The following is a 144,179-nucleotide window of genomic DNA, read 5'->3' on the forward strand; positions in this document are numbered from 1 at the left end:
TCATTAAATAAATGTCTTGTTTAAACTAATAATAATTTATTTTTATTACGATTTTTTTTTCATAGATTCATAGCTGAAAGCTTTCGGTATAATTTTTAACTCAAAATTCGGCGCTTATTTTGAAAAATACGAAACAATCGACGAAAGAATACGAAGGTCTCACAATTTACATTCTTGTTTTGCAATTTATCAAAAAGTAGATTTTTCGATTTGAGTCGTTTTCGTCCTAAAGGTGCGATATGTAGTATCCATTCGATGGCGGGGTGTGGTATCGGTGAAGTTTTCTGATGAAAGCCTTCCGCGTTACGCGTATCGGCTCCGCATCTTCAATAGTGTCAAGTGTCAGGATCCAATCGCGTACGACAGGAAAGAGAAATGACTGGAACAGATCAGTGATTTTCCGGTCAAAGTCCATCTTCCTTAGCAAAGTTTGTGATTGACACCACATACCGCATGGCATTGTGAAGGGCAACACCAACATCCTTGAAGTAGACAGGTCCGAACGCGTAGTCCGCTGCAACGTCAGCTCGGACAAGATATTAAACGCCGTGCATCGGAAGAACTCATTACATTTCATCTTGGCATATCGTGTCGCCCGGCCACCAGCTCTCTGCAAGTGTTTGCTATTGTAAATTCCTTCTGTACAACATAATAAAAAGTAACTTGTATGTAACTACTTAATGAAAAACTTCAATTTTAATCCATCCTTCTCATTTAACCTCAAATTAACTTACGCCCACCCACCCTACAATATATGATTATATATTTTTTAAATACAGTCTCCTTCTCTCATACAAAGTTAACATCAATATTTCGAATAGCGCTACGCGTACTAACACTTTATTTGCTTTAGGAAATTACAAAACTAAGAGTCGGTTCTTTTCATCAATGCCAAAAATGCTTAGACGTTATAATGAAGTGTCTAAAGACATGTCAGTTGATGTATTCCTTCAGCAACGAGAGTTATACAAAAAATGCATAATTAGATCTCTTTTCGAAACATGAAACTTGCCGACGGGGCAATGTCTCGTCTATCTGAAATATTTTTTTTATTTTTGTATATTTTTTTTATTTTAAGTTGTTTGCATTTTTTTAAATGTAACAAAAAAAAACAATGTAGACAAATAAATCAACATTATAGGCCAATTAAAGTAGTCTATTCATAAGTATCGGGTTGTGGTCCCGCGGCTAGTGTTGCGGACTCACAGATCAGAGTTCCGAGGTGCGTGCACCACTCTACTCCAACTTGATTCCTATTTTATTTGAAAACGGCCCCAAAAATTCAAATATTTGGATAAATAATAAGAACGCAAACGTTTCCTTTAAACGCTAAACGTAAATACAATGCAAAAAAACAGAAAAAAAACGTGCCCGCAAAAAGCAATTCCGACAATAGTAAAAAAGAACATATCGTCGTTACACATCAAATATGGGCCATGTAACTCGGAACACATTCTGAGAAAATCATCATAATGTGACTCTTTGGCATACTGTAATTAATATTTTAAATAAATGTATTACTTTATTGAAAAACACTGTATTTTTTCTACTTCCTCCATACACAGAAGTGTTATTTTCAGTTTGTTTTTTTTTTAAATCGTTTTTATCGATTTTCTCAGAATGTGCTCCGAGTCACATGGCCCACATATTTGATGTGCAATGATGATGTATTTTTTTTTTTTTTTAATTGTTGGATCTGTCTTTAAAAAATCCTTTTGTCAGCGGATGCCCACCGAGTAACCCCAGATCAGCCTTCCTTCTTTTCTTCTATCAAACAGTATTATATATAATGAAAGTTTACAATAAAATAAATCATAAAAAAACCTTTTGGTACAGTAAGATTTAATTCTAATTATTATTTGCAATTAAGGTTTAAGCATTTTATTTGTGGTTGTTTAAAGTGAGTGATTTCAGAAAATAAAAATTATAAAAATGTAGGAATCTGGAAAAAGATGCATTATGTAACTTAATGTTGTTTTGAACATACTTTTTGTACCTAGAATTAATGAACTGTTTATGTACCAATCCATAAGAATTTATTTAATGACCTGTCGATTGTTTAAATAAAAAACATAAATTTTGAAAAGTATCATAAAAGCCCTTAGGGTTAGAAAATTCATTTTTCCCACCACTTATATGAATATAATATCAAAAATAATGTTTGAAGGATATCAAAATAATTGTAGATAAGTATTGGAGTTTACCATCTTAGGAGTTTATTAATATAGATTTTCGTTTTTGTTAATGGTCCAAGAAAAAGTATAAAAAGTTGAAAATGTTTTCAGACATTTTCTAGCAGGTGAAATAATGAAATCAAGAAATGCAAACACAAAATTGGTTCCACGAAGTACTAATAAGAACTTCTGGCTTTAGAAATAGACAAACCATTTTATGGGCTTAAGATTCACCTTTACGCTAAAAATATACAGCTGAACAGATTTGGTGATGGACATTGTCATTTTCTTGCTCTCAAAGTTTAACTTTATATGAATGTACGCAACAATGGCAGAAAAAATATGTATAGTAATATCCTGCCCTTTCTAGAAAAATTGGGCCAAAGGTGAAAGTATTATTTTTCTGATAAATAATTATTGAATATGCTTCTCAATTCATTTGGCATTACATAACTTTTAAAAAAGTACATTTTAGTATGCACCAGGGCCCCGATACAGTGGGAAGTTAAAAGAGTTATCGTCGACTGTCTATAAATAAAAACCGATATTTGTGTAGCAAAAAAAGTACATTTGCATGAAAATTTAAAATATCTTTGTCAATAACCTATAATTTAACATATTTAGAAGAAAAAAATGTATGCAAATTCTGCTTTTCATACAGAAAACTTAATTTTACTTAGTAGATAAAATTGACGACAAATGTTAACTTATCATTGTAATCGGGACCCAGGGCCACAATTACAAACGTTATCTTCATCGATACACCGAGACGGTATATTTAAATTTTCCACTAAATGTACCTTCTTCTGTACTGTGAATTTTGATCTACCGATATGTCGATACGCGTTTTCATTACGTCATCAGAGACGTCATGTGATCCAATTTAATCAATGAGTGACAGTGAAACTTTATTTATTTATTAAAATATTTATCTTTCGTATTTTAAATGGCTTCTGTTATCACAAGTTTTGATTTTTATCAAAAGTTTTTCCTTCAAAACTGTTAAAAGTTCAAATAAATCAGAATTATATGTAGTTAAAAATGCTCGCTCGAACGTTATTTTTATTCGACGTTTGACAATTCCTAGGACAATATTTTTTACTTTTCGTATGTATGTACCTATCGTAGTGGTTTTTATCAACATGTCGATACGTGCACTCAGAAAGATGGAAAAAATAAAACAATTACATTTATTTTTGGTAATGGCAATATTTTTACCATACCAACCCATGTTTTAAAACCAAACGGTAAGACGCTGCTATATGCTAAGTCATGATGCATGATTATGTCAGCATCTAGCCACATTATATCTGCATATGGCCGTTCGGTTTAAAAACTGACAGTTGTTTCTGAATTAATTTGGCCTATAAAATTTACTAATTTCTAATTTTTAAATAGGGTTTAGGAAAAAAGGGGTAATCTCCGAACGATTTGCTGAAAATTTGAAAAAATCGTCATTAAAGCAAAATTTGCTGGGTAAAACAAAATAGTTGACACTTTAAACGCGTAGATATATGAACCGTGAGGTATTTGAAACCTCCATACATATCGATGTTCTTACATAAAAATTTGAAGATAATGGATCGGTAGTGTATCGTCGTGATCGCAAGAGAAAATGCATCTTCTAATATGACGTCATAATGATGGTATTTTATTTCAGTGCACAGATATGCGTACCGTGGCATACACGTCTCCTTGATAAATATAAATGTAACTACCCATAACTTGAAGGTAGAGGGTCGGTAGTGTACCTTCGTAAGAGCTCGGGAGAATAATTCATATTCAACTATATCGTCGTGCAGAAGGTATGACGTCCTTAAATTCCTATTGTAATTCCGGCCCAGAAGTGTATGTACGACGATACATAAAAATATATTATTCGGTAGAGTGAATTATCCAGTACGCTCAGTAATACGAGCCGCAAACGAAGTTTGTTTTTTTAGATGGGACCTTCCAACTTTTCCCTTTTTGTGAAAGTTTTCAGAAATTTTCAAGTATCTTCTTTAAAAATTAAACTACCGTTAACATCTAGAGCAAGAAAACCCCTTGAACCGTAAACTGGTTTATTAAGTAAAAGGTTTCTTGACTATCCTTACTATATCCTTACTATCAAACTCGTTAAAATTTTTGCTAGCCAAAAGGTAATTGCTAAAAGTAAAATAAATATACATTATTACTATACATTATTGCATCAAACTTCTGCATCAAGTTATAAATAAATTTGATTAGATTGAGATCTTACAACCTTTACTGAAAGTGCACTTTAATGCATTATCACGTAGTATGTCAAGATTACATAATTATGTAGAAAGTAATGCTGATATTCATATATTTAATGATACCACGCACAGTAACGCAATTTATAAAATCAAAAAGTCCCTTATGCTAGTTAGATGAAATAGTTTGTAATAACATGTAAGTTTAATTAATTATTTTAACTTTTATAATATTTATTAATAATTAAGATTGGCAATTTGTTTTTTTTTTAATATGAACTTTTTTCAAAGCTTATTTGTACATACAATTAATGAACAGAATCTAAACATAACAAATTGTGATTATTATACCAATGTCATACGTATTATGTATTGTTTGTGAACCATAAATATAAGCATATTATAACAACCTGAGAGGTTTAATCGTGAATTTATGTCTGCTTAATCTACACTAACTAATTTAATGTAATACGAAAATGTCATAGCAAATTCATTTACATTAAGAAAACAGGTAGATTCTATTTACACTGACTTTAGCAAGACCTTTGGGAAGGTGAGTTTAAAAGTTCTAGTCGCAAACTATCTAATCTAGGAATAAGTGGTCCCATCATTTAATAGTTTCAAAGATACTTAACCGATAGAATACTAACGGTAAAATTTTGTAATACTTTATCCTAATATTTCTGTGCTACTAGTGGTGTTCCACAGGGTTCCCATTTGGGCCCAATAATGTTAATCTTTGTTGTTAATGTTATAATGGATCTATTTGATGTAAATGATTGTGTATTATTATAATTTTCCAACGGTAAGTACTGTTTTTATTTGAATCAATTCAAAGAGTAGTCAAACAAAGATGTGAGATGTCACCCCAACTGTTAAACGTGTACTTATATCGATAACTGCATGAAATAACTGAAAGGCTTAAGAATGGGAGGAAAAATGGGTGATTCAACTGTCAATCCTCTTTTATATGCTGATGATGCCGTGCTTCTTGCTAACAACAAAGAGGAACTGCAACTCTTGGTAACAAAAATCTACGATGTATGCAAAGGAAGCGATTTGCTGATGAATGTCGATAAATGAAATGTGATGGTTTTTGAAAGAAATGAAAGTATGACCAAATGTGAAATCACTGTGAATGGGGTTATACTAAAACAGGTAGAAGAATTTGGTATCTGAGAAGTGTGTTTACTAGGGATTGTGTGACTGAGAAAGATATTGAAAGAAGTGTGAGTGCCGGGAACAGAGTGAAGGGTAAACTTAAATCAACTTTGGCAAATGAATGTTTGTCGTAATAGGCAAAATTAGCTGTTCACAATGGAGTCTGGGTACCGACCCTGATGTACGGGAGCAAAGTATGGACTTTGAAAAACAGGGGTGAACATAGGCTGAATGCTGTCAAAATGCGATCTCTCAGGCGAATGTGTGGTAAAACTATTTACGAAAGATGCACAACTGTAGAGATCCATACATTAAGTAAAGCTAAGATAAGCATTATCGACAAAATCAAGAAAGAAGTTCTGCGCTGGTTTGGACATGTAGAGCGAATGAACAGCAAAAGAACGGCTAAGAATATTTACAATACGAATGTTGATGGATGCAGAAATAGAGGAAGACCGTGAAAGACATAGCATGACCGAATCCAACAAATACTCGAAGATGGACATGTTGAAAGTTGGAATAATCGACGCGCGCGCATGAGAAGATGTATGAATGTAGAGGAAACGAGATCTGTATCCCAAGATAGAGTGATGTGGCGTTCTATCCTCTCTGCCTACCCTAACGGAAAAGCGGCTTGGTGATTTGTCTGTTTTAAAAAGTGCAACGAGAGATTTTTTTGAAAAATATTTGTCGGCTAAAAAATTACTTTAGATAATAATTAGTACACATATTATTTATATTCTAATATATAACATTACTTTACTTTTTTTTTTTTTTTGTTTATTTTTCCATACTGTTACATATTATGCATGTATTAAATAACATATTTTATACATTATATTTATTTAACATTATTACATTTAATGTTTATTGTGTATTTTTACTATATTACTTATGTTTGAGTGGCATTATGTATTTAAATTTGTTGCAACAGAAAAGGAAAACATTTTTGAGAGTGAAATTTGAAAGTCTAGGCATTTGTAGGGCTTATAACCTGTCATTGACTGGTTTAAGTGACCACTTCACAAACTATGTGTCACTTTAACCAGCCAATGACAGGTCATAAGCCCTGTAAATGCCTACACTTCCATATTCTCTTCTCTAAAATGTTTTCCCTCTCTGTTGCAAACAAATTTAAATATGAATAACATTACGTATTCTTAGCACATGTGGATACTTTAAAACAGAAAAAAATCTCCATCTTAGAACAGGCTAAGTCATGTTACATAGAGACTTTGCTAACCAAAGGACGCTCCGTATTAATTTTCACCCTAAAGATTCCCGGGTATTAAATTCATATGAATACTTATTTATGTAATAAATTTCAAAAATATAATAAATAAATAAATATTGTGTTATTTTACATAATACTTTTTGGTTACCTGTAGGAGTATAACCACGTAGCAAATATATCATTAAATAGTTATCAAAATAAAACATACAATTTTGCGATTATTTGAAGATAATTCACCGTAAACGTCCGAAGAGCCAGTCAACCATTTTGCGAAAAGGTAAAATTATAATCCTCTTATCCGATATTGGTCCGGGGGAGGTCTATTCATCATGGCTTGTCAATTGAATGTCCAACTCTCATTTTCTGTCTTTTTATGGTTTATCAGCAAAAAAATTATCGATATTTTAGTCAGTGACAGCGAGATAATCGTCGCCGTCTATTCGATCCGGATTCGCGATAAATTTGCGAGCGCTCACTTTAGTAGCCAAATCAACGCGATTTGAAATTAATGGCTCCACACGAAATTTCGGGAAAATCTTTGCCTAAATTATTGTTACAGAGTGACGCGATAGTATAAATCAAGTTGACTGCCGTTTAATATTTATTTTCAAGCCATTGATTTAATAAAACCATGTCATATTTTGTTCATTCTTTAAAAAAAAATAGCTATTTTGATGAAATAAAATTGTACATATTTTTTACATAAAAAAAAATATCACATTTAAATTTATTGCAACACAGAAAAAAAGGTTTTTGAGAAGGGAATATGGAAGTATTTTATAGGTATTTACAGAGCTTATGACATTTTGTTGGCTGGTTTAAGTTTTTCGCCTTATATGAATTATTTATATTTTCAAGTGTGTCTGTTAATACAACATTAAGATTAAATAAAAAAAATTGCCAAAAAAAATTAAAATTCCATGTTTTTATTTACTCAATTTGTTATTTTTACAAAGTAGAACAAATAATACGTGACGGAAATTAATTCTGTTCATAATAATAAAATTTTATTAGTTATTTAAAGTTTAATCGTATTTAATAATTTTGTAATAACGTATTTTACAATATAAGTTTTAAATTAAAAAATGCTTGTTACACTACCATTTATTTATTTGACCAATTAGCTTCCTGTATGTATGTAAATAACAATAAATAACTTAAATCGAATTTTTTATAATATTGTTGTTTAGAATTCTCTTGTCCTAGTACAACAGTAAGGTGATCAGTTTCATATATCTTATATTAAATTGAATGATCAGTGTTGGGGGGGAACCAATTAATTGTGATGTAATTGATACTGGAATGCCTGAATGGGATGTTCAAGATAATATCTGATTATTATGGTTGTAAACTAGAGTTACAGCATTTACTGCACGCCAATATTAATTTCACAAGATTGGTAAACTATAATTGAAGTTTTAACTTTTGTTGAACTCCAGTTTTTTTATTTTGTTTTAACAATGACTTTTAACGTAGAAAACACAATTTCAGTTAGAAAAAATGTATTGAAATTAATATTTTTTTGCAGTTACCTATGTCCCATAAATACACGACTCTAAGTTCTGTTTCATGTTCCACTAGAAAAAATATGAGTCGGGATTATAAGGTACTGTGTTGTACACTAAGGGTGTTTTGGTTCATACTTTTTTTTAAATTGACCAATAATGTTTACTCAGTGCCTTGAAACTCTGCACATAATACAAAAAAAATTGAAGCTATTATCAAACTGGTACAATGTTATTGGTGGCATCTGTCTACTCCCAACTGAATGAATTTCTGAATCGGATATAAAAAAGTATTATTATAAATTACTCTTCTTGATGCTTGGGAATCGGAATGGGAGTCATCTTCTACAGAAAGGGTAATTTTTATTTTTTTCTTCAATCCATAAGCGCTTCAAATCTTCTTGAGTTATCCCTGATCACTGGACTACGCAGTTTTTATCAGCTAATGGTAAATTCAAGGAAAAAATATTTGTTTTTAATATTGTTGATTCCCCTTCGTGCTTTTGCAAATATCCTAATCATCTTATGAACGCATTCTGTGATCTAATCCTTTTTCCCCTTTCTATGATTACCAAATAGAGCTTATCTCTACTACTCGTAGCCTTATTATAGGTCCTGTCCCTGGATATACAGATCTAGTGGCTTTCAAAAATAATTTCAAGACTTTTAAAAGAGTTTTGTAATTGTTTCGGTGAATTGATCATGTCCAATCAATTTAATCCCAGTCAGTTAAGAATTCGATTCCCTCTATTTATCAATCCAATTAAGCGTATATTATGCACTTCTGGATACCGTTATTTCAGCACAAAGATGCTAAGGCTACCAGATTACAGGTAGCTCTTTGAGTTACTTTTCTCAACAAGCATTTTTTCGTGTATGCGGGAACCACCATGGAGACTAATGTCTTCAGATGCAGTATGTGGCCAAGCAGTATTTTCAAATTATTATTACTAAAATAGTAATCAATTGAACAGAAAATTTCATGATCAGCTATGGATATTTATTCTTCCATTTTTTAGCATGAAAGGTTTTACAATAAATATTTTAAATACTTTGTAATCGTATATGATGTAATTTTCAATGAATTAACTAAATTTAAAATAATTCAAGAAATTTTATTATGGAAATTTTCAATTGATTCTGAAACATTTAATCAATAATGCATAAAGGTTTTTTGTAGATAAAAGTTTTTTAAATTATAAAACATGTTCAGGAGTATTAAATTTGCCGTCCAATAAATTCGTATGTATCTATTTAAATTTATGTTTCAATTCCGATAAAATAATTTTCTAAATAATAATTATATTATTCGTCTTTTTTTCCTTTTAATATCCTAAACGTACAATATTGAACAATTTAAACCCGCAAAAATGTAAATAAAACATTTAAGTACAAATTAACCGTACGTAAACGTTGCTTTTTTACATTTTTTCCACTAACCTTTCCCACATAAATAAAACGCGTTCGAAAAACCTGTATGAAGATAATTCAACCAAAAAAACCTTAGGCATTTTCTTTGAAAAGCGTAAATTTTGTATTACATACAAAGGTGGGGAGCCTTATTACCTGGACGAGGTAAATCCATTTCGCGTCTAATCCACGCGTCCTGTTATCATGAAAAATCAGGACAAGAAACTACCCTTACTACACTTCCTTGTCACGGAGGTTGTGTCCTATAAATAAAGAGCAAGTCTGCGGAAGGTTTCGGTTTCCTCGATAAATCAGACTTATGGTTGTTACACAGGTACATTCATGGTATTAGGGACTTATGAAATATTCACACGAGAAATGAAACATACGTTATAAGTAAGTATACGAGTAAATATAGCCTTAACGGTCTAATAGTACAACACCTTTTTTTACTTACTTATCTCAAGTCTGCTTCTTAAAAAAAGTAAGTGGGTGACATCAACCGATTTTCTTTGAACTTCTAGGTTTGCATTTTTAGTGGTTGAAAAATTAAGGCTCTCGAAAGTTGTACGCAGTAAATGACCTAGCTGGCTGAACATTTTTCAATAATTATTCTGACCTGAGTTTAATGCACTTTTGGTTTGTCAAATTGCTTACAAAGTCCTTTACATCAAATTTTTAATTATTGATTTGATTAATAACGCATTTTTTGATTGAAAAAAACTTTTAATCTAAATATAAAGTTTATATTTGAAGCACTAATATTAAAATTAGACAACTTAGAAATATTGGAAATTAAAAAAGCGATTCATAATAAGAAACCAATAATTAATAACCAAATAAACAATATTTCTTTTAGTCCTCTCCTGTCTTACTTCGAAAATAATGATATCAGATTACCACCCGTGTAAGAGAAAAAAAAGGGGAATAAAAAACACTTGATTTATTGGGTCCACGTGTAGTATTTAGTGAACATGATAGAAATAAAATAAAAAAAGAATCAATTCATTAGTTACGTAAACCTTAAGCTTGTTTGCTTTGAAACCGGTCGGTGAAAAATAAAAATTAGTGGTTAAAAACAAAGTTGTTTTAATTATTTTATTAAACTTTTAATCACTTATTTTTCTATGCATGTAGAAAAAAACAGACTTCTTTAGTCTATTCGAAACTAATGATAAACAGCTGAAATCAGGGGCAAAGAGAATCGTTTGATTAAGGTTGCCCAATAAGTTTAGAGTAAGAAAATAATTATGTATTTTCTAACGTATTTTAGAGAATTTTCTTATGTTCGTACGGTACATTACAAAAAAGAGTAAACGAAGTAAAAATATAAGTCATTTTTATTGTAAAAGGTTTTTTTTATATATTTTATCTAAAATGAAATTCGGAATGTTAATAAGTATAACAGTTAATCCAAAAATGACACCATTGAAATACTTATGCGATTATCTATGCACTATTTAACTCTAATAACATGGCAGAAAAACGTTTGTGTAAACCGTGCGTGTTAGTAAACGGAATTATTAATAAACTGTAACGGATTTCTGAAACGAATTTTAATTTAGCTAAAATTTATATTGCAAGCATTAATTACATCATAAAAACGGGTATTTTAAAAATGTTCATTCTTCCTCAATAATTTAAAAGCTAAAATTTAAAGGAATATTTCATTCTGAATATGTTTCTGACATTCTGAGAAAAATGTGGATAACGAATATTCATCATTCCTATCTATTCCTCCGGACAAAAAAGGAGTATCCGTTACATCATTTATTAAAGATGAATTTCGTGAAGTCTCTTTTTTATCTGTAATCAAATTTTTATCAAAACATTCTGCAGAATCTTCTATTAGAGATGGTTCATTTTCCTTTTTTCTGGCAAGATCATCAATCTAAGTTTCATTCAGCGCCATTTTAAACCATTATTTACTTTTAAATGGAAAACCGGAGGAGCATTGTACGGACCATTGAGTTCCTTTTTCTCTTCCGTTCCAGCCATTTGACTGTCAGGTTTTCCTTTTTTAATCTACGTTTTTTTGGATGAAACAATTTTCTCCGCTAGAGAGAATTATTTTTTGCAAATAATTTTGCTTTTCAAATGGGTTGATCATGTTTGAAAATTAATACCCGAAACAATCAAATGACTTACCGGTAAAGAAAATTCAAAATATGTACAAGTATTTTTATTAATTTTAAACCTTAAAATGTCATTTAATATTTTTATATGACTATTTTATTGTCATACCATATTGGAACCAAAAACTTACATTTGTTTAAAGTTGCTTTGACTGTTTAACTAAAGTTATTCTCCCCGTTTTAAGACAGTCAAAATAAAGAAACACTAATCAATACAAAGAAAAAATTTACAAAAAGAAAAAAAAAATGAAAAAGGTAATTAACATAGTAAAAACGTAGTAAAAAAACATTTTTCTTTCATTGTTTTTACTACGTCTTTACGTAGTAAAAAAACATAATAAAAAGTTATTTGGCTCTCCAAAATTAAATTAATTATTTAATTACACTTAATGCTATTAAATATTTGTATTTAACCATTTACTGACTTTTCTATGACTACCGGTTTCAAGACGTACCCGGTTCTTTGTCAGGACACTAATTAAACCAACATCAAAACCCACTATTCACCTTCAACATAGTTGTTGCACTAAAATATAAAACCAACACGACACGCCTTTTAATAAGATACGGTAGACATTGAAAAGTCGGTAAGTGGTTAAATACAAATACTTTATAACATTTACTGAAATATTTGTCCACAAAGTTCATAATAATTAATAGCGATTCAAATAAGAATTTTTGTTGTCTACCTAATGGCCATTGTCAACACCTCAGACTCTCCACGACCAATTTTACTAAGGAAAGTAGTCAATAATTTCTTTGGCTTGTGGCTTTTACAACATTTCCATGCTTCTAGCATTATATTATCTAGCTTTTAATCTATGTAGGTGTATTGTCTCTGCGCTAAAGAAGTTCTAACCATTCGTCGGGAAATCAGATTGTTATTTTAACTTCAAGTCTTGTTATAATGAGAAACTGATAGGTGTGTATCCGATACGAAACACTGAAAATTTCATGAAGTCACTGTGATATCTGTTAGGCTTTTTCAGGATGGTTCTTACCAATCCAACTCTGTCTTGGTACAGCTTCCCCAAACAATTATACAATACGTCATTACGTATAAGTAATAACCATACGTTCGTAAGTATTTTGATAGGCAAAAAGTGTCATAATTTCAAAGGTTGCTAATGTAGGTATTGTATAAAATTCCAACATCAAAATGTTCTTCAATATTATTTCAAATAGTAAATGTTTAAAAAAAATATATTGAATACTACTTTTTATTCATTCAAAACTTGAATTTTTCACTCTTCTCATCTGTCATTTTTTTTAAGGATTATTCACTCATAAATGGGTCGAATTATTCACTTTTTTCAGTGTAGCAATGCAAATTAATTTTACTTATCATCACTAATTTCTCTTTGCTAATATTAAAGATTATTTATAAAGCGCCATTAATGTCATCTTAAAGGGCGCCATACGAAAGATTATATACAGAATTTTCAATAAAGTTTTATGCGCATTTTTTTTTTTTGTATTTCTTTATGAAAATTAATATAAGTTCATAAAACGAATAGAAAAAAACCCGCTAAACCAGCTTGTCAGCAGGTTTTTTTTGTAAACCTTATTTAAACCTAATAATGTACGTACCGTACATTCACGGAGACTGGGCTGCCGTGCACGTGCTAACCAAGAGCCCACCGCGTGATATCGCATGATTGGCCCATTCCACACCACGGCAAAAATTTACACGGTATGACAAAATACAATACGGTGAATCGATATTTATTGTTTTTACATTTATTTACTTATTTAATTCCTGGGAAACGCAACGACCCGTGAGACCATGAGACCGACTTATATATAGTCGATTTCTTTTTGCAGGATTTTTACTTAAGAGTACTTCTTAATTCAAAAAAATATTTTGATAAAATTATCATTTAAATATATTTTGTTACGTTTTACCATATTAATTGAATCGAGTTATGGTCCCGTGGCTAGTGTTGCGGATTCACAGGTCAGAGGTACGAGGTTCGAACCCCACTCTACCTCAACTTGATTTCCATTTTCTAATAGTGAGTTATTCACAACTCGTTGAAAATGGTCACCATAATTAAAATATTTGGTTACATTATAAGAACGCCAATATTACTTTTTTTTTAAAAAAAACCTTTTGATCGAGCCGTTTTTTATATATTTATTTATTATTAACTAGGTTTTTTACAAAAAAAAAGAAAAAACATATATTTAAATAGGTACTAACGAATTTCATAAATGTAAATCCACTATAATTTTACCGTGCCGTATAGATTAAGATGATATATGTGAAATAGGCTATTCTCCGTCGGGTATCACGCGGCTGGTTTGCTTATTTGGAAATTCTTGTAATAATGAACAGACTTTACATGTTTTTAAAATATTAAGAAATAATGAAAAAAAATTATAAAATAATTACAAAAATTGAACCAGTAAAATTTATAAGAAATTAGTATCAATACGAGATATTATTGCATATTAGCCATTCAGCATTTTTTTCTGAGAAACAAATTATTTCGTTAGCACATAACAACAGAGATGGAGATTTTTTTTTAAAAAGGGAATATAATCTGCCATTGGCTGATTTAAGAGACCACTTTACACATCTATTTATTTATTTATCATAATTTATACACCCCAAGCCAATTACAATAGTTACATAGAGAAACATAAAATAGAAACTGAACAAAAAGAACATATGTAGCGAAGACGAACAAGGGCAATAAAAAAAAACACGATTAATATAAAAGACTTTAAGCTAATCCATGCCAATCCATCTTTATCCCACATTGTGTTAATGGCAAAGACATCTACGAAAAGCCAGAACATCAATCCCAAAGAATTCCAAGTTGTGTGACGAATTGACTAATCTACTCATTCTGGACATTGGGGCATAAAAACAAAAGTTGCTCTTGGAAGATTTGATAAATGACGTATTGATTGACTCTTCCCTTTCTCTTTTGTGATTGAGAGATTAAGAGAACAAGTGAGTTTTATTTTTTTCTTGTAAAATCACTCAACTTTTACAGTTTTATACTTCTGCTGGTATAGCATTTTGTGCTATTGCATCTGCGAGCACAAATGCCTGTTCATAAAATTCAGTGCGCTTGTTTTGTACAGGTATAATGTGACTTTTCTCTTTATTGGAGCTGATCTGGGTGTAAAACATCTTTCAACTACTTCCCTTGGAATGCATTATGCTTCTTGGTATTCCAGTGCAAATTTGCGCAATGATTTAAACATAAGCTAACAGAGTATGAATTTAAACCTTCAAAGAAAGCCAGTGCGATCCCCGAAACAGTAGGGTATAGTATGTATCTATAATTAGCAACAAATATTACACATTTTCATAATTTTTTCCAGAATCTTATCATACTTTCATGTTTTTTTCATCTCAATTCCGGTAATTTAAAAAAAAATATTCGTCAAATTATCATTTTTGATTCACTATTAGATTGTTTTTTTTTCTCTGATTTATATTTTATTGTTTGAATTAAGTTGTTTACATCCTTTTTTTCAATTCGATTATAGTCTTTTGTCAAAGTGGTAGGAGAATCCTGCTCTGGAAAACCCTTTTGGATACATGAAACAAATCAACATCCAGAACGATGTTGTTCAGCATAGCGGTAGCTTTTCCAACAGACACAAGTTGGTCCTGTATATCGAAATATGGAACCATCTATGCTGATGCAGTCTTAGGTAATTATCAGGAACATAAAAACCAGTGCTCATCAGAATCTCGGGAATATTGACCATACCGCGCAGCAATAAAAAAAATGTGTAGTCAAATACGCATTCCTTCTTATATCTAAACCGTTGTAGCCAAGCATACCCTGGCAAAACTCAACCAAGGATAATAGCTGCACTCTCTCATGTAGAGATATTTCAAAAAAATCTTTTGGATTTTCTCTATCATAAGAGTTCTCAGTTCATGTGTAAATATAAGTAAAAAATATTTCAAAAGGTTCCTTAAGATCGGTTGATCTGTTAGAAGCTGTCTCTTGAGACTTTGAATTCCAGCTGCCTTTCCCTCTCCTTGTTGGTCTTCCGGATAGATGGCAACTGGGATTTCGAGGGCCATGATATAGGAGATTCTGGAACGGTCCATTCCATTGACGTAATTTCTCGAGAATCTATCTACTATGCCTAGGGCATCGCAAATCCGTCTAACTTCTTGGCTTTGGATTCTGCTTCTTATGGTTTTACTTTTATATTTCACGTTCTATGCGATTATTTAGTTTGTTTTTCTTTTATATATGTTTTCTATATCTATCTTATTCATTCTTGATTTTATCAATAATGCTTATCTCCGCCTCAGGAGGTAATGTTCACAAAAATTCCTCTTTACAAATTATCCACAATAATAATGGTTATAATATATATTGGATGTTAACATAAATTGTGTCTATTTTAACAAACGAAAAAACAAACAAAAAAATACAACAAATTAGTTAATAATGCATTCCCTTTCATTTCTTTACAGAAAATTAGTCAAAAATTCATTGCATCTTCACCGTACACTGCGCAAATATTGCCCGCAGTTTTGGGAGTTTTATTAAAGGAGGTGTCAAAAATGCTCACTTTCGTCCACTTGACATTCCATTTCGAAGTCTAGTAATAAAATAAAATAATGTGTAAAACGCAAAAGCGAACACATTTTTTGTAGAGCTATAAATTTTCTTTCGATTGACGTATAACCTTTATCATTTTGCTAAATATTATTATATATTTGTATATGACAACAGAAAAGTCATTAAGTATTGACATACAAATATTTAATAACATTCAGTTAAATATTTTACCACAAAGTTAATGCTTTAAATACTTATAATATTTTATCATTGCGATTTACTTTTGATCCTAGTTTTTCAAATTTGAAAAAAAAGGACACAACTCACAAGATACTAAAAGTTCAATCAAAATTCTTCACATTCACTCTGCTAGGAATAGAAACCAGGACCTCGAGAATGGTAGGCAAAAACGCCAACAGTGGTTATGCCAACAAAAACGCCAACCACTACACGCGAGGCGTACTTATCTCCACTCGATTTCCTTATTCAGGATTTTTATTTGAAAACAGCCATCGAGTTGACTCATTTGTCCAGGTTTTTGACGATATTTCACACACAAAACTGTATTCTTCATCCGGCTGGACACAAAGATGATATAAATGTTCATAACGTATTTGCTATTTATCAAATACAATAAATGTACTCGTTTAGTTTGAAGCCTCTATTTTCATATTTTAAGAATTATTACAAATTTATTACAGGTTTTTATTCAAAAATATGCAAAAGCTTTTTGGTTTTACATATCCTTTGCGTAATTTGTGATGACTTTGAAGGATAATTAGTTTTATACGTCTGGAAAATGTTAAATCCTTCGTGAAATAGGTCCCCGACAAGCCGAGCGATTTGAGGAATGTATTTTCCATAAATTAAAACTTTTCATTATTTTTAAATGCAAAGATTTCTTTCCTTTATCTTTGTAATATCACGGAGGATTACATTTGCGGAAAGGGGATTACATCTCCTCGCAAAGAGGTTTTCTTTCGTATCCTTTAAGCGTCCCTATAAAAAATACAAGACTGGTTTATTTTACATAGAGGCTTTAAGCTATGGACCTTTGAAATATGTGTATTTTCACAAAATATGTAAAAAAAAACTTATTCTTTATGTAACGTGTCAAGTGTTTTTGAAGTTGATTCTTACTTAAGAGTATGTTTTCCTGTCTTGGGCAGCTTAAAACAGCATCTCAATTGTTATAATCCCCGTCAAGTCTCGTATGCTCCTGAAGATCTGCCTTCTGTCCACACCTCATCGACCCTCTATTTTGCTTTTTAGAATTAGGAACAATAGTTTGTAATTTGTTAGTCACAGAACAATGCCATAAATTTCTCAAACTTTTTTGGAATCAAGATAAGTTTTCAGCACTTTTAATATATTTGAAAATCTGAGATCATCAGCAAAGAGAAGATAGTCAGAGTTTTCGATTGAGTTATCAATATCATTTATAAATAGAAGGAAAAGAAGAAGGCCCAGGTTGGATCCTTGAGGAATTCCAATATTTGTATTACTACGAAGCTTTTATCTTCATTTATTATTTTGGGGAACTTTACTGCCCATTTAATTTCATACGGAGGTAATTCTTCAGATTCTATTGGTAGAGCCATCTTTGATTTTACGAATAGCTTTAACTTATGCATTATTAACGATAAGTCACCTACCCGTCTTGTCTCCCCCCCTCCCACACCGAACCGAAACGCAACCGGTCAATCTATTTGCACGTCAGACTTTAGATTTTGGATGCCGGACTTTGCAGGTTTAACAAAATGGTCGGTTTTAGACGGCCCGCACTCAAGTGACCATTTCTCTATTACTCTTACTTTTGAACGAACTCTACACCCCTATCTGAACCAACAGCCAAGAAGTTACGATATGAGAGAGGTTGATTGGAAAGATTTTGAAACTGCCTTAGAATCAACTTGTCTTTCTTTTTTTTCAACTCGGGGATACAAATTTAATGCTATCATCTATTACTAATGAAGTGGGCTCAGTTGCAGATTAGCTTCTCTACTGATTGGATTGAAGAGTTTGTAAATAAACTAGCTTCCCCGTGTGTTCTTTAAAAATGTGAAATGTTTTCCGAAGTACCAAAATATATGTCTCCGAGTTGGCATTCTCAAATATTCATTTTGGAAGAAAAATATTTAGATATCAATCATGCACGAGACTTTTCCCCTGATATAGACTTTATTTCTTATCAAATTATGGACATTTCTAACATTTTTTCCTTCTTGAACTTTTCAAATAGTATAATAATATTATTGATTCTTCTATGGTCCTAATAAAATGGAGACAACTTATTATTCCTATTCTGAATCCCAGTAAGTGTTCATCAAAAAGCTCTTCAGATTGCCCTATTGCGTTATCTTGTTGAATGCTGAAAATTCTAGAGTACATGATAAAGGTTCGAGTAGAATGGCCTGTTGAAACTGAACGCCTCCTTCCCTATACTCAGTTCGGGTTCAGGAAATCAAAGTCTTGTCTAGATAACATTGCTTCACTATACGCGGAAATACAGCCTACAAAGACATCACAAATGTGCACTATTGCATGTTTTGTAGACATGGCAAGTGCATTGAACCCCTCTTTTCTAGAAATAAAGTTTTGTACGTTAGGTATTCCAAAAAACTGTAATATTTTATTTGCTTTTCCAGAGAGAAATAGTTATTGAAACCCCTACTGGTAATACAACACAAGACTCAGCTCTTAGCCTTTTGTTGTTTAACATACATATTACATAATATAGACGTACATAGTTCCCTCCTAAGTCTGAGTAAAATTTGATAAAATGCTGACGATTTTGTTATTCATCTCCACCATAAAAATATAACGCAGAATACGATCGAAATAGAGACAATAATGCATTATCGAGAATAGTGGATCAGCAGTAATTATTTAGAAGTTGCTCCTTTGATAATACTTTTATCCAATAAACATAAAATACCGAATATATGCATCAAACTTGATGTCTATAATATATAAATAATATTTTATTGTCACGTAACTCTTTAATACAGATTTTAAACATCTCACATTATGTATTTTTTCTGGTGTATGCTTTTTTGGTTGTTTCATTAAAACCTATATTCTTACACATTTTTATTCTTGTTTTTAATAACTAAAATCACTCGCAAACAAGTGGAGGCGTGTTAAAAAAAAGCCTATGTTAAATCTTTACTATGTTATATGATTCCATCACGGGATACTGGAAAAGAAGGAAATATAATTATATTACAACGTCAAAGAAACAGAATTTTAAAACTGAAATTTCGACTTATTTTATAAAACTCTTGAGTAGAAGTATATATAAAGAAAAAACAATTTAATTTACCAGGACTTTACCTATATTGTGGACAATGCAAATCCCTTCCACCTACACTTATGTTCACGCATAACTGCCAATGTCAGAGAGAATGAGTTACATTAAGTCATCAAAAGAACACGCTACAACACACACGCGTTTACATTTACCCGTATCCATCTACCTCTAAAGTGGTGACAAACCCGGCGTGAAGTCCCGCCGGGATACTAAGGTGGTATCATATATAGGCAGATACCTTCTCCGATCGACGCGGTTGGAAGGCCGGAATCTAGACAGCATCAATGGAGTATCCAGGTGGACGATATTAAGAAATTACACCTTATCATTATTCAACTCAACTATAACGAACATGCTCATCTACGCCGATTTCATCCGACTACACTGAACTTGCTCCTCTTTCAAAATCAAAATTTCAAAATCAATGCTGATCTTGCAAATCATCATATATTTTTTGGCAATGTCACGCTATGACGGCATTGTCTCTAACGACTCACGTTGTTCTGCTCAAGTATCAAGGTTTAATTTCATCGGAGTAGTCTGCAAACATCACATCTAACCTTTAAAAGTCAGGGGAAGAGTTTTCATTAAGCACTCATGTACTCGGTTTGCACTGGAGTTCATTGTTCTCCGACATGAATAACTCGTTGCCACGACGAACTGCATCGCCTTTAAACGGAATATTTTTTGGCGTTGATCATCTGACTTTCTACAGTTGGATGATAATTCTGGATGACTTCTTTCTCGAACATAAATGATAACGTTTTACTGAAAAATTTGCATTTTATTGTTTCCATTGTGCATTATTACGTTTTCTGATGGATAATAAGAATTTAAAAACTCCGACACAGCAAATCGCTTACACAGTAAGATGCTCAAAAACAAATTAAAAAAACAATAGTGAATTTGGAACTTGTGGATACGGTATTAAATATGTCAGAAAACAGTCATATTATACAAAATCGGCTGAAATGTACTATACGGAGTATAAAGTTCAAAAACGTGGCAAGGACAATATACTTTAAATTACAAACTGTACAGGGTAGTAGTTATTCGTAAGGGTTTTTCGTTTGATTTATTAAAAATAAAAAATATATGGAATACATGTACATATGTTTATTTTATTCAATACTAGTGACAAAAGATCTAGAAAGATTAAATCTAGTGGTTGACCTTATCGTGTCATCTCATACATACGCTAATCGTCACCGAACATATTTTTTTCTAGAACAAGGTATTCTTCACACATCATCCACTCCTCAACTTATTTTTTTATTTTTTGTGAGCCATAATAAATAAAATAAGTAAAAACAAACTTTTCTCAAATTCAAAACATAACTTTACTGTTATTTTGCATTATAGTTATATGGTTTTATGCAACTGGTCTTAAAAAACACAATTCTATTTGTATTACCTAATGTCAAAAATATTTTTTAAGTTTTATTAAATGATCGGCGCGTTCGTCCCTTGCAAGAAGTCTCGTGTTCAATGTCCAACATGGTTGATATGAAAACTTTATTTAAAAATGTGTTTTTTAGAATATTTCATAGTCTCTGGACTATTCACAGGGACCCGTCGCAATAGATGTTTACAGGTCGCAGAGACGTCAGGAGCTTGAATAGCATCAGTGGTCAGCCCTCACCTCTAAGAATAAGAATTTGTCCCTGGATTAGCACCAGAAGCGTAAGATCGATCACCTTACCTTCATGTAACAAAAAAAGTTCAACATGCTGTGGTTGGTGTACTAATGCAGTACCCTATGGACCTTAGACGCAGAAAGGGAAAAATTTAATGAATATCAAATAAATGTTTAGAACTTACCAACTTTTTAAAGGTCGCTTTATCAGTAAACTTACATCGATCCACAAAAACAAAAGCATAACGTAATATTCACTTATTTATTCCATCAAGTTTTCAGAAATGCCACAAAAAATATTATGCAACAATTATTTCTTGATTTTGAGTTTACTGAATGTAGTCACAAAATTGTCATTTTTGTTTTAAATACCAAACGAACATGCCACAAAAAAAATTATGCCTTTAATTGTGCAAATACAAAATATCACTTTTGATGTCAATGACCTTATCTCCCTTAGTCCTAGATTTACTACTTCTACGAAAGATAGGTTTTTGGTTAACATACTGTTGTGATATATTTAGTAATGAAAAAGTCAAACTTCCTTTGTGTCTTTGTTGTTCTAAATATGTGCTCTTATATTTAAAAAAATTCTTATGAGTCCCGAATAGAGTTTTTCAATTCCCTACAATTCAATTCAATTCATTTATTCAAATATACGTTACAAACATGCATTTAATACGTACATATTATAAAAAATAAAAAATACATGAAAGAGACTTATGTCAATGAAGTAGGAGAATCCTACTCCGGAAAACCCCTTCGGATACATGGAACAGATCAATATGTTTTTCAGCATATCGGTAGCCCTTCCAACAGGCATAAACATCGGCAAGTTGGTCCTGTATATCGGAATATGAAACAATCTATGCTGTTATACTCCTAGGAATGAAATTAATTTGCTATATACTTAATAAAGTACTCCTTATTATATGAATATTCAAAAAAAATATGTGTATTTTCAGTACGGATACTTTATTTAAAAACAACAATTTTATACTTTTGCCTCTATTATCGATCAGGCGTGTTATTATTACTTGAGTACTTCAAAAGCGACTGAAACCTATGGACTTGCCCCGGCTCACTAGAAAATCGCCTGGCAGTTTATCTCCTACTTTGAACCTTCGTAAAATACAAATGTTTACTGGGGTTCAGAATGCAAATTAACTTTACACGGATAAACCAAAGTCTCAGGCATCACTTTAATGGCGGAGAAAAGTGATTTATACAAAGACATAAATAAAATCATTATTTTCTACCAAGTCGCGAGACTTGCGGCGAAATTTATAATAACACCCATTAAAAGGTCTTACATCGGCAATAAATATTATATTCTTCTCCTACAAAAGAGACATCTAACTACACGCTAAACAAAACTAATATAACAGTATTACCTTGTAATTTATAATGGCTTGTATAACCTTAGCGAGTCGTGTTAATTAAAATTTTGAAATAACGTCGGCCCCGTTTCGCCAAAAAACACGGCGAATTTGATATAATTTAATATAATTCACAGGGAAAAGTGGCGTCCTGAGACGCAACTACCCAAAAAGGCTCTTAAGTTTTAATGGGAGATTATGAATATGTGTCCTGGGAAATGAACCCGTACCAAGGTGGAAAGTCACAGCTTTCTCCACCATTACACCATCTCTCTACTTAGGGTTCCTGGAGAGTACATTACGTTTCAGAACTAATTATGTTCCTCACTTAATTAATGATAATTACGTCCGTCCGGTGTACCTTGTATAGTACGTAAAACAGATTTTATTAGTATTATTTATTATACATTCCGCATTTTGCACCCAGTGGTGCATAGGGCACGGCATCGGTTAACCAAGAACAGTGTAGTTTTATCATTTGTTATATTTAGGTAAGGTGATCATTTTTATAATTCAGGCGCTAGTCCTTTAGCCATAAAATATTTTACTTAAAATACCTTGATATCAATATTTCATTTTCACGCTGCCAGGAATTGAACCTAGGTTATCAATTATTGTAGCAATTTCATGTCAACCTGGACCATGCTATCAGTTTATTTTTGTTCTGAGAATATTTACGTAAACCTTATATTTTTTTTGTTCTTTTCAAATTTTGGAGTCCCACAAGGATCTATTTTGGGTCCACTAATATATATTTTATATATCAATGACATATCATGGTATAATTTTAAAAGCAAAATTATTATGTATGCTTACGATATTGGATTATTATAGAATAGAAAATGTAGAAAAATTTTAATTTATCAAAAAATCAAACAGACGTATTAACAAACAAACAAACAAAAACAAAGATTTACTATGTTAATTAAATGGACTTACACAAACTCACTTACACCTAATGAAAAAAAATGCAGCATTATCCATTTTTACTCTTTAAAAAAATGTCTAAAGTAGATGCTTACATAAATAATGAACGACTTACTGAAATTAAACATGTTAAATACATTGGACTAACAATAGACGTCTGTCTAATTAACATGGGCAATTCATATCAATAATTTAATAAGCAAAGTGGCGACATTATCGAGTCTTTTTTTAAAAATCGAGAACTTTGTTCCAAAAAAAGAAAATAAAATAATGTTTGAAGCCTTTGTAAAAACCAGAATATGTTATATGCAACTACTATGAGGAACAGGAAATCAAAATGACATAAACAGACTACAAAGACAGCAAAATAAAATATTAAAGTTGGTATGTAACCTACCCTATCTAACAGCAACTAAAGAAGTTGTTAAACAAACTAAACAATTAAATGTAACTGAACCCTTAAAACTAGAATCCCTAAAATTTATTCATAAATTAGCTACTGATGTAATTGTAGACGAAGATTTAAAACTAAAAAAAAACTGTAGTAAACATGAACACTATACGAGAATATAAGAAAAATATAATATACAACCTTCTAAAAAAAGAAAAGGACAATTGAGACTAATAAACCATGGACTGAAATTATACAATAAACTACCAGACAAAACTTAACAAAAGACTCAGACAACTTTTACAAAAAATGTTAAAAATATTATTATCAACAGTAGAATGTGAATTTTAAAAGTAAAAATATTTCTTTAAATGTATTTAACTCGTAAGGGTTTATCAATAAAAAATTTAAATAAAAAAATATATATTCCTTTATTCCAGGACCGAACAAGATCATTGTCAATATGTAAACAGCAATTAATAGGACAAAAAATTCTTCCGAGACATTGTCACGGAGACAGACAGGCACGCTATCTCCGCAGAACTATGAGTAACACCACCGCGCGCAGCCGCATTGTCCGGACAGGACCTTACGATAATAGCGATCGACTCGATGCGTACGCGTCGCTCCCGCGTATTCTGCTGAAAACGGAGGCAGAAAAATATTTTTTACTATTTTGTTTATTCCTTAACAACTCCAATACATCTTAGTTAAAAATAAATAATGTTTTTGGTGAACTCGCTCGTGATAAAAGCCGCTGTGTATTCATTTTCGTAGCGCTCACTTGTGAATTGCCGCCAAATATTCGTATTTCGAGGCTTTTCACGGAACTGAAACAATACAATATTGACATATTACAACAGAGATGAAGAACATTTAAGATAATGTAATATAGAAGTCTAGGCATCTACAGGGCTTATGACCTGTCAATGGCTGGTTTAAGTGGCCATTTTACACACTGTGTAACATTCACAATTCTGCCTATATTTGAACATTTATATTTCTTCAATTCTTCCATCTGTTGATGTTTGTGAAGTTAAAGAGCTGAAACCTTTATTTATTCTCTTAAATGTTCTTCATCTCTGTTGTAATATGTTAATATAAACAGCTCCCCAGGGAGTTAAATCCAGTCCTTGTCTACAAAAATTTGGACAAACTCAAAATATTGTTAATACAATATTGTCCTATCTATTGCCTTCGTGTAAACGATACTATAAGTGAGGAATTTTTAGAGTGAGTAGAATGTCTATAAATTGATAACACACACAAGCGCCAAATTATTTTACCAGAAATCTAGAGCGTCGACTAAAGAAAGCAACTTAGCGTTTTCTGTTTCACAATTTGATTTTTAATAATAAAATTGGATGACATATCTAGTTCAACGTTCTACAGTACAACAACTTCATTTTCGCCATAAAGACGTCAAGAAAATAAGAACACGACCTATAAAAGTATCCAAGGCGTGATAACATGGTGCAGTTTAATTCAGTTATTGCCGTTACTCTCAGACTTTATAATTGTTTTTTTTTTTAGTTTTAATTAGTTTTTTTAATTCAACGTGTAATAAATACAGATCGAATATCAACATCGTTTTTTTCTGTTATCTCCAACCAATGTAGAAGCTCTCCTTACAACAACAGACAAAATCCAACTTAAATATTCAATGTGTTACTTAAAGGTAAGTTTTTATAGATTATTGAGAAAAAATATATGATTATTTAAAATATTACAACGAAATACAATACTTAAATATCACATACTACCAATATCGATAAAAATATTTGTAATGAATCAAAAAAAAATTGTGGTTTCAAAATCACTAAGGATATTGTGGAAAATGTTTTTATTCATATTTTTTTCAAAAACATTGTTAAAAAAATCATCTCAACGAAAACGTCAAGGTTCTTGACGGTGTTTTATTCAAATTTTAACGGTCACAAAGATAAAAAATTAAACGAATTGTTACGTATTAGGGGCGTGGGCAATGCAATTTCACGGGAATTTAAAAATATTTTTTATGCTTCTAATGAGTACCTACAAATTATTTTTTTAATCGACAATGTTTCATTGACCTTTCAAAATTGTCAAAAAGGTATATTTTCTATTTTATATGGATTTAATACAGAAGTATATTTATACTAACGTTTTCCATTACGTTAAAGAAAACAACTACTCTAGTGGACATAAAAAGGAGTGACGTCTTATAATATTTTCTGTTTTTCATTAGTAAATATTTTAAGTATAAAAAACAGGAAAATATTCAATGTTTTCAACTGTGCTACGTTAAAAAAAATATATATGTTATTTTTAACTTGTTTCTTATAATATATGTTGTATTCCTGACTGCCCCTTTTTTCTCCTTTGTTCATTTAATTAAAGAAAAATATTCCTCTATTAGTGTAATTATGTTGTCCTGTTGTTTTTAAATTTGGAATTAAGATGTTACATAAGTTAATTAATGTTAATTTAGGTGGCATAATTATCTTCTGCTTATTGCTCTGGTAGGCTAACAAAATTTTTTTTACTCCTTTTGTGGGCAGGTTAACATCTTATCTCGAATGAATAAGTTTTTTTTTTATGGTTACATCTTTACAATTTCAGGCTTTACAGACAGAATGCATCAAATCATTCTAACAAGTTCTGAGATAATCGCATTTTAAGCCTTTTTATTCTTTCAACGTATTATTTCTAATACAATTTTCTTTTATCCTAATTTTTTTTAAAGCTTTGAAAGAGAAATTTATATTTGAGGCATAGCATAAAATTTTTATTCATCATCTTGTACCTGTATTAAAAATATTTAAAATATACAAAGACTTTTTATTTAATGCATTCTGTCAGTTTAGATAGCCTTGATATTTATAACAACAATTTACGTTGAGTTAAATGTATATACAATAGCTTTGATGATTAGTTAAAGCAAACATACATACCTTTTGGTGTTTGCTGGTGATAAATCGAAATAACCTCATTAGAAATAGCTTCCCTGCTTTAAGACAGTTAATATATTTATATTTTTAGAACGTTTTTTTTTATCATAAATATCAACCATAATTTTATTTTATCCTTGTTGTTAGCTTTTCCATTTTCATAATTAATATTTAAAAATAAATTAAATTAATACCTGATGTAAAATAAAAAATGAAAATAAAACCTTTAAAAATTTTATAAAATTCTACAGTTACAAATAAGGCAAAAGTCCATTCATATCATATCAAAATTCAGACTTAAAGTTAAGACACTTGTGTAAAATTATACACAAATGAGATTTATGTTTATACAATATTATAAGTTGATTGATTTGGTGTGTATTTTGTAGAACTCCATATTTAAATTTATAATTTAAGAAATCAAACACTGATTTGAGACTACTGAACACTTTATTTTATTTTTACAAATATAAAAACAAAAATTTTTCATCCCTCTAATCTTCACGTTTGTGCGACTTTTTAAGGCGAAACAATTTTCACGAAATTTTTGTTTTTATATTTGTAAAAATAAAATAAATTGTTCATTAGACTCAAATCAGTGTTTGATTTCTTATATTATAAGTTTAATATTATAAGTATTTAGTAGAATCATCATCATTCTATTTTCACACCTAATGGTGCATAGGGCGCTGCATTGGTACACCAATCGCAGCGTATCTTGATTTTTTTATGGAAGATAATCGGTCTAACACTTTAGGTACCAGTCCAGTGACTATGAAATATTCTAGTGTAAAAACACCCTTTTAAATAAATATTTCATATCAACCATGTTGTGAATTGAACCGGATATCTCTCGCATGACAGGCAAACGCACTGACCATTACATCACGAGGCTGATAATTTTAAGATTATGACACATAAGAATATGCTTATGTGTGCCTTACTTTCAGATTTCAAAGTTAATGATTAATATACCATTATATCTAAATCCTAAATCATTACCAGTAAACTAGAAATCAACTTGCTGCCTTCTATATCAGATACCTGATTCTTAAATTTATGAAAATATACATGGCTATTTTTAAGCCAATTAGCCTTTAGATCATGTAGACGATCGCATTAATCGCCATTCTGGACACCGAAACCTGATACACTGTAATATGAAGTGATACAGAATGTCTCAAAAAATCTAAATTTGTTGAAACAGAGAGCGAAAACCTTTTTGAGAAGGGAATATGGAAGCCTGGGCATTTACAGGGCTTATGACAAGTCATTGACTGGTTTGAGTGGTCACTTTATACACTGTGTAACATTCATCCTTTTACCTATGTTTTAACATCCACATTTCTTCAACTCTTTCATCTGTTGACTTTTGTGAAGTTGAATGTTTTATTATATGGGTGAGATTCATCCGGCTGCACCATTTCCCCTACTAGGCAACGCTTTAAAAAAAATAAAAAAATTAATGCTATTTATTATTATTATTATAGATAACTTATTAAGCGCCATTTTCGTAATATTATACCTCAAGAGCGCTTGACGAAGTAATTATTTAGATATGTAAATTTAATTTAAGCTTTTCAATTTATTTTTGTTTTCAACATTTTATTTTGTTACGACATGGTACGAATTTATTCAATTGATTTAGAGAACAAGTGGGTTTGAAGTATTTTCCGAAACATGACTTCACTCTCACAGCCTCTACTGGGAGAGCATTCCATGCCGTAGGGCCTGTGACCGCAAATGCGCGTTCACTGAATTTAGTGCGCTGTTTGCGTAGAAGTATAATATTTTTTTCTCTAGCCGTAGACGTAGCTGATCTAAGCGTAAGACGCCCATCAGCTAGTTCATCTGGAATGCATAGTTCTCAGATATTCGGGAGCAGAGTTGTGCAGTGGTTTATAGAAAAACCAACAGAGTTTGTATTCCACCTTTTGTGGAAAACGTAGCCAGTGTAATTTCCAAAATAGTGGAGTGATATGACTAATCTTTTAGATTTCAAAAATAAGTTACACTGCAGCATTTAATACAGACTGTAGACGAGTTATTTTGTTCTTTGGTAGACCTGCATAGATACCATTACATACCAGTTATTTTAATGATAATGTTTTGAGTGTGTCCAAATGTTTGTAGACAGGCTGGATTTCCCTTGAGAGTTTTTTATATCGATAATTTATCGCAACAGAGAGGGAAAACATTTTTAAGAAGGGAATATAAAATGTCTTATGACCTATCATTGACGGGTTTAAGTGGCCACTTTACACACTGATTAACATTCATCATTCTCCTCTAAAAAATGTTTTCCCTCTCTGTTGCAACAATCTTAGATTTAGATTACTCCCAATGGAGGAAATTCATCCTGTCTACCAACATTTGGGCATACTTAAAACATTTTTTTCTAATATACCTTCATGTACCTTAACAAAGTATCTCGAAGTAACTCATTTAATGTAATTTACCTTACCAATAATAATCGATTTCATTTGTATATTTTAAGTTTGTATGTGTATGAAATATTAAGAGATGTGTGTTTTTTTATATTATTCGTTTATTTGTATGTTTTGAGTTTGCAGACGCGTGAAATTTAACAGACGTGCCTGTTTATTAAAAGACTATGTAAAAATTCACGATTGCTTTAATATTTTCTTCTTCTTTTAATACAGTTATTTTATTTATTTATTTATTTATTTATTTATTTATTTACGGACAAAGTCCATTATAAACATTACAATTAAAAGAAATTTTTACAAAGGAATAAAAAAATATAAGGAACAGAAATAAGCAGCAAAGACAGATGATAGATTTTTTAGATTAAGTAAAAAGCATAGGCTAACTATACAGATTCTTTAGCTGATTTGTAAAGAAAGACATCCTTACACCATAATAATCAAGATCTTGATGATCGTTCACCCGCCTGATCATTCTGGGCAAAGGCGACTGTGCACCATAATTGGTCCTGTAGTGACCGAGGAAAAGCATTTCATTATTTCTTAGTCTACGGGTGGGAACGTTAAAAAGAATCTTTTGCAAAATTTCAGGGGCATCAATGAGACAGTTCATAATTTTATACATGCAGATTATATCTGCAATGCATCTGCGTTTTTCAAGACTTGATATGCTTAAAAACCTCTCCATATCAGAATATGAATAGTCTCCTCTTTCCAATCCCATCTTCCATGCAATTTTTCTTATAAAACGATGTTGAACTGATTCAAGGCGCTTGATATGAACAGCATAATGAGGGGACCAGATTACAGATGCATATTCAAGAATAGGGCGAACTAAAGAGCAATAAAGTGTTTTAAGTGTAAGCATACTTTGGAAATCAGACGTAGTTCTATTAATAAAGCCTAAAATTTTTAAGGATCTGTTTACTATATTATCAAAGTGTTCCAGAAAAGTTAGTTTATTATCTAGGATCACTCCAAGATCTCTTATAGAGGTGACAATCGAAAGAACTTGGCCATTAAGTTTATAATCAAAAATAAAAGGATGTTTACATTTATTTTATTTTACCGTATTCCACTTCTTTTAATGCTCCATTTTACGCTAATTCAATTGAAGACCTCGTTCTTAAAACAGAAAAAGTCAATTTTCCAAAAGGATATGAGTGGATTTTATTATTTTTTGTCTATCCGTTCATACAATATTTATTTCTTAATATTTCCTAAAAAATCGTAGGTACCTTAAAGTCACTGTAAAAGGTACAGTGTTTTTGTGAAAACAGCAATCGTCCAAACTAATTTGTATGAATAATTATAAATGGCCCTTAATTTGTTCAACAGTTCGACAGTTAAACGGTGTTCTGGGTAAACCGTTATTTTTTTTATTTTCAATTATTTACAATTATTTTTGTTTACCATTGTTTGTACTAAAAACCACCGATATTCAAATATGGTCTAAAAACAGCAAAGGTCGTACTACAGTTTTTTTTTATTTAAATACACAAACAATTTTTATGAAACTTTAATTTTCTATACAGTTACAAATTACAAATTTGTGTTTTTTTTATTAAAAGAAATAAAAACAATAGTAAAAGTATTCAGTTTTAACACTCTCCTGAAAAATTATTGGTTTGTGACATTTGAGGTTTTTTTAACAGGGTCTTCAATGTTGTAAGCAAATGCTCTGATAAATTCGTAGCCTTAAAAATGTTTTACCCGCTAACCATAAACAAAATACTTGGTCAGACTGAGCTGTTACTGTTTAAATAATGACAAATGTCAAATTTTACGAAAATACTAATGTCACATCTCAAAATTTCCATCTAGTGGTCGTTTATAAAAACTTAATAGGGTACGCATGTACTCTTAAGTGGTTAAACCCAGGATTTTTTTTATTCTTCTATAATGCTTTTTCTTTTTGACTCTTTCAGACCTCACATTAATTTATTGTATTTTGTATGTATTCGAGGTATTAAAAAAAATGTACGTTCACACATTCAAAAAATTATGTACATTTTGTATTATTTTTTTTAAATTACATAGGTACAAATTTTTTTTTGCTAGGGATAGTAAATTATTTAAGGGAATAAGAAAATGAAATAACACTCATTAATATTATTTACATCATTTATTAAATAATCTTCAATGTGCTTATTAACATTTAGAGGTGTTTCTTTGATACAATATTGCAGTTGCTATTATGTTATTTATTAATTTATAAATAATATTATAACCGGACATCACATACAACTATATACAAATATTTTCTCTAGTTTTGAAATGGAAAATGTATGATTTAATGTTCATAACTTGATTGGTTAATAAAACTTAACGAAGTTACACAAAAACATTTTGAACAATATTTACGATTGCAAAATATCCTCATAAAACTATTTCTTATAACTTACATATTACTATGATCACATGAAATAATAATTTATTATAATGATGAGTTCAAATAACAGATAAATGGATTTTCAAACATAATTGAGCCCTTTCAGTTCAATTAAGTATTAAATATTTTTTTGAAGCACAGCTCAAAGTGACAGGTAATTTTAGTATATATTTTTTTATTTGACCTTTGAGAAAAATAAATAAAACTAAGCAGTTTAAAAAATAACTGAATGTCGCTGAAACCTCAAAATTTTATTTTAATTAATTTAATTTAATTGAGTTAACGTCATATAGTAAATAACTAAAAAAAATGTGGTTATTCAATAATTCAAATTTATTTTTTTGGAAAAGCAACCTTTTTCGAGAATTCGATTATATTTGCTTCCTAAATTTAGAATTAAACAGATTGCAACAGAGATAAAGAACATATAAGAGAAGGAAATATGGAAGTTTAGGCATTACGGGGTTTATGACATGTCAGTGGCTGGTTTAAACGGCCACTTTACACACTATATCACACTTACCATTTTGCCTATGTTTGAACCACCATATTTTTTCAATTCTTCTAGAAGAATGCTAGCATTCGATTTGAGTGAAGTTAAATGGCTGAAACTTTTATTGTTGTAAAGGGATTCACTTGGGTTCATTTCTTTTACTTACTTTAATACTTCGTCTGTTTATCTGAGAGAGCTCTTCCAACTTCTATATCTTCGTTCTAGTAACGAGAGAACCCTTTAAATATCCATTTACCGATTTTACTGTTTTGCCTCTTCTTTCACAGTAGTAGCTCGATTGTCGAATAGTCTATTCATTACTTTCAGATACGCCCATTTTTTATTGACATTTAAATCAAGATTGGAATGTAACTATCTTAATATTTGGGTTGTTCTTTTCTCCTTCTTCTTTCTTTTCCATCCTCTCTTTACTCTTTACGGTAAAAATTTTTAAATTTTGTTTAATATTATAAGATTCTGTATAATTAATTAGAATATGTCCATATACTTGTAATTTTATTAAACTAAACAGTTTGGGTAGGAAGGAAGAAATTGCTTTATGGTTATATACCCGCCCTTATATGTATATAAATTGTATATGTTTATAAAGAGTTAAATAAAACAATAAACTTCACATACTAGGCAACGTAATATTGCAAACAATTTTTCCATTTTTTTAATTTATTTATTTTGTAATTTGTTAATATTAACCCTTTAGACCGTATATTTTATCAAACGAATACTAACTTTGCTAAAAAAAAATTCTCATAATAAATCAAACAATAATGCTGAATTCTTGTTTCTTAATTACTGGCAATCTGGTGGTTAATTTTGTCGGCTTCGTTGCAATCCGTAAACCCGCATAAAATGGCATTCACCTTTTGACGGTTCGACTCTCGTTAGAGCACCTCATCCATTCCGTTATTATTTGCAATATTTAAGGTCAAATGTCAACTGGCCTATGACGTCATGTGATTTAATTTATGTATTTTTAGTAGATATTTTCATTGTTACTGCTATTTTTCATTTGATAAAATGGATTTTAGTACGTTCTTGCAACTGGTATTTATTTCCCGTACATAAAAAAAACAACCCTAGAAATCTAATGCATTTTCAAACTAAATAAAATAAAACAATGGAAATTAAAAGAAAATATTTAGTTTCAAATATTTTTTACAACTGCTAGGTTCAACTCAGGTTTAAAGGGTTACAAGACTCTTTTAGGGGTAAAATCCGATATTTTGTATATTTGAACAAACTCTTAATATTGTAATAAACCAAACTCTTTATACTTTACGCCACACGTGGGTTTAATATTGATAATAACACATGTTTCGAGTATTTAAAATTACTCATCTCGGTGTCCAAGTTTTAGGTATTAAAAATTACCCACCTCAGTACCTATTTTGGTTTGGTTTATATTTATACCTGATGTTGCGCAATTCTGAAAACCCTAAACTTGTTGTGCTCTTATTTATTTTCAATATGTGTGAGACGTAAAATAAAGGGTTTTATTTATTTCACAAAGTAATCGCAATACAAAAAAGATTGGTGGTCATTCATATCGAGCCAATTAGTGAATTGAATAAATTATCTTAGTATTTTTACTTATTTTTTTTATTATCAAGATGTTGCTCACTTTTGTTGTTGTTTGACAATAAACCACATTCGTCACAAATAATCACTTTTGATTAAACAATCTGCATAAAATTTATTTACAACCAATAAAATAAACACATTTTAATTTAAACTTTCAGTATTTTGAATACCATTTTAATATTAAGATATTTTTATCACAGTAAATTACTTATTGTGAAATCAGTTTTTTTTAAATAAATTCATGTGTTATTTTATTATTACAATAATATTCCTAAATGAGAGTTATTTTTACAAGATACTGTATGTTTTATATAAAAATACTTATATGCAATGTGATTACTATTTACTAAAAATCACATTAAAAAAGAAACATTTTTAAGAGACATTTGCGCCGAAAAAGTTGAGTAAAGTAATATAATTTATATGTTTTCTTCAAAGCGGATGAATCGAGTCAAACAACCTTATTGTCGATTTTGAAGAAAATGCAAAAAAAAAAACTATTATTTTTTTGGGAGCAACTAGTTTTATTAGCTTACATTTTATATACCAATTTTATTTATACAATTTGTACCTTATATCTGAAATGCTGGAAGTCACATTTGGTAACTTGTTCAAAAGAGCGGTTTGAAGTTGTAAAACTGTTTTAAATGTATCTCTAGAAGTAAAAACACGATTTATTGCTGTTGTTTTGGATTTGTAGGCTTTAAATAAGAATAATTAAGAAAAAGACATTGGACAAACATTGTATGGACTATCAAATAACTATGAGACTTCAATGTGTTTTGTTCTAACCGCCCGGCCTGCGTCCTAATTCCTCCTTGGACTTTAGTGTAAAAAGTCATGTAGAATACTGACTGAAAAACCATGTGTTTGTAAAACATTATTTTTATTTTTAAAAATAATTACGTGTCATTAATCATTCATGAAAATGACAGGTAATTATGAATTTAATGACATAATATTAATAACAACATAACAGTAATTGAATGTAAACAGAATGTGAAAAAAAAACAAAGTAAAATAATGAAATTAATGGCAAACAAAAATACATAATGGTTAAGTATGGTTGATTATGACAATAAGACTTAATCTTTTGCAAAATTTCTCGCTGCGTCACGGTGGTTTGTTATAAAAATTATGGAATTTATTTGGGATCCGCTGCTTTAATACCAGCAAACTGTTGAATTCGGTTGAAAGCATGAGTATTATTACTGCACCACTGGTGTTTTAGAACAAGCTATTTTAGTAGTGGGATACCGGAAGACTCCAATTTTTTAAGCAATAATAGAATCTGAATCTGAACAAAAGTAAATTCATAACTCAATTTTACAAAAAAATTTACTTCCAGCCTTTCAGTTTTAAGGAACATCCATTAAGACTGATTTATTTGTTTATTGAATGACAATCTCTCCTTACATAACTATTATTATTTCAGCTGCTGTTCTTCAAAATCTGCCGCCTATGGGATCAAATAATAATTTGTTCACAACTAGAGTTGTTCACATTAAACAATATGGTGAGCTAAGACACGAAAAACTTAATAAAAAATCCAGAAGTGTCGCAATTAAAAAATATTTCTTAAATCTTTTTGATATTGATAATTATTAATGTAGTTTATATAAGATGGTGTTTTATGTTTCTCTTACAATAATGTTTTCTTTTTATTTCGGATGTATTAATTTGTATGATATTATGTATTGTCAAAAAAAGTTTTTTTGTTATGTACGGTCCCAAATGAGTTTCTAATAACTCCTGGGAGTATAATATGTAATTTTTGTATTATATGTTTTATTAATGATAAAAAATAATATAAACATTTTTCACAGAGTAAAGAAACAGACGTTAAAACAGAGTATTTTACTTCGCTACAAAAATAAATAAAAGTGTTTAATTTATCTTAGTGTATTTTATGATGCGACTATATTGTGTAATATAAATAGAACAGCTAAAAGATGAACGATATATTTATGTTCCGTCAGCTTTTCTACGCCACCTGTTGGGAAAAACATATTTATTAGATTTTGAATATGTAAAAAAAAAGTGAGAGGTAACATTGGATAAGAACGACAAGCATTGTCAGATAAATCAAAACCCTTGTATTTGTGATTTTTTTAGATATAATCTGAAGGGCGTGTATGACAAAATTTATAAAAGTGGAAGAAACTAAGAAGACTCGATTTATTTGTTTCATTGGCAGTATACTAATAACATAAAATAAAGCAGAAAAGAGTTCATTAATTAATTAAACCTTGAGAAAGAAGCATTTTAAGCTTTGAAACCGATTGGTGGAAAATAAATTTTAAAAATAATGGTGAAAAATTAAGTTGTTTTATTTATTGACTTATAATGAATGAACAAAATTAGTATTTCAAACATTAAAAAAAATCACACATTTGTTTTTTAATGCGCTCTATTTTCTTTGCCTTCCTCTATCAGGATATAAAAACAATTTCATCATCATCATTTCCTATTCGCACCTAATAGTGCATAGAGCACTGCATCGGTACACCAATCCTTGATCCTTTATGTCAGATGAAGAAAAGATGATTAGTCATTCTTCTTAAGTCCCAGTCCAGGGACTTTGAAACATTCAAGCGTAAAAATATATTTTATGATTACTACATGACATAAATATTTATTTCATCTGCCGGTCTGTGGCACTAACAATTCACAAAACTTTTTTTTCTATCGTTCTTTTTAAAAATGTTTTTTCATCTTACTAAATGCTATTAAATATTTGTATATAACCACTTACCGACTTTTCTATGTCTATTGATTTTGAGACGTACCCGTCTCTTCGCCAGGACACCAATTAAACCAATATGCAAAACCCACTATACGCCTTCACCATAGTTGTTGCACAAAGATATAAAACCAACACGACATGCATTTAATAAGCACATGCACTGATTCAAATCACCCAATCAATTTTAATCATGGCTTTAATAAAAATACAGGAGTTCAAATCTTACATTAAAATAATAAAGGATTAAAAGTAAATAATATGGAAGTATTTCAAATTGGGAAGCTTTGAAAAATCATGTTCCTTTGCTCAATAATCAAACAACCTTTCAATATAGCCCGTTATACGATATTTAATTGTAATGATCGCCCTAAACCTATTAAACTCACGCCTCTCTCTTGACCCCCAACTCTTTTTTTCAATTATTTCTCAAATAACATTAAATATTTTTATAATCTAACTTATTATTTTTATGTAAGATTTTAACTTCTGTATTTTTATTAAAGTCATGATGAAAATTGAAAATTGATTAGGTGATTTGTGAGTTCGGAGAAATTGTTATTGTAAAGACACCTCACATGTTCTTTAACACGACTATAAAAATTTCTTGATGATGCTTTTTATTTCTTAATTTCATAAATACTTTTGATGACAAAATTAAATTCATGTCAAAAGTCCAAAAAGACAAAAGTAAAATTTTCGAGGTTTGACATTAACGAATATCAATAACCAAATAGAATTTATGTTTACAATTATATCAAATAAAGATGCATAGTGGGTTTTGCATGTTGGTTTAATTAGTGTTCTGACGAAAAAACAAGTACGCCTCGAAACCAGTAGACATAGAAAAGTCCTTCAGTTGTTAAATACAAATATTTAGTAACATTTATTTAAATGTTTGACCACAAAGTTAATGTTGTAAAAATTGATATTTTTTTTTTCATCTATCGATTAAATATAACGTGCCCCTTAATTAATTTAAAAATAAATTATGACTCTTTCTATCCGGATGCGATACACTCCCACTTGCTTTTTAATGGTGCACAAGCTTTACACACCCAAACACTAACCCTCATACAAATACACATAAGCACATCCTCTAACGTATATATTTATATTTATTTAGAATACACAAACACATTTTTAAAATTACCATAATTTAATATGTTTTGTATTTATATTGAAACATCATCATCATCATTCCCTTTCCTGCACTTAGGTGTTATGCCTAATGCACCACCATTATTGGTGATTACCATTAATGGTGGTGCATTGGGCACTGCATTGGTACACCAATCGCAATGTATGCGATGATGTATCATTTTTTTATTTGTTACATGAAGGTAAGATGATCAGTCTTACGCTTCAGGTACCAGTCCAGGCACTTTTAAATATTCTGGTGGGAAAACACCCTTTTAAATAAATATTTTATATCAACCTCTTGAATGGTAGGTAAACGCGCTGACCATTACAACACGAGGCCGACAAGAAAACGTTTAGAAACGTAGATGTAATTTAACCATTGTTAAATGTTTGTTTGTATAAAAATAAATCAATGCCGTGAATCGAACCCGAGACCTCTCGCATCGTAGGTAAACCACTACACTAGGAAGCGGAAAAATCATACAACTACGCAAAAAACAAAAGAACATAAAAAATAAGGATGTAAACATAAATAATAAGGATAAAAAGATAAGGATAGAAACAAAAGAAACGTGAGAAAAAAATATTTGACAATTCAAATCTTGTTTAGGACCTTAGTTTTGTGAATATTTTACGCGCGTAATGTACAAATCTGTATCATTGCATGTTAGTTGCCTTATCAAATGAATGGGAATATTCAATAATAACTTGTGGTGGGTTATTTCAATAAAACTTTTACAGTTAATTATATATTCGTTTTAAATCTATCATATTGCAAAACTTTTCTCACTTCTCCTCTTGAAATCTCCAACTTTCCAATTTAAACAAAACCCGCGTATTTTGAACGTGAAAAGTGGAGTATTTCAGTGGTTGATGAGACATTCACTTCCGGGCCGAGTTTGCTTCCGGTTTCAGGCTTCGCTGGACGGGAAAGCCGTCATGAAAAGCTGTTTCCGGTGAGGGCTCATTTTATCACGGATAAGGCCTTCGTTCTCGCGACCGTAATTAAAACTGCTCGAAATGAGTGAAATTATTTATGATCCCCCATTATTTTTCCGTGATAACTGAAAGGATTACCCCTAAATAAATGTTCCGAAGATTATTAACCGGATTACGAAAGTCACCTGTCTAAAACGTCTAGTCCTAGTGCTGAAATTAGCATTTGAATACGGTTTCATAAATCAAGTGATACTTTGTAAATATTTAAGACGGGTTTTGGTCCCGTGCGTAGTATAGAGGTTTTGAGGTTTGAATCCAATCCTACCACAACTTGTTTCCCATTTTCTAACATAAGTATTTACGATCAGAAAGAAAATGGCCCCAAAATTGAAACATATGAGTAAATCATAAACATAAGCAAGCAAATATTTATTAATTTAAAAAAAAAACGGTTTTATTCTTTCATTTTATTTAGAACACAAACATTTGAACAGGTCAAAAAAACCGGGCTATGATTCCGTGGCTAGTGTCGTGGACTCACGAATCAGAAGTCCGAGGTTCGAACTCCATTCTAGCCCAACTTGATGTGCATTTTTTATTTTAATAGTGAGTTATTTACAACGTTGAAAATAGCCCCCAAAATTGAATTATTTTAGTAAATCATAAAAAGGCAAATATTTCAAAAAAAAAATTAAAACATTTTTTTTATTTATACATAGAAACTAAAAAAAATAAAAATTAATAAGGTCAACCAACAACACGTATTTTTTAAATTTTAATAAACTGAAGCAAATGTTTAAACTGTATAAAAAAAAATGTTTTTGTAATTTGCGGATCAGAAAAGCGGCCACAAGACCTTTAAAACAGTAAAAGGGGGGGTGGGGGGCTTTTAATGTCAGTCTAATCTTGATAAGTAAAATTTAATCTACTTTTTATCTCATTTTTACTACTATGAAACACTAAACACTCATCAAAAAGGTTAATTTGCTTATTTGAAAATTCTTTTAAAAAGTATTTAAATATAAACTTACTCCCAGGCCATTCAAGTTTCAGGTTATTTAGCAGAGAATCTTGTCTTAGAGCAGCTGCTATAGAAAATTGCCTTTTGTGAGGTCCACCAGGTAACCATTTTGGCATTGTTGATTCACACCTAAAAAAATAAAACCAATATAATAAATACTTATCATCATTAAAATAATATTTCTTAATTGACACGGTGATCATATGGCACCAAAAACACAAATGTTACAAATAACTCATTCAGAAGCCACAAAAATAAAATGAAGAACTTTATAACATTTTATAGGTAACCTAATTTCAATTTCAATTGTATTTGCAAGGGTTTTTGGACAGTAAAATGCGTTATAATTAAGAAGCGAATAAATAAATCCTGATTTTAACAGGTAATATATTATAATCACTAAGACATATTTAGGAAATATTATACATTAAGCCATGTCACTTTGAGTTAGAACATGCATATTATTCGTATGTGAGGACTTATCAACTATCAAAAAAAAATTAAAACCACACGACAACCTCACATCTCTTTTGATTTACCATAATTAAACTGAAGAGAAATTTTGCAAAATGTCAAAAAGATTTTTCATCAGATAAAGTGTTTTTTTAATTTTTTAATATGACATGTTTAATATATTTTAGACTTGAGTCATGCAATCAGATCAATTAAAAACCTTCTGATTATTTGCGTATTTAAAATGCTTATTAAAATGAGGATTTTTGAGAGCATTTTGAGGAAAAAAATGAATAGATGAAGTTTTATAGTATCGGACTTAGCGAAAATTAGTTGCTGGTAATTAAGCTTATAATTGTGCTTTCAATGGCATTTTTACTTTAAAATTCATAAATTTGAACTTGGTACTGTTTGGAAAACCACTTTTTAGTTATTTGTTTCATTTCAGTATTATTATATGAAATAAGAAATTATATTCTGAATTTATAAAATAACATTTTGATAAATACCTCAATATAAGCAATTCTTTTGATGAAGCTGCCGGCGTTGTAACGGATCTAAATAAAAACCTTTCTGCGCGCATTCGCAAGGACATAGACCGAGTTGACAGCCCAAGACTATCAGATCTTCCTACTGTAGAATCATCCACGTATGGAAATAATGCCTAAAAGGATTTTTTTTTTTTTTAAATGAGCGTTTAATAATTTTACAATTCACAAAAGCCAACAGATGAAAGAGTTAAAGAAATGTAAATGTTTAAATATAGATAGAATGGAAAATGTTGCACGGTGGGTAAGCTAGATATTCAAACTATCCAATGACAGGTCCCATTAGCCCTGCAAATGCTTATCATATTCTCTTTTCTAAAACTTTTTTTTTGTCTATGAAAACGTTTTGGCTTCAAATTTAACCGTTATTCGTCTTATTCCTCACCTCTTCGTCGTTAATATACCACGTGAGGTCTGCAGGTGGCAAAGAAGGGTCTGATGTGCAGTTTAGCCTAATTTCCTCCCCCAAAGAATAAACTGTAGCCGCCCCCTCTACCAGGGGGTCCCGCTGGGGAAGAGCTAAAACAAATCATCTTAATTCAATATGCTTAAATAAATCCAAATTAAAATATTTAAACTTTATAAGCTTACAAATAAAAATCTGATTCCAGTTTCTTAGATAAATTTTGATTTAGAGTATTCATAGGATGTTTCAAAGCCAACTGAAATTTTATCAGTTGAATTTTGAGGATGTTTTCTTTTCAATGTAAAATATGGACACGGTGGTTACATGTAGAACAAACATCCGACAAATGCTTTTCAAGAAAATCCAAGGCTTTGTTGGCAAATTTTCACTAATTTCACAAATTTTGATCATATTTTGATATTATTGTGGAAAAATGTCGTCGATAACTTGTCGAGTTTCCGTTTTTAGCTCCGGAATCGTCTGTGAATTATTTGCATACACTTTCCCTTTTAGAAACTCTCAAAGAAAAAAGTCCAGAGGCGTCAGATCACACGATCTTGTTGGTAAGTTCACTTCTCACAACCGCGAGATATCTCGTTCTTGGAATTTCGTCTCCAATAACTGCATTGTTTCTGCCACAGAGTAGCAGTTGCATCATCTTATTGAAATCAAATGTCATCAACATCAATTTTTTTAGACGCAGGTCACTCAAAATTAGTAATAATTTTGCGATAAAGAAGAACATTGACGGAAACTGCATTGCCGATTGTATTCTGATGATTCCGCCAGTCCGAAATTCACACCTCACGGTCACATACGGTAGGTGTTTAGGCTGCTATGGATCAATTGTGGGCTTTCAGTCCCTAAAATTTGACATTTCTGTTTATTGACGTACCCATCAAATTGGAAGTGCGCCTGATCGCTCAAAATGATTTTTTTTGATAAATCACCATCGACTTTTTGATGCTCCATTATCCAGTTGATGGATATTCAGCGCTGCGCATGGTCTGTTGGCTTTTAATTTTGTGTTAATCGAATCTTGTAAGAGTGCATGTGCGGGTTTCCAGTCGAAATTTATTGCAAAGAGCTTCTGGAGACGTTTTGTTGTTGACAACGATGGCAAATGGAGGTGAATGGGAGTTCGTGTACACTTTTTCCAATTGCCGTAATGTTTTCAAGTGATTGACCCGTATGAGGACGATCATTTTCTGTAACATCCTAAGCAAAGCCAACAGTTTAAAATGTATTAATTAAATTCTCTACAATAACTCGAGATAGTGCGGAATGATAACCGATAAATGTGCGACATTCCGTCTATGTTAAGTTCTCAGCATTTTGGTAGTGAATTTTCACAATTTCTACGCGTTGTTCGATTAAAAAACGCTGCAAGACTTGACCTCAAACTTTTCTGATGACAACGGCAAAATTGTTTGAATTTCAAAATTCAAGTAGGCTTTTAGACACCCAATACAATAAAAATAATATTAAATAAAATTATTATAAAAATGTAAACAAAAAAATAGGAAGAAGGACTTGTTCTGGGAACAAGGTGAAAAGTACACTGACATCCTTGGAAAAAAAATATTTGTCGCAATAGGCGAAATTAACAATTTACGGCGCAGTCCTGAAGCCTTATGCTGGAACGATGTAACATTTTACTACCCATTTTACAATAGTTTAGTGATCATCTCAATTGCTTTGTCATATTGCTATTTTTGAAAACCCTTCGACAACGCAAATACATAAAGATGTTTATCTTAGGCTCTCTTGCCACATTGAAACTTTTATCTTTTCCAATCAAACTTTTTCCTTTGGAATATATTATAAAAAAACATTAGAAAACGTTTATTTTAGAAATAAAAGACGAGTGATACTTTAATCCATTCATCGCTCATCGTTTTATCGCTCGCGAAAGCGAAAACTTCCATCAAGAATTTTCACTTACAAACCTGAATGTACAATAAAATGTTTTACTGCGATACTGCAAAATTTATAATTACTATTTGTACACGTACACGTACATCAACATATTACACGAAATATTTCATATTTATTTAATGTATTTTCAAAGCAAATTATATGAAATATTTCTCAAATACATACATTGTCGAAACATTTATAATTACTATTTGTACACGTACACGTACATCAACATATCACACGAAATATTTCATATTTATTTAATGTATTTTCAAAGCATATTATATGAAATATTTCTCAAATACATACATTGTCGAAACATTTATAATTACTATTTGTACACGTACACGTACATCAACATATCACACGAAATATTTCATATTTATTTAATGTATTTTCAAAGCATATTATATGAAATATTTCTCAAATACATACATTGTCGAAACATTTATAATTACTATTTGTACACGTACACGTACATCAACATATTACACGAAATATTTCATATTTATTGAATGTATTTTCAAAGCATATTATATGAAATATTTCTCAAATACATACATTGACGATCGATAAAATAATTTAAAAATCATTTTTCTAGTGAAACATAAATTGATAAGCGATTAAAAATAAGTACAGTTATGGTATTGTACATAAGTTGATACCCTACCATCATAACATTTATCAGTGTTGTCAATTTTAAGTTAAAATAAAATAAAAATACTTATCATTAAACGTTTTAAACGAAGAAAGTTTGACAGCTGAAGTCACGATGCCGCATTCGATTGTAAAGTCAAAGGATGGTACAAGAATGCTGTCACTTGTCAAATTACGGAAGTCACATACAATCCTAAAGACGAATGAGTCCAGCATAAGGCCCCCGGTACCAATGCTAATGTATGAAATTGAAGTACTGAATGTTTTTTTGTTGGGTAATACCATGTGTGTTAGATTTGTTTCGACGTTTCTGCTACCATTGCAGGAGCCATCTTCAGGGTAAACTGTGTGTTTTGTAGAAAAAAATATGTGTTTATGTACTAGTAATTTGTACCATTTCACAGTTGGCAGTAGGCAAGTTTCTCTTTATTATATATATTTTTTGGGTAATACCGTGTATGTTGGATTTGATCCGACGTTTCGGCTACCATTGCAGGAGCCATCTTCAGGGAAAATTCAAAATTCATCTTCATCTTGAGTTTCCCCTGAAGATGGCTCCTGCAATGGTAGCCGAAACGTCGGATCAAATCCAACATACACGGTATTACCCAAAAAAGATACATAATATTGATAACAGTGATCGTGAAAACCTTCGCACCTATTTAAGTTTCTCTTTGTTTTTGTAGTATATAGCGCTGGGAACCATGTTGAGTTTAATGTAAGCCTGTCGTCTTTGTTTATGTCATTGGATGTCTGTGTTTGTATCAAAATTCAAAAAGACGGTTAAGAAATATGTGTTATGACATTTAAGTTTTTATGTGAAAAAAATGTTTTGAACAACGTATTTATTAAATATACGTAGATTGCTTTTATTAGAACACACATAAAATGTGTTTATATGTGCCATACCTCAAGATTCAAAAATAAAAAAAAATAACTTGCAATTATGATTCTAGATAAAACGAGGTTTATGTGCAAGATGTGGCATTCTAATGTTAAATTCTCCCGATTTTTATACATATTAAGCAATGTGAAATTTTCATCACATAACAGAAGCCATCTACTCTCCCTGTCATTCAAAAAAGTTTTATAACTGTTTATGATATGCGAAACTGTAAGAAAATAGTTTTTAGAGTAGCGCGGTAAAACGTGGTAGCGTAGATAGTCACAAGTAACAGATTGATTATTAGAATTTTTGTCAAACTGTTCTATCTGATAACGAATCTACCGAGATCTATCGATTAATTTTTTAGAATCCACCGATTTGAGATTGGTGGGAGTTGGCAACGCCGTAAAACTGATCATCTAATCTTCCATGTAATAAAATGTATCTAGATACGCTGCTATTGGGTTACCAATTTAGCGCCATTTACACTACATTGGCGGATGGGGAAATGGTGGTATCCCTATTCCTACCGTTTCATTTAAAATGGTTTTTTTGAATAAAATAATGATAAAACGATACAGAAAATTCCAAACCCTTAATGATTGACACGTTTTAAATAAACTTTCCATATCTCTAAGAGCACGATTGCCGCAATTTTTCAAAGATAAAAGATTTACCAAAGTTGTTATTCGGGATACACCCAGATTTGAATGTGCCTTCGCAATCAAGATCGGAAGAGGGTGAAGAAAAATTGCTGAGGTTTATTTATGATACACATTTAAAGTCCTGTGAAACTTTCTCCAAAATCTGACTCCTTGCCATTTGGTAGCCGAAGTTTGCATCCCCTTGTTTGGTTTAATAATCATCTCCGTTTTAAAACTTTTGTTTTTGACAAAGACAAAACATTTGGACATTGTTTCGAAATTCGCGAATCCTCTTCTCTTAGTAAGCAGCGCCTTTAAAGGGTATTAGTATCAAGAAAGTCGAAACGGAATTTTTTAATTATTTTCTTTCATCTCCTTGTCAAGTAAAAAGCTTCTAAGGAGTAATAACAAGTAAAAATGAGGGATATCGATCAAACGTCACTCCAAAAAAGAACTTTTTATTTTCATTTTCTTCCATGAAAAGAATCTCTGGAATAGGTTTCGTATCAAAAAAACGAAATTATTTAGGCAATTCAAGTTGCGAGCTTTATTTCAAATTATTTATGTATTATTGTAATAAGGGAATGAAAGCTTTGTGAACGATTTGAAAGCACGAGTTTCTCGTTGAATATTGTATATTTTTATGAATAGTCAAAGCATTCAATTCTGTTATCAATTCATTAGTGAAATAAACATTTCTGTTTTGGTAAGGTATTATAAAATACGAATGCATCACGTTAATTTACTAGGGCATGTGAATAAACCAACCGTCAAAGTGACTGTGGTTTTTATCGTAATTTAATTAATTGAGTTCGAACTTATGATTCAACGACATGTTTGAATTTGTTTTTACTTTTGGCCATTATTTCTATTGTTGTTTAAAGGCAGCACCCTTTTGGCAGTAACAGATTGAGGTTTATAAATCGTAGATAGTTTATTTTTTAATTTTTATTTTTTATTTATTATGCATTTATGTACAGCCTAAGCCAATGACAACAGTTTTGTGAAAAAAACATATGTACAAGAAATTAAACTTTAAAAAAACAAAAAACTTAATAGCAAAGACAAACGAGGGTAACAAAAATTATTTTTTTAATATATCAGCATAATCAACAAACTAAATTTTGCACTAATATAGATTAGTGCTAGATATCAGATTACCACCCGTGTAAGAAAAAAAAACACTTGATTTATTGGGTCTACGTGCAGTATTAAGTGAACATGATAGAAATAAAATATAAAGGAATCAATTCATTAGTTACGTAAACCTTGACAAAGAAGCTTGTTTGCTTTGAAACCAGTAGGTGAAAAAAATAAATAAAATTAGTGGTTTAGAACAAGGATGTTTTATTTATTTTTTATAACACTAAATATATTCACTTTTTATCAAATTACAAATATGTTACTTAAAACAATCAATCATCACCTGGAAACATGTGTGTAGTGTTTTTTGTCCAGGCTTTTCAGAAAAAATAAGGTTTTTAGTAAGTATTGGAGCAAAATATATTTTTAATTATTTAACATTTTTAGCAAAAGGCTGTTCTTTAAATCTTTAATTTGGTTTAGAGAATATTGGGTAAAACCGTTATTTGATTATATATGTTAATGATCATTGATATTTTCCTATCCACACCAAGGATGCTATTCTGAACCACTCTTGTAGCACGAGAAAACAGTTTTTCTCGTGTATTTACATACAAAATACTTACTTACACAATAATACGGTCACGAGAGCTTCTGGAATACCAGCCCAGATCATTTTTCTTACTTTCTGGAAGGTACGATCAGCTTACGCTTCAGGTGTCAGTCCAGTACATTCAATTTTATTTTTTTTAAACTAACTCAGTCATTATAATAAACAATAGGTAAAGAGTAACAACAAATTACCAGACCAATTATTGTTTCATACAGGAACAAAAATATTAAAAAATAAAACGTACAGTTTGCTAGGGGTAAAAGTAAGTGGAATGGGAAAATAGGGAAGGAAGAAAAGAAGAAGAAATAGTAAGTAAATATAAAACAATGGAAAAAGAAAAGAAAAAAAATTCCAGATACAACATACATACATACATACTTATACACACACACATCCATATATACATATATATATATACATTATACGTACGTACAATAGAAAAACAAAAATACAATTTTGCAAAGAAAGTACTTCCTTTGCGTACTCGAAACCCTCAAAAATCGTGGGTCTTTTTATCGGTTTCGCTCGTACGAAAAAGCTTTTTTTTTGTTAACAAACGAGTTAATATTTTTAAAAAATATATTTAAATTTCATGTATCGTGGTTTTCATTAAATATTTAATTTTACTGGTTACAATATTTTTTAATATAAATAGCAACGCGACTAATTCTGAGTTAGTTTAAATATTGATGATGAGGAAGAAACCGATCAACGTTTAACTCAAAAGCTTAAACGGTTTATACAAATGTATAAACAAATAAGCATTCAATAAAAAAATTACTTTAATAAAAATAAAGCTTGGGGTCCTCCTTTTACCTGCCACCGTCATGTTGGCACTTTTGTACGCTATCCTGAAGGTGGGAGCTTCCGTGGAGACCTCACAGCGGTAGATTCCCGAGGACTTGGCACTCAGCTCCTTCAGCTCGAGGTCACAGGTCTGCTGAGAACAGCGGGGTGTTTTCTCCAGGCGCACTCCGCCCACGGAGAAAGACAGACCTGTGGGCTGCAGAAACGAATTAATTATAATTTAGATACAGAACTTTAGAATGAATGTAATAAGGATATTTTAATATTTTACTATCATCTTACCAACGTTTTGAAGAAGATCTACGTCAATTAAAAAATATATACTATATTAAACTATTTTAAATACACGTGCATATTATGTCAGATTGTTTTTTTATTAATATTCATTTGAAACAATTCATTATAACGCCACAAAGTGTTTACGACATTAACTTTTAGATCTTAGTCACTTTATTTTGTTTTTTGTTGCTGCAAACTCTAAAAATATTGTAGTAAATTTGAATACTAAACACCAAGTCTTTAAAAAAAATCAGCGAAAACAGAATCCATGCATAATTCACTTTGTGCAAAATGATTATCATAAGTTTAAAATTATAAGATTCAATATGTCCATGTATTTATAATTTTCTCAAACTGAACGGTTTGGATAGGTAGGAAGAAATTGCCTTAAGGCAATATGCCCGCCCTTATATGTATGTATATTGAATATGTATATAAAGTGTCAAATAAACAAATAAATAAATTATCATCATCATCATTCCTTTTTTCTCGCCCAGTGGTGCATAGAGCACTGCATTTGTAAACCGAACGCTCCGTATTTTGATAATCTGTTACATGAAGATAACATTCGATACGGAAATTCTAAATAAATTATTTAAAGTTCATATAGTAGACACTATTTATAAAATAAATTCCATTATACAAATTTATAAAGAAGAAAAACAAAAGAATTGGAGATGAATAAGTCATCAAATATTAAAATCCCAAATTTCACACAAATCATGGTCAAAATAACTTTGTGTTCAAAGGTATAAAAAAATACAACAATCTCCGCAATGAACTAAAAACTATTAAAACTAATATTTCAATAAATAAATTCAAAGTAAATTTAAAGAACTTTTTTAAACCTGTGTAAAAACTGCATTCTATTTAAATTAGTATTAATGTATTATGATTTTCGGTTTTTCTTTTTATATCGCATAAATTTTTCCTTTTTCCTCACATTGGAAATTATATAAATTCTAAAAAATTAAATAACTTAAATAGTGTAAGTCACTTTCCAAGTACAAGAGTTAATCTCTTTTTTTCGAGAGTTATGTATATATATATATATATAACATTTACAAGATGTATAAAAGTAGATTTTTACTTGAATAAAAAAAACCTGTTTCATTTATGAATGATAAAAAAATAAAAAATCACTTTGTTTTTATTTGCGTAAAATCATCATCATCATCATCATTCTCTTTTCCTCGCTAAGTGGTGCATAGAGCACTGCATTTGTAGACCAAACGCTCCGTATTTTAATAATCTGTTTTACAAAGTTAATCATCTAGGAATAATTCAAATATTTCTGTTTAGAACCATTTTAAATTGAATAATTTACTTCTACCCTGCTAATAAAATAAATATAAAAAAACTTTGTTTTCTCCACTTATTTTTATTGTTTCTACCGACCGGTTTCAAAGCTTTGCAAGATAATTTATCAAGACATACTAAACTAATGAATTTTATCCGATTTTATTTTAACAGTGATTACTAAATATTATGAAATAAACATACATCGAAACATATAGAGCTAATAAATCTAGTATGTTTGCCATGTTGCTCTTGTAAAGATTAGAATTATAAAGTGAGATTACGATATTCACAACAAGACAGGAGTGGACTAAAGGAAACATTTATTATTTGGTTTTTTATTTTTTATTTCTTATTATGAATCCTTTTTTAATTTCTGAGATTTCCAGTTTGTCTAATTTTGATATTATATTTTATTATGTACATTAAGAAACTTTGAACTTTTAATTCAGTAATATTTTGAGTTTGTCCAAATTTTTGTAGACAAGAACTGGATTCAACTCCCTGGGGAGCTGTTTATATTAACATATTACAACAGAGATGAAGAACATTTAAGAAAAGGTAATATAGAAGTATAGGCATCTACAGGGCTTATGACCTGTCAATGGCTGGTTTAAGTGGCCAGCAAAATAACATTTTCAGGCGTTGCCTAGTATGTAGGTGAAATAATTCAATTAGATGAATCTCACCTGCATAAATAAAGGTTTCAGCTCTTTAACTTCACAAACATCAACAGATGAAAGAATTGAAGGAATATAGATGTTCAAATATAGGCAAAATGGTGAATGTTACACAGTGTGTAAAGTGGCCACTTAAACCAGCCATTGACAGGTCATAAGCCCTGTAGATGCCTAGACATCTATATTACCTTTTCTTAAATATTCTTCATCTCTGTTGTAATATTTTAATTTTAATTCAGTGCCTTTATTAAAATTACGAATATTTTCTAGCAGATGCTTTGTAAATTCAGAACAAATATCATTATTTAGGCACTTTAAGCGTTTTTTAACTCCAATACTAAAGTTTCTTTTAGTTTTTCCAATGTCTTTTGGCAAGGACTAAAATAATAAGTCTACTTGCCTGACTTGCATTTTTTGATACAATCAGTTTTCGCTGACAGAATTATTTGCGTGTTATTTAAAGACCGTGTCGATACTAATTTGAATATTTTCTCCCTCCCAATTTCGATTATTTACTGCATATGCGCATGTTCGATTGAATTTATTCGATTCCCTGACAGAGAAAACATCGTAACCAACCTCACCACGCTATCTTCACCCTACGTACGTGAGTTTTATTTTACGTTTGCGAACATGATACTTTTACATACTTTATTTCACCGCTTTAGATTTCCTGAACTGACATTTGTGCTATTTCATGCTGGTTGACGACATGAGATTTTCCGAACTTTTCCAACACACTTTATAATAAGGTTTGAAATTTCAGTATTATTTTATATTCTTTTACAAAATTAACATGTTCGTTTAGCAAAAAATACTCGTATTAAAAAAATGTTGGCAACTGCTAGTTGAGTGACAAAGTATGTTAAAAATTATTTGTGTATCAGTATCTAAAATGAGGTATTTTTTTTTTAAATCATCAGCGCTTTTGCCTACTACTATGCAAGAGGTCTCGTGTTTAACTCTCTGTTTGATTGACATAAATTTCGTCCCTAAACTGACACCTGAAGCTTGAAACTGATCATCTTGCTATCATGTATCAAAAAAGATCAAGATACGCTGCGGTTGGTGTACCAATGTAGTACTTTTCGTCTTATTAGGTGTGGATAGGGAATGATAATGATGATTTATTTGCGCTGTCCACAAAGCCATTTTTTTTATTTTTTTTTATTAAATTGAAAACATATTATACATAATTATATACAATATTCCCGAGGAGTTTTAAAAAAAAAACTCATTTAGGGACATACAGATAACAAATTTATTTAAAGTCGTTTTTATATTTTAAACTATAATATTATTTACAAAAGCAGAAAAATTAAAATTATGATATACTACAAATTAAAAAGGGTATGAAAAATACTTAAAAATAACAAAATAAACATAATACTAGGCATGGAAATAAATTCAAAATGATGTTTACATTATGCAATCTGGGAAAGAAAATTAAAAAAATAAATAAAGTTTAAAAATTACATGTATGTATATGTACAAGCTGAACTAGAACAAAATATTTTATTTTTTTTAATTCACAAAATATGCGCACACCCAATACAGGTTAATTTTTTTTTATCAAAAACGTATTGAAATTACGTATACAGGCTAAAAAAAGTATAAAAAAACACAAATAACATTTCAATAGTATTAAAAATTACATATAAAAGCAAAAACGGTAAAATATTAAAAGGTATATGTTCAAGTTTAATTTTTTCTTTTAAGTAAGCGAACACATTTTAAATATTTCTCGCGAGAGGCAAAATAAGCTTTCTTACGGTGGATCCTGGTACCGATCTCAATGTACGAAAATAAAATATGATTAGGGAATGCTTATTTTTAGGCAAATGTGTAGTTAATAAACTACGACAAGTTCACAAATCTTAAGGTTCGTGCAATAAACAAGGAGTACGTATTGTTTATACGTGGACAATACAATATATAGGACAATATTGTCTTGTTTCTGCTCCGAGAACAGCTTTGACCGCGCAGGACTGAACGGTGAGACAATACGAAAATTTACTTGTTCAAGATTTTTACATAAAAGAAGGGGAAGCTAAAAATGCCTGTTGAGATTTTATAGATCTTTAATAACACTTAGAATTGCATTTTTTATCAGACCGGACACCAAATAAAAATACGCAATAACAGAAAGCGTTTTACTCTTTCGGCCATTTTTTATAAAAAACCTACGTGATGGTTTTTTTATTAAACAAAAATTTACCAGTGGATAAAATTTTATATGGCATGTAATCAATGCGCTGGTAAAAAGCTAGTTCAATCAAAATAAATGTTTTTTTTAAAATGAAAATACAAAACGTAAAAATCTTTCCACACTGGTGACATTCAGAACTGATAGTTTTATTTTGCCATTCGAATCATACAAAATAAAGAAGATTAAACACGATTTTAAGCCTGAAAACCGTACTCGGTATTTTGAAATAGAGGATTTTAAAATTGTCGTTAAATAACGAATTCGTATATGTATACCTGGTCTCTGATTTGTCTCGTTTCGATATTTATATATTTTCCACCTAAGTGCAAAACTGGATGCAAATCGTTACATTGATGCATTTTATTGACAACACTCCTAAGTTATCATTTCAATTCAAGAATCAACATTTAAAAGTGAAGGAATTTAAAAAACCATAAAAAAAATTGAAAATTGTAATTTTAAATGCAAAGGGTCACATTACGAAATTAAACAATTTAAACAATTATGATATCCATACTAAACTATAAATGCAAAAGTGTGTTTATTTTTTTGTTTTTGTTTTCTTTACGTGACATCGGAACTTTCCATCAACGTGTTTTAAAGCATAAGGATATCCGTAGAAGTGAGAAGTGTGATAAGCTAGTTTTCATATATTAATTAAAAATAACACAAAAAAAAATCATTTTTTCGTGGTATTATGGTGGCCTCTGAGGTATAGTGATCAAGACGCTTGACTCACACATGGAAGGTTCTGGGTTGGATTCCCGGTGAGAAAACAAAAAAGTAAATGTGATTTTTTTTAAGCCTGGGTGTTCTGTGATGTAATTCAATACTGTAATTGGGCCTCCTGGCCTGTTGTTGTGCAAAAAAATTAAACATATTATGTAGGTACATCAGAAATTAAAATACGTATCCTAATTGCAAAAAATGCCAATTAACTGACTGACCAAAATTTGGCAAGATCGGGGCATCTCAAAAAAAAATTAAATGTTCATAGTGCGTACGCTTGTGTTCCCAATATGGCGCAGAAACGTGGATAATTAAAACACCTGAGCAGGAGAAATAAGATGCCTTCGAGATGTGGTGTTGGCGTCGAATGCTGAGAAAACCATGAACAGCCTGAAGAACAAATGCCTCTATACTGGAGGAACTCAACGTAAAAGTTTGCCTATAGGCCATATGCTGCCAACGTGACCCAGAAAATCTGGAGAAAATAATAATTACGGGCAGTGTGCCAGGACAAAGAAGCACAGGCAAAGCTGCAGCTTGATGGATTGACCAGGTGAAAACAACGTCACTGGTGACTCTATATAGAGCTGTGTAGAGGGCGCAGAGCCGTGAAGAGTGGAGACGCTTTGTTAATGGAATGGCTGGTAAAAGTACCAATGATCACAACTCTCAGAACTGAGATACGACAGAGAAGAGGAAGAAATGAAGTCAGATGTATATGATTTATTTTAATTTAAATATATTTTGATAAACTTGTTATTAGTTCAGGAGTCATGTTAATCAGTGAATAAATATATAAATTATCATAATATTTGTTACGAAATTAGTATGATTGTTTAATCAGTATGATGAATATGATTAATTTTTGATTAAATAAAATTACTGAAAATTATTTCCTACTCATGGTTACTAAATAAATTTACATAATTTAAACTGACTATTGAAATTTCGGTTCGATACCAATAAATAAATTACAATATTTTATTATAGCGGTGGCGGTGTGGTGGTCTAATTAGATATATTTAACAATAGGAATTGAGCCGCTTTGAAATCGTCAGGCGTATGAGAGAGAAGCAAATCTGCTATTTGTAAAACTTTGTAGAAAATTTTCCATTAAGCAAAACAAGCTTTAATTTACAAACTTTTCATTACATAATTAATTTAGAGCAAATTGAACACATTTATTTTATAACCTTCTTTATTCAATATTGATATATGAAAATGATTATTTAAAACAGTCGACGAACGCATTATAGATCTATTGTTTACACTCTGGGGAAATATTAAATTACGCCATGCGGCTTACCGATAAATCCTTCATGACAAAAATTACAAAGCTGTTATTTATTTCCTTTTAAGCATTTTTTTACAGATTTGCAATATTTTTAATCAACTCATATGAATATATTTTGAAGCGTGATACCACTGTAAATTTAAATAAAATAAGCATACATGTTTTGGATTTATTTTTTTTTAATTGTATTCAAATAGTTTACATATTTTAATAATGAAATCAGACAAATGTCATTTGCGACTAGTAGTGGATCTATCGGCTTAAATTTTCGGACACGTTTATTGGGTCATTCTCAAAAATTCAGCTAAGTAGTACTTAAACATTTCTTAAGTTAAGTACCTTTAAGTACTATTTAGTTGTCTAATAATTAGATGTATTCTCTCGAGTACTAGAACAAATAGAAAAAATGTAAACTAGGTAAATAAGATATACTCACTCGAATTTTGAGAATGATCATTTTATCGAATTCTGCGTAATTTCTGAAAAAATGCGTACTTTTCCAGAAATAACGCAGAATTCACTGAAATTGACTGTTACCAGAAGAAGAAAAAAACTACTCCTTACATTTGAATGGTTTTCAGTTTTAAGTTGTACGAAAACGCAAGAACGATGGGGATTCTTTATTTACCTTTCCTCCTGGCATATATCTGAAGATCTCTTGCCCATCCTTCAGCCATTTTGCTGAGTATAGGTGGTCTCCATCCATGTCATATTTACAGCTAAGAATTGCTGTATCTCTTGGGTCAGCTATTGCAGGAACTACCAACTCTACGATGGAATGAGATATGCATGATTCTGAAACAAAAACAATACATATAACATATTATTTATATTTTGTGACTGGTTAAACGTTAAACGTTTACCTTTTTAGTGCTGTTTATCAGAAATCAATTAAATCCCAATAGACTTATTTTATTTGGGTTATAAAAATCCTTACAAGACGATAAAACTAGGTTGTGTTTATATATTTCGTATTATTTTTTAATTAATGGCTGCTGTCAGGTGAAAATCCTTCAAAAAGGAATCATGTGGAGGCAAGTCAACCTCATGGTGAACTGGGTAAGTGTGTTTGTCTACCACTGAAAAAAAATAACTTTAATCAATCCATCCTACGTAACATTATTGTATCGTGTGTATTTGGACGATCCCATGGAATGTACCATTGATGTGACTAAGCACTGTACATACGCGTATTAATTTTCCGTACATATCATTGATTGAACCATTTTTAAAATAAATTATCCTATTTCTTAATTTTAAAACGTGGTTTGTTGATTGAACGTAATTATACAGAAAGCAACCAGTCATAGAAAACTAAAACTGAGATAATAGCACTTTTGTGAAAAGAGTGAATAATCAAATCTACACAACAGTTGAATTGTTTTTGACTTTGACAAATGATAAACAATGAGTACATAAGAAAAAAAAAGAAGAGGAAGAAGAAAACATTTGTTTTTTGTATATAACAAACAAGAATCTTATTTTGTATTTGACCGATTTCAATAATTCAAAAGTACTGTAAGATTTTTCTTGTGCTGTGGGTGTTTTTTGCAAATTGAAAAATTTCATTTTTATTTATTATTCATTTATTATTCATTCATTCATTTATTACAGTTTTTTTATGAATGCTGTCTGGTTGTTTATACCTAAACATAGAACTGACTTTACAATACCCAAAAACACCAACATCTCATTTTTTCGAAATTGTGGACTGGCTGCTTTCTGCATAACTACGTTCAATTAATGATATTATAAGTATCTATGAAAATATGATTTAAGTCATCGATTATTTTAAAGCAGTTTTTATTGAATCGAATTTAAACATTCTTTTTTTATTGGAAAAAGGTGTATCACAAGTCTTAGTAGTGAGTAGAACATTTATTCAATTGACCAAAAAAGGTCTCAAAAAAGATAAAAAAGTTACAAACGGTCCCTCACATAAGGCTTGTAGAGGCAAATGATTGAAACTCAAAGGGCAGGTGAGCTGAGACCCAAAAGGCCAATTAACATGACGTCATCAACAAGATGCCCCGTTACATTACTAGAAACTGCTAGAATCATCGCATCTTTAAGTCTTCGTGTGCACTGCACAGTTCCATCCTTAACAATCTCTAAAGTGATAATGTTCAGCTGCCTGACTGGTCTCTAAACCGTCATAACCACAGGAGGGTAAGTTCTGGAAGCCGGGATGTAAAACAGTCTGTGCTGACGCTGTCAGAGATAACCATCAGGGCCTTAAAAAAATATACTCTCTAAATTGGCTAAGTTCTAAAAACCTCTTATCAGTCTGAAAGAACGGGTCAGTTTGAATCAAGATTTGCATTGATATACAATTGCAGTGCATTAACAATTATTATAACTTTACAAGGAGGTGATTTGATACGCAATACGCTGCAGCAGCTAAACCAGGGACCTACTTAATAAAAATTTCATCTCGATTTTGCCGAGAATCAAACCCCCAAACCTTAACAATATATTTAAATGAATTTGTTTTACCACAATAACATTTATTTATTTAATTATAAGTAGTTGACTACATATTTTTGAGACACAAGTCCCAACGAGTAATTAGTTGACACACACATTACAAATAACAAAATATTTAAGGCGTTATATTGGGACAAAATATCAAACCATGAACAATTGAACAATGGTTCGACATCGCAAAAATATTTGCTTCTTAAACAATGTTTCACTGATGTGAAAGATGTCGATCTCTCAAGTGATAATGTTCAGCCATCCAACTCTTCTTTCAATCGGCAGAACCAAAATAAGGTTGTTCTAGAAGCCAACAAGAAAAACAATATGTACTGACGCTGTCGGAGATAACCATCAAGTACCCAAAAATTGATACCCTCTCAAATGGCTGAGTTCTCAATAAAACCTCTTATCAGTCTGAAATAATTGGTCAGTGACTGACCATCCCTTCTAAGATGCAAACTGTTGGTCTAAAGCGTATCCAGGAGGAATGCAGTGGGATTGAGCCACAGTTAACTATTATACTCCCTTATGTAGAGATACCTCCTAATGTTTTTCTGAACCATCTTAAACATAAAGGAATATCTCGCCTCGTGCGGACTCCTTACCACCGAGGCACTTTCCAGCCTGGTCCAAATCAACGAGTTTTACCGGAGTCTGCGTGTACGAATCATTGAAAACCCTACCAGTTCGGAGAAAAAAACCCAACATCTTCAGTGCACGGTCACATGTTCTCTCGATGTGAGCATGAAAAGTCGATCTGTTTTCATAGAGGACCCAAAAATCCTTAATTGTTGAAACACGCATGAGTTGGCCGGTCATCTATTGTGTATCTGTGATAAACAGTACGCAATGCTCTCGTGAAAAAAAAAAGCATTTTTAAATACAGAAATACATTTTTTATGGTTCTCCATTCTAGAATATTGGTTACATCAGACTGTAGGCACAAACAGTCGTGCAGGTGAAGGGTGAAAGCGTCAACAAGTGCACCACGAAGCGGGCTTATGTCCACTAGATTAATGTCTGAGATTAGCTATTAAGTCTCAAATACTTACTCAGAGTTAATTAATTTATTTATTTAACACTTTATACACATGTACAATTTATATACATATAAGGGCGGGCATATTGCCTTAAAGCAACTACTTCCTACCTACCCAAACCGTTCAGTTTGAGAAATAATAATTTCACGAGCATATTCTAGGTATCTAATTAAACAGAATCTCATAATTTTATAAAAAAATTGGAACTAAAACCAATTAGAAATTTACACTATACTATGAAAAAAAGAGAGGGGGGAAGGAAAAAAGAAAGATAAAGGTTCAGAAAGGGTTCAGGTTATATTTTACGTGCATAACTGTATTCTTCACCCGCCCGGATAGCGACTAAATATTTATAAAATATATTGTTATTAAATACGGAATGTTATATTTTGTTTATTTTTATTGGAAGATAAACTTAATAACATATTTGATAACTCCTACTCAAACATTTAACCTTTGTATAAAGTATAAAGTACCAAATTAGATTTTTTCATTATTGTGTATATATGCATAATATTTCCCAAGTCTTTGATTTCTCCTATTACGTCGTAACAAAGATCTTATCATTAATGCTACATACCTTAAGAAGGCTGAGTAACGTTGAAGGGTGAAATTCTCATAAGAGAGACATTGTACAAGGGTATTAAATTGGTTCGAGGTGAACTTTCAGACGATTTAATGAAGAACGTCTGACGTGCAAATTGGCGAGACTGAATTTAAAGTGTTTTGTTGGATTACGTTTTGTATTATCAATTAGTAACGTGAATCAAAAATAAAGTGGCTGTGGAGAATAACTGCAAAAGCCGTGTGATTGGCAGAGCCGAACCCCGCTTTGATCCGCAACGCGTAATCTGCTGCGACGTTTAGTATTTTGTCCGATCTGACGTTGCAGCGGACATTGCGTTGCGGATAAAAGCGGAGTTCGGCTCTGCCAACCACACGGCTTTTGGTGCTGCTCTTCACATGGTTAACAAGCCATATAAGATCTTAATCTACATTTCATTTCAATGGATCAGCCGAATAAAGCTCACCCATATGATAAAGGTTCTTTTACTTCACAAAAGTCGACGCTCATGCCACTAACTTCGCATCCTCGGAAAATTCGGTTTTGACATCTTTTTTCGCTGATAAATATTTGCTTTCCATGCCTTGTGAAAAACCGTGATGCTCAGCAGAAAGATGTAATGTTATTCATTTAGACAGTTGGACAAATAAAATTTAAACGTCTTGTTATACCTTAACTAATAAGCAATAAACAAACGAAAATAATTTCAAAAATATCATCTTTATATATTTAATTCCTCTGTACGTGTGATGTCACTGAACTCCTCCTAAAAGGCTTAATCGATTTACGTGCAGTTTTCAACGAAATGTAGATCTTTGCGCTATGCGTGTTCGTAGATATTAAAATTTTCTATCTAATATGTAAAAAAGAAGTAAGGAGCATAAAAGTTTTATTCATCGATCGACCAGCGTTGCATTAGAGGAAAATGCATTTGTTTTTGAGATTTTTTCATTTGTTGATGGTACTGCATTTTTATTATAATAATAAAAATACGTGTATAGTTTTATTCCACTTTTATTTATATTTTTTACCAGTGACCGAGTTTTATCGTGACCAACATTGTTAGACTGGTGAGAGAATAAACAAATTGTTATGTTGTAAACAAGTGCAAGCAGGGGTTGTCAATCATGGTCTTTTATAATTATGAGAATAAAATATTTGAAATAATTTAAGTATTAAGAAATAACAATTGTATGAATTTATTTCCATAATTGTATAAAATCATGATTCATAACCCCTGCTTACACTTGCATATAACATAGAAATTTGTCTCCCACCAGTCTGACGATGTCGGTCACGACGAAACCCGGTCACTGAAAATTATAAATAAAAGTAGAATAAAACTCATTATCATCATCATTCCCTTTCCGCACCTACTGGTGCATACAGCACTGGATCGGTACACCAATCTCAGAATATCTCGATCAACTTTGTTTCGTGAAGGTAAGGTGATCATTATTACGCTTCCGGTACCATTCCAGGGACTATGAAATATTCTAGTGTGAAAACACTATTTTAAATAAATACTTCAGAATATTAACCATGTCGGCAACCGAACCCGAGACCTCTGCATGGTAGGCAAACAAAATCACAAGGCCGACAAAAAATAAAATACATTCGAAATAAAACTACATAAAACGTGTTTTTTCTATTATAATTTTCTCTCTTGTTGAAAGAAATTTAGATCTAAATTAATCTCTCGCAATGAAACCTAGCCTGTCTGCAAACATTTGAATATACACAACATCGTCAATTAGTGTTTTATTTTAATTATTTACATTTTTAAGTACATAATAAGTAGACAACAAGCAGTGTTCCTAAGTAATATAAAAACGAAACTAAAAAAAATCCTTATCAAACTAATGTTTTCAAGTGTATCGTTATTTGGTGTCTTTTTACTTTGAATTACTTAGGGCAACGCAACATTTGCTTAATATGAGGTGCAGTTAGAGAGGCAGAAATTTATTATGTTTTGTCAATATTTAGAACACATTAAAAAAAAACAGATTTTAGTAATTAAATAAAAATTTTAAAATATCTATAGGAAGAACGTTTAAGATGTAGGTTTATTGTGGAATCAGAATATCTTTTTCATTGTCGATAGTATAAATCCGTATAGTTTTTCATTGATCCTCTGGAAAATTTCCAATAATTTTCTCTGATTGCTCCCCGGAGTTTTCTCTCGGCAAACTTTTTCGGCATTTGCCAAGTTTCCCGTGGAACTAAATACATAATTTAAACAGTCTATCGGGACTTTGGCAAAGTACACAAAATATTTTCAAAATAATGCCATGGATAAGACTTTTATGTCAATGAAATCGCGCTAATACTTAGAGCATGCTGGCTGAAAATACTTTTACTACATTTTTTTTCCAAAGTTTACGGTACAAGCTACTTTTACATAATGTTCTAGTTCACTCATCAATAAGATATACACGAAATAGAAGTAGAAAATATAAAAAATAATATTAAAATTACAAAATATAGATAACTCTTAAGAAAAAGAAATAACAAAAAAAACGGAAAAATTTTGAAAAATGGAAACAGTAATAATTAGTAGTTTTTTTTAATATTATTCAATAATAGTACAAAATATGTAGTGATGCCATTACTTTAGTGAGTCCGTCTATGTGTTTTGTCCATTTTAATTGTCTGTCCATTGTGAGTCCTAGGTAAGTCACATGTTTTAGTTCTTTAAGAGTTTCGTTGTTTATTTTTATGTTCATGTTATGGTTCTTCTTTTGTGTTTCGAAATGTACTATGTTGCATTTCTTGGCATTTAGTGTTAAGAAGTTTTTGTTTGTCCATTCTAATAGTTTTTGCACGTCATTGTTGATGGTTTTAGTCGTTTCAATGTCATTTTTGTTTTCATATAAAATTCCTAAGTCGTCCGCATAGATTGTTTTTTTTTCCCATTATGTCACTGTTTATTATGTCGTTAATGTATATTATATAAAACAATGGTTCTAATATTGATCCCTGAAGTACTCCAAATTGCATTGTTGTTATTTCACTTTTGTGTTCTTCAATTTTCGTAAACTGTTTTCTTCCTTGTAGATAGTTTTTAAATATTTTGAGAGCTTGTCTTTTAACTCCTGTATGTTGTAGTTTATCTAGAAGGGTATCTATGTGGACTGTGTCAAATGCCGTCTTGAAATCAAGTATGAGTGCAGTCACTGTATTTCCTTTATCAAGATTGGTTTGTATAAAGTTGCAAACTGATGTCATTGCTGTGGAGGTACCCTTTCTTTTTTGAAATCCATGTTGGTCTTTTGCAATAAAATTAAGGTTTTTGAGGAGTTGGTATAATGGATTGTGTAGCACTTTTTCAAATATTTTACTTAGAATGGTTAAGTTTGCAATAGGTCTGTAGTAAGAAGCTAAGTTTTTTTCTCCTCCTTTGTAAATTGGTGTTATTCTTGCTAATTTCATTACTTCTGGAAAGCTTCCGTCTGCTATATGTTTATTTATTAATTTCACTATTGTCGTGGTTATTTCTTCCTTTATTTTTTTTACTGTAACATATTTTATTTTGTCATGGCCAGGTGATGTGTTGTCTTTGAGTCCGTTTATTATTTTGCTGATTTTTTTGTGGCTCGTATATCTTAAGTAAATTTCTGCGTCGTATTCTATTTTTCTAAAATTTGGTTTGGTTGTATTTTGATTTATTATAGCGCTTGCTAGTTCTTTTCCGATGTTTGTGTAATAGTTGTTTATTATGTCGGCTATTTCTTTTGCATTTTGAGTCTCTTCACCATTTTCATTTTTTAATTCAGACATGTTGGTTTTTTGGTATCATTTTCTTGGGTAAAGTTTTTAATTTCTTTCCATATTTTGTAACTGTTCCCATTAGTTTCATTTATGCGACTAGCAAAGTGTTTTTTTTTCGTTCTATTTATGTTTTTTTCTAACCTCTGCTTTTAAATTTGCTTCAAAATTTTAAATTGTTGGGTAAATGATGAAAAGTATTGCATTTTTTTTATACAGTTGGTCTCTTGTTTTAATTTTGTCATATATTTCTTTTGTCAACCAGTCTTCTTTAGTTGAAGTTGTATAGTTTTTATTGGTGATTTTTGTGTTTTGTCTCGTTTCTTCTTGAATTATTTCTTGTAGTTCCTTAAAACTTTCAATTTTGAGATGATTTGTTATTTTTGTTATGTTTTCTTTAAGTTTTGCAAAGTAAATTTTTTTAGAGGCATACTTTTGTGGGCTTTTTTGGGATTATTTTGTAGTATTTTCAATTGTATGTCTATTAGTCTGTGGTCACTTAGTGGGGTGTCGGTAAGGTAAACTTCTATTTTCTCTTTTGGTTTTAAATTTGTTATTACACGATCTATTATTGAATTTTGTCCTCGTTGGTTTTTTCTGGTGTATTCTTTGTCAGTTTTTTGGTTGATAATTTTTAGGTTTTTGCTGTTGAGCATATTTATGTAGTCTTTAACGTCGTTATGTGTGTCTAGTAAATTAATGCTAAGGTCTCCGATAATGATGTTTTTTTCAGTTTCGAGACTATTTAGTGTTCGGTCAAGGTAGTCGATGTAGTCTTTTATTTGATTTCTTTCAGGTTGCCTGTAAATTGCATATATTGTGAGTTTTGGGTCTATTACCTGTAATTTAATGATATATTTTTTTTCTTATAGGCTTTGCTATTTTCTAATTTAAAATCGTGTTGATTATCTATATGTATGGATACTTCTCCTTTTCCATTTCTGCATGAGTGCGCTGCTTCGTAGTTTTTTATTTTGTATGTGTTTGTTTCATGTTCTTGCAGCCAAGTTTCAGTGAGTATAATAATGTTCGGCTTAATTTTCATGTTTGCGATATGCATGTTAACCTCATCTATTTTTGATTTGATTCCTCGGATATTAAAGTATAGAATTTTCATGTTATTATTTTTTTCATGTCTTATCTCCCCTGAATTTAATCTAAAAAATCTGTTTTCCGTTTTACTGCCTCTGTTTTTCTTTTATAGGTGGGGCAGTCTATGCTCCATGATGAATGGTTATCATTGAGCTGGAACTTTAGTCGGTTGTTTACTTTTCTGCAATTTATGCATTTATGGTTGTTTGCTTCAGTAGTGCATTCACTATAACTATGATTGCCTGCGCACCTAGAGCAGGACTTGTTGTTTTTGCAATGCTGGGCCTTGTGATTATATTCATTACATTTGTAACAACGTAGTTTAGAAAAATGTGAGTATACTGAGCACCTATCCCATCCAATGTTGATTTTTTCGTTCTGAAGCATCTTTTCATACGTCTTTCCGTTTACTTCCAGAAAAACGACAAAATATGTTTCATCTTTACGATTTTTCATCTCTTTTATATACTTGTGAAATTTCACTATTTGTTTTAAAGTTATTTTGTATTTGGATTTTTTCCTCAATCTCTTCTGGATCGAGTTTTTCGGTTAGGTCAATGATCTTTAAAATTGTTTTTTTTCTTTTCTGGAATATTTACTTCATATTTTTCTGCGAATTTTCTTCTTACTTCTTCTCGCATAGTGATTGTGTCTTCTTGACCTTTACATGTTATAAATAAAGATCCTTTTTTCAAGTTTCTTATACCAGTTACTCCCTTTTTGACAGGGTCGATGTGTTTTTTAATGTCCTTTGTCGTTGTCTCAGCTGATTGCTTGCTTTTTGGTTTGATAATAATCATTGAGTCTGCTTTTTTAGTTTGGTTAGAGTACGTAGTATTGGTTTGTTCTGGTTTTGTATTCAATATTTTGATTTTTTCATTTATTTCTGATATATTTTTTACTATTTAAGTAGACAGATGACTTAAAATTTTCAACTCTCCTCTCAAAATAAATTTATAATGTTTTCCACAAAGTTAATGCAGAAACAATAAATAATATTGTTGGACAACAATGGGGTTTTTGTTAATTCTTCTAATTATAGCTGTTTGTAATTTAATGATGGGTTCTAGGCTAGATTTTGTTGCAGCGCTCTAACTAATTATGCCATATAATAACATGGACAGGCCTAGAACGTAATAGGTGTTTTCGGTAATATTTTTAGCACAAATGTTTCTCATAAACAGGAAGAAATAAAATGATTTTCTTTTTTTGTCATAACTTTATTGCTGTGATCCTTCCAGATAAGTTAATTATCAATAAATATACCAATGTATTTAATACTATTTACATTTTGTAATACTTGGCACGACCACGGTTCATCATTGCTGGGATTATCGTGAATAAAAATATATTTTTGGTGGGCACTCAATTAAAATGTTCATTGGGAGAATAATTTGGTTAATAAATCCATTAAATAATTTCAACATGAAATTAAATAAGAGCATTAGGAATATTTTATATTCTAAAGTTGTTAAAGCGTAGTAAAGATTAATATCTCAATCGGTACAACGTGTACGCCATTTATTTTAACTTGCCTTTCAAAAAATATCCCATTTGAGGATTAAACGATCCCACAGAGCACAACATGCCGTAACTCGTTCCAAATGAGACTTTTGCATTAAGCAAAGTGCAAATATTAGCGAGAAGATGTTCCCTTATGGGATTCTGTTTGAATAATTACCAACTTAATGCATACATGATGGAAATTGAAGTCAGAACAACTTTGCGTAATTTTGTTTTCCTTCGCGCAAAGTTTATAATGAAAGCAGTTACATTCCTTTCCGAATACCTTTTCTGATGCCATTCTCCAAAAAGGAAAATTTTCAAATTTTAAGTAAGTACCTCAAATAGCTTTAATATATTTCAAGAACACATTTTATTCACAAATTCTTCCACATTTTATCTCACTCGATATTCTGCGAAGCATTCAATTGTATAAATCGAGTTTGAGGTGAAATTTACGGGGAATATAAAAAATTTCAAACATTGTTCCCAAGATCATGATCTCGACGCTGCTAGCATTAAAAATGAAATATTTGTCTCAAATTTTGTCTCTTTTTATAATAAAGTCTCAATGAAGATTTGAAATACTAATGTAAATTTTGTGGTATCCCTAACATTTTTGTTAAATAAAATTCTGTGCCAATCCTAAATTTAATTAAATAAAACTTGATTTCTGAGCCTTTTATGAATTTTCGCCTGATAAAATATGTTTATTTTTCAATGGTTACCTTCAAGGGTTACTCGAATCAATTTTCTGAAAAAATAATTAAAAAGATCCGTAGGTCAAAAAGATATTGGCTTAGGTACATTACGAGGATTTTAAGTTTAATTTTCTCTGTAAATGAAATTTTTATTTTGATTTTCAATATTATCATCATCGTTTCCCTTTCCACACCAAGTGGCGCATAGAGCACTGTTTTGGAATTCCAAATACAGTGTATACGGGTCGGTTTTGTTACATAAAGGTGATCAGTCCTACGCTTAAGAAATTAAATAATGTAAAAGTGAATTTTAAGAAAACAATTTAAGTTAATATTTTTACAATAATATTCTGAGTCTCTTTGGTCAGCTCAATGCCTTTCACTGATAACAGCGTGAATTATAATATAGTGGACTGTATAAAAATTGTTACCCATTTTTAAAGTTCTTCCGAATGTTTCATATATGAAGCACTAAAACTATAGCACGTCTACCAGTATCGTAAAGATTATGAGAAATTGTACAGTATAGTGCAAATAAATGTAATAAGGGTAATTTTTATCATTTTTAACGTATAACAACACTCATATGCCAATCTAACAGTTGTTTAGAGCCAAAAATTATGACTTTTAGTTTATTAATCTCCTGGAAGCGCATATTGGTGTTTGTTGGTGTACTCTCTGATGTTTTTTTTTAAATTATTGCAATAAAATACTTATTTTGTAAATTGCTTACATATTAAACAATGTTTTTGAGTTGGTTTAAAGCATGGATATCACGCTAAGAAAAATGGAAAAGATCATAACCTTAAGTGAACATTTATCAATGACTCAGAAGAAGATTGCAAATGAATATTTTGTGGGTCTAGGAGCAGTCAGCAAGATTATTAAGCAGAAAAAAAACAGGGTCAGATGAAGCGAAAAGAAAGAAAAAAAGAATCGGGAGATGTCTAAAAAACCTAAAAACTAGTATCCGAGATGAAATGGCTTTAATTAGAAATAGTAAGTCAAACCACAGAAAAACAAGTTACGAACTTCAACGAGATTTGGCAGCCACTGAAGTGATTATACATGACTCAACAGTACAAAGTAGACTTATTGAATCTGGAAAAAAAGCAATTCAATCACAGAAAAAACAACTCTTGACGAAACGTATGATGAAGCAAAGGCTTATTTGGCCTAGAAAATATACAAAATGGACTGTAAAAGACTGGAGGAAGGTGCTGTTTTCAAATGAGACCCACTTTCTCGTGCGGGGATATTGCACAAAATTTGTTAGAAAAAGTGAGGATACAAAACTTACTGTGGCTCATATTGACCAAACGGAGAAATATCTTGTGAAGAAGATGTTTTGGGGCTGCTTTTTGTTTATAGGGACTGAATCTTTGATACCAATAGAAGGAATTATGAATAGCCTAAAGTATAAAGGTCTATTGGAGCAGCACTTGAATACAGAACTGAGTTAATGTTGTCCTAGTGCTGGAACTGTATTTCAACAAGACTCAGCACTTTCTCACGTATCGAAGTTTATGCTTAAGTATTTCAATGATAAAAAGATAACTCTTTTAGACCAGCCTAAAAATTCACCTAACGTTAACCCTATAGAAAATTTGTAGGCGATTTGTAAATCTGCTGCACTGCACTACCAAGATAAAGATGATAGAAACTGTTTTTGTAGAAGAAGTGGTTTTGAGATGACAGAATATAAGAAAATTGCCAAAATTTAATTGATTTCATGCCAAAACGTGTTCAGGCTGTTATAAAAGTAAAAAAAGGACATACATCCCATTAAATAAAAAATATTATTTTATTTTACGTCACATGTAACTAAAAATATTAATAAAAAACGTATTTTATGATTACAAGGCACATATTCTATTAATTCGCACAATACTGTAAAATTTAGCCTGTTTATAACAGTAACTTCACTTTGTACAAAATATGCTGACGCAGGATATGATAAAGATTTACCAGCGACACTCTTTCACATGTGACTTGCTCACAGGACGGTAGATGAAGAAGAAATTGAAATAGGAAGGATTTGGGTAGGAATAGGATATTTACAGTCTTATATGAGTTGCCAGTATAGAAAATGTAAATTGAGTACTTAACTAAGTCTATCCAATTTTTTGCAATCAATGACTGGATTCAACCTCCGCCAATAAAGATTTTACCTTTCTAACTTCACATAGATCAACAGATGGAAGGGTTAAGGAAATACAGATGTTCAAAGATAAGCAAAATTGTGAATGTTACACCGTGTCTGAATTGACCAGTCAATGCCCAAAGATCATAAGCCCTGTAAATGCCTAGACTTCTTTATTCCCTTCCATAAAATGTTCTTCATCCCTGTTCAAACGTTTTAAATATTCAACGTTCCAGGACCTAAAGATTAGTATTTAAACGTGCCAACAACTACGCAAGAAAATAAAATTATCTTCACTCGATTTCTTTACTCAAAACTTTTACCGAAAAGTATTTATCGAGTCAAAAACTCTCGTCCAGGTTTTTGTTTCTATTTCACAGACAGAACTGTATTCTCCGTCATTATTACTGAACATATTATTTCATTTAATTAAATAAATAAAACAACTTTGTTTTCAACCACTATTTTTCTTTTTCTTCCGCCGACTGGTTTCAATGCAAACAAGCTTTTTCGTAAAGGTTTACGTAACTAATTCCTATTTTATTTTTATCATGTTCACTAAATACTACACGTGGACCCAATAGATCAAGTCTTTTTTTTTCCTTACAAGGGTCGTAATTTGTTATCAATATTTTTAAAGTAGGGCGTGAGAAAACTAATAGAAATATTGTTTATTCGATTATTTTTTTTTTTCTTAATATGAATCGCTTTTCTAATTTCTAAGATTTCTAAGTTGTCTAATTTTAATATTTTATTTTCAACACGAAGAACTTTTAATTCAGTGTCTTTATTGAAGTTATGATGATTTACGAATTCAGAAAAATTATTAGTATTTAAGCAACTTGAGTGTTCTTTTACTCTAATATAAAAGTTTCTTTTAGTTTTTCCAATGTAGATTGAATTGCAATTATTACAATTTAATTGGTATATCCCAGATTTATTATATTTATGGACTGTGTCTTTGTGATGTTTTAACAATGTTCCTATATTATTCGTTGTGTTGAAAGCTGGTTTAATGTTTGAAAAAATGTTATTTTTAAAAAGAATCTGCCTCCATTGTTAAGGTGGGTTTGCTTTATTTACTGTGCGAGTAGAATATTAATATTTTTTCATAAGTTTGCGTTTTTGGTTTTGATTTAATATTTTATAAATTAAGTTCTCGTTATATCCATTATTATTAGCAACCTGTTTTATTGTATTAAGTTTTTTTTTTAAATTGGTATCATCTAGTGAAACATTAATTAACCCTTAATTAACATATGTTTCACTGAATGGAATGCGGAATGTTTATAGGAAATTGGAAGTCTTGAAGAATTATGAATAATTGTGTCTGTATATGTTGGTTTACGGTATATATGGAAATCAATTTTTTTATTGTTAAAGATAAGTCAAGAAAGTGTTTTTTTTTTCCTTTTTTAAATTAAATTTTATTTCTTTACGTAATGAATTTAGGAAATTAAGAAATGTCGGAAGTTCTCGATCTGACCCAGTAAATAAACAAAAAAACATTGTCTACATAACGACGCCATAATTTGATACGTTTGATAAGTGGTGATGTGCTCAAAAATATTTCATTCTCCAGTTTATTCATAAATATGTCAGCAAATAACAGTCTAGACGGTTGACCCATCGGCAAACCCTGTGTTTGGCTATAAATAACATTAATATACTGAAACAAGTTTTGATCTTAACAAATATAACAAAATTTCCATAAATCAGAAATCAGTTTTGTATCCAAATCTTCATGTTGAAAATAATATATTAAAATTAGACAACTAAAAAATCTTAGAAATTAGAAAAGCGATTCATAATAAGAAAAAAATAATCTACAACCAAATAAACAATATTTCTTTTAGTTCTCTCCTGTCTAGCTTCGAAAATATTAATATCAAATTACCACCCTTGTAAGGAAAAAAAAGACTTGATGTATTGGGTCCACGTGTAGTATTTAGTGAACATGATAAAAATAAAATAGTAATCGATTAATTAGTTACGTAAACCTATACGAAGAAGCTTGTTTGCTTTGAAACCGGTTGGCGATAAATAAAGAAAAAAAAAATGAATGCGTTAAAACAAAGTTGCTTTATTTATTTTATTATAATGAATAACCACAAAGTAAGTGCTTCAAAAATAAACTTTATACTATTTTATTATTTACGGCCTCCAAAGTGTAGTGATTAAGACGCTTGACTCGCACACGGAAGGTTCCAGGTTCGATTCCCGGCGAGAACACAAAACTTTAACTAAAAAATTTCTCTATCCTAGAGTTTTTTGCACTGTAATTCACCAATGTAATTCGGCCACCTGGCCTGTTGAGGGAGAAAAAAAACTGTATCTATGCAAAAAAATTATCCATCAATTTTTTTATTAATATAACCCATTCTTTTGAAATAGGTGAAAAAATGTTTTCGTAAACAAATAAAAAACTTAAATTAATTTATTTTTTTAAATCCTCTACATGTTATATGACAAAAATAAGCTTTTGGTAAATGAATCATGATTATTAATTACTACAAGCAAGAGGAAAGAAGTAAGTACTAAATAAAGGAAATAGGGCAAAAAATATTGAGATTCATTTTCAAAGTAATTTATTTAGACGTAGCCATTTCAGTTATCTAATTTTCATTCATTCGTGTAGCCTATAACTGATTATTGATCTCTTTTCCAGACTGAAAATAAATTATTTTCCTAGGTAGGTAATTCAGTCGAATTTAAGCGACAGGCGCTTTCTTCTTGTTTGAAGAAGAAACCAACTGAAATATATTTGAATTTTCGTGGTAAGTCTGAATTAAACAGCTTGAATTTTTTTTTTAATTTTTCACGAAAACCTTTCAAAACGCCTGCATGAGTAATAAAAGTATTTATTGAAAGCTAAACTAAAGTACCAAATAACCCAAGCACTTTTTCTTTACATTTATTTCCCTTAGGTAATTTGATTTAACATGGGTATAATAACTAATATTTACAATTATTTTAATTTCCATATTTTGCGGACGATAAGACGCACCCCAAAATGTAACAATCCATTTTTTTTTTTATGTTTTGGACGATAAGACGCTTTGGACCATAAGACGCACCCCAATTTTTCCGAAAAACTTTAAACTATGACACGTTATTATTGTATGAAGCAGTAGCTTAGTAACTATTCAAAATTAATTAAACTTTATTGGTGTAAATCCAAAAAAACTTGACTGATTTTGGAACATAATGAAATTCAGTTTTACGATTTATAAAGATTTTTTTTCACTTCATCCATACTTAACTGTTCACAAAATTATACATTTATAAAATAATTTTACGTTAGTGGAAAAACTTGATGTATTTTGTTTTCGCCATTACATAAAAATATTTTTAACAACAAATGGTTTATTGTTATATTTATAATATCTACGATTCTGACAATAGTTTTTAATTCTTTGTATTCTGTCATTACGTGAAATACAATGTCAAGATAACATCATTGATTTTTTTGTTTTCTAGAATGTATAAAATAATTAAAGAAAGGTTATAGAATATTATATAGTCTACAGCCCAACATATCTTTGTTTTTAATTTTAGATGTAGTACTGTACGTATAAATGTGTATGTACTTCAATATTTTCTTACTATGTATTCTTTTAATCTTCAGATATTATTGTATTAATTTTATTATTCAATACCTTGCACTTTTCGCATTTGTATCCGTTTTCTAGCTTTTTAAGTGAAATGTTGGTCACGTCTGTATGTTTTAGCACCCGATGACAAATTGCTTTTAAGCGGTTTATCGGGACTCAAATAATTATATTTTTACGTTTTTTGTAGAAAAAAACCCCTTTCGAGACGTTTTTTATGAATAAAGACATGTTTTATTAAATTTTTGAATAAAATATTAAATTGAAATTTAAGCCTGTTTCCATACAAAATTGTCCATCGTTATTCTTTTGCTCGTTTCGCTCGAGTTAAGTCTGGCGGTTTATTAGAATTTAATAAACTCTTTTGTGCAATATTTCAACTCAATTTCTAGGCATTTTAAGATCAAACGATCTGATTTAATTAGCATTTTATTACTGATATTAAATTAACTCTGAGGTTGTCGCGCGGGGTACATATTTATGATACGCTAAATGCTATGTTTTACAAATTGCCTTCATCATATTTTGTTTATAAAAAAATATTTCATCTTCTTCGCAAATTATTTGCTTTTTTTTTATTGTTTCTTCAAACGTTTGCGTCCGCATCCGAATTCTGCTTCTGTATTCCGCATCCGCGGACGTCGAAAAAGTCGCATCCGTTCCATTTCTAATTTGTACCAGCTGGGCTGAATGTTTAGCTTAACAAAATAACATCGAACAAAACTGTATATCTGTGTTTCTGGTTGGTAGTCTCAAATTGGCATACAAAAAGGTATTATTTGTTGATTATTCTTAATTCTATGGTTATGATTATGTTAAAGATAAATATTTTTTGTAATTTTATCGAATAATAAAAATAATAAACGTGAAGAAGGCGAAATATTTTTACTGCGTTAGAGGAAGAGAGATACAAATATAGCAGAACCCTGTTCATCCCAATTCTGGTTATCCAGATTACCAAATATCCGGATCATTATCAAGAAGTAAACAATAAGGGAAATTTTCTTATAACACCTCGCTGCTTGTAAATGGGTTTCTTTGTCAAAGCAATTAACTTTACTGGACTCAGTAAGTTTTTTATGTGAAGTGTTTCAACTCGCTGTTTTATTTTAAAAGCAATAAAAAACTGATCTAAGAGTAAATTATGCGTTTTCTTTTAAAACATAGCCTTAAAAAATGAAATCCGGATAATACAATTATTTGGTTTTCTGCATTTCCGTATAACGTCTGAGACTCATTAATCCGGATAATTTGTGTATTACTGCGTATAAAAAACGAACAAACTTACAAAATGAAGGCATGACATGTTAAGGGGTCTGTTTTTAATAAACTATTTGATCGCAAACAAAACGATAAATTGAAATAACAAACCATAATAATGATTTATAAGTACCTTAATACCGACTGTTTTGATAATAAATTGTCTTTTTTCAGCTTTCCAATATCAGATTACATATAAACAATCAACCCCATCATGCAACGGGCGTAGAAATTTTACAAATAATTCAAATTAGACATTAAAATAAAAATATGTAGCTCAAGCTTTTGACTCTTATGTGGCTTTGGTGTATCATTAGTTTACAAGACTTGGTATATCTCTCTTATTTATTTAAATGATGAAGTTATATCTTTTTTGTCTTCAAATTAACACTTTCGCATTGAAATTGGATAGTAAAATTTGAATAAATATACAAAGAATAATTATACGAATGAAAGTGATGCAGTACCTTAATAAATCTGTTTTAAAGAGACGCTGTTCTGAGGCCGGTGTTTATGTTAAAGATACAAAAAAAGGTGAAATCCGTTCAATCAGTCGGTTATTGGCAGTAAACGAAAATGCATGCTAGTTATATGACAGGCCTATTTATGGTTTCTAATCATTTTTCTCTAACAGGCCTAAATTATATTGTATTTTTCATGAATTGTGGAACTAGAATTATTTGACATTGAGAGGGATCCTCAAGTCCACCATCCACCCGCAGCTGTTATAAAGTCTTAGGGGACTCTCTGTCAGCTATGTAGAGAGGAATGTGAATATAAATACTCTTAAGAAATACAAACTCTATGCAAATTCAGGAAGAGGGAGGAGAATGTATATACAGGGGCCAACTCGTCGTCCTTACCCCTCAGGATCCCCTCAATGCCTCTGGTTATTTTATTCAAAATTACCTATCTCTACAATTAATTTACAAATATACAGAAATAATGACATAAAACATAGTAAGACAGCAAAAAACTCACACAACAAACGTAATTAAAAACATGGATTTTTACAATGATAGAACGGCCTTGAATCAAAAAGGACTCCCTTGGTGATCAGAGGCAGAGGATCCGAATACCACCCTCGCAAGGGGAGGACAAAACAAGAGAACGTGCGCGTTCCGCTCGGAAGGAAGCACTGTATCAGCATCCTACAGGAACAGTTGCCTGTCCCACCATATTTAACCCACCTAAGCGTTCGCGCATCTGAGGAGCTTTCAACCCGATACCAAAGTTTGGACAAACCGACGGAAGAGTGTAAAATTTGTACTGTCGGCTATCAGATCTACATTACACACCGATTGCATTACCCCTGTCAAATCTTTTAGCATTTCATCTCTGGCATCATCCAATAGCACACAGTGACACAGGGTGTGTTCGGCCGATTGATAGTCGTCTCCGCAAGCATAGCTCGAGACAAAGGCAGGTCCAAGATTATGTAATTATTTAACAGTATGTCTCAATGTTTTTTTTTTCAAATGACCTAACTTCCGAATATGTTGTATTTTTCTTGTAGTGACACAATGTTACATCACCCCGTGTAAAGATGTTTCGTGGCACAGTTTTTTGAGAGTTCACCAAGAAGATCCCACACTAAATAATCAATTAAATAACGTAAGTACGAAATCAAGAACAGGTGGTTAAATCTTAATTCACGAATTTAAAACAACTATAGAACAACAACATTATATTTACAAAGAAATATTTTTCTTTAAGCCTTTAGTCTGGCAAAACGAACGCAAAATATCGTTTTCGGTAAGGGCAGGTGTGAAAGTCATAAAAACGTAAATAAGTGGTTGTTATTAATTGAATATTACAACCAGAATTATCTTCTTATTTAAAAAAAAAAATTCAATTCTATAAAAAAAGGTTTCAACTAAAATATTTCGATATTTTTTTTTTAAAGTGTTACCGAAGACATAATTTTTCGTAAAAATAAAGGAAAATGTCACAAAAATGTATGTGATTTAAAGTGCTTTTCAATTTCAATTTATTATCTTCAAATTATTACAACTAGTTTTGGTTCGATACTTAGTCTTTATTGAGATCTTAGATTCCTAAGTTTAGTCTAAATTTGAAATGGCGTAGTCTGCAGGTCTAAAAGTAATTATATTTTAATAACATTAAACTTTTGATTATATTTTTTAACAGAAATACATTAAAAAAACATTGTTACTATCTAATTTATGTTTTTTATTATTGCGCGATTAAAAAAAAAACTTTTGTACTAAAATGGCAAAATCGTATGATTTTCTAATCAGACAACAGTCTAAATGAAATAAACAAAGAAAATTTGAAGTACTGTCAAGAATACAACATATTTAAGAAAGAAGTGAAAGTTACGTTTATAATTCTTTTTTGTGTAGAACTGATAAAAAAACACCGTTTTTTTTGTAGTTTATACGTAATCCTAAAAATATTAATCATTTAAAATAAAATAAACAAACTATCGTTAGACGTCAGTCCCCATTATATACACAAGAATTGTTTTTACTTTTACGTTATGGAAAACGTTAATGTTAACATATGTATTTAATTAATATAAAAAAGTGTTTAGTAGTAATATTTTATACTTATATTTGTTATCTGAATATAAATGTATATAAATAAAATTATCTCCTTCCGTTATAATTCACAATATTATCTTTTCCCTCTCTTATTAATTTATTGTTTTCTTAATTCTTTCTAATATGGGTCCTGAAGAAAAGGTGAAACTTGAAACTGGTAGACGCATAAATCTAAAAATGAAAGCAGTTTATAAGAATTTATATTATATATAATACTTATAAGTAAAAAGTATTTTATGTTAAAACTATTATATTTTATTGTTTTATTTTACTTCTGTATGTCCTTAATATGAATTTGTAAATACAGTATGTTTTAAATATATTTTCATTTGTTAATAAACCTTTAAACTAAGTTAAAAATTATTTACTTTTTCATGTGCCATATTATCATCACTTTGATTAATTAAAAAAAAAATTGAAACTACACCGCTCGTGACGTCGTGAGTTTAAGTTGGCGAGTTTTCCTGATATTTTCAAGGAGAACCCGGTACCTCTTAAAACACACTCCATGTTGAAAAACATGGCTTCCCGGAAACCGGAAATGTATCACAGCACATAACAACACTGCAAATGATTGATTATTTTTCACGTGAACCTGTGATGTTTCAACGTAATTTTTTTCACACATTTTTAAGAAACTTCGCCGTACATTTAAATGTTCTCATTTTTACCGCGTTAAGAAACATTGTTTACATCCAATATCCCGTAGCACGGAACTTCTTCATTAGGTCAATCGATAAAAACGATTAACACTTTCATTATCAGCTTCTTCAAATATTTAGATTAAATATTCATTTTCATTACTTTTTTACGGAAAATATTCAATGTCATTAAACACCTTTAATAAATAATAAAGTTTTTTTAACGGTGACTTTAATAATTTATGAGAGTGATAGAGCTAATTTGACATGATCGGTATACAAAATAATTTTTAATGGATTAAGTATTTCTGTTGAAATTTCTTTGTGGAACTGCCTTTTAATTATTGTAAATGTTTTTTATCTTTTTCTCAAGTAATGTATGTTTTTTAGTTTTTACAACTTATAATCGGGTAAAAAATTTAATTAAGAGGGATCAAAAACAACGTATTTGGATTCGATTTTTTTAACGATCTTTTTTTCGTGTCTTCCAAATTCCAGTCAATATGTTATCACTATTAGCATAAAAAATATGTATTTTTAAAAATAAAAGATGTAATTGACCACTGCGAAAGAATGTAGATTAACTAGTGAAATTAATATAGAGATGCCTAATTATATGAATAAATAAATAGTATATCAATTTCATGAGTGTGAATATATGAAAAAACAAGCGGACCCGTCAGACGGTGTCCTGCCTGAACATTGGCTTGCCGCTATTAGCTTGAAAAAAGAATTTTCATTGATAAGCAGGTACCAAGGTACATGTTTATGGTTGAATTCCAAAGCATAAAATATGTTTTAATTTTCTTTCAAATATGGCATTCTTTTTGCAAACGTCAAACTCCAGTCTTCTCACCATCAGAGGGGTGTACTTATGTAGGGATACGATTTTGTAAAACATACGGAATTTCATAATCTTTTAGTGTTACCCAAAATCCAGTAAAAAGAAATGAATAAGTAGCAATTATAAAAAAAAGGAAAAAATCTGATTGAGATCCACAAAAAGCAAAAGGTGTTTGTAAACATCCAAAAACAAACGTTTTTTTATACACTCAAAAACAATATTATTTTTTTTGTAAATTCATTCTCCTCGAATGCAAACCTGGTAGATCGATAAATAAAACATTTATGCTCCTAACTTATTTTTACATAATTGATTTGAGATTTTAATATCTACGAACACGCACAGCGCAAAGATCTACATATCTCTGAAAACCGCACATAAATCGGTTAATCCGTTTAGAAGAAGTTCAGTGACATCACACGTACATAGTAATTATATATATAAAGATATTGTTTTTCTTGTATATTAATTAATGTTTTTAAATTTGACTGTCCTTAGAATGGGGTCAATAACTCTTGTTAGACGGTCAAAATGTGTTCGGACCAAATCCTTACCTACCTGGGTAGATATAGATAGATGGAAGGGTGTCCTTCTCATTTTCTAGCGCACTCCATGTAACAATAATTCTACGTATGAGTGCCGGAACAAACCTTTTATTATCAGGGTAAAATCTAACATTAACGAGTGAAGGGCTTTACTAATATTTCCACAAGCGAGCTGTGCCTGCGTCATTTTAGACCGCCAGATTCATCCAGACAAGATGTGCCAGCGTTTTCCGACCGCTAGCTTCACTAGGGTTCCAGAACTCGTCACGCCTCATCCATCAGCAGGTTAGTGGAGTTGCGGAACCTTCCTTTCCTAACAATACAGTTCACTTATAAATTTTCCTCCTTCTAGGACGAGGTATTCTTCACACCTCGTCCACTCCTCAACAAAATGCATATTTTTATGTACATGATATAATAATAAGTAAATATGTGTATTTATGAATAATGTTTTTAACCACTATTATTTTTTTCCACCGACCCATTTCAAAGCAAACAAGCTTCTTTGTAAACTTTACGAAGAAGCTTGTTTGCTTTGAAACAGGTCGGCGGAAAAAAATAAAAAAATAGTGGTTAAAAACAAAGCTGTTTTATTTATTTTACTATAATGAATAACCACAAAGTTAGGGCTTCAATTATAAAATTTACATGTATGTAAAATTTAAGTTGTTTTATATTATGGCAGCCTTCGTGGTGTAGTGGTCATACCCGGTGAGAACACAAAAATTAAATGTGATTTTTCTCGAACCTGGGTGTTCTGTGATGTAATTCACCACTGTAATTAGGTCTCCTGGCCTGTTATGGTGCAAAAAAAATAAAATGTGTAGATTAAGAAGTCAACAAGAAATGTGTTTGGATCACTCAATAAAACCGAATTAAAGCTGTACGGTACCGTATTAATGTACATATTAAAAATTTGGAGTTATAAAATAGCATAACGGAAAATTCATTGTTATTCGGTTAAAAATAACATGGTTATTTCCGGAGTACACAAATTTGAGTTGTTGGAAAGTTCACTACTTTGGTTGGAATAAAGCAAAGTTCTTGAACAAAATCACGCTACGTCGGCAAAAATGTTACCTAACACGTTTTCTTGTTAAAAGGCTGTTGTCAGCATTCACACATACCCATTAAATCCCTTACGTGGCGTTATTAAAGCGAAGTGAAATAACATTTTATACAGGGTGAATGAAACCATCTGAAAGAAAGAAAACTGCAGCATTTAAATCAAAACAATATTTAGTTCATCCTCAGAGTAATAATGCTCCAAGATATAGAGGTGCCCAATCAAAAGAAAACCATTCTATGACTATTGGGTATTAAAATAGCTACAGTTCGCAGCAAAACAATGGGTCGTACTCAGGTCGAGGATTGCCAAATGGATATTAATTTGCATTGTAAATGCTTTAAAATATGTACCTGTGTATTTATTATTGCAGGGTTATTCCAATTTATTTTTCTATAATTCGCCGATATTTATTTTATAAAACTGAAAATACATGTGTGTATTATTTTTTTATTTATTTTTTCATTTTATTCACAATGTATTTATGCTACATTTATTGAGACATAAATCCTAAGTCCATGGAACCAAAGTCCTGTGTTGAGCTTGTTTGCTTATCCGTCACATCTCCGAAACGGCGAGTTGTAGCGGCTTGAAATTAAGACACGTCATTTAATATGCGATTTCAAGGTTAATGTTTTTATTTTCGAGTGAAAATTGAATCGACCTTTACTTGATAAAGACTCATACTTTATATGGATACCTAGTGCGGCCCTAAAATATTGACACAAATTTATCCCCTGAATTGAGAACAAATAAGTATCTTAAGTAAATATGTTGATACAAGAAAAGTTTTTAAGCAGCATAATACACATGTCGGGACAAGAAATGCCAAAAATCAATGTAAATCAAAGGAAAATATTCGAGAAAACTGACTCTTTTAACACCTTTGACGCTCCTACTGTTGTAACCAAACATACTTCAATTTACCATTGTCGATTTTTATTTATTATAACGTAAATATCCAAGTTATTGACAAACAAAGTCAAGCACAGTAACAAAAGCATCCGATAGAACCGTTACGCGTATGTTGTAAAATAAAACAAAATGACCGCCAATTTGTTGCCAACCAACATCGCTTGCGTTCTATGAAACATAGTGATAGGGTTTCTCAATAGGTTGACGCATTATTAATCTGGGTGTTCATTCATATCTCGTCATCATCATCATCATTCCCTTTTCGCACCTAATGGTACATAGTGCACTGCATTGGTACGCCAATCGCAGCATATCTTGATCTTTTTTTGTTACATGAAGGTAAGATGGTAAGTCTTACGCTTCAGGTACCAGACCAGTAGCTCATTTACAAATAACTATGAACGTGCTTAAAAACATGCTAAGCATTTGAGCGATCACAATGAACAAAAATGAACATGCTTTAGTTATCGCAGTCATAAGTCAACGCGTGGGTAATCTCTAAGTCAACTCTCGCGTCGGTTTGTTTTTTGTTTTTCTCGTAAACAAATACAGTTTACTGGCAAAAAATCGGCGTTTACTATACAAAATAATACAATTTGTTGCGTTTGCAAAATAGTAAGGAGTATCTAATACAAAAAAGTTAAAATTAAATCACAATTTCTATGGCGACTGCTTTTCCAGACATTTGGTTTGCAAACCGCTGGCTAAATGCAATAAATACCATGAAAAATAATCAATAAAAATATCAGTGCTGGAGTATTTTCCATATTTACACCGGTGAAGTTCAAATACGTGATTGCGCAGCAGGATCATACGTCGAAAAACGTAATTTTTTTGACATGTAATATTAGGTGCTCACGGATGTTCCATTGTGATCACAAATACGATAAACAACCATGGTGAGAAATTGTTATCACGTCGCATATAAGCACGTCGATAGTTATTTGTGATTGAGCTAAAGGGACTATTTTCATTGCATTTTTTATTCTTTTTTTGCACCACAACAGGCCAGGAGGCCCAATCACAGTGGTGAATTACAACACAGAACAATCAAATCTAATTTTTGTATTTTCACCGGGAATCGAACCCGGAACCTTTCGTGCTTAAGTCATGTGTCCTTACCACTACACCACGGAGGCCGCCAAATCTTTTACTGCCGTCGAATCGAAATAAACTCAATTTAGCAGTATTTTATTTCACGCTAACGCGATGCAATTTTAAAATACTGCATTTTTTATATCACACTTTTAAAATAGAGCACGTTTATTGCATTTATATTTATTCGAGTTTAAGGAGATTTAAAACGAAAATATGAAACTGATTATTCATTGGTGGCGCTTTTATTATTTTTTTACTGAAAAATGCCATTTTAACGTTTATTTTCAACAGAAATTTTACGAAACTTCGTTTGCGGAAACTTGCACTTTATTGATTGTAACAAATTCCATAATAAAATCAAGGTCCTTATCACAAAACGGTGTGGAAAACAAAAATTTGTTAATCTTATTTTTTGTTTTGTACATTATTTTGTAAAAAAGACCTAAACCTTTCCGAAACTTCTAGATGGAGGTTCTGCAATGCAGATGAAGAAACACCTATTCACATTTCATGTGAATGTGATGCTTTACATCATGAAAAGAGCCTAATTCTCGGGGAACCACTGGTTAAACCTAAAGATGTTAAAGAGCTCACCTCCTACCCAATAGTCTGATACTTTACGTATCTGGGTTTAGAGGAGGATATTTAGCAAAATGTAAACTGTCACCTTCCACGCAGTAGCCAGGCTTTTTATAGACCTGGACTTGGAGGGCGAGAACTATTTACGGTGACCCATCACAATATATCATCACAGGTCGCAGTGACGTCAGGAGCTTGCATAGCACTGACTTCTACCACGAAAAATAAGAATAAATGTCCTAGAGGTCTTTGAAAAAACAGACAAATGTCATTCCTACATCAGTAGTGGTGTTCCAAAATGACACGTCAGTGATTATGGATTAAAAAGAAAAATAAAAAGGATTTAAGGACAATAACACTGAAAAGTAAAATAGAATAGGTAATCTCAATTAAATAGAAAATCATTTAGGTATCCTGCTTCTCTGCTGCCCGAACCTCGATTCCCAACAGTGTTCCACCAATTACCTTATTATAATACTTTCTCTGAGGCCTGCTATCCGGTGTCGCAACAATCCATCCCAGTGAGGAAGTGTAGCAGCAACAAACATCCCACTAGCGGTACAATGTCGGGAGAGCTGTGTAGGGCTCTTTAACCATTGTTATAGCACACTCAATTGGTTGTATTTACACCACAGCTCTAATTATTAAATATTCTTTATTTTAAACCCATTTTTTATTATACAAAAATACATATTATTTTTAAGTAGCTAATAAAAACGTCGAATATCTCACCACTCACCAGGGATAATGAATCCTTTTAAGGTGAGTTGTGGGTGGAAAATAACGCCCACGGCCACGTTTCAAAGTTAAAAAAAACATCGTCATAAAGAACAAATAATCTCCAGTGTTCAAAAAGGATTATTTTTAGTGTTACGAATTGATTGACCGATTAAAAACATGAAAAATGTGAAAATTCGGAATGGAAGCTTTTTTTAAATAAACAAATAGACTATTTTTATCAAGGAGAACCTGTTTTGGTATTTTAAAAAGAAATACGACGTACGCTAGAAAAGAGATTTGCTTTTGAATGTTCATAATTCGAAAGTGATGGTTTTTGAAAGGAATGAAATTTTTACTAAACGAAAGATCATTATGAACGGAGATATACTGAAAAAGGTAGAAGAGTTTTGGTATCTGAGAATTGCAATGCGTTTGCAAGGTGCCTACTCATTTATTCGTTATTATGACGAATTATATTGTAATAAAAAGTAAAGAAAACAGCTTCAAAATCAATAAAATAAAGTATTTTCATTTGGCCTCAAGAGCATTAACATAAAAAACAAATTAAAAAATATAAAAAAAGTAATAATATTTTTACACTAAAAAATAAAGGATATTAACAAAGCAATGAAATACATATTAACAAGAAAAAAAGAATCCCACAAAGGCATGGCCTGTTCGTGGGTATACAAGAAATGTTTGTGAATTTTTGCTCCTATAAAAAATAGACAGGTATAATATGTTGTTGTAATTGTAGACAGGTATATAATGTATGTGAGAATAGAAAATATTCTGTAAAAGATTCTTAGGTATTTTTTTTCTAGTAATTGAAATAGGAAATAAAAAATATAAAAAAAACATAAAAATGTTTTTTATTATTAAAGGGCAACAAAATATATTATAGAAAAAAAGAGTTCATATCTTTAGTTTGAATCCAGAAAAATGCGTGCTATTAATTTCGAGAATTTCTAATTTGTCAAGTTTATAGCCTTAAGGTGCAATATGAATTATTTTTACATTATTTTTTAATTCGAAGGAATGTTTGTTTTCTATTAAATGATTGGCAAAATTTTAATTATCTTTATTATTATACCATGATTGTATGTGCTCTTTTATGCGTGTTTTAAAGGCTAAAAAAATAAACCCGACGTAGAATTACTTAATAAACAGATAACACATGTGCATTCTCCATTACTTTACCCATTGTAATATAATTTTACTAATGACTTTTTACCCTTTGTTTTTCAGAAATCATTATTTACAAAACCACACTCACGAAGAATGGGACACCAAAAATAAAATAAAATACTTAAACTCATTAAAATAGCATTATATCAATTCATTAGTTAACCCAAAGAAAATTTGTTGATAATAATCCTTAATATAAAAATAGCTTCATATAATTTACTTACATATAACTTTGAATTATCTATCCTTACCTCTGTTCTGTATAAATACATTTAACTCTTTAATAAAGATACCAGTCTCGAAGATGTCGCGAAAGCGATGAAACCGGTCACTGGATATTCCAAATTTGTGGATTAAAGTATCACTCGTGTTTTATTTATATAATAAATTACAATGAACTTCCATCTTCCACTTACAAACTTAAATGTTTTAAAAAACAATGTATTTGTCTTATATTTAAAAGTTTAGCTTCTTGGAACAATTGGAAAGAATGAAAAGTGCGATTTTTGTGAAGCATTATTTTTAAGATAAATTTTCAAACAGTTTCTAATAGCTTAAAAAATTTAATCGTGACGATCTTTCAAAATAATATCTGAGTCAATACCACGAATTATTTCAATAAAGATGTACCCAATTAATGAATTTGATTTATTTGCAAATCCATTATACACGTTCTGACGGACAACTTCAAAAGAAGTAAAATTAAAATTCCCTGCTAAAATATTACAATTTGTAAAGTTATTGAAGACAATATTTTTTTTTTTTAAATTACAAACAAATATACAAAAAAAACGTTAAACCTGTTTTTCCGTAACGGTAGGCAGAGAAATGGGACTACATATCACTGTCTTTGTTTACAGATCTAGCTTGCTCTACGTTCACATGTCTTTTCATCCACGCACGCCGATTATTCCGACTTTTGACATGTTCATCTACAAGTGCTTGTTAAATTTGGTCATGCCATTTTTTCTCAGTCTTTAACATCTGCATTGCAAATATTTTAAGCCGTTTATTCACCATCTATTCGCTCTATATTTCCAAACCAACACAGAACTCTTTTCATGGTTTTGTCGGAAATGTTTATCTCAGCCTTTAATATCGCACGGATCTCGGCTTTGTTACACAATAGGAAAATATCTTTTTTTTTTCCACTTTAAAATAATAAAGGTCTATTAAATATTGTACAGTAAAAAAATTTTTTTTTTGCTAATTATAAGTAGCATAAAAAACATCTTCAAATTTGTAATTTTGAATTCCCGCAAAAATGGTCATTCCATTTACCCCGCCCTTAATACGTCATGATTCGTGTTTATTTGTTTCTGGCCATTAAATTTTGTTAAGAACATTATAACAAATCTTGACGTTACAACAACCAAGGCCCAACACGTCGCGTTTTTTTAGCAACGTATTTTTATTTAATTTCGTTTTTACATTTATGTATGTAAACATTTCTTCACAATATCAATATTGATTTTGAAAATACAATTAATTATTTTTATAATCAATTGTATTCGTCGTATTTAATATTTCCCTATTTCATAACACAATCGCCCGAAAGATCGCATTTTGACAGCATTCAGCCAACTTTTATCGTTATTTTTATTCAATTCCATACTTTGGATCCATACATAAGGGTCGGCATTAGAACTCCATTTTAAACGGTTAATTTTGCCTCCCGTGACAAGCATTTATTTGCCACGTCTGACTTCACCGTTTGCTTTTTTCCTAGCACTTACCCTCCTTTCAATATATTTGTATATTTAAAGCAGTAGACTAGTAAATATATTCTTTTTAATATAATCTTTGATAATTTTTTTGCACAAATAAGCAAACATATTTTATACAGGGAATCTGTATAAAACGAGTAAATTAGTAAATATGTTATATCATATGTATAGAATAGTCTCCGTCTTACATGGCTCAGCCCGGTCTAAGATGGAGATATTTTTATATTTTAAAATATAGTATAGCATAAGTAGTTTTATAGTTATATAACAATAACAAAAAATAAACAACTTCAACTACTTAATTATAAATGCAAAGCTAACTAAATATGTAAAAATAAAAAAAACATTATTGTGTAAACGTGAATTATATTTATTTGTTTATTTATTTATTATCATTATATTATAAACACAAAATTATAGTTTATGCAAAGTTGCTTTGACTGTCTAACTAGGGTTATTTACCCCGTTCTAAGACAGTAAAAAAAATATATAAAACAGTAATCAATATAAAGAAACAGTTGTAAAGATACAGGACAAAGTAAAAAACAAAGTAAAAAATGGAGTAAAAACATAGTAAAAAATGTAGTAAAAACTAAGTCAAATGTAATAAAAACATAATGAACTTGTAGTAAAAACATAGTAAAAACTTAGTAAAAACATAATAAAAATGGAGTAAAAACATAGTAAAAGTGTAGTAAAAAAACGTAACAAAAAAATAATTAAAACATAGTAATAAATGCAGTAAAAACATAGTAAAAACCATTAAAATATATAAATATGTCTTTAAAAATATTTTGAAACTTGGTATAATGCAAAATAAAAACATATATATGCTAAGAATGAAGAATGTTATTATTATTAAATGTAATGATTATACAAGTACTTTGAAAAATATTGTTGTGTACCGGTAGTGAATCTGTTTTCGAGTTAAATAATAATTGTATTGAATTAGGACTTACGCAAGTTAGGACTTACGCTTATAGCGCGTACAAAATAAAATATTTAAGTTTTCATATTCATCTGGAGTTTTATTTACAACTTAATATGCTATAATTAAATAAAATACAGTGAAATGAATTCCTAACAATACTTGTTGAACTTAACCGCGATAATTGATATTAATATACGTTAAATGTTAGTAATTAACAACTTTGTTTCAAACACAAGAAAAGTGAGTTGTTGGTGACGTGTTGCGCTTTTGTGTTGGTAGGCCTGACACCTGAAGTTGCAAGTGCCCATAAACCCTTTTTTAAGTAAATGTTTCATGGAAAACTAGACAAAAATTATACTTTAGACCTCGATCGTGGTAACAAATGCTCAGAATTTTTATTTTGTATACGCACTGCAATAAAAACAAAATTCCATTATTAATTGGGGTCGTGCGCGGGTTGAATAAAAACAGTATATTTTAATAATGAATAAGTCATTTTTATTAATTACGATTGATTAACAAGCACCTTTTATATTTGTTCTTATTTGACAATCTGTATTGGCCATATCCTGTTTTGTTCTACCTCCCATTGGCCAGGACACTCGTAACAAATTAGGGGTTTTTCAAAGATCCTTTTGTCGGGTTTTCAGTCAAGCCTCGTTAACAGATTACGCCGTAAAACGTTTTGCGCTCTAACTGCTCGTGTGTGGTTAAGCGCGCGTTCAAGTTACGGAGCTTAGTTACCAGTCCTATGGGACTGGTACAACCTTATATTTAATCTTGGTAAATTTTCTAGAACATGCCCCGATTGATCCCGTGGGAAATTTGTGTTTAAGACGAACAGAAAGTAATATGTTTTATTTGGATTTCTTTTTCTAAAAGACTGCTGTAATGGAAAAAGAAAAAAAAACATTATTTAACCACTATTTAACCATTCGAGTCTGACTTGTAATATAATATAGACAGATGTATTACCATCATCTTCTTATCCGCACCCAATGGCGCATAGGGTCCTGCATTGGTACTCCAATGAGGAAGTTGCGTGTCTTTTTTATGACAGTTCTTCCGATTGGTTCGTTTGCGGTGACCAAACCGGATATCTTTAAATGCTCTAATATCATTGGATGGATATGAACCAGTGACGTCATTCAAAGTAGTGCGTTTTTATTAAAATATTTTTATTTTTTTTCGTACATTTTTAAGAAATTTTACTGTACAATTTAATGCTCTAATTTTCAAGGAAACATTATTTGCATCCAATTTCCCATAAGGCTGAAGTTCCTCATTGCAGCGTATCGAGATCATTTTTGTTACATGGAAGTAGAGGTGATTAGTCTTACACTTCAGATACCAGTCCAGGAACAGTGAAATATCGTATTGTTAAACCACCATAATAATTAATAGCACGTTGACCCTGCCAGGAATCCAACGCAGGCCCTAAAGAATGGTAGGCAAATGCGAGGCTGCCTTATCTCCAATCTGTTTCTATTTTCAGAATTTAAAAAAAGCTGCTATCGAGCTAAAAACACTCATCCAGAATTCCGATACACATCAAAAACTACATTTTTATCCCCTTGGACAGAGAAAAAAAATCATTTACCAAGAATCCTCCTAATTGAGCTTAAACCTATATAGACGTAGGGGAGATCCATCTGAATTTAAATCGATAAATGTCTTAATTATTCTCCTTTATATGTTACAAAGCATATTGATGTTTGTAATATTCATTTTATAGTGTACTCTTTGCTTGTTTTTTGTTATTTATTGAATTAATATTTATCTATTATTTGTTCAAACGTGATTTCCATTTTTTCCTATTTGAAAATTTTATTTAATTCACAAAAATTTAGTACAATTCACACAGTAGAGTTACTCTGTAGACAACGCTTAGTACGCTTCTGCCGATTTGAATTCAATTATGCCGTGTTGTGTCATTTTTAAGTGTTAAATACTGCTTGAATAAAAAGGATTAGGGCGGGATCACATTTCATGTTTGTGTAAGTAGCGAATTCACAAATAATATTATTTTCGAGTTCGATTATTTTCTGTCAGATTGTTAAATAAAACAAGGCCGACATTTTGTTAGTATTGCCAAGGTAGTCAAATTTTTAACCCGGCTTTCTATTTATAAGCCTTATTATAGTAATATTAAATTCTACTAATTTTCCTCAATGCTTTTTTTTACGTTCGCCTAATAAAAGTACCTTTATATTTTTAGAGTCCAATCGGTTTAATTGCTTTTGTTCTTAAACATAACATAACATAGCATAAAATTGTCTTATTTTTGTGTAATGATCATAGATTGTACGTGGTTTGGCAACAATACTGGGCCACTTCACGCATGCGTGCAGGTAAGATGCCGTACAAAGGGGCATTTGTCAATTTTTCGATACAGTGCGATGTAGGCAAACTTGATTCTGCGCGTCTTCTGGTATATTATTATTCCATGAATGTACTCTTATATTTAAGCGTTTTAAAGAAAAAAATATTATTTTGTACCGTTATAGAAAGAAAATACCTTATTTTGATATTTCTATTTTATGCTCTTTAAATATTTCGTAAATTACAAAATATATAGTGTGTTCAATTAGTTCAATAAAAAACAATTATGAATACATTTTTGAACATCCACCTGAAATGTTTTTTATTCCTGTCTGTACTTTTTATTACCTTCGCTTCTTTAACTAGAGATAAGTATTTCTTTGTAAGTATTATGATTTTATGTTATTGATTTTTTAGCCGTTTTTTTAACTGAATATACTTACGTAAAAAAAATATGAGTTTTATTATTCAGATGTAATATTTCTATTCCATTTTCAAAATTAAATGAATGGTTATTTGTTTAAATGTTATGTTCGGTAAATTCCAAAAACAAATTATTATTGCGACATCTCATGTGTTTTTCAATTCTAATTTCAAATAACTGCGATGTTTTTCCTATTTAAAATACTCTACAATCGTGGAAAGTTAGTTTGTATACCCCTAATTTACCTAATTTCTTTATTTTATCTTGTTTTATGCCGGTCTTACATTGCTTGGCAAATCTTTTAAAATTTGGTTGCTTACATTGTTTTCATATATAGCTCCAAGAATGTTCAATGTCTTGGATGAACATATTAAGTTCTCCAAAACTACGTCTATATTTAATATGAAGATCCATAATTGGATTTTATCGAGGGGTAGAGATAACTCTATAAGATTGCTTCGGGAATAAATATGTAATATTGATGGTGTCTTCATAATTATCCATATACGTTCATATGTATATCATCTTTGAAGAAACATAATAGTGATGCATAATGATTTGTAAATATATATTTTAACTTTATTATTATGTTTTTTTAATTACATATTCTACCATATATGTAGATGTGTTACTATTATTACTTTTTTGTATTATTTTGCATTTATTTTTACTATCAAACCGAATTTCATTATTAAAAAACTTTTAATTATTAAAAACATGTTGCCATGTATTATTATATAACTTTTCTGCGTTCCATTTTTTTATTTATATTTTTCCATTATTATTTTGTACGTTGTTTTCATTATTTTGTATATTGTTTAATATGTCAATAAGTGGTTTTGATTTATATATGAAAGAGTCCAGACTTCACACGGAATTTCCTAACAAGTCGGGACATAAAAAATGTTAAAACTGCGCTCCACGATAAAATTGTGTATTTTTTGCATTAAATAAAATATATTAAAAAAATTTAACATACAAAAATCGACTCCATTGTTTATTGTTAATAACAATGAACTACAAAGTTAGTGCTGCAAACATCCAAAATATTTTATAATACGTGGCAATATGTAATTAATAATTAAAAGTTATTTTAAAATTCAATTCGGTGATTAATCGAAAGTAAAAAAGTAAGAAAATAATTCAATAAAATAATAATAGTAACACATCTACATGGTAAAATATATAATTTAATAAACAGAACAATAAATAATTTTACTAACATAAATAGTTGTGTATAACAATATGCATTAAAAAACAAACAAAAAATGGTTTTAACAAAAAAAATCCATTTCCGTAAGTGTAAGATAATAATTTATATGATACGAATATTTAAAATATATTTTTTAATAATTTTAGAAAGAGTATAAGATACAATTTAATCAAAACCAGAGAAAAAATTGTATGAAAAAGAAAGTTTTACATAGACTTTAATAATTTGAACATAGTTTTCCTGTCACTTTTGCAGATGCCTTTTTGATACTGTGCGAAAAAGACAACTGCGCCTAGGACGGTTTATGCCTAACATTTGATTTTTATTTTTTCTTAAGAATTAGAATTCCTAATCACCATGAAATTTTCTGTGTCGGTGCTTTTGGCGGTTTTCAAGAATATTTATCGGTTGATTCTGAAAACCGGTAGGTAAAACAGTATGTGCTGACGCTGTTGGAAATATCCAGGGATCAGGAATAATCAGGAACGTAAAAACTGTTACTCTCGAATATGTTTAAAATTTATGGTAAGTTTAAATAATAATATGAGAAAATACTTGAAATTTTCTGAAGTTGCTAAATTTTTATTATTTTAAATCAATCAAAGAATAAATGATTTTAACAGTAAATACAAATATTCCAAATTTGATTCAACAATCGAGATTTGTTTTGATACATTTATGATTCATGATTTAATGTTTATACTGACATCGTTTTTCTCATAAAACAACAAAACTTTGATGGGTGATTGTTTTCGTGGGTTGTTAATGTATTAAGGCGTTCAAATTTTAAATAACTTGAGTAGAAGTAAAATATTTTACAACGGTTGGCTTATAATTATAATTTCCATGGCATTTGTTTGAATATATGTATTTTGGTTACAAATTTATTTATTGAAAGTAACGGAGATGTAGGAAAACTAAATAAATAATAATTTAAGTGATTAAGTATTAAATATAATATATTGACAACGTAAAAATAAGATTTCAAGTACCTACATTTGATATGTCTAGTCTTTAAATTGTCAAGATAATTTTAATGTGGCATTTTCATTATTGCCTTTTGTTTTGAGGCCGATGAGAAATACGGTTTTGTCCGTAAACTTGAACCAGAATCTTGATCGTGTATTTTTTACTCGATGACTACTCTCAGGTTAATACTTTATGTTATTCATTGTTTATGCATTTTACAACAATAACACGTATAATAAATATAAAATTTTGTATTTTTACCCAACAAAGGAGTTTATTAATAAGATCATAACAAGTTTAGGATAATCAGAATTATTCATCATCAGATATTGACATGAACTTTCATGTTTAAAGGTTTACCTTCACACCTGATGAAGGGTAGAAACTGAATACCACCTATTTCACCAAAACTGGTGTTCTTTATAATAAACTCGTGTGTGGTGTACAATAAAAAGTCTTTGATTTATTTTACACTTTAAAATACTTTGATGAAAAATCGAGTGGAAATAAATCCGCCCCAACCGGCACACTCGTAGCCTAGCGTGATCGACATTAAAAAAGCATCCAACACATACCCGAATCTATTTTAAAGACTAAAAGTCTGTTTTTGAATTCACTCATACAAACAAGCAATGTTTTATTATTTTTTATCATGAATTGATTATATTTCTTCCACTACTTACCAAATTCAGTAAGGAAAAACGTGAACAAATATTTAATTTTAAAAAAATCAAAATGTCCCTTTCACTGTCGCTCTGAAACCCTCCCTCATCGTCTGCTAAATGAATATATCCATCACCCAGCTCAAACCCCTTATGTCGAGTGATAGGAAACGTTAGTATCTACTCTTTGGAGCACCAGAACGCCCCCAGGCTGACACTCAAGGATGGTCACCGGCGGCGCACCCAAAAGCAGCAGATTGACCCAAAGACTACTGGTTTCCTACTGGTGTCCAGAAGTGGGCAGTCCCACAGAATATGGGTCGCTGTTTGACGGAGTTCACCGCAAGCATACGCTGCACAATGTACGCGTGATCAACAGATGAACGAATTGTAGGAAAATGGATGTTCAAACATAGGCAAAACGATGAATGTAACACAGTGTGTAAAGTTGCCACTCAAACCTGCAAACGACAGGACATAAGCCCTGTAGGTGCCTAGACATCCATATTCCCTTCTATAAAATGTTCTTCATCTCTGTTCTAATAGGCTTCGATATCCTCCGTCTTTCTCATCTAAGATATTGTTTTAATCTATAAAAGTACTGGATATTAGTTTTTTTTTTTAAAAAAGAGTCATCGACACATTTTTTGTCATGCGGTTACAAGAATAGATCCCAGCAGAATACTCGTACGCGATTTTCTTGTAATTTAAATTATTTAATACCAAAAACACGTACGACTTACGAGAAATTTCTCTTTTGTGACCCAAAGAGTGTTCAATGTCCTGGATGAACATATTAAATTCTCAAAAACAAAAGCCATTTTCAGTATAAGTGTACTAGTTTGGATTTTTTATAAGGATAGAAAACATAGCAGAAGACTGCTACGAGACATTGCATAGATTTAAACATAGTTCTATTAAGCGTGGTGTCCAGATGTTTATAAAAAAATATGTTTATGTAATTAATTTTATTTGTTTTTTAATTAATATTAAAATTTATAATGTTTATGATTATTTATTTAATAATGTGCATGCCTCCACTTTCAATTATGTCGCATCCCAGCTCAACACAGGGTTCTTGGCCTCGTAGAGTTATGAATACTTTTTTTTGTAATATGCATTTTTTTTTATTGTAATAAAAAAATATTTAATAAAAGTTCAAAAATGTATTAATGATAATAACTCCCGATGGGTTGAATCCAGTTCTTGTTTACAAAAATTGGGTATATTTCCAGGGCAAACCCGAGATCTCTCGAATCAGAGATAACCCTACTAAGCTAGTGGTGGCAGACTTCAAAAAAATTATCATTGTTCATATTTTTTTTTTTGTTAATTAAAAATTTTATTGTAGTTTACATTAATGCAAAAATAAATGGTATTTTGATACTTTTCCTTTAATCTTCAAATATCATAATCATGATTAACGAGTATAATGTTGACCCTCCTTATAAATATATTTATGTACGTACGTATCAAATGGATCGTATATTAATTCCCGAATTAATTATCCTTTACTTAGAATTTTATCTCAGCGCAAAATGCTTTTTGAATAATTAATTACTCATCCAATAACGGTATTGCTTTTTCGTATCAATACTTTGCTTTAAATGATTTTGAAATAAATATATTTTTAATAATAAAAATATGTTTATGATTTTATTCCACTTTTATTAAAAATTTTCACCATTGACTGGGTTTTGTCGTGACCGACATCATCAGACTAGTCGGACAAACTAAACAGATCTCTATGTTATGTACAAGTGCAAGCAAACTTTATACGTATGAAAAATTTGTCCCCCGAAATTATACTAACACAACCATACAAAATATTAATATACCAAATACCTATCCACACAAAAAGTTAGGGTGGTTAGCGATTGGGATGTAACAAAGAAAAATAATATGCGTTGAAGTAAGTGAAGTAAGATGTAATATATTATGTAATATCAAAATACACATACGTGTTTTATGTATGTATATATGAATACGGGTAGAGCAGTGGTCGGCAAACTTATTCGTTAAAAGAGCCGAAGATCGGCAATACAACAAATAAAATTTCTTTGGAGAATCAAATTTATTTTTGTTTGAATCTGTTTCTTCTTGAGAGCTAACGTACAGTTCTTTTATAATTAAATACGTGAATAAGCATTTTTGTTCTTTATTTCAGCTATAAATTCTTCAAATTGACGATGATGAAAATCTTTAGCTACAATAATGATGAAGTTAAGTGTTTTTTTTTAATTATTATTTGTTACGAGACAATAAAGCTTTTCTTTTTTTTTGTATTGTATTATCAGCGCTGTAATTTTTGTATTTTTAAATTACTTCACGTGTCCCGTCTCAAGTTTTCGTTTCCTTTTTCTCGATGAGTTCTGCTAATTGGTCAATTGACCTACCGTAAATCGGAAATCCATAACAACTCTCTTATCATTGATTGATTCTGAATAACTATTGACGTCATGCAAAGTTGTTAGTTTTTTATAAAGTTTATATTTGAAGCACTTACTTTGTGCATATTCATTATAATAAAATAAATAAAACAACTTTGTTTTTAACCACTAATTTTTATTTTCCACTAACCGGTTTCAAAGCAAACAAGCTTCTTCGTCAAGGTTTACGTAAGTAATGAATTGATTCCTTTTACATTTTTATCATTTTCACTAAATACTACACGTGGACCCAATAAATCAAGTCATTTTTTCCTTACACGGGTGGTAATTTGATTTCATTATTTTTGAAGTAAGACAGGAGAGGACTAAAAGAAATATTGTTTATTTGGTTATTAATTATTGTTTTCTTATTGTGAATCGCTTTTTTAATTTCTAAGAGTCCTAAGTTGTCTAATTTTAATATTTTATTTTAAACTTGAAGTCCTTTTAATCCAGTGTCTTTATTGAAGTTATGATTATTTTCTATCAGATGATTTGCGAATTCAGAAAAAATATTATTATGTAAGCATCTTAAGTGTTTTTTTACTATAATAATAAAATTTCTTTTAGTTTTTCGAATGTATTATGTGCAATGTTATTTTGGTTAGTTTTTATTATTTTTTTCACACATTTTCAAGAAACTTCGCTCTACAATTTAATGATCAAATTTTTTGCCACACATACATTACACATACATACATTTTTTATATCCAGTTTCCATGAGGCTGAACATCCTCATTCTGATGACAATCTTGAACATTAAAACATTTCTTCTGAGAGTGTCTGCGCACAAAGCGTTTCTTGGTGAATGATGCAATAGTAATAAAGTATCTTCAAACTATTTTTTGTTTTAAAAAAAAACTTTTCTCACCACAATCATACTTTTAACCCTATTTGCATCTGTTGAAACGGGTAGCGTAAGTCCGTCTAACTTCTTGACTCCGGATTTTTACTGCCCTTAGCACTTTCATCGCTGACGCTCTGAGTAGCTATTCAGTTTTTCTACTTAGTTGTTTGTTTTTTTTTTATCTCTATCTATCCTCGCCTCTATTGCATACACCATGATTGGTCTGACACACGTTTTGTTTATCAAAATGTTGTTTCCAATTCGCATTTGTTCATCGTACTACACGCCATTTCTTAGGCATCCAGATGTTTTAGTAACTGAGATAGATATATTCTAATCATTACTGTTATTATGGCTGCATCGTCTGCGTGGCATGTGATGTTAACGACCTTATCTCCCTCAGTAGATTCACTACTTCTTTTATTCATGAAAGCGTCCTTATATATTTATTTTGTTTGCGTAAGCATAGGTTTTTGGCTTATAATGTAGGTTTCATAGTCCATAATCGATGACACACGCGTGCTAAAACGTTTCACCTGAAATCGTGTGATGACCGAAGAAAGCAATGTCATCGTTTTTTTTAGGATCCAATATCATATTTAATGCAACTCTATCAGTATTGCACATGAAATTGGGAACATCATTCTGTAGTACATTTACATCATTTTTACCATGAAGAAATGAACTACAACGGAACGTGGTCTATAAAAAGACCACAGAATGCAGTCAAAGTCAGTCAGTCAGTCCAGCTCGACGAAGTCACACAGTTTCAGCATGTAGTTCAAGAGCAGTTACTTCAACTCATCTTTGGCGTAACACTCACCCGACATAATTCATTATTTATTTGCCATATAATAAATAACCATCAAACAGCAATCTCGTGTGTTCTTTGTCAATCTCTAACTGGGGTAGGGATTTCAACCTTCTCAACTCCCTAAATCCTACATATTGTAGTTTTATATTTAGTTATAAATCTGCTTAACTTGTTTTGCTTCTTTGTTGTTCTCAATATGTGTTTTATCTTTAAATTTATATACTTTCATACTTTTACAATGTTTGTATTATTTTTTTTAATACAGAATAATTTTTCTCTCACTGGGGTGACCCGTGCCGAGGGAAACATTTTACAACAAGTGAAACATACCTTAAATTAGTTATTTACCATAGGTAACATAATAAGAAAATAAAAACGTAATTAATATAATTAACTCATTATCATCTTAAACATTAAAAGCAATAAAAACTAAAATAATCAAAAACGTGATAAATTCACATAGACTTGTAGACCAAATTTCATAAACAAGACACAATTTTTTACCTTTATGGCTTGATCCACTCATTGATCCGTGCGCAACCCACCTCCACTATCCATTTCTTAATAGCAATCTGATATTGTGAGTACTTATTAATTGTCTTTACACTTTAACTGAGTAGTAGGCCAACCCTCTTTGACCGAAGGTTGTATTCATATTTTTTTTTGTAGCATCAGGGTGGAGTATCTAGTAACTCTTGTATTTGTGAAATGAATTAAGTGAGTTTATTGTGTTAAAATTAGTTTAAATGTTAATATTATATAAGTTCCGATTTATTTGTAACTTCTGAGAATGTAAATACGAGTATATATGTATTATACTTGTAAAATACTTTATGCATTATGATTTATAAACAAAAATGTGTTTTAAAAATTTAAACAATTTTATCGAGTTTATTATATTTTTCCGTGCATTAAATGACAGTATTTGCAATTTCCTCGCCACGCGTTGGACATTTCAGTGGAAATAATCCTGAAAATTATTTTTTAGGACACGTAGTGCGAGCCGCGTTCAAGTAGATAAAAAGCCGCATGTCGCTCGCGAGCAGTGATTTGCCGACTTCTGAGTTTGAAAACGTCGTTATATTTACACTGGTATAAGCGGTAGTAGTATTGTGTCCATACAAGAATATGGAAGTCGTACAAGGATCTAAACCAAAGAAACGTCTCAAGGGAGAGACAGTAAGGACGTCGGAGTTGGCGGAAATTAGATCGTTGACATCTCGTTGTCATTTCGTTGCTAATTTGCTGTAGCGTGGCATTATATTTTGATTTCTGTGAGGCCAAATATGATTTCATACGGAGATTAATAACAACTTGAACAAACATGTTTGCTCATTGAAAATTATTATTTTGGCGATGTTCTTGTGTACTTTGACGAATTTCTTCGACGATTTATCTTCCTTATGAATCTTATTAAAATTACAAACATTTTCATCAAATGGAATCAAAGGGAGGGCCTTGATTAGTATTAACAATGATTATTATCTGTATGTATTACTTATAATGCGCCATTTTTATAATACAATATAATACCTCGAGGGCGTTTTACGAATTAATGAAATAAATGTTGGTTTTAATTTGACTTCAAATTTATTTAAAACTGAGTTTTCACATAAATAATACAATAGAAAGAACGATACATTCCTGCTCCGTGAACAGCCTTGACTGCGCAGAAGAGAACAATATGACAATACAGCAAATGCGGAGAAGTTCCTTAACAAGGCCACAGCCAATTACCCCACCAGACACTCACACTATAGTCAGAGTAATTAGAAGGAACACACCTTTTGCAGAATCAACTATGTACAACAGGCAATTGACGTTATGTCACACCACATGGACAATGTCAATTCCTTTAAATATTTAGGTACTGAAATGACTAATGATATCAATTATAATACCGAGATTAGAGCACGGCTATCGGCAGCAAACAGATGTTATTATGGATTATTTAAATATCTGGGATCCAAATTGCTAAACTTAAAATTGAAAAACGAAGACCATTATTTACAAAACTCTCTTCAGACCGGTCATTACAAATGGTGCCGAATGCTGGGTTATGACCAAAAGAGATGAAAAGATGGTATAAGTATTATAAAGAAAAATATTAAGGAAGATATTTGGTGCTGTCAACCAAAACGAAGTGCGGAGGAGACGGTTTAATCATGAATTAGAGGCACTGTATGGTGAACCCAACATTGCACAATTTACCAAAATAAGAAGATTACAATGGTTGGGCCATGTGCACAAAATGAATGATAATCGCACCCCAAAAAAGATTCTTTATACCACCGGAAGGCAGACAAAGCAGAGGCAGACCAAAATTAAGATGGCTAGATAATATGGAAAGTGACATTAGAGAGATTGGTCTGACGAACTGGAGAAGAGCCGCGGGGTGCAGGAACGAATGGAGACAAATTCTGGAGGAGGCCAAGGCCCACAACGGGCTGTAGCGCCTCTGATGATGATGATACTTTTTGCAGTTAATCTTAAGCTTTGTACATAATAAACAAGGCAAAAGATAAGCAACTTCTAAATAAATAAAAAATATGAAAATGAGACAATACATCAATTCAACCATGGTTCATTCGCGAATCGCTGCGGAAATGAATACACGACGACGCGCGTTACGAGCAAGTTTGCGAAACTCATTATTTTTTATCAGGGTGTAATTGAATTGTTAGAGGGTGAACTAAATAATAAAAATGCATATTTTCTGCCGACATTTTTGGACACGCATGCCAGAAGCAAGTGGCGTTCTGCTGTCCTGTCCGTGCGTGTTCTTACGACGACAAGGTAGCCTAGCGCGGTGATTGGGGTATCTCTAGAACAATGTTTCGGTCTATTGTTCTGTCCCAAAATTTGTCTAAATATATTGATATTTGTTCAAACGACGTTATACCAGTAGATCTGACGCTTTGACCGGATAATATTGTCCTGCCTCGGTGAACGCTGTTAAGGAAAAAAAAAATCTGTTATCCCATGAGACGGATTTATTTTATCAATTTAGATAACTGGTAGGTTCTAAGTTTTTTTTTTCGAAACATCACTTCACTCTCACAATTTCGCACTTCTGCTGGGAGAGCATTCCATGCCATAGAGTCTGTGAAAAATGCGCGTTCACTGAATTCAGTGCGCTACAGATACAATGACTTTTCCTATCACCGTAGATGAAGCAGATCTATACGTAAGACGTTTGTCAGCTAGTTTATCAGGAATTCAAAACTATTTTAGGTATTCTGGAGCAGAGTTTTGCAGTGAATACATGAGCTAACAGAGTTTATATTCCATACTCTTTGAAAAACGTAAGTTGTTTATTTATCCATATTTTGGCTGTCAGCGAGTTTGTCACCCATGCAAGAGGTCTCGATTCGATTCCTAACATGGTCACCATGACAATTTGTATCTAAAAACGTGTTATTACACTAGACTATTTCAAAGAAACCATCAAACGTTTATGGTGAGCAAAATTTGTATAGGTCAATCACTTTATCTCATTGTTTGTCCAGTGAAATGAAATAAGTCATTATTATGACCCAGTTATAAAAAAAACTTACTTCGTTTCCTAAAAAACACTTAAAAAAATAAGTTTTTCAGGAGAATTCCGAGAGACTGTAAAATAATACGGACTGTAATTACACCAAGTATCTGAATATTCTAATTATTAGAATGTGATATTAATTTGACACTTTATATACATATGCAATATATATACATATAAAAGCGGGCATATTGCCTTAAGGCAATTTCTTCCTACCTACCCAAACCGTTCAGTTTGAGAAAATTATAAATACATGGACATATTGAATCTTACAATTTTACACAAAAATTAAAAACAAAGATTAACAAAATAAAAATATTAAAAAAAAAAACAACACTTTACTATGATGAGAGGAGAGGGGATGGGAATGAAAGAAGAAGGATAAAGAAACAATTTAAATATTTAGATAGTGACATTTCAATCTTGACTTAAATGTAAATAAAGAAGGGGCCTCTAACATTAGTGGGTAGATTATTCCACAATCGAGCGGCTACTACTGTGAAAGAGGAGGCAAGAAAATTAGAGCGATGACAGGGTATTAAAAGGGTTATCTCGTTACTAGAACGAAGAGATAGTCCGTAATATTTGTTGAACAGATTATGTGGACTTGATTAAGTGAGATAACCTAACAGAACCTTCAATGACTAAACAATTTATATATAAGATGATTTCAGAAGCAATCGGAGACACATTAATTATTCAGTAGGCCTAACTACCTTCCATCAAGGGGTTTTCCTTTCACATACAAGCCAGACGAATTATAAAACTAGTTTGATAATAATGGAAAGCGTCAGTTTTTGTCTGCAGAAACTAAAAAAAACAGGTTTATAAATTAACGCTAAAAATCAAGAAAATTAATGTCGAAAAATTAACTGTCAACTGCAATATTGAAAAATTATATTTTTGTAATAAATATTTAAAAAATACATTTCAAAATTTTTTACCGAAAAAAAAACATTTTTAATACTACCATGAAAATGCTAAAAAACCTTAACTTCAACAGCCTCGCGGCAAATATTATTGTATGAATATATATTGTTGTTTTTTTTTCTCTGGATCTGTAGGTTATAGGACATCTTTTCCGCAAAGAGCCGTTTTGAATTTCCAAAAAATAAGTAATCAAACCACCTTAATGTATCATAGACACGTTACAAGCGCGTAACAGGTGCCGATTCAATTCGTAGTTAGCATCTGTCTTTCTTGAATCTCATTCTCACATCAACATTTGAAGGTACTTTAGACAGGCGCAGTGGCGCAGTTGGTTAGACGGCCAACTGCGAAACTGGCGTCGCAGGTTCGATTCCCGCCAGTTGCAAGAAAAAAATCCAAGAAAGTTTTTTTTCTTAATTGGTCTGGGTGTTGTGGTTTATTTTTCATAACCTCCTTCCACATTCCCTCTATCCCTCCTGCTGACGAGCCTAAAAATAAAGGCTTAGCGGGTTATTGCTTTAAAAAAATGTATTTTTGAAAATATTTACTTATAAGTAGCTTATTTTGCATTTTTTGAGACTTTAGTTCCAATTCCGTGGGACTAAAAGTACTAGGGTGATAAACATACGAGTATATCATCACAAATATTATATTGGTTCTAAAAAAATAAAAAATAAAATAAATATATGGCACATCGATATGGTTAACAGTATACTCAAACATTCGGAAATATATCGTAATAAGGTATCTGATTTTTTTATGTTGTTGAGGGTTGTTGAACTCAATATTTGCTAAAACTTACATGCACAAGTATTCTCTTTACCAGGGAGTACGATTTTTACAAAACTTATCCATATAAAGTACGTCATCATCATCATTCCCTTTCCGCACCTAATGGTGCATAGAGCACTGCATTGCTACACCAATCGCAGCGTATCTTGGTCTTTTTTTTTTTTGCGTGAACGTAAGATCCAGTCCAGAGACTATGAAAATCTTTTAGTGTAAAAAGACCTTTTTTAATAGATATTTTATGACGACTTATATCGGAAATAGAACCCAAGACCTCTTGCGTGGACACTTTCTCATATTTGGGAACCTACCAACAACCTTTTTTTTAAATGTTTTTTTAAAAATATTTTTTTGTCCTGATTTGTACAATAATGCAATGTCATAAATATCAGCATCGTAGTGTAGTGGTCAGCGCGTTTGCCTAGCATGCAAAAGGTCTTGGGTTTGATTCCTGGCATGGTTGATATGTAGTATTTATTAAACAGGGTATTTTCACACCAGAATATTTCATAGTCCCCTGGACTGTTATCTGAAACTGATCATCTTACTTTTACGTATTTTTTTTATCAAAACACGCTGCGATTGGTGCACGAATGCAATGTCCTTTGCACCATTAGGTGCGGAAAGGGGATGATGATGATAAATATTTTTTAATTCTTTCGATTGAAAAATCGATCGCCATAAATTATATTGTTTGGAGTATTTATTCACCGTTTTAGTGAGGTCACTGAAATACGAGTACATACGTACAAATAACATACTATGAGATCAACTATTTAACTTTTATATTAATACTTGAGATAATGCAGATATTTGATTAACTTTTTTCTCCCAAAATGACTAAAACCATTACAAATTGCTGATTTAATTGAATATCTGAATAAATATTTGAATCGGGTTCCGTGGCTAGTGTATATTTTTCTTTCTTTTATACAGGAAACATACAGTACGGTTATATAGTTTTACATTTTATATAGTTAGACTAAACTCTAATGGACCAGTGAAGTTTTCACATTATTTAAAAATTATATGTAAGTTTATCAATGAAAGTGCAAAAAATATAAGGAAAAAAACATATATGGAAATTGTTTAAAAATTTAAATCAAAGTAAAAAGGGTTATTTAAAAGTTTGTAGTTAGTATTTACAAATGGTAATAATATTGACAATGAAGAAAAAAAAATGGACTTACGGCTCAAAGGTCCGTGTTTCAAATCCTACTCTACCCCAACTTGATTCCCATTTTTTAAAAGTGAGTTATTTACAACTCGTTCAAAATAGGCCTCAAAATGAAATATTTGGGTATATCATAAAAGCGCAAATATTTCTTAAAAAAAAAACTTTTCATTTCTGTATTTTGCATGTTTTTAAAAATAATTTATCTGAGAATCGTTAATTGTATTTAACGAGAGCTTAAAAGCCTTGCCTTATCAAGTATCAGAGTAACGTTTTAAGATTTAATTTCTAAGAAAAAGAATGCGAATTAATTAACATTAAATATGCTGATTTAATTAATATAAAACCGTAATTAGAATTGAAGAGGATTTTCTGTTTTCATGTAAAATAATGATTATTTTCCTTAAGAAAGGGTTCAAAGATCACGAAAACAAAAATCTTAATTCCTCTTTGAGAAAATTTTTAATTTTCGTGATATAAATCATCCCGGAAAACTTTCGCAAGAAATATATGACCGGAAAATTAGATTTGTAGCATTGTTTCTTAATTCTCTCTTGAATGCTGATGAACCGGGGGTAAAATTAATTACTTTGGCCTCTGAAGGACCGACTGCTAGCTTTTTGCTAAGACTATAATGATTTTTTATGGAACTTTTATTTCACATTTTATGACTCGTTACGAGAGCATTTTAAATAGCATCCTATTACAAAAAAAGAACGAGTTTGAAACGAAATCAAAGAACACAAAATGTGTCCGTCATATAAAATTTATGGTATTCGGTATTTTGATGGAAAAGTTTTTTTTTCTAATCTTGAAGTGTATTGATGAATATAGTTATGTGCGTAAAAAAGAACGGGACCCTGGAGTGTTTTATGCACTCACACTAGCTAATGAAAATCCTTAAAAGGAAATCAAGCAGAGCTTAATATTTATACTTTCAATGCACTGGTTATTGCATTGGCCCAAAATACCAAGGCTTGTGTTTGATTTTAAAATTAATCAAATTGTTAAATAAATTAAAATATTAGGAAAATATTATGCCTTCATATAATATGCATAAAATGCATAACTACTTCTACATTATTTCATTAAAATTATTTATTGACAATTCTTGATGGAGTTCCATTGTAATGTTGTAATAACTTATATTTACATATAAGTTATTAATTTAAAAAATACTTGGTACACTTCCACTTATTTATTTTGACCAATTCACCCTCTAATGGGCATCTTCAGACTGGTGAATATTATACAGTGTATGGATAATTTATATAAAACTTAATATTATCTCAAATGTGGGTATATTTAAAAATAAAGTTTAAAAAAATACGATACGCAATATTGCAATGGAACAGAGTGAGGCAAATGATCGAAACACGTGTTGGCGAAGTACTTTAAGAGGATATTCTATGTTATGAAAAATATTTATTGTTTTATTACAATGTAAAGGGTCTAACTAAGGGGGCTAATAAGGGTGAGTTTTTAAATTCTATCTGCTGATTTATTGAAATTCTATCGCTATTATTTTTTATGCTATTTATTTCTAAAATTTCTAATCCATCTAACTTTTGACCTTTATGTCCTACATGTAAAATTTTTATGTTTTTTTCTTTATCAAAAGTATGTTTAAATTCATTTAAATGTGATGCATAGTTTGATAAGTCGTTATTTAATCTATGTGAAGCAAAATGTTCTTTCACTCTATATTTAAAAGCTCTCCCGCTTTGTCCTATAAATGAACCAGGACAAATACATGTTAGTTCGTATATTCCGCTATTTTCAAATTTGTCGACCTGATCTTTACTATTAATTAATGTTTGGCCCAAAGATTTTTTATTATAAAATGAAACCAAAACATTATTTTTTTGTAAAACTTGTTTTATTTTATTGCTGGTATTTCCGATATAATTTAATTTTACCCACTTTTTATTATTATTTTTGTTGATAGATGTAAGTCCTGCACATGAGTGAGACATTGTATTTTTCTTTTGTTTTTTCCTTATTAAATTATTCACAAGGAATTCTTTATAATCATTATTACGAGCCAATATTTTAATAAGATAAAGTTCTTTTTTATAATTTTTTGTCAACATTGGTACATTTAATAATCTATGAATTAACGAATGAAATGTGGACATTTTGTGCGAAATATGATGACGTGAAGAATTATGGATTATGTTATCGATGAATGTGGGCTTTCTTAATAATGAACAAGAATTTTCCTTTTCTTTCTTTCTTATTTTATTAACAAATTTTAAATTCGAATTTTAATGGATTCTCTTAATTTCAAATTTTTGTTTTGTATATATGAATTTTATTATTTCTTTTTTTTTTGGTTGCATTCATAAGCACGCGCCATTTTTTTTTCAAAGTTTTAAACATGTTAAAGTGTGTGTTTATTCTTTAATTAATTTGTATTTTTTTTTCTCTCTATTCCTACTTTCAAAAAATGTTTTGTATGGTTTTGTCAAGTTTTTAATTTTTTTTAAAAATTCATTTATTTAAAATATAACATTTACATTACAAACCTACATTCAATACGTAGATATAATAAAAAAGAAAAAAATACATGAAAGAGACTCATGTCAAAGTAGTAGGAGAATTCTGGTCCGGAAATCCCCTTCGGATACATAGAACAGATGTTGAGATGATCAGATCAGATCAACAGATCAAGAGCGATGTTGTTCACCATAGCGGTAGCCCTTCCAACAGGCATAACCATAGGCAGATTAGTCTTGTTTATTGAAATATTAAACAATCTTTACTAACGCTGTCTTAGGTAATTATCGGGAACATACAAACCAATGCTCATCATAATCTAGGAGAATGACTTAATGTCTTAATACTATTTTTTATTTTTTTTAAAGCATCAAAACGAAATACATATATGATCCTTATTTTATATGTATGCAATATTATGTCCGTAATCTTTTATTCGAAACTTAATTAAAATTAATTTCTCAGCGATGGAAAACTATTATTTAATAAAATATTTTGAGTATGTCCAAATACACAAAAAATTGGATGTCCTTAGGGAGTCATTAAAATTAACAAATTACAACAGGGATGGAGAATATTTTAGAGGAGGGAATATAGAAGTCTAGGCAAAACTTCCAATAAAGAATGAAAAAATATTTTTGATAAAATAAGTTTGTAGAATGTTTTATTATTTAATTTTGTTTTTTACGTGTATTTTTGAATTATTTAAACTTTCTACTGAATATGCTGTACAATTTTTAGGTTAATTTTTTTAATACAAATCTTGTTTAATTTTTAGGTTTAACTTTTTTTATTAATGGGTAAAAGGAAATTCGTGTTTTTTTTTTAAATATATAAATTAAGTCAAATATGTTAGTATTATAATTTTTTGAAAAAGGCAGATTTGCCGTTTATGTTAATAAAATAAAATAAAAAAATCAGCGTATTTTTAATATCATTGATGCAGGCATTTACAAAGAATGTTTTATCTTATAAATAAAAAATGAACAAAAATGCAGTAAAACTCTGATCAGCCTATCAAAGATAAGCCAAAATTATTTTTATATAATACAATGAAAGCGCCCGCTCGTTTCTTAAAACTGTTAATAAAGACTTATGTTTTTCTTCGGTCTCAAAACTTAACACAATATAACATCATTTAATATAAAATACAGAAACTTTAAAAGCTTTCATTGTACCCTGCACTGGAATTCTGCATTAATAATAAACATTGACAATACTGTCAATTTGTGATCAATCAAATACACGCTGTCAGTACATTCCCCTTGTTCTAGTTTCCCTGTATGACAATGAAGGACTACTGTGTTAGTTCCGAAGGACTGCAGCCGTACTTATAACATAAATACAAGGAAAGAGAATTAAATGAAGAAGAAGAAAGAAAGATATAAATAAATATTGTATGAAAAAGTTGAACTTGTTAGTATTTTATCCAACATTTCATATAATGACCCAACCCCATGAAAAAACGTATAAATTTATAGGTACTAGCTTAAATGTATTATTTGGTTATTTTGATGTAAAATATAAATTTTGCCAAGAAAATAAATTTCATCATAATTCTGTTCCCTGCTTACTTTCTAATTTAAACAAATATTATACAAAAGTTAAGTTTGTTTACCTATGGAGTTTGTTTAAGCATAGTTCAAATCGCAACAGTCAATATCAGCGTTGTTAAAGGTTCCTAGGGTTTATGTTCTTTATATTTCTAGTTTAAAATCAACAAACATCGTACAAGATCTCGACGATGCTTTATATCGTGTTTCTTTTATCTTTACCAAAGACAATTTCAATTGCACATATTATGATGCAGCATAATTAGCAAGAAAAACGTCCAGTATGAGAAAGACGATAATAATCTAAGAATCACATAAGGTTTAAATTTTAAATGCGTGGGAAAATTACGTTTTTATGTTACTTTAAATATTTTCAAAATCGATTTGGGTTGTGGTCCTGCGGTTAGTGTTGCGGACTCACGGATCAAAGGTCTGAAGTTCGAATTCCACTCAATCCCAAATCGATTCCCATTTTCTAATACTGAGTTATTTTTAAGGCATTAAAAATGGCTCCCAAAATATAAATATTTGGGGGTAAATCATAAAATGGCTGATATTTCCTTCTATAAAAAAAAATAAATAGCGTTAAAACTGAAATATAAGAAATTTTTCAGTGCAAAGTTAATAACTCTAACATAACCCAATTTTCTGTGTCCGGGTGGACGAGAAATGAAGTTCTGACTGTGAAATAGAACCGGAATCTAGGATGGCTGATTTTGATTAGATGGTTTCTCTCAGGTAAAAATCTTGAAAAAGGAAATTGAGTGCAAAGTTCGTTTTATAGTGTAGGCGCGTACGCCTACTATGCTTGGTTCTGGATTCCTGGGTTCAATTCTTGAAAAGGTGGACGTGAAACGTTGATATTAAAAGTGGTTCTACAATGCGATAATTCATAGCTCCAGGACACTTGAAGCGTATGGCTGATTACGTAGAAGGCAAATAACAAAATTATGATGATGGTGATGAACCTAACCAAATAGCTAATCATTTTAAATAGATACTTGTCAATCCAAATGGCTTTTTTGGTCTTAATAGGTTTGAATTATTTGGCCGGTGAAGAGGTGGTAACGATTCTGGTTCTCCCGATCTGATTTGTTTCTTCCAGTTTACTAACAAGCTAATGAACTAACATACCCCATCGATGTCAGAATTGGGAAAATTTGATTGAGGGTGACAGAAAAATTGAATGTTTATACAAAGGTTGCTCTGACGGCGATAGGGGATTGAAAGCAAAATTTCCGTTTATTACAGCTAATAAAAATGTTTTTGTAATGTGCGGATCTGAAAAGAGGCCACACAACCTTTAAAACAAATCGAGGTAAGTGAGTTGGGCTTTCGAAGAAATCCAAAAAGTAATACAAATGTTATTACTAGAGAACTCGAGAAGTTTGTATGAGATAATGTTACGAATACCATCAATTTCTTTTTTTTTTTTTTGTTGTGAAAGGTTCGACGGAAATGGTATTAAAAATAACTTTTTATAGCTTTGTTACACTATGCACCTCTATATTTATGTCTTATTCCTGAAACGAAGAAAACGTAAAACTGATTTAAATCGCATAAAATTCACAGAAAATTGTGAAAAGTCATTCAACCTTTGAGCCAAAACAGTCGATCCTTTTTCTCACCTGACGATTTCTGTTGACCGGAAGGTACTTTTATTACCTTCAGAAACTTTTGCTGTTTCCGATTTAGCTGTTTCCGAATTGCATTGCAAATGTAATAGAAAAGAACCACTCCAATGCCCTGCTTTTATGGCTAGTTAAGTGGTGGATACGTGTTTTTACAGCGTACCCAATACCTAGTTCAACAAAGTTATTTTGGTTTTGACTTTTAAAAAGAGTTTTCAGCGTTTAGAAATGTTTTACCAGCTTTAAACCGCTATTATGGTAACGCTGAAACGCTGTAGGAGCATCTACCTACCGAGTTGCAGCTTTTATATAAACTTTTGTAGTTACGCGTTTATATCCCTTTTAAATCTGTTAAATTCACACAACGAGAAACCGATTTCAAATTCCCCTAGTATTTTAAGCCCTTGTTTACATGGTCTTACTCTACTAAACACTTTAACTCCAAAATACAACATTTTGTTATATTTACGAGCAATCATACTGTTATATTTTGGCGTAAATATGTTATTTTAAAAGCCATAAGAATCAATTGTTCTGTTCTCCATGATTTTTTTCACTATAACATCGCTTGTTGGCTTGGTATTGCACAGTGTTTCATTTTATACAAACTAGACACTGAAAATTCTAAAAGGTCTTAAAACCCACTTCACTACCCTAGTTCTTGTATATTCAATAGACCATTTTTACAAAATTGAGATATTTATTTACTTATTTTTATTTGGGAAAAGAACAACAGTTTTTACTTATATTGTATACAGAAAATAAGAATATATATAAACAAAAATTGTAAAAACAGTCAATATAAATTTTCCACAGTGGTGTAAGCTATTGATTAAGTACATTATCGGTATCACAATAAAAGCAATTTAACAATTTAGAAATGTTAGGCACTTGGAAATTGCAAATAAAATAAGAATACATAAATTTATATACAGTAATAAAAACAAAGTAAATAGAAACAAAATAAATTTAAATTTAAAGAATAAGAAAAGAAAAAAAGTATAAACAAAATAATGTACAAAATATAATAATGAACATACGAGTACATACATAAATACTGACATCGTATAACTAAACGGGTGAGCTGTCTATAAGGAATCTTCTATATTTCATATAGGAGAGATGAAAAATGTCTGCGTGACCGGAGAGAACAGTATTATAATAGTGACATGCTCTAAAGAAAAGGTCGTTTTTCCTTGAGTTGGTCGTAAGTACTGGTAAATTAAATGTAGTATGGAGTCTTGTTCTGTTGGGTACAAGATATTTTAAAGAACTTGTAAGTAAAAGGCCGTCTACGTCGTTGTTTATTAGCTTAAACAGGAATATTTGATCTGCAATCACTCTTTTGTACTCCAGAGTTTGAATTGAATTTGGTGCACCGTGAAATTTATATTTTATTGAATTTATGAATTTTTTTTTGTATCCTTTCTAGTTGTTTATATATATTTTATATTGGGGATTTCATATAATCAAAGCATATTCTAACAGACTTCTCACATATGTGTAAAATGGCAAAATACTTTTTTTAATGTTTTTGAAGTCATTAGTCATTCGCATTAAAAAACCCAGCATTTGTATGCCTTATTAATAATTCCATTAATGTGAATATCGAACACAAACTTGGAATCTAAAACTATTCTTAAGTCTCTGATAATGCTCTTCCTCGGAACCATTTCATTCATTAGAGTATACTGAACATTTAAAGAATTATGTTTATGCCAATATGTGTATTATCTTATAACGCGTCCATTTAGCTAAATAATAATTCTTTTTTCCGTAATTAAATAGTATTTTCAGTATTTTTTAGTGCTAATCTCCACTTACTGAGTTTACTTATTTTACTTTAAAAACAAATTAAATTTCGTTTATAAAATTTGCAGAATAGTCTATTGAACATACAAGAACTAAGGCAGCGACTTGCGAGATATATTTTATCATTTTGCGATAAAAAATATTTATAATGTTATTTTGATTTTTAAAATAATAAATATGTGATAGTTCACCGGAATAAGCATATTAAATTTTCAAGAAATAGAAATCAAAGAAGTTCAAAGTGCAATATTTTTTTTATTTTAGCTAAAACTTATTCATAACATTATTATACAGTACAAATTTGTCTTCTTTCGATAAATTAAACTCTATTGAACGCGAACAGAAAGAAAGTGTCAAAAGTGCTAATTTTGCTAAGTTGACATTTTGTTTTGAAGGCTTTTAATAAAGTAAAATAATAAGTTAAATGTCAAAGTAAATACAATATCTTGTAGAAATGAAAATGTTCTTTTGAATGACGTATAATTTTTACCATTTTGTTTTACTTTCGGTGCTCATTTTTGAATTTGAAAAAAAAACGGACACAGCGTATATCAACACTCAATATATTCGTTTCAATATACGTTTTTTTTATTCGCTTGTTTTTAAATTGTGTTTATTTTACATTTTAATAAAATGCCGTTTACACGTAGACAATACAGTATTCTATTTTTCCCTGGACTCAGAATTTGTGGGATAAAAAAATCCCGAGACATCGCCACCGAGATAGACGGGTAACAACGATTACCCCCCCACGCCCACGGCCACATTTTCTTCTTGTGGACACGTGCGGACAGGACCTCGTGGCAATAGCGATTTTCTTGATGTGAACGCGTCGCTCCAAAAAAAAAATATCGGAAAGAGCTCGGTAAGGAGTTTGATTATTTAAAAAAATAATACCTATTTTCAAAATCTTTTTGAAATTTTTTTTGGTAATGGCGTCGTGTATTCATTTTTGCAGCGCTCACGTGTGAACTGCTGCCGATTTTTTTTTCTGTCCCAGTGTTCTCTCCTGCGCGGTTGAGGCTGTTCATGCAGCTAGGACAAGACAATACTGACATATCTATTGTATTGTCCACGTGGCCCTTAAGAAAGATTAAAGACATTAAGCGGATCCAAGTATTGAAGATGACGTTCTAGAATTTTTCCATAGACCCATCTGATTCCTCGTTAATCTGTATAGAGTTTGTATTCCTAAGAATTAATTTAGTCAATTTTCCTCAGTGCACAGGGGCGAGGGGCGTTTGGATCTCCTCAATGTAAAGCATTATAGTTTTAGGTTAATTCAAAGCTTAAACAATCAATGACTTCAATCTCCCCCTTAAATTGCTTGTGTTTGTATTATTTAATTGGATTATGCAAAATTTTACATTAATAGAACAGCGTTTCTTTGAGCCAATAATACGAATACCAAAGTCAATAGCAGAAAATGGCGCATTTTCAATTTTTTTATTTATTATTTATTTATTGAGATCTACAGTCATGTATACAATAATACGGCTTTAGTATAATAGCTGCTTATTACTTGACTTTAAAAGTTTTTAAACTTAAAATCAACAGAAAACATAATGTGTCATAAGTCAACAGGGACGTGTGATGTCACCATGGCTGTTCAACGTGTATATCGATAACTGCATGAAAAAACTGAAAGGTTTAAGAATGGGAGCGAAAATGTGTGATTTAACTGTCAATTGTATTTTGTATGCTGATGACGCCATGCTTCTTGTTTACAAAGAGGAACTGCAATTCTTGATAACAAAGGTTTTCAATGTATGCAAGGGAAGCAATTTGCTGATAAATGTCGATTAATCGAAGTTGACGGTTTTTAAAAGAAATGAAAGTAAGACTTAATGTGAAATCACTGTGTAAGGGGTAATACTAAAACAGGTAGAGAAATTTGTGTATCTAAGAAGAATGTTTACTAGGGATGTAATGACAGAAAGATATGAAGGAGGGTAAGTGCCGGGAACAGAGTAAACGGTGCACTTAAATCAACCTTGGCAAATTAATATTGTCGCAAGAGGCAAAATTAGAAGTTCGCAATGGAGTCCTGGTCCCGACCTTGATGTATGGGAGCAAAGTATGGACTTGAAACAGGGATAAAATAAAGCCGTTAAAATGCGATCTCTCAGGTGAATGTGTGGTAAAACAATGTACGATAGATGCACAAATGTAGAGATCCGTACATTATGTAAGGCTGAGATAAGCATTATCGACGAAATCAAGAAAGGAGCTCTGGGCTAGTTTGAACGTGTAGAGTAAATGGACAACAAAAAATAGCTAAAAATATCTACCATGCGGACGTTGATGGAATCAGAAATAGAAAAAGACCGAAAAGGACATGGCATGACCAAATCCAACAAATACTTGAAGATGGACATGTCAAAAGTCGTAATAATCGGCGCGCGTGCATAAGAAGATGTATGAAGGTAGAGGAAGCGAGATCTGTAGGCAAAGATAGAGTGATGTGGCGTTCTATTTTCTCTACCTACCCTTATAGAGAAACGGCGTGATGGTTTGTTTGTCATTAGTAAAGTTATATTAAACATAAAAAGAATTTGGAAAACAAAAAATAAACATTTGTGCAAAACCTTTTGTAAATTTAAAATAAAATTTAAGAACAAATATTTGGTATACCCATCATTACTTACTCAAGACAATAATGCCTGAATTTATTATTATTTAAGTTGAATATATCACTCGCATCGGCTCCAATAATGTTATTAAATATATGTTGCAAATTGTATGTATGCATGAATTTTTGCTGCATTTGTATTTACATCAAGGCACAGTAAAATAATTTGATGTAACGGGTATGCTTAAAGAGTACATATGAATTAATTAAACTAAGTAAATAAGGGTAGTCAGTAATTCTAGTTACACTACATTTACTCTATGTGTGTAAAGCCTATTGACTAGGTTGTGGCGTTCAAATTTTTTAGCTACCTAATGGGCCATGGTTAAGATGTTGCAATGCCTACCGTGGGTATCAATATTGCCCTGGCCACATAATAACAACTGAGCTGTCATCGTGTGTGCATGTGCCTTTGATATTCTCACGCGATCGCGAATAAGTCATTTTTGCGATCAATAATTCATAAAATCCACTGTGTCGTGTCATCGCATATAATATTCAAGAAACCACGTCAAGTGCCCCTCCTTCCTGACTTCAGGATCTGATCTGATCCTGACTGCCACGACAAAAATTCCAAACAATAAGATGCTAAAACCCTAGTCCAAGGTAGGTTATTGCATTCATTGTATTAGGGTTTGGTGGGTTCGGTTGAAGCGGCCAAAAAAAAAAAAGAAGAACATAGGCCTTTACTTTGCACACTGTATTAGTGTAGAGCGTTCATTTGACATATGTTTTAACATCCCCATTTCTTCAATTCTTTCAAATTCAACAGCTCTCTAAAATATTATCAACATGGTTTATTTTTATACCTCCCTTGGGGGTTAACTCCAGTCCTTGTCTTAAAAAAATTAGACAAACTCAAAATATTGTTGATCACCTAACCTTTGTGTAACAATTAAGACCAAGATACGCTGCGGTTGGTGTAGCAATACCCTAATTTTTTTATTTTTAAAAATATATTTGAACCCTTGTGTTAGCCTTATGTGTCATGTACAAGGCTAAGGTACTCGGAAAAAATCGATTTTGTTTGCCTTGGAAATGGGATGTTCGATCACTGATTTTGGTTTATTACCTTTATGAGTCCAATCACTATTGTTGCAAAGTCCAAGAACAATGACACCTGATAAAAAATTTTAACAACAGTGTGAATATTTGTAAAGTATATTCCATCTTTCCTTCATTCTGCTTCAAGATTATGGCGTTGTAAACTGAAAAATGGGCACTGAAATAACAGATGTTCGTTACTCTGTGAAGAAATATCATCGCATGGACAATAGTCATAATTCCTTAATTAAAACCTATATAGGTAACTGTTCATAGTTCCGTGTCCGATAAAAACTTGGGTCGTTTCGAAACTTTGGTGATGACGACGGAAGCTTGCTGCATCAGCCAGCGTTCGGATAAACATTTTAGTTATATTACTTGTAGAAGAAGCGCGGTAATAATCCTCCCAACGCTGCTGCGTACTTCGTTTTATAAAGCGTAGTGTAGTACCCTATACACCATATGGTTCACCTCTTTGTTCTCATTCTCAAGGCACTCTCTTAATACCCATACACAATTCCTCTTTCTTTTCTAACTCATATAGTGTCCATGCGGCTCGACTGTGGAATCATCTCCCATCCACCATCAAAGATGTTACTACATTATCTCTGTTTAAATCACGTCTGAAGAAACATCTCTTTTCTCTTCCTTAATCTCTCCTCCTTTCCTTTTTCCTCTTTCCGCTTTTTTCTTTTTTCCCATTGAGTAAAAGTTTTGATTTAAGGTAATTTATAAACAAATACGTTTATTTCTATTTTTATATATTTTTAACTTTATAATCTTTTTTTTTTCTATTGAATATGTTCTGTAACTTGAATTATAAAAATAAAACTTTTTTTTAATTGGTTGGTTGGAAGAAATTGCCATTTAGCAATAAGCCCGCCAATGTACAAATAACATTATGTACAAAAAGTTAAATAAATATAAATGAATAAATATAAAATTAGGCTCGGAAAAGGAATGATGATGTTGTAAAGCAACAAAATTATTTGTCTCTTAGTATCCCACCCGCTCCTGAAACACCAGTCTGAAGATGCCCATTAGAGAGAAAAAGCGCTAATTGGTCAAAATAAATAAGTGGGAGTGTACCAAGTATTTTTAAGTTAATAACCTATATGTAAATATAAGTAATTACATCATTACAATGGAATTTCATCAAGAATTGTCAATAAATAATTTAAATAAAATAAATATACTAATAATAATCTCAGGTTTTTAAAAAATAAAAAAACTTTTAGTATGTATGACTGTTAATATATTACAACAGAGATAAAGAACATTTAAGAGAAGGTAATATAGAAGTCTAGGCATCTATAGGGCTTATGACCGGTCAACGGCTAGTTTAAGTTTGGCTTGGTTTTGGTTTGGCCACTTTACACACTGTGTAACATTCACAATTAGGCCCATATTCAAACATCTATATTCCTTCAATTATTTCATTTGTTGATTTTTGTGAAGTTAAAGATCTGAAACCTTTATTTATGCGGGAGAGATTCACCTAATTGAATTATTTCACCTACATACTAGGCAACGCCTTAAAATGTTATTTTTTCAATGTCTATACTTCTTCATGGACCAGGTGGATTTATCAACTTAAATATTCTTCATCTCTGTAGTAAAATGTTAATATAAACAGCTCCTTAAGGAGTTGAATCCAGTCCTTGTCTACAAACATTTGAACGAACTCAAAATATTGTTGATTTATGACTGTGTTACAGTCAAAGTATGATTCTTACATTAATAAAACGTTATCACAGATATGTAAATTTTATTATTTTACCTTATGTTAGCTGTAGTAAGGCAATATTGACACGGGGCTAACGAGTTGCTGAAGGGTTAAGAACATCAAATGATACAATATCAGTCCTTAATAAGTCTTTCAAATCCCTCAGCCCTTAGATAATCCTGTTCTGACCCTATCACAAATTCACCCTGTTAATCCTTTCCAAAAAACTAAACAATCAAGCAAAGTTAACAGTAAGAAAATTTACGTTGCCTTAATATAATGTAAACATCAACATTATGTTTAATTTTATGTTAATAGGAAACACAATTTTTTTCTTCATACAAACGTATTCCTGTATTTTCTCCCTGGGTTATTGCACTAGAGCACTGATTTTTACACACTATAGATATTTACCATTGGCGTGTCTCTATCATTTTGTTTATTTGGTCAGTTGTGTCTTATAGGTGCTAGGACTATCCAAAAACCCAAAAAAAGCATTCTGATAATCTTTTTTTTCAGTTATTTTTGTTCAGCTTTGGGGTGTGGAAAACGGAACAGTGTAACGTCGATTAACGGAAAGCAAAATTAGTCTGACGTGCAGTTGTTTTTTTGCACAGCATCGGGGAGGCATTTGCGAGAGAGTGACAAAAACAATTTTCATATGCCTATACGTCAAAAATTGTCTGGTATTGCAAAGCCTCTTAACTATGAAGATATTTCAACCTTTTTACCCTTTTAACTGACGCAATATTTTGCGAAAAGCTCAAATGTAAGGCACAGCTTTATTTAATATATTGGTGTCCAATACTTATTATTGGAATAGAAAAAACATTTTTCTTATAACTTTTATGGTATTTGTTTTTTTAGGTTCCTTATTTTCTTTTAAAATTTGTTTTATTTCAGGAAAAATGTATTTTCAAATGGTTAATACCACCAAACACTTGTTTATTTTATTTTCATGTTCATACAATATTATGTTTGTACTCTTTTATTTTTGTGTTAATAAACACTAATTTTTTAGTACGAGATGACACACTATTAGTTTATAGTTTATTGTGACAAATGTAACTTTTTTTTAAATTTACCTGTTAAGTACTGTTGTATGAACATGTGTACATTTTTTTAATAAAGAATCTTTGAAAAAAAATATTTTTAAATTATTATAAAAATAATAACCGCCATTGCAAATGTTTTAAATTGAATTACCTTAACGTTTTGTGTTTTCGGATTTGTAAATATTGCATTTGTGAATAATTTGTGGTAAAAAGCATTATTTTAAGTGAAGTCAAAAAAATTCGGTGTCTCACATATTTTATATTTAATCCCTTAAAAATAAAATTTACCTACACGAACATCTTCAAATACAATGAATAAACGATTGAAAATTTAGACACATTCTAATACTAAAATAAAACGATTTTTTTTAAATGTGTATCATTATAAGTCATTGTAATGAGCAACTACGCTGAGATTTTAGGTTTGATTCACAATTATGAAATGTTAGTTTTTTTACGATAATATTTGTGAACTTATTTTATATACACCTACAAAATTCGCATATTTAGAAAATAAGTAATCATTGATTTTCTAGAATGGTTTGAGTATGTTCAAACATTTAAAGACAGCCTGGATTTCCTTCAATAGGAAGTTGAATTGATCAAATCTGTTGCAACAGAGAGAGAAAAACACTGTTAATGCCTAGACTTCCATATTCCTTTCATTAGAATGTTGTCATTAGGGGGTGAAATCTAGTCTTGTGTCTATAAACATTTGCACAAACTCAAATTTATTTTTGTATAAAATTTAGTTACATTGGGTTGAACATATTGCTGTCCTTTAAGTAAAAACCTGTATTGAACCTAATGAATTACATAAAAATATGATATTGATCTAAACATATTAAACTAACATTTTTATTTATTTGAAGAGCAAATTTCGTTCACCGATATATTTATTTGAACATTAAAATCACCGTTAAATTATTTTAAAAACTGAACGAAAGAAATAATTTTAAATGATTCTTAAGACGTTAATATTCATGTAAAAGTTATGTAAGTTTCATGCTTACCAAGAACAAATAGTAGCAAAACAAAGGATGTCATCCAGTTACGCTTCATAAATCCAATCGTTGTTTTCATCTTGGTACAACTTCCAAAAACAAACTTTTAAATCAGCCAAAATACGTCGGAGAGACATAAAAACCGAACGCTGTCCATAAAACACATTTCACATTTAAAATACACTTGCAAAGTACGATCAAATATGTAAAATTCAAATTTTGCCCCAATTTTTTCGCAAAGTTTTTTTCCTTGTTTTAAAAATAATTTCACTTCTCTGAAATATCATCCAAGATTCTGAGTTTTCGCCAAAAAATGTTAAAATAAACTTTTCCTTTTTATGAAAATAGTTAGAAAAATTTCAGGGTTAGTTTTCTGTTTTTTTTTAAAGGTTTTACAAAGAGGTAATTTTATTTCAAGTGGGCGTGCCTTCGTATGGAGCGGAACGCGACCGCACTGAACGAATGCTTTCAGCGACTGAAACACAGATTATCCATGAAATGATTTCGCTCTCTAGCGACCATCCCCTGAAACTTACTTGCATAGAGCCTTTCATACAGCCTACATTCTCCCTCGAGTCGCGCTCAATTTGGTATCCTTATTTGAATTCCGGACGACTAAACAGCTAATCATTTACATTTGAATGAAATATTTCGATTGACAAGTCCGTTGATAATATGCTTTTATAATGTCATCGTTTATTGAGTGATTATGTATCTACATTTTTTGAGATTATATTTAATGTATTTATTTTGTATGAAAATAATGTTTAATCAATTTTTATTCATATTTAAATAAAACTAGATTTTGTAGTCAAATAATTTTTTTTATATTAAATTAATAAAAGTGATTCATATTCCTATTTTTTTTTGGTAATTCTTATAAATAGTTTTTTATGTTAGTCAATAAAATAACGATTTTTTTATCATTTTAAGGTTTTTACGGTCTGTTTATTAAGTTTGTCTTCTTTGTTTATTCTCTAATGTAAAAACACTTCAAAAAAGTATATTGTTAAGTGTCCTTGGCACGGGTAAATAAAAGAAAAATATGAATAAATAAATAAAATTTAAAAAATAACGTGTAATTTTTTGTTAAATTTGGTAATTTTTTATACGTTGAAAATGTATCTAGATCTTTAAGTACGAAATAAATATTTTTGACAAGGGTTTCAACAGAGACCTAGTCTTTAATAACAAAATCTGGAAGCCCATTTTTTGTGTGCATTTACAGAGACCTTACTATATCTCTGGATGGTTAGAGTCATCTTATTTTATTATTATTACAATTCAAAAATCTATTTTTGATTAAATGTTTTTTTTTCAAACAAACAAACCATCACACCGTTTGCCCGTAAAGGTAAGTAGAGAGGATAGAGCGCCATATTACTTTATCTTTGCATCCAGACCTCGTTTCCTCTACATTCATACATCTTCTCATGCACGCACTTCGATTATTACTACTCTCGACATGTCCATCTTCAAGTATTTTTTGGACTTGATCGTGCCATGTCTTTCTCGGTCTTCCTCGTTTTCTGCATTCATCAACATTTGCATCGTAGATCCTTTTATCCGTTCTTTGGCTGTTCATTCGCTTTTTATTTCAATATTATCTGAGTAAGCGTTCAAAACTCACCAGGTATTTTTTATCGATTCTTTCCATAATTATTTATTTATTTATTTAGATATCAACGGTTCAAAGAATCTATTACAGTAAAAAGTTTTACATAAATAATTACAGCAGTGAACAATTTATTATGTAATATATAATATGAAATATAACTAATTAATTCAACTAAATAATCAAAACTAAACAATTTTTTTTTTTTAAACTGCAAAAAAGAAACATACAAATCTAAGATTACAAATAAAAGATAATAATAAAAAGTGAGAAAACCTTTTGTTCTAAATATAAATTTAGCAAATTAAAATTGAGAGTCATTTAACACAAACATAAAGTGACTAGTATTTAGCTAGGTAATAATGAAAAATAATAGTAATGCCACAATAAGATTTATAAATAATACGTATTTTGGATCAATATTATTATGGAATAGTGAAATTGGAACCTTAAAAATGATGTTAATTGGTTTTTAAAGGTTTTTTTTTTAAATTGTCTAGTAAAATATTCCAGCAAAAAAATATTATTTGTAAATTTTATTTACAACGGATCACATAAAAAAAACGTCACAGGTTCATGAAACACGTGTTTCCAACAACCAATCAATTATTGCATTCTTATGTTGCGGTAAATGGCAAAAAAATTCCAGTTTCCGGTGTACCAAATTGTATATTCAAATTACATAAGGCGCTGCATTAATTTACCAATCGCAGAGTATCTAGATTATTTTTGTTGCATGAAGGTAAGAAGATCAGTCTTACGGTTTGGGTGCCAGTCCAGGGACTATGAAATATTCTTGTGTAAAATCTGCTTCTAAAATAAATACTTTATGTCAACCATGTCGGGAATCGAACCCGAGACCTCTTGTGTGGTAGGCAAACGCTCTGACCACTACACCACGAGGCCGACAGTCGAAAGGAATAATTACCTTGATGTATGGAAAAACACCAAAGCGGTGTTTACCAATAAAACCATTGGCAAAAAAATAAGTAACTAATAAAATTGGGTTTTAAACTAAGGATGCCGACAATGATGATTATCATACACGTGCGATTTGGTAAATTTTGAAAGCTTAAGCAAATTCCATGCAACTCGCCACGGTTAAATAATTGGGTTTTTGCACATATAATGGAGGTCATAATAAAACACGACTCCGTACAATGAAGTAAACCCCGAAATTCTTCCAAGGGACCGGACGTAATCCTACCCCATCATAAAATGTAAAACTTCCCATCTCCGGAATGTGAGAAACTTTACCCGGATTATCTGCATACCGAAAGATGCATACGGCACTAACGTGGTCGACACATATTCCTGTCACTCATATGTGTGGAGGCAAGATGGTCAATTTTACGCTTCAGGTTCCAATCAAGGAACCATAAAAACATTGCAGCGAAGAATTAATTAAAAATCAATATTCCACGTCTTCCTTGCCGGGAATCGAACCCGACGTTTTATTCGACATGTATATCTTTATTCATCCTCATTTCTCTATCCGCACTTGGTGGTGCATAAAGCACCGAATCAGTTCGTTAAGTGATTCCCATTTACATAGAAGGTAAGGCGATCAGCTTTACGCTTCAGGTTCCGGTCCAGGAACCTCTATTAACCATCAACCAAGAGGCGAATTTATAAATAAATTATATCTTAATCTCCATGTTTGTATTTTAGTTTATTTGATAAAATTAGTGTAAGTTAATTATAATTATTATTAATGATTTGTTAGATATAAGTTAAGATGTAAGATTTGTGTAGTAATAGGGGTTGGAAAAGGACAACATTCTAATTGTGCTATATGTGTGAGGGGGAAAGGAGACAGACACGATCGGGTGGTTCTATAAAAAGGGCCACAACCCTTAAGTTTTTTTAGTCGAGGGAAGTTTTTAGTTGAGGGAAGTTTTTAATGGAGGGAATTTTTTAGTTAAAGGAAGTTTTTAGTTGTGTGGCAGTCGAAGATCAGTCGGTGTGTCGTCGCTCGTCGCTCGTCGCTCGTAAACTCGTCGCGGGACAAGTTTTCGGACTTGTCCCAGCCCTTCGTTTGATCTCCAAACTCCGGACCTTCGAAGTTACCTGGCCCAGTCTGCCAGTTTTCACCACGTGGCCGCCTGCAGCCATGTATAAGGCGTCCGCCTACCGCCAGCGAAAGAACCATCTCCGCGCCCCTAGCCGCCCCTCAAGAACGCCGCTTCATCAGCGCACATCGTAATGACGTACCTCACGCGTCGTCCCCAGATGTCCGCCTACGTTGTGCCGACAAACACGACGTCACCCACGCGTTAACTGCGACGTTAACTGCGCCCTCGCCACAGCTGGACGCTGCCGCCGCAAACAACAACTCCACCTGCAACACGCAGCTCCACGCGTCGTCCACAGACACGACGCTGCCTACGCGCTAACCGCACGTCCTCGCCGCAGCTAGATGCTGCCGCCTTAACTACCCACGCTACATCTTGCAGCTGAAATTTTAATCAAGCACCCTTTCATTTTTATATACCCTTCTTAACATAATATTACAAGGCAATCTGATTAATTTTTACTAAATTATTTTAATAATTAAGATTAACTTTAGAATTAAATAAAACAACAGGAAATCCAATATTTCTACTGTGTTAACCTTTTTGCAACCCGAACAACAGTGCTACTTTTCTTAGAAAACTTTGTTGGACAGACTCGATATGGTCATATAAAATGGACATCAAATTGGAAAAGCATATTCAAGATGGAGTCCAATTAGTGAGCACCAAAAAGTTTTGATGGTATATTTTTGAAGTCCGTCGTCATTCTATTGATAAAACTTAGAAATTTGAAAGATTTGTTAACAACGTTATCAATGTATTTACGATATGAGAGTTTACTATCTAAATTAATGCCAAGATCCCTAATTGAAGAAACCATTGAAAGAAAAATATTTTTTTTGTTTTTGTTTTTGTTTAAATTGTATAGGTTTTTCTCGTGACAAGAAATATGGATGTTCAAACATAAGCAAAATGGTGAATGTTACAGTCTGTAAAGTGGATAGTTAAATCAGCCAACAACAGGTTATAAGTCCTGTAAATGCCTAGACTTCCATATTCCCTATTTTAAGGTATTCTCCATCCCTGTTGTAATTTTGTTAATGTTATTTTTTATTTGTTAGATGAGACAATTGATGCCGCACCATTCAGTAAAACAATTAATATTTTGTTAAAAAGAAGACAATCATTAGGAGATAAAATATCTTTTTGTCATCAGCAAGAGGCTAGTTTTTTTTGCTCTGCTTAAAATTTTAATTAAAGAAAAATTTTATATTCTATTCTTGGCTAGAGTTTACTGATCTGATTACTCATTATCGTTCATTATTCTTAAAGATAAACATACTCGCAGTTTGTCACAAAGTTGCGTAAGCTCTTTTGCGTACAGAAATAAAACGTTCTTTTAATATAAGTTAGTCTTGAAAAGGATCAAACCATTTTACACCTGACTGTTCGAATACGGATAATCTTGAGTGGGGAAGACAGAAACAAGAAATGTAGAAACTCATTAAGTCCTTTTTCTGAATAGCGAAAGTGGGAGATCCTTCGACCAAAATGGAGTATCCTTGAAGCCACACTTCCGGTGATATACACAATGGGTGAAAATGTCTGTAAGATGTACAGTGTACACTTTATCTATTACCCAAGTGGTGTGGATAAAACACACGTTGTTTTGATATTAATTTTCTCTGAATACAAACAATTGAGAATTAAATAAAGTAATAATAATCATTATATGTCTTTTTTACTCGGCTTTTTTTAATCACATTTATATGGCAGAAAATAATTTAAAATACAATGTGTATATTAACAAAATATATTATTCACTATCTCTAACAAAGTATCGTTTATAAAGTATTTGAATAAATAAATACATCTTTTTGTAGGTAACTCCTTAAACATATTTAGTCCTTAATGGTATGTTATCGGTAGGGTTGAGAGATCACTTTACACATCGTCTTACATTTGACGTGGCCTTTCATGTTTACGAAGGGCGTTTTTCGATTCTGTTAATATGATTGATATGAATATTAAATTTTCAAGCGTGTTGGTTACAACCGAGAGTAAAAGTATGGAAAAAACTAGCAGCATCTATTGTTGAAAGGGGAAATGTTTTTTTTATAGACATTAAATCTTCGTATTGGATTGAATTAAAAAATAGTCGATGGCGGGAATTACAACCTTTTTAATTAAACCTTATTTATTTAATCCGGATGATTTTTACTAACAATGTTTTGATTATATCCAAACTTTTTCAGACAGGCTGGATTTCCTCCCTCGGTAGTTATTAAATTCTAAATTAAATTGGTGTAGACGGATGAAGCTCACCCAGTGACAAGGGTTTCAGCTCTTTTACTTCACATAAATCAACAGATGGAAGAGTTGAAGAAATATGTTTTGATGTTTAAACATAGGCAGAATGGTGAATGTTACACAGTGTGTAAAGTGGCCACTTTAACCAACCAGTGACAGGTCATAAGCCTTGTCAATACCTAGACATCTATATTCATTTCTCAAAAATATTTTCTTTCTCTGTTGCAACAAATATAATAAAGTTGTAATCATTATACTTTCTTTACAGTAGATGTTTTAAAATAAAAAAAAAATAAGGGAAAATAATACAACCAGAGGAAACCAGGTTTGCAACTTGAGTTGAGCTTGGAGACGAAGAGTGGATTTCACCCCCTGGGAATTTATAATGATTAACATATTACAAACGAGATGGAGAACATTTAGGAGAAGGAAATTATACACATAGATAGGATGGTGAATGTAACTCATCGTGTAAAGTTGCCACTTTCTCCGAAACCTGAATGAAATCTGATAGTTTCAACGTTCACTAGATTTCAAATGGAGTTTTTTATAGGTATGTGAAATAAATTAAAATCAGTTGCAAATACATGCTTAAATAAATGGTCATATTTGTACAACATACATTCATCAAAACATATAAGTTCACGGGCCAGTTTGAATTTGACTTTAAATAATATAAATAATAACGAAAGGAATCGGGTGCCTCTAACGAAAGTCAAATTGTCAAAATGCGAATGCCATTTTATGGGAAATTACGGATTGCAAACCAGCAGACAAAAATATATAGACATCATAGGCGCCATGAGAAAACAAGAATCCAACATTATTATTTGATTTATTAGGGGAAAAATAAAATCGCATAGTAAGAGTTTGTTTGAACATCTATACGATCTCAATGGGTTAAACCTGCCAATGACCAGTCAATAGCCCAGTTAAAGCCTTGACTTCTACATTTCTTTCTCTTAAATGTTTTTTTTATATTATCTAATATATTAACATAACAATGTTGTAATAATCGACATCTGGCCAGAATTTGGCTTCAAAAACTTATTTGATCATAATTCCGTTGAATTTTAAAAACGTTTGAACCACTCGAAAATACAGACTTTTTTCCACGCAAAAAGGGTAGTAAAAAAATATATTTTTCATTTACATTTCAGGAAAGTGCACGTGTTCTCTTATGACAAAATTGAAATCTGATTTCCTGAAAGCTGTTTCAGGAGCGCATCTCAAGCGTTCAGCAAGTATTTAGGCAATTAATTATAGTGAAAGCCTTGGTACTTTTGTGAACTTCACGTAGGAAATTTCTCTTCACAGATTTAAATTAAATACCCGACCCCAAACCATAATTCGATAATAAAGTAACGTGGTAAAGGTGTACCTATAGCATCATCGTCATTCCTTTTCCTTTCTTGTTGGAGCATATGGTGTCCACAAAAATCTCCAGACTTCTTTGTTAGCAAATAGTTCTTTTGCATTATCCCCATTCAATTTCGCATCTGAAATGAAACGCCGACGAAAATTTAGTAGTAAATGTCCTGGGACTTTTCAAGTTGCAAGTTTCCAAGTTTCCAAGTTGCCTCCCTGTTGCAACAAATTTAGATAATTTTTTTCTTACATAAATTGCCCGTTTTGTTAACATTTAGATTGCATAAATACCTTTGTTTTTTATTTTAATTGTATTTTTCTTAAAAAAATATTTTAAATTAATAAACGGTAGTATTTTAAAATTGTGTTTATTTAAAGAAATGTATTTCAATATCATAAGATGATTATTACAGTTTTTTTGTATAAAAGTGGTGTGTTTGTTTTGTGCAGAACATATAATTGACCTTACTGCACCAGATAGCACTAATATAATTCTTTTTTTTTTATTTGAACTGGCTGCTTTCTACATAACTACGTTCAATTACTAACAAGCAAGCCTGTAAACTAAGCATCTTGATTCCACCCTCAATAAAAAAATGAATGAATTATTTATCTTACGTACTATGCAGTACCTACAAATATTTATTAATTATTACTCTTTTTGGATCAGTCGGTTTTATTTAAATTTTTTTTTATAAATCATATAATTCATAGTATTTTGCAAGGTAAAATACCAATTTATTCACGGGAGTTACTACAACTCAATTCGGGACTTAAATATTTTTTTTTTCATTAAAAACCATATATTCAAAACAACAATGAAATAAAGCAAATTTCACATCTTTTTATCAAAATATATCACAAAAATATTTAAACCAATAAAGTTTCCTTACACAAACAAAATAAAAAAATTATAACGCTTTCAAGAATGATGAAAATGGTACATCTAGTACTAAAGAAGATAAAGTCGTAAACACAACTTTTCGTTTTATTCACAATATTTTGAATTTGGACAATTTTTTGTTGAATGGAACACCAGTAGATAGAATAACTTACGAAATATGAATATTAAAACATAAGCAAAGTTGTGAATGTTACACCGAGTGTAAAATAGCTACTGACAGCCGATTAGTCCTAAAATGGATTGTCTCCTTCGCCTAAACCAATATTGAACTAACTGCTCCACAAATGTTTAGCTTATGTTAGGTTTTTGCTCTTTCATTGTGCGATTTGTAATTTAAATAATATAGATGTACATAAATTAATTATAAACAAAAATATCTAGTGTTTAAAACAGTCCGAACATTTTGTTAATTATTTCTGTTAATTAAGAAAGTCTTTTTTGTTTATTCTCTAATGTATTTTTTTTTTTAAGTTATGTTGTTAAGTGTCCTCGGCACAGGTAATCCCAGTCAGGTCACATTATTTTTATTATTAATTATAGTTTGTAAGACAGAAAATATGAATAAATAAATGTCTTAATTTCTTTATGGTCTTTCGAAAACGTTTTCCATTTCAGTTGTAATGTATTAATCATTTTCATTTCATGATGTATTCTTGAAAATAGAAATTAGAAAATTTATTTTGCTTGTTATATTTCCGATTATCCTTCAATATTTGTTTCTGAAACGGCTCTCATCTTCAGAGACAGGTTTCAACAGTCATCTGTCTTATTTATGTACACAATCAACCGGAAACGGAACCCACCAGAAAGGAAATCGACGACCCAGACAGTAAGGAAGTGTGTATAATTCGGGAAGGAAATGTCTCTGAATACAAAACAACTTTAGCTCACAGGGTTGGTAAAAAAACATTTTACAAATCATAAAACTAATAAAATAAAACATTTTTTAAATTAATTAGCTTTTAGCTTTTAAGTTTGTCGTTACATTTTTTTTAAAATTAAAGTTATTATTAAATACCGAAATATTGCCATTTTCAAACTGTTAAAACTAGTAAATAACTTGTGCTAGAAAATGGGAATTGAGTTGGTAAAGTGTAATTCGAACATCAAAAACAGGTGAGACAACAGCACTACCTCACGACCAAAATACAATGTATTGTTTTTATTTCTCGCTTTCTTTTTTAACATTTAAATATAACTAAAAAAAAGGAGAGAAAATGAGGTTTTCCCCCGAGTGCGAAGCACAGATGCTTATATGATAAAAGCGAGATTTCAAGATTTCTATTAATTGATTCGATATGATTATATTAGTTCTAAATTCAGTGTTGTAGCTCAATCACAAATAATTATCGACGTGCTTAAAACATGCTAAACGTTTGAGCGATCACAATGAACAATAATGAACATGCTAAAGTTGTCGCAGTCATTAGTCAACGCGTGTGTAATCTCTAAGTCAACGCTCGTGTCGGTTTGTTTTTGTCGTAAATAAACACAGTTCACTGGCAAAAAATCGGCGTTTACTCTAAAAAAAATTACAATATATTGCATTTGCAAAATAGTAAGGAGTACCTAATACAAAAAAGTGAAAATTAAATTACAAATACTATGGCGACTGCTTTTCTTGACATTTGGCTTGCGAACAGCCGGCAAAATGTAATGAATAGCGTGATAAATAATAAATTACTAAATTAATGTAGCTGTTTTGGAATATTTTCCATATTTACACCGGTGAAATTTAAATATGTGATTGCTCAGCTGTATTATACGAGTACGTCGCAAAACGTAAATATTTTGACATTTAATATTAGGTGTTCACGGATGTTCCATTGTGATCGCGAATACGATAAACAACCATAGTGAGAAATTGTTATCACGTTGCTTATTAGCACGTCGATGGTTATTTTGATTGAGCTACTGGCTACGGGACGGGGGGACAAGTAAGTGAGTGATGATTTTTTGTGAATTTGCGACATTAACAACCTTTATGTATACCCGCAATCAATAACAATAACGGCGAAAGTTTGATAGTTTTAGGTTTATAATTACAAATAATATTTTATGTTTTTCTTGTACATATTTTTTCGTTGCCTATTGCTTATTTATTTATTTATTTCACATAAAACATTTTATTTGTTTTATTTATTTTCAATTCACAAACAGAAAAAGATATCACAATATAAATACAGTTTATAAAATAATAACACTAAACATCTTTCACCAATTATATGTGAACACCAATAGTCACAAAAGTCCTAGATAGACCAAATTTTAGTTTTCATTATATGTTATTAAAGCAGTGTATTAGAATTTATATAAGATTAGTTTTAATAAAATTTATTTTAAGATAGATGCAATTTATACAATCAAATGTAATTTTACTAGATTATTAATAAAGTCTCGTAGTAGTAATAAGTTTCTTTAAATGTAGATCAATAATTAGAGTTATAATATTCACAATAAAAAAAATAAAAAAAATAAAACAATGCGTACTCTTATGGACTGCGTACTCTTAGGCGTACCTCCCCTAATATATTTTTGCTGGGACTCAACTCCACGATTTTATTAGTCAATGGTCGACCATTGAGCATGTAAAAAAATATGTATAAGTTAGTGACCGATGGTAAATAACTTATTGTGTTAGTTTTATTTAACGGCTAAAATTCAGTTTGATCTATTATTTTTATTATTTTTCTTTTCTACGTGAATACTACCTTACTGGGCATAACCCGTGTAGGATGATTCATTTACATTATTTTTATATTATATTCTAGTTACAATAGTTGGAATTTATATTAATAGAGGCGCATACATGCACACACATAAATGTATGCTGAGATGTTTGTATATATATTATTTTTCTTTTATGTTTGTGTTGTTTTAATGATTATTATAATTTTAAAAACCATGTAACTTGTTTTCGGCCGATGTTTACATATTTTTGTAGAAGGCCCTAAAACGACCTTTTTGTTCACAGAAAAAAATATGAAAGTGTTTGCTAGATAGTTAGGAGATTTTAAAAAATAGCTATAGAACACTTTGGAGCAACTAAATTATAGAATTCAATAATTTTACATTCATATGTTGCATTTTTATGTTCATACGTTATAGCACGCAATAACATAAAGAAGAAATGTTTGAATCGAGAGCCTGCTTCAGCTTCACAGTCTTATATAAAAGATTAAATTCGTGAACATTTTAATCGGTTTGTTTACTATTAGAACGTTGATTTGTAACTAAGCCTAAGTGCTTTTTCTGTTTAGTTTTTTATTGTTTATTTTTTAACACGAACACTTTACAAATTTACTATTATGCTCAATGTTTGTTTTTGTAAATTTATTGATAATTTTAAGTGGCCAGAATTTCACTCGTCCATGCACTTTGTAGCTGCAAGACGATTAGTAATCTAGCTTCAATAGATATGTGTTACATAAATTAGGATTATCAAATATCCTTATTAAGTAAATGAGGTTTTTAAATATCACTAAATCTCTACACATTATTGTCAAATAAAAAATGTAAAAAGGGGCTAGATTTCTTATTGTCTATGCGCTCTGTAGCTGTGACGTGCTGTTATCTAGCTCCTGTATATCATAATTGGAGACGAGGAACAAGAATCCCAACCGTCCATGCGCTCTGAGATATTTATTTATTGTACAGCGCCCTTGAGGTGATTTTCACAAAAACGGCGCTGTATAAATTATCCAAATATCAATAAATATAAGCCATTCACCATGATACATAGTTTTAAATAAATACTTTTGGCAACCCTAATCCACGAGATCACAGACAACATCTTTTTTTTTTACACGTGTGATAGACCTGTAATGATTTCCTTAATATGAAAAACTCTTCTGTTGAATCTCTTTGTTGTCTCTTATTTCATAAAATTTCCCCTACAGTAGATGGATAATATTCAACTATTGTACTATCACCCTTGAATTTATTTTATACATATAGAATGTACTCGTACACAATCTACAACATAAGCATTCACTTTCTTACGTCTCTTTTCAATTACATTACTGCTGTAGATGTTGTCAGACAGAAGTTTTGTTTTTCTTTGTTTTGATTCCTTATTATATTTGAAATATGTATGGCGGTAGCATATTAATCGATTTGTTGCAAATTGGTTTAGAAATAGACAATTTTTGTAGAAAGAATTTAAAAATCAGACATTTGAATCGAATATCGTCGCCGTTCAGGCTAAAATCGCTAACACAAAAAATACCATTTAGAGAAATCACAAAACAAAAAGGTTTGAAGAGCAAGACAATATCAAATTGTTGTTTTTTAGGGGTTTTATGTGCACATTTTAATTTTGTCAAGTGGTTTTTAAAATTCCACATTTTACTTTTTATTTCTAGTACATTTAATTATATCTAGAAGAATTTTTATGTGACAAGGTGGCCAAAATTTTGTTAAGTCGTTTTTTGTAGTTAGTATTTTGTTTTGTAGAACGACGACGCGTGTTATTTTTTCAACTTTAGGTGAGAGTGGTTTAAAATTTATTTTGACACTTTTTGTTTCAACTTAATAAGTATAAAAGTATATTATTAGATAATTAAGTAAGTTGTATGTAAAAAAAAATTACCTTGAATATAAAGCTTTTATATAACCTTTTTAAGATCAATTATAAATAAAAGTCAATGTAGCATTTTCTGCACATTCGTCGTGGTTCTACGATCACGACGAATTCAAGCCAAAAGTGTTAGTGGAAGAAAGTAAATATTTAAAATAATTATTTACCTATTTATCAACGATCGTTGCCAGTTTGAACAAATTGTTAATCATAGTTAAAAAGTAATAAAATATAAAAAACGTATTAAGTTCATAAATCTTACATACATATTAAGATATTCACATAGGCACATTATGATTGTTGTATACGTTAGTATAAAAAAAAATAACTTGACATATTTATAAACATATTGAATTTTTGTTTCATTAGTTATTGTCGTAATGTCATCAGTACCTATTTCCTATGTACAACTGAATGTTGAACCAATGTAGATAGTAAGTATTATAGTTGGTAAATAATATTTCAGCGGTCTCAAACTAATTACATTTATTCTCTCTTTAAAAAATAATAATTTATGATTGTCTAAATAAGGGTGTACATAAAAAACAAGCAATAATTATGCTGTGGTTTAAAACAAGGTTTTAAAAAAAAAAAAATTGAATTTTTAAGTATATTTTTTTATGTTTTATTGTACAAATATGTAAACAAAATCAAAATTTTGTTTTAGGAAGAAAATTGTTTTACTTTAAAAAAATAGAAAAAACTGCATTAAATTTCAATGAATTATAGTAAATATACCTTTGGTGATTTATACTTGTTAAAATTTATTGAAAATCACGTAGTGAAAAACAAATCATTTTTTCAATCACAAAACTCTATATCCTTGTTGACGTTCATCTATTAAATAACATAATTTTACGATTCGAATGACAATTAAATTTTTAGGGTGAGTGATATTTGCCTGAACGGCGACAATACATCCTCATAAAATAAAATTTCTTACATTTTCAATACCTTTAGAATGCACATTTTTCTTGGTTATTATGCCATTGTCGTTCGTACTCTTTTCCGATGTTTTGGATAGCATTACATCGTCCATCATCAGGTTTCATATTATTTGTGTAGATATATAATATGTACCGTTATGTACTTAGAATTTCTACAATGTCGCACTCATTACTAATGCAGATTGTTAAAAGCGTTGACTTCAAATTAACAGGATACATAAAGCAACTTTTGCGACACGCTACAAATTTCAATATACGAGTATGTATTCAAATATTATCGTCCCTGATGTTAATCACTGTAATGTGATCCGAAACGTCGGAAAATAATTCAAAAGACACACGGCATAATAACCAATAAAATGGTAACGTGCAAATATGTCCTTGTTGAGTAACAAATGTAAAAATTTAAAGTCTTCTTTTTTTATTATTTTTTTGTAATTCGCAATTCAATTCAACCATTTGTAACTTTTTTGTTTTTTTTTTTTGCATCACAACAGACCAGGAGGCTTAATTACAGTGGTGAATTTTTGTACAGATCACTTTTTTTGAGTCCTCATCTGGAATCGAACTCGGAACCTTCCGTGCGTGAGTCGTGTGTCTTAGCCATTATAGGTACACCACGGAGGCCGTTTGTTTTTGAAAAAAATGTTTACTCTTTGTACCTATGTAAAGATGGAAACAAGATGAGAAAGAAGTCTAGACATTTATTTACAAGGCTCACGACCTGTAATTAGGAGATTTATGTCAAAACTTTCTAACTTTGAAATATTCGCCGTTTAACATTTATATTTTTGATATCTTATTTATAAGACAAGCAAAAGATTTATCTAATTGATTTTTTCACAACAAACTTCGTTTCTTTTACATTTCTTAGGTATTATTTCCCTGACTCTGTAAGCTATCATTTGAGGTTTAATCTAACATTTGTTTACAAATAATGTAACGGGACGTTACTTTGGGCCTTCTTTATCTTTTAAAAAGAAAGTCAATTTCAATATTACGCACGTATAATTTATGTCCTACGTGTAATTTTTTCACGCGTCTCGCTTCCCTGCACTGAACCATCGTACATCTTAGAATGTCCTACCTCCACGACCAGCTCTCTCCTCGCCTACCCACCGCTGGTTTGCGCATTCTCCTCAAAATTGTTTATCCATCCCGCTGTGGACATTTGAACTGCTACCTCCGAGTCGGGATAATACGTTCTTATCTATCTTTTACTTGGACTTCCGTACAAACATCTTCTAAAATATATGTAAAAGACTTTGTTACTTTCATATATTTTACGCTACGGACGCGTCTGTAGCTTGAAGCTATTTACCTCTTCGCCTTGGATCTTGCGCCAATTCGCCTACTGACAACGGCTGCCATCGGGAAACTATATCATTTATATCATCATATCATATTGGATTATTTCCATAAACGAGTTTGTATACAAATATGAAACTTCGCTTCGTAAATGAAACATTTCAAACTTACCATAAGCTATTTGTATATTCATATTTACGAATTCACATGCTCATAATTATTGCTATTATTTGCAACTGAATTCTCGATTACGATCATTGTCGTATACTTTTTGTAATAATTATCAGTGTTATATATTTACCGATTATAATTGTTTCCTGATCCATTTTACTAGAATTCGCTGTTATGTATATATTTATGTTGATTAAATAGACTTACTTTTATGAGATCTTTTTCATTTGCCGAGGGAAGGAGTCTGGTAATCTATTATAATAAATATATATATGTGATTATAACCCTTTTAATTTAACCTTATATCTTAGCGGTGTTATTGGCGTTCAGAGTTCACTCTGGGACTGGGACATTTAGTCCATACTGGGAATAAATGGCCCTTACTCATAACACTGAGCTGACTGAGGACATTGAGGTACTGTGCGGAGGTAGGGATGGGTGTGGATTTACATTCTTACCTAAAAGATAATTTAGCGGTCACGCTTAGTATTCTCACCTGGATAACCCGATGACAAGACAAGAATGTTAGCGATGTATGTGTTGAGAACGATTACTTACAATGTGTCAGTTAATTGAAAAAAATGGATAAATCCAGACTAAAGGAATTTTCATAAACAACTTTTATCTGTAACAGATTATCGCAATTCAATTGATCAATTAAAGGACAAGATCTAGATGCTAAGAACGACTTAAATGTGTATAATATATGTATCTATGTAACAGTATCTATGTAAAATAAAAATTTATTTTGGATTAACGGAGCTTAATAAAATGAAGTGGAATAAACTAGTTTTGAAGAGATGCATTAATAAATATACCCAATTTTAATTCAATCCATCATTAATTGAATTTTTAAGGGTTGTCACCTCTTGCAATATATTTTTAAAATGAAACTTAACTTATTTGAAAAATAAAAAAAAAACAACGAATCATCACACGCTCACTGTCAAATGCAAAAGCAAACTAGCGACCATGTTGAAAAAATGCACGACTTTGATTGGCCACATCGGATGTTGCTGGTTTTGAAATAGAACACGGTATGGATGTTGCATATTTCAATATAAATATATATTTTTTTTTTAAAGAAATATTTGCGTTCTTATAATTTATCTAAATATTTAAAACATATAAAAACTCACCATTAGAAGATGGGAATTAAGTTGGGCTAGAGTGGGATTCATACCACGGACCTTTAATTCGTGATTCCCAGACACTAGCCACGGGACCATTAAATTTCATGCTTAAATACCTATAGTAAAACCATTGATATTTCCACTTCGCATATAAACAATCTATGTAATCCTAATATTTTCATAGTTTTGCTTCTTTTTTTTTTTTACCGATTACCGAACTTTACCGATTTTGATATCCACTTATTAAACAAAATAAATATTTGGATTGTCCAAATCTTTTTAAAAAATGTTTTCCATCTCTGTTATAATTTGTTAACTTTGTGGCTATTTATTTTAATTTTAGTATTCAGTTATTTGGATATTTATTTAAATTTGTGTATCCGTCATCACTTTAAGTTACAAACATCTTACACTTAAACTTTATTATTCATGTTATTCCGCTTGAAGTAAAGCGAGAAGTGTGATATTGTCTATCCAGTGCCTAACCGCCCGCAATTCTGTATGATAATAATTCCACTAGTAAAGTTACGCGCAGAAACAACTTTAAGTACAGTTTACTGTGTCTTATTTACATCCACGAACAGTACGGTGGGTGAGTATGTGATTCTGTATCCAAATACTGACTAAAGTTGAGCAAATGAAGGCAGAAACGTTCGTTGCCACGCTATCTCAAGTCTCATCTCGGCTCTTGAATCTAATCTCGGCCAGAAAACAAAGTCCGAGACTCACCAATTAACTCGACGCAAAGTTGTGATATAAAACATGGCCGCTTAATTAAACTATCTCTTTACTGCCTAGCAATAAAGCCACCAATCACTTTTATCGTCGGCCCATAACCATCGCCGGGAAAAATAAAGTACTTTTTATTGTCGAGGGCAACCATTTATAGAGACTCGATTTGGTTACGGAGAACCCCGGATGATATGAGCTTCAGAAGTCCTTAGAAGCCGCAGTGAAGAAATTCGACTCTAGGGAAAGGATTCTCGGAATGAAAACATCAAAAACCTCCCTCAAGGAACGCTCACAAAAATGCTATCTTCAAACAAAGAGTTCAACCGCCCCCTGAACAACTAAACCTCCTTCATTTCAATGCTAAATAAGATTTGTTTCATCAAAGCACATTTCGTTATCAAGAAAACTCGCATTTTCATTTGAAATTAACTGTCTTTATTTGAAATTTCATTGACTCAGAGTAGAGATGCAATTTCATTAAAGGTGAATCTCTTAACATTATTATTATCTTCTCACACTGAACAAAATTGTAAAATTAAGTTAATTCATGTACATAATTTCAAAGTACGTTTTTAAAGATTCCGTTGAAATGTTGGCTTCAATTATTTTTTAACGCGATATTAATTCAAAGTGTTTAAAATATTATAAATTAATAGGTGGATTAATTTATAGTAGATATATTTTAGTCAGAGAATTTTTTTTAAAATTTTTGTCCTTGTGTATGACAATAAATTCGAATACATACACTAAATATAAAACTTTTTTATACAATAATGATAAAAGCTTTAGGTTAATGTGATTCTGGATGTAAAATCCACTCGCGTTTTATATTGATAATTAACTTTGCCGTGATGCTATTAATTGCCTTGATAATTGTAGGTAAATCTTAATTTTTCGTTAATTAATTAATATATTTATCAAAAGAGTAATTTTTAAAACACGTTTTGGAAATATAAATGATAATGTCTAGTTTATTAATTATTTATGGTTTATTTTATTGATTTATCCATTTAAAATAAAATTTGTAAGCATATTCACCAACTAATTATGTTTTTTTTGGCTTAGTTTGTTTTATGACAGGACAATAATTCCGATAACAAGCTATTATTTATAGTTTTTCGCGACTATTATTATTTAATATCGTTATGCCTATAACATACGTAATTTTTCGAATAAATCTTGGATTATAAAAAGTATTATCAGATTTAGGATAACAATTAATGTAATATTTAAGTTACTTTATATTTTTATTAAGTCACCTAAAATAAATTATAATAACGCGTTTATAAAACATGTTACGAGTCGTTTCAAGGCCAAATTGCCAAATTCATCGGAATTTAAAATTGATATTTTGATTTCTGATTTTTTCACCCTTTTCTCATTCAACAAATATTTTTAGTCTTTTAAAACTGTAAGAAATTAAGTATTTATAAAGTTGATTATTATTCCTCAAAAATGAAATCGAGTGAGAATAGGTCAGCATTGTAGTGCAGTGGTTATTATTGGTACTATTCCTGAGGTTACGGGCTCGATTCCTGGTAGGGTCGATGTGAAATACTTGTTTCAATAGTGGTTTAATACTCCAATAATTTACTGTCCCTGGACAGGTATCTGAAGCCTTAAGACTTATCAACTTACTCTACATCTAACAACAATGATTTAGATAGTGCTAATGCAGTGCGCTATTCACCTTACGGATAATGCAAGAAATTTAAAAAAGGTTTTTACTTTGTTTTAATGGTTTAGCTGTTGAAAAGTGAGTCATCTCGAAACCAGTCGACGTATAACACGAATTTGAATTTCGAGACTGAGACAAAACTCGGAGACCAAGTCTCAAAATTACAAGACTTTTTGAGACTATTTGATACTAACGACAATTCATATAAAAAATAATGAATTTACTTAGTTTATCTCATCATAGCATTATCATCGATTAAACTTTTCATTGAAATTAATACAAAACAAACCAACCAAATATGCTTTTATCACCAAACACAGATAGAACGCAATAACCTTACTAAAATAAAGTGACAGAAAAATCTTCTAGAATCAACAAATAGTTAAGGGTGAAGTCGGCTATCAACCAGCAGGTAAAAAAGTAGATACATTACGTGCTAACATCGCGTTCTCTACCCCCAAGAGAGCGTTTGGAATTGCACTGCTGGTGTCGAGATTTGGATACTAGCATCTCGGGATTCTCGATATTAAAAATTTCTCGTGATTTTCGATACCTCAAAAGTCTCGTGTCTCGAATGGAACCCCTACGTACAACAATCAATTAAAGCGGTTTGAACAAATTTAAAGACGAAAAGTTTAAAATGTCTTACCAAAAAGCATTTTTTTTATGAAAAATATTTCAGTTTTTACACATCTTCCACTTCTGTAATAAAAAACAAAAGCATTTTTTTTTACTTTTACATGTTTAACCTCTAGGCAACTGCCCGTAATTTTGGTACCTCTCCCCCTGGAACGACGTAAAGTTTTGATATCTGGCTAACTTTCTTTTTATTTTTTTTATGCATTAAAAAAACGTTACGAAATTAAAGAAAAAAATATCGATTGAACGTTTAAGCCATACCTTTTAAAATAAATTATTATAAATATGTTTTTACTATGGTAAAAAAGATTTTAGAGCTATAAAACAAAAATAATTACCTTTATTATTCATCATCCAGCGAAAGAAACACTCACATTAAGTTCAGGAAAAATATTATGGTAAAAATTCTTTGGTGTGATCTGAGAACAAACTATTTTCTAGCATAATAGATCCTCTGTTTCAAGAATCTTAATGTTAATAATAAATAAAAACGATTTACACTAAACAATTCGATATTATTCCCGCAAGCACACACACAATCACAGTACGCCGTGTCAGCATATAAAACAGTGACCACATGTTTATATTGTTTTGTTGAACTAAATGTAAATATAATTCAATCTAAAATTTTTGGAGGGTATGATAATTTTCAAAACATGTATCTGGACATAAAGGAATATGACAGTGTCTGCACCAAAATCTAGTTTGTACACGTCGTTTTGGTCGTAGTTTGGTTTTATTGCAAACGTGACATTCACGGAACGCGGATTTTCTTTTAGCATCAGGAGGCAGTGGTATAAATGATGGAAAATGCCGAGCAGTAAGTCTTAGCGGATGATCGCTCGGTCTGCTGGTCCTCGGTTTATGATCGGGGTCATGGTATTTTTGCAAAAGTTGTCTAACGAGTTCTTTATGAAATTTTGTTAAACTTACTTTTTTATTCGTTTTCAACTTATACATTGCATGCGCATTTAAAACTGTCACATCAATTGTCCGAAACGCAATTTTTTTATACCATTTTATGGTTTTCCGCACACATTCGATGAATGTAATAAGCATATCGGATCGATCGACTGAACCCATATGCTTATTCTAGTTTATCACGCATGACGGTTTTAATCTCGGGGTCTTCGTCGTCCTATCCTCTTTGCCAGTAGGTATTATTGAGGTATCATGTGCAGTGGTCAGCATGTGAACTTCCCTTTTATCGTGCCATTTCATAGCAAGATTGCAACCTGATTGCTTCCACTCGATGTCTCCCTTTTTAACTGTTCCGAATTTCGGCATATTTTTCCGCGTTTTTTTCACCGTTCCGCAAGCATTTGTTTTATTACTATGAAGATAATTAAAAACCAGTGGACTACTGTACCAATCATCCACATAAAGTATATGTCCTTTATTAAGATAATCGTTTAATAACGAAACTACTACTCTCCCAGATATACCTAATTGCGCCAACACAGCTTCTTCTACATTATTTAGTTCTATATTAGTTTTTGCACCACTGTATATAACAAATTGGAGAATAAATCCGGTTTTAACATCACACAACACAAAAAGTTTTATACCAAATCGATGTCTTTTCATCGGAAGATACTGCTTTATTTGAAGCCTACCTTTGAATAAAACTAGGGACTCATCAATACACAGATTTTTGTACGGGTAAAAATATTTTTTATAGTTATTGCAAACAGAATTTACAAAGTCCCTAATTTCGTATGTCGAGTCGCCCGCTACTTGTTTTTCGTTATCTGAAAAGTGTAACATGTTGAGAATTGATAAATATCGATCGCGCGGCATCGTTTCACCAAACATAGATGTAAACTCCAGTTTGTCTGTTGTCCAATAATCACTTATTTTACCTTTTTTAAGCCTAGCCATTAGCATGGTGAGAGCGATGAATATATATAATTCCTTAATATTTACATCTTTCCATTTTCGGTACGGAGAGTGTGCTGGAAATTCTTTAGTGGCTTTCACATTTTGAAAATATTTGTTTGTTTCTATTACAACCGTACTTATAATATCGTTGCTTAAAAAAAGTTCAAAAAAATCTAATTCACAACTTTCCTCATTCAACTCGCAATTTTTTAAACCCGATTGTTCGTCAAAATCAAATAAAATAGGATTAAATCTATTGCCACATTCCCACTGAGGCGAATAAATGTCGCAGTGTAAGTCTTCTAAAGGTAGTAGATTACTCTGGAATTCTGCTAAAGATTGAGGAACACTGTGTAAAGTTGCACTGTGTGAAGTTTGAGGATCATTACAAATATTTGTTAGAGATTGAAGCTCCGTAAATTCGGATTCATCAATTTCTCCGCCATAATCATGATTATCTTTATCTAAATCTACAACATTTTTGGGTAAATAATCTTCATCGTCACTCATGGAATAATCGGAATCTTCGTCTAATATGAAACTTTCAATTTCTTATTCATTCATTATGGCGTGTGAAAATATAAATGTCTTTTTTTTAATAAACCCTACAGCCGTTCACAAACCAGCTTTGTTTATTGAGTTTAATATGTGCAGTCAATTATTGAAAACGAAAGATTTACAACTGATAATTACAAAAACTATATCACAGTTCTTCTAACAAATCAATCCGCACCCGTATAAACAAAACGTATGGGTACCCGAAAGATAACACAAACATTGAAATCTGACTCGTACCGATAATCGACCGCGATATGCCGGATCCCGCGTGTGACTGTGTGTGTGCGCTCAGTCAGATGGATGATATCTGAATTATCCACGTTTCGGAAAAAATAATATTTAAAATAAATCCTGGAGTAAAAAAATATTTTGACTAAGCCAACATGCGAACAATACCCTGTTTGGTAAAGTGACATTTTTACTTTTGTCTTTAAGTCACGGGGAGAGCTAATTATTAAGTTCAAAAGTACACACAAGTCGGACACTGCAATCGCAGGGTATCGTTCTGTTGGCATGATTTTTTGCCACTGCTATTGCAGGGTATCGGGTCCTACGGGTTAATTTCAAAGATTAAAAATAGTAGGGCCAATGTTGTGTTCTAGAGCCACGAAATTAGCCAATGAACCAACCGTTATGCTAAGCACGCACAAAGCTCGTTTTCTTGATTAATCATTGAAGTACCTACCTAATCATCTTAAAGGAATTGTATAATACAATAATTATTTTTCATTGAAACGTTTTCTTGGGAGCAATCGTCTAAAATCACGTTTGATAATCCAAGAAATTCGGAGCGCATTCATTTAATTAATTTTTATTAAAATTTTTTTTCTTATTTTATCATTTTACAGGTGTACGTAATATAATAATGAAGCAAATCCACACAGGCACCACATATTCAAGAACTCGCTTAACATGACGCTTTAGAATCTCGATCATCTATTTCATGAATGTGAGGACTACGCTTCAAGTGCCAGTCCAGGAACAATGAAATTTTGCAGTAAACTATCTTTAAAATGAAAATTAAGAATTCAAAAAAATAGTATGCTTTTCAATAATTTACCACAAAATCTACAGGTGTAAATAAATTGCTAAAATGTTAAGAATGTATAAAAGGAAACCTTCCTTCCATAGTTAAATTTAATTGTATTTTTTTTATTAAACGTGTGTAAAGTAGGTATACATGCACATTATGTACATATACGAGTAAACATGCTTGTGTGTAAATAATTTTGTTTATTTTTTAAGTATTGTGTTTTTGAGTTTTTTAATAATTATTATTGTTTTTCATTTCTTTTGTTTCTATTTCATATTATTTTGTACACATGCCAAAGACAAATGCCTCACTCATTTTTGTGTAAATTCCACCTAAATTGTTTTCTTTTAAATTTTGTATGTATGTATGTTTCAATGTTAAATAAAGGTTTATTCATAAAAAAATATTAAAATATCAATACAGCAAATCAAACGAAAATATTTATAAAATACAAGTGTAAAAAATATTTGATTTTTACTAAAGTTCTTTAAAGTATTTTTGAACAATATGTTCAGTGTGTATCAATATCTATAGACTTCAGCTCATATTACATAGGTCAGAAAATGGTAAAAGATTTAGAAAAATAGGAACTCGTCCTTTTTTTCCAACAAATATTTGAACCAAGATCTGCGCCTGTATTTCACGCCTGTAATGCGGTTAACTGTCAACTTCAACTGTCAAAGCGTATTTTTAGTAATCATTTCGGCAAATTGATCATGTCCAATCAATTTAATCTCTGTCAGTGAAGAATCCCCTTCCCTCCATTCTACAATCCAATTAAGTGCAAATAATGTACTTCTGGATTATTATTTTTTTTACAAAGTTGCTAAGGCTATCAGATTACAGAGAGCTTTTTCGGGCAGCTTTTTTGTTCGGCAAAGAGCTGTTTTCGTTTTATATGTCTTCAGTTGTAGAGTGCAGTACGTTATGGGAAAACCGTCAAAGCGTATTTGTTGCTACTTGTATATCTTTTTTTTATTTTATTTGACTTATTCATTATATCGTTATTTATTCTCGGTTTTCACTGCATATTTTCACTTCACTTTTCTATTATTACAATAAGGTTCACGATTCATGTTATTTTAGAAACCTGATGTTGATTATTGATGGTAGAATTGTTAGTTGTTAGTAATCGCGTCGTCACGAGATAGATCATTTCGTCAACTGTGAAAGTGTCCGTTGTCTGTCATGGCACCATGAAAATCTACGTACTGCGCTTACTTGTGCGAGAAACCACACAAAATCTCGTACCACTTTAAGACCAATATTGTACGAGCTTAATACTTGTAATTTCGTCTAAATAGATCGATCTCAAAACAGAGTAAAATGAATTATCATTGATATATACTATGTATTTCAATTGAAAATACGAGTCATAAAGGGATTTTCGGAAAAAACAAAAATTGTTAATAATAAAATTTCATTCCGGAAGGATTACGTTCAAAAGACTGGATTTCATCCCCTGAGAAGTTATTCAGATCAAATTATATTAGAGATGAAGAACATTTTAAAGAAGGAAATATGAAAATTGTTTTCAGGCGTTGCAATATGTAAAATAATTCAATCAGATGAATATCTTCATAACAGTAAAGGTTTCTGATCTATTCTTCTTCTTCTTTTTCTTCTTCTTCTGCAGCCTTATTCTCTCCACTGCTGGATAAAGGCCTCTTCCAAACGTCTTCATTCCTTCCTATCACCCGCTTTCATCATCCACGTTTTACCGGCAATAGAGGCAATGTCGTCGACCCATCTTTTCTGTGGCCTTCCAACACTTCTTTTGTTTGCCCGCGGTCTCCACTTTATTATTCTAGGTGTCTCCCTGCCATCATTTTGCCTCGCCAAGTGTCCTGCCCACTGCTATTTCTATTTCGCAGCACGATCCATGATATCCACGGTGGATATATTACGATCTATTACGTCACTTAAATCAACAGATGGAAAAATTAAAGAAATGCGAATGTTAAAACATTGGCAAAATGATGAATGTGTAAAGTGGTCGCTGAAACCAAACAGTAACAGTTTACAAGCTCTGTAAATGCCAGGACTTCCATATTTCCTTCTCTTAAATGTCTTCCGTCTCTGTTGTAATTTAATAATTTCAGCATAAGTTAGCAAAAATTTGGACATACTCAAAATATTGTTAAAATTTACCAAAAAATAAATTTTCTTAGCTTTGTGGTATAATCGTGTTGTAAATGTTTCTTGTTTGCTGTAACATTATGACAAGATATGTATATCATGTAAAACGTTTGTACAACTCTCCTAATGAGTTCACGTAACTTAGATTACAAGCAAAATAGCGATCTTAATACACATACATGTGTGCGTACACGAACCAACTTGTGTTCAACTGTCTAACTATGCATGTATCCGTGGCAATCAAAACTTTGTAGGGGAATTAAGGAAGGCATCCTAAATTTATCTCTTATTTAATACAAACGACTGATAATCCAATTAATTTATGAAATTCCTCCAAACGAACACTAACTCACAAACAACACAACTTGATGTAAATATACATTAAGTAATTTATTTGTACAAGTATGCTGAGATTCAAACAGGATGATAGAAAACGCGTTATGTAATTTTGGAACAACAAAAATCTTTGGAACATATTTTTAAATGGTGAAGTTCTTAGTAGAATCGAAGGAGAAACATGCTTAAAACCATCTCCACAAGACGTACTAGATGGATTTCCAACCTTTATTAAGCCTTAATCGGTAGATTCAGAAAAATAAATCGGTAGATTTTGGTAGATTCGTCATCAGCTGGAACGGTTTCACAAAAATTCATTCTTAGAGTCATGCTGCGTTGTCCCTCCAATTTTCCTTCAAAGACATTGTTCCAACTTATGAATGTACTAGAAACTGGATGATTTTTTTTTTTAAAGTCATTGACAAATTTCTGGTCATTCGGCTACAAGAGTAGATCCCAGCAGAATGCTCATCCGAGGTCTTCCTCTAATTTGAATTATTTAATTCCAAAATTACGTACGACATTTGCTTAAAGGAATTTTTCTTCGTTGGCCCCAAGAGTGTTCAATGTCCTGAGTGAACATATTCAATCCTCCAAAACGAAAGCCATTTCCAGAAAGAGTGTACAAGTGTGGATTTTGTCCAAGGGAAGAGACTATTGCAGGAGACTGCTGCGAGATATTTAATAGATTTATATACTATTAAGCGTGTTGTGCAAATGAAATATGTGTATGTTTATGTAATAATATTTCTTTTTTTTTTTTCCTATTATTTAATTATGTACATGCTTACACTTTCCATTTTGATGTATGTCAAAGATTTCGTTCTAGCGAAAAATATTTTACAAATAAATAAAAGTAATCTAAATTATCTATAAAAAAGCAATCGATGTATTTTTTAAAAGTGGTAATATTTTCAGAGATACGAGACAAAATACAACAATTTCAAGAATAAAAAAATATTGTATATTTTTGCCCTAGTACCTACACGGTTAAAAAACACTTTTTGGATTCAATAGTCGGTCTAGTCTATAAATATTGTAAAAATAATCTCACAAAAATAATTCGTCAAAATTAATGTTAACTAATATTTTAGTGGTTTTTGTTCACATTCTTTTTCGTTATAGCCATAAAAACAACAGTGCAATTATTACCATAGTGGTTTTTGACGTAAGACACATACTGCTTGCATATATAGGAAATAGTTTCGCCATCACTCAACTTTACACGACGAAGAAGAAAACCAGCGTCAACCACATTAATAATAGCGTTGAGATCCGATGCTGTTTCTTCAACTGGAAAAACTTTGTAAGAGACAGTTTTCTTAGATTTTCTCGTTTCATTTTAATTGAAATGTGCTAATAGGAAAAGCGCCAATTTGTATTTCAACAGATCGTGCTAGTCTTCACCACGTTTCTTTGTTATTACATCAACCCAAGGATATCTGATCTAGATGTTGTGAAGTATCTCGTCTAGGTAAAAGTATCAAACTCAAAGGGGTGGGTACTAGGAAGAGCCCTCATATCTTGCAAAAATATATGGGCGCCCTTAGCATAACGTATTTAAATAAAAAATCATTTGCTAAACACATCTCGTAATCTGGGAATTCCAATCACCTAAGCGTTCAGCTGCAATAAAATGTTTTGTAATAGAAACCATTGTGGGTTCATTTTTTTTCAAAGACCTCAGCTCATTTTTCGTTTTTTTTTTTTTGAGTTAAGCTAGTTTACTTATTTACTAGGCACTCTTTTTCAGCATGTCTCGGGTCGACATTTTATATTTAATGTTACTCAACATTTATTTTAATTCAGACTTGAGTTTATTCGAGACTTCAAAACTGTATAGAATACCTTGAGCTAAAACAGTCTGAACAAGCTAACAGAGTTAGCAGCTAGAATCGTGCGCAATACCTCCTTGAGACCACTACTTGCCATAGTGTGACCGGTATCGGTCTATTTTACTAGGGGTGTATACCCCTAGTAAAATCTCCCGTCGCACAACCGGACGGAGGTAACGCAAAGGCGGCTGAGGGACCGTGGCAAGATGGAGCGAATGAAGCAAACTGCGAACGGCAGTGGAAAAGTTAGGGAAGTAAATGTGTAGAATAACAGAGACCAAGAATGCACGTGCCTGTGTAAGAGAGAGAGAGAGAGAAAAAACTATTTCGTTAAAAGTATTGCTCACCAAGCCGTTTGCTTTATACTTGGACAAAAAATCTCAAATAATTCAGATATGTATGTGTTTGTTTTATTTTTTTTTGCCTCGTATCTTCTAAAATATTAATCCTACAAAAAAATAGCAATTTTAGTCAAATTTTGTCTTAATAAAAAAAATAAAACAACTTTCTTTTTAACCACTAATTTTTATTTTTCACCTACCGGTTTCAAAGCAAACAAGCTTCTTCGTCGAGGTTTACGTAACTAATGAATTCATTCCTTTTTTTTTTTTTTTTATTTCTATCGTGTTCACTAAATACTACGCGTGGACCCAATAAATCACGTGGTTTTTTCCTTACACGGGTGGTAATTTGATATCATT

At 30.9% G+C, this 144,179-nt stretch overlaps 1 protein-coding gene across 1 annotated transcript; it reads right to left on the reverse strand.

Moving 5' to 3' along the window:
• Positions 1-35,190: 35,190 nt before the first annotated feature.
• Positions 35,191-116,748, reverse strand: LOC148272920 (uncharacterized). The gene is made up of 7 exons (XM_088239396.1): positions 116,307-116,748; positions 54,871-55,037; positions 47,762-47,948; positions 41,122-41,255; positions 40,698-40,852; positions 39,746-39,864; positions 35,191-35,882 (listed from the first exon to the last, which is right to left on the reverse strand). Exons 1-7 carry the CDS (start codon positions 116,374-116,376, stop codon positions 35,797-35,799), a joined length of 918 nt encoding a protein of 305 aa, XP_088095522.1. The 5' UTR covers positions 116,377-116,748; the 3' UTR covers positions 35,191-35,796.
• Positions 116,749-144,179: the final 27,431 nt, after the last annotated feature.

This window comes from Micrasema longulum, unplaced genomic scaffold (assembly GCF_059751315.1).
Source record: "Micrasema longulum isolate JH-2025_06_02 unplaced genomic scaffold, ASM5975131v1 h1tg002148l, whole genome shotgun sequence".
Taxonomy (NCBI): Eukaryota; Metazoa; Arthropoda; class Insecta; order Trichoptera; family Brachycentridae; genus Micrasema; species Micrasema longulum.

What these genes read in the sequence shown, in the direction of transcription:
- LOC148272920 (XM_088239396.1), bottom strand. Translation starts at nt 116,376, where the DNA reads ATGAAAACAACGATTGGATTTATGAAGCGTAACTGGATGACATCCTTT. An exon ending in AAAGAATTGCTTATATTGAG is followed by an intron (nt 39,865 to 40,697) that starts GTATTTATCAAA and finishes TTATTTTTTTAG; the next exon opens with GTGTGAATCAACAATGCCAA. An exon ending in GAAACTTGAATGGCCTGGGA is followed by an intron (nt 35,883 to 39,745) that starts GTAAGTTTATAT and finishes TTTTCCCAACAG; the next exon opens with GTGGCGTAGAAAAGCTGACG.